This window comes from Tauraco erythrolophus, chromosome 8 (genome assembly GCF_009769465.1).
Source record: "Tauraco erythrolophus isolate bTauEry1 chromosome 8, bTauEry1.pri, whole genome shotgun sequence".
NCBI lineage: Eukaryota > Metazoa > Chordata > Aves > Musophagiformes > Musophagidae > Tauraco > Tauraco erythrolophus.
Genome location: NC_141472.1, coordinates 24,723,898 through 24,849,561, shown reverse-complemented (window position 1 = coordinate 24,849,561; position 125,664 = coordinate 24,723,898). Strand labels below are relative to the sequence as shown.

General features: G+C 38.5%; 1 protein-coding gene across 2 annotated transcripts; it reads right to left on the bottom strand.

The window, feature by feature from the left end:
- Positions 1 to 4,758: 4,758 nt before the first annotated feature.
- FIGN (fidgetin, microtubule severing factor) lies at positions 4,759 to 101,887 on the bottom strand. Of its 2 annotated transcripts, XM_086615830.1 has the most exons (3): positions 101,693 to 101,887; positions 45,277 to 45,331; positions 4,759 to 7,007 (listed from the first exon to the last, which is right to left on the bottom strand). In XM_086615830.1, the coding sequence occupies exons 1-3, from the start codon at positions 101,885 to 101,887 to the stop codon at positions 4,759 to 4,761; spliced, it is 2,499 nt and encodes an 832-aa protein (XP_086471956.1). The 2 variants fall into 2 exon arrangements, with proteins under 2 accessions (XP_086471956.1, XP_009979101.2); XM_009980799.2 differs by lacking the exons at positions 45,277 to 45,331; positions 101,693 to 101,887 and adding an exon at positions 7,450 to 7,552.
- Positions 101,888 to 125,664: the final 23,777 nt, after the last annotated feature.

Genomic DNA, 125,664 nt, shown 5'->3' with positions numbered 1-125,664 from the left:
TCATGTATTGGTTAGTCACCAGCACAGCTGGGCTTTTTTTGAATTCTGAAATACTAGTATCTCCATGTTTACTAATGTGCTTTGTATAAATCTGCAGATGATTAAATAACTTTTTTTTTTTTTTTAAGTAAAGAGACAAAGCTATTGTTTGGAAATGGTGTGTATGCACATATAAATATTATATACACACATGCACACATACAAGATGGAAAGGCGTTAGTGCTGTGAGGACAAGGTTAGCTTTCAGAGCTGATGATGAAAACCAACAGACATAGATAATTATACATCAGAGGGACGACTTTTCTAACAAGGGCAGAAATCAGGGGTAATTCCTTTAAGTCAACAAGGTTATGCCACCTTCAGATTGGTGTAAGCGAAAGGGTAGGAGGCCCTACAACTTTTGAAGGCCTTGTTTTGTGACAAAGTGTATCCTTCAGATCTGAGTAATGCGCTCTCCCTCGTGTCGGAGTGCCGCAGAGGAAAACACAGGGGGATTGTGAGAACAGCCCTTTACCTGAAGCCATACATATTCGTGGACAGTGAAAACCCTGGTCAGATCCCCAAATTTGCTTGCAATACACTAACATTTTGACGCAGGATTAATTTGGATCTTTTTGATTAGATGATCCCCTAAAGAAATATCCTATGAAAAAACACCTAAATATGACCTTGTACCATTTTACAGAGCACAGCCTCCAAATAGCTGGTAAAGACACCCAGATGGTGTTTGGCCTATGTGTTTTAGTCAGATGGTTGATTTTCCCCTTGGTAGGTTTATAATGCTCAAGAAAACATTTTGCCCATGTATCTGCATTTGAGTAGAATACAAACTGACTAATATAAATAATCCGTGTGAAAGTAAATAGCCTTAAAGTAAACTGCCTTCACATTCCATTGATCAGCTCAGTCAGCAAACTTTTCTCTATTGTCACTAATGTTCTAAATATTTTGGAGAGAAACATGCCAGAAGTATAGAGTATTTCCATTTCTGTCTCACATAAGGTCATTATGAACTCCTCCTTGAATTGATATTGATCCTTCAGCTTGCAGAAATATTCCTCCAATTTATTTTATTTTCATTGCCATAGGAATTGTTACTGAAGGTACAAGGAAGAAAATGAGCTGATGCAGAATGAGATCCACTCATAAAAATAGGATGTAAAGCATCTGCAGGGATAGGCTGATACAGCAGATGCTCTTTAACCATTTCAGGTTCCCTAAAATCCAGGGCTGCGCCAGCGGCCAGGAAGCTGCCAACTGCTTGGGCATTTCTGTGGCAGCAGCCCCCAGTTTTGCCCACTTATAAAAGACAGCGAATGGCTTTCTACCATGGAAATGTGAAAGACCAGCAAATATTTCATATATTACACATTTTGTCTCTCTTCTCAAAACCAATACTAATCTTTGGGACCTGCTCAAGTTCAGGATTGTGCTTCAGCCCTTCCTGGACACTCCTTGTCAAGAAGGCTGCTGAGAGGGATGAAGGACCAGCAGCATGCCAAAACCTGCTCCCTGGGACAAAACAGGGCTGAACGTGGGAGGAGGGAAGAAGGCAATCAGAAGGACAGGACGTGGCGGGGGGTTCAGCCCGCTCAGCCCCACCAAATCAAGGGAAATTCCATCAAAGGAGTGGCCAGAAACCACTTGGAGTAGGGCTGAGGTGCCTCCTGTTAACATTACCTGGCCAAACTCTCACCAAATTCAGCAGGCACCCTCCCAGAGCCATGCCCAGGACAGCTGCTAGTAAGGAAAGACCGGGATAACAATCTAGCTCTGTCTTCCTCTCCTCGCGGCTGCTGCAATAGGGGTGTGCTTTGCTGCTTCTGCCGCCCCAAAGCTGAATCGAGCCCTGGAGTGAACGAGCATGAGCGTGCCTGTGCGCGCGTCTGGAACCTGCATTTTCACGCCATCTCAATTTCTGCCTACTTCTCACTTTGGTTAACATTTGAAAAATCCACTTCCCAGAGTAATTTTTTAAAAAGAATGATTTAAAGCTGGAAGCCAAAGGGACAATCTACAACTTTCTTTGCTTTTGGTTTTGCTACTGGATAAAAAGAGAAAAATACCCCAGACTAGTGGGTAGCTTTCATTTTACCAGCTGCAAAAAAATTTTGTTAAGAGTATGGTTAGGAGAAACAGTTAACAAGAGCTGGTTTATCAAAACTTGCCTGAGCCTTTCAAATGAGCACAGCTCAATGGCAGCTATGAAAGGGCAATGTCTAAGACAGAAATTGGGTCAGCGGTCTGCAACAGCATACTTGCCGGCGTGATCAGCGTGAACCTACAGCTAATGGGGACATCGGGATCTCCCAAACATGAGGATGGTGGAATGACCGGGATGAAGCAGCAGCCTGTGGAGGTTTGGGGAAGCAGAAAGACTGGGTCATAACAAGGACCATAGACTGTAATTGCTGTTGAAAGGAAAAAGAAAAGAGGGGAAAAAAAAAAAAAGAAAAGAAAAGCAGGTGATGTACTTAAGTCTTACTTTCTATATCCTTAATGAAAGGCACTGTTTTTAAAATGGTACTTTTATGCTTAAAACATAAAGTTTTAGATAGACAAAATGTTTGCCAGGAATTCATCTTAAATTAGATTTTGGTTTATTTGCTCTGTTTTTAGCACGTTCTATCTAAATATATATATATATCTTAAAAGAAAAATAAAAGGAAAGTGATAATCAAGAGTCATAAATTTCCAGCAATATCACAAAATCCCTCATTAGCTTTCTGAACGCTAAATGTCTCCATTGATTTAACGAAATGAACAAGGTCTGTACAATTTTTGAGAAGACAAACATGATCTAGTAACAGATTGGTATCTCTCTTCTTGGGGCTTTTCAGTGCATTTATTTAATGGTTTTGAATGTACGTTACTTAACAGAAACGTTAAATGCCAGTGCTTTGCAACAGTTTTGTTACTGTCTCTTTAAAGTAAACAAACAAAAAATACATTCAAAAAAGCAAGGCTGTTCTGCTCGTGTGATGGCAGAGGCTTTGGGCAGCTGCAGCACGCGCTGCTCCTGCTCAGAGACATTACCCAACATCAGTCAGCTGTCACCGAAAGAGTTGCATGGAAAGTAGTAAAGGATAAAAAGAAAGGGGGGGTGGGGGGGTACTAAGCCAAATGCCACACATGCCAGCTAGACTTTCCAGAAGGAAGACACCAGAGGATGTGCATTTGGGGGAGGAAAAGGGGGTAAAGAGCACTAACATAGAGAAAAAACTTGACTTGAGGGGAAAAAACAGCAGCACTCTGAAACTTGTTTAGCAGGTTCACATTCCTAATGTAATCTGACTTTTCTGTTGGTGCTGTTTTTTGCCCTATTTCTTACTTTGCTTTCCAAGAGAAATGTAACAAAACTGAGGTAGAAATAATGGTGGGCACACTCCAGCCTGGAAGATTTCTAACGGACGCTAAATGAAGATTGCATTAAGGACGATGGAGCCATACGTACACAACAAAAACTCAACTTTACGGTTTGGGAAGGGAAACAAATGTACTTTGAGGGTTCAGTTTTGCTTTGTTATTTGTACTGTTTGTTTGGTCACAGTCCACTGCGTTGCTATAAACAGCTCTGCAACCCATAGCTCTGCTAGCGACCTACACTGATCCCACTCCCTACAGCTTCACCGAAATAACCTCAAAACCGCGACGAGAGCTGCCCAACGCAGGCCAGCGGTCACAGCTTAAGGTAATTTGCCTCTCAGAGTCCTACCAAATCTTACGTTCGACTGTTTTGGATGCTAACGTAAACCGATTAAGTGGCTCTTTTTTCATCTATGCACCTTCTAAAGACTGTATCACGTAATTATCAAGGAGCGATATGCTGAAAACTCTTACAGTTCACCAACAGGAAAAACCTGCTCTGGTTTGATCTGACAAATTGGCAAAAGAATCGTTTCTGAACACTGGGAAATCCTTCCGTTTCTATTTTTAAAAACTGTAAAGCTTCAGTCATATCACACTTTAGTTTTCTCCTGGATACATTCAAAGTAATTTTCCTTGCCATTTTCCAATCGTTGAGGTAAACATACATATTTAATATAAAGTAACATTGAAGCCTAGCCTATAACTCTCAGCAGTACATAGTGCTTTCAACACATTCCTTTGAGGTACTGTACAAATCACAATCACTTTCCTGAGTTTTTGCAGACAGAACATTAAAAGAAATGAACTGCAGAAATTAAGGTCCAGATTACCATTACCCTGTTTTACCTGTTCTTAGTTTAACACCGCAGAACAGACAGGATTGAGGAATACTGTTGCTCTTAGAATAGCAAAAATCTGGTTCTCTGTCGCAACACAACCGTTCATCTCTTTAGTCCAATAATGTTTGAAGTTAAAGCTCTTTATATTAGCACATGCCACCAATGTAATTGTGAGGCAAACAAAAAATAAAGCACCACTTCAGGCACTTGACAGCAACTAAATCTCAAGAACAGCAGAATGGAATCAACACACAGGGTTCATGTCCTTCTGAAATCAACCCACTTGCACCTTGCTCCTTGGTGAGTATTGTCTAGCTTGAACAGAACTGAGCATCAACACGCGCTTTCTGTCATGTGTGGCTTTTTCAGATCAGCAGCTCTTGTTTGATGCACTTTTCCTTCAAGTCTACCCTGGCTCTTTAGAGGCAAGGTAAATTGTAGTCTTCCCAGTACCCTTTGCGATTTTAACACTACTGAAAAGGGTTCTCTACCCTATGTAGCAGGTTCTGTGTGTGCCAACATTCATTACGTTTCTTTTTTTTAACCAGTGTCACTGACTGCAACCAAACATTTTGTTCCATTCAACATATGTATCAAGCTCTTTTTGAGATATGCTAGGCTGTATCTTGCAGAAAGCGTTTTCAAAGTCTTGATATGTAACTGGCCTCAACTGGCTGGGCATAATGGCTGAAAGGTCTGTGGCTGGCATGGCGTGGAGCGGGCCCACCACGGCTTCCTGACACAAGTGAGCCACGTCTAGTCCAGAAAAGCCTTCTGTGCGCTGGACAAGCAGTGCAACCTCCTTGTCATTGAGACAGTAATTGTGCTGTGAGAGCAGTTGTACTATTATCTGGTGCCTCGCTGTGCTGTCAGGAAGTGGGATTAAAAGTCGTTTCATGAAGTACCTTCGAAGAGATTCATCAATTTCTTCCGGTTTACTCGTGGCGCAAATTACTACTATTTGGTCCTCAGCAGAAGTCAGTACAGTGTCCAGCTGCATAAGGAACTCGGTTCTCATCCGACTTACTGGACTGTGTTCTTCACCCACTTGAGAGGAAAGGAGCATATCAATGTCACTAACAAAAATCACTGAGGGTTGGCGACACCGTGCCACAAGGAAGGAGGCATGGACAATTTTTTCTCCTTCCCCTAACCACTTTGTGACAAGGCCAGAGCCAGTGATTTTGAAAAATGTGGCCCCCAGCTGACTAGCTATACATCTGCCCATTAATGTTTTGCCTGTTCCCCGAGGTCCAAATAAAAGGATGCTCCGAGGCAGAGCAGTCAGTCCATTGAACGCATCTGACCTCAATACTGGCCATAAAACCTCCTCCTTAATGACCGCCTTTACTAGATCCAGGCCAGCGATGTCGCTCCAGTCCACGGGAGGTCCTTGGTTGATAATCTCATTGGTAACGAGGTCAATGAGGTGTGTGTCAGTATTCTTCAGTTGCTCGTCCACAGAGTGGTTGGATGAGGTAGCTGCACGAAGTCCCGGACCTTGCATTGGGTGAGGAAGTAGCTGCCGGTGCTCCTCACCGTGCTCGTTCATTACTGGGGAGGAGTACTTCCCAAACGAGTCACTCGATCTCGAACCCAGTGAGTTTTTAGCAGTACTATAGGATGGGGGTGTTAGAGCCCTACTGGACTGGCTGCTGAATTTCCTTTGCTGTTCAGAGGACATTAGCTGCTTTGTTGGCTTAAATGCTAAGGATGATGTTTCAGCACTTCTGTCAAAACCATTCCCCCTGTTTGCATTTGAAATGCTGTTGTCGGGCATTCGATACATGGGACTCTGTGTAGATCTCTGTTGGCCATAGCTGTAATTTCCATAACTGGAGTCCATTTCTCCTTGCCCTGCCATGTAGAAAGCTTTCCTTTTGAGAGAGCTGGCGGAACTGTTTGTCAGGGCAGATGGCGCAATGGGCGTCAGACCGTGGCCCTGGTAGGAGTAGCTGGGGACTGTGGTTGGGGGCAGAGGGGTCGGAGCAGGGATTCCTGAAGGCAGGTATGCTGAGGGCGGCGGGGCGCCCCCAGGGCTGTACCCAGGGCCAACAGCGGTTTGAGGAGGATAACTGGCGGAAGGGTAGCTGTAACTGGAGAGGTTGGAGGTCCCGTTGTAGCCGGGAACAAGGGCTGGTGGCGGCGGCGGCGGCGGGGGCTGTAAAAGTCCCGAGCTATGCAGGGGGGACGGATGAGGGGATGGAAGTGCAGGTGCTGGCTGGCCGCTGTAACTGGTATGCAAGTATGAGCCGTTGTATCCTGTGGCATATTCCTGAGATGGGAGCCCTGAATGAAGACTGGGAACGGTGTGACTTCCGCAGGTGCTGCTGGAGTAACTGGGTTCGGCCAGGTTACTGGCCACCCCAGGAGAGCTCCCGATGCTGGCCGAGACGTCTGCGGGAGGGAGGGCTGCACTTACCCCAGCTTTGCTGGCGGCAATAACGTCGGGGACGCAGTTCATGGGATACACGCTCTCCGAGTTCAGCGACGGCTGCCAGGGCTCGCTTTCGTTCTTCCGCCCGTTCACCAGCCCCGAGGGAGCTTCGGAGTAATTGCTGAGAATGGGCCGCTCAGCCGGGCCTTCCAAGATACCGGAGTATTTTTCTGCATACTTTTTCAGAAGATTGGAGGCAGTCAGCGCCGAGATGTCGTCGTTGGCCCAGGCGTACTGGTAAGTACGCTGCAGGTGCCCCCGGTAGGCTTCCACCTTGTGGGCAGGGGACCGGGTAGTCGAAGTGATATCAAAGTGCTGTTCTGGCCACTGGGCATGCTCCGGCGTCCACTGCATCTTCAAGCCTAGGGCGGCAGGAAAAAACAAAGTTAACAGCAAGCTCGGCCTTTTTCGGAGGCTTTTAAATGAGTTCTCAAACACGCCATCTGTGAACTTCTTCAGCTCTCTGGAACACTGCGCTTAACATCGCAAATCCGTAAGGAAAGGAAACGCGATGCCCTTATGAAGCAGCATAAACTGCTTGGGTTATTGTAGGCACGTACACTTGGAGCCACATGTTTTGTTGATTCAGTAGTGGGTTATTTGTTGGTTTTAAAAAATATAGGCAATACCAGATTCCTCAAAGTAATTAAATAAGACTCAGTACATTTTAAATACTCTGAGTGCAGATTTATTGTTAACATACAAGGCATCCAACTGCTCTGTCCTCTCTCATCACCGTTTCAGTTTTATATTTTAACCAATATAAAAATATGAGACACAGCTGACAGATCACATCTAGGATACCTCTCTTATTTGGTACTGAACACCTAGTTAGCACAGTATAATGCACCCTGCGCAGAACAATATGACACAGACATAGCAGGTCATTCCATAATCCAACTCTCATCTAAAGTGGTCCACGACAGTTTCAAATCTGCTTCGTGGAGTGCAGCAAAGCAATCTCCCAGGCAGCGCTCCGTCGCTTTCATCACACAAAGCCTACAACTCGGTATGAATTACAACTGGCTCCTTTCTGCCTCTCAGTTCTGTTGTTGAGGCTCTGGAAAAAAAAACAAGCATGACTTGTCTGTCGGTCTCCTTGCTTGCTCTCTCTTCCCCCCCTCCCGCCTCTGCCTCACAGCCTCCAGGGTACAAAGAAAGAGGGTTTAAAAAAAAAAAAAAAAAGATGAAAAAAAGGAAAAAGAAATGAAGCCAAGCCCCTAAAAGTTCAGTGGCTTCCACTGCTGGCTATAAAAAAACCTCCAACCCTATCAATAAAAAAAAGGAAAAAGGAAAAATGCAAATGTCGTTTTAAAGCAATTAATCTTGTACATAATGTGATGGGAGTTATCCCCCCTCCTCATAATCCACCGCGTGCAGTAAGAGCAATTTACCAGCGTCAAGATAACCCCCTCCAACTCGTACCTATGCATGGCAGACACATTGCTGATTTTCGTACAGCTGTATCAAATAGACCTCCTTAATCTCTCTCGTATTACCAAAAGTGATTTTTGCAAACAGTCTTGTGCCCTCTGGCACAGATCCCCTGATAAGGAGGAGGCCGAGTCGAAATGAAGCATCTGTGGCACCAGCTCCCCTCTGAATTACTGCAGCCTATTTTGACAGCTTCTACCCCCTCCTGTTTTTCTCCCCAACCCCTTTAGCTCTTCATTGCCTGACTCTGGCATCTGACATGGCCAGCTTAGCCTCGCTGAGCTAAACCCCACACAGCACACAGTTTGGTAACAGAATGGCATGTTTATTCCCTTCTGACTCCCTCTTCCTTGTTTGCAAAACCACTGCACCAGACACTGGAAGTTAATTAGCAGGATGATGCTGTGCTAATTGTGTTAATTTACAAGGTTTTAGTCAAAGAGAATCATGCCAGGGCTGGCACTGCTGTCATGCTTCCGACTTAATGATTAAGAAATACTGAAAACAAGGTGGGAAGGATTGCAGTAATTACACAATAAATGAATAAAGCAACAGATTCATTTGCAATTATATTTTATTGCAGTTGCACTCATTTGCATTTGGATTCTTCATTTTTATTTTTGGATTCATGTATTTGCAAATCACCAAATCATTTAAATTTAGCCTGAAAACTGCAAAGTACCTGTAATTGAGCCTTATATTTTATTAGTAAAGTACTGCAAATCTCAGTCCACATGAGCATGCCATTGATTACTTGTGGATATTTTATTTTTCCTGAGCGTTCTCTTTCCCTCTCATTTTTCAAACACTTTGACAACTTGAGAAAAATGTCTGTTAACAATTTTACAGTTATCCTATAAAAGTTAATTCAGAGAAGTGCTTTTGACAAATGCAGCTTTGAGACTGAGGTTTGGCAGATTTATTTCTTTCATTTAGCGTTAATATAATCTTTTTTGCTAATTATTTCTGATGTTTCAACAGCTGCCTCTCAGAGGGGCTAAATGTATCATGAAATTGGGTGAAATTATAGAAATCATGCTTATATGAAAAAAAATGCAATTTTAATGAGAAACTATCAGAAGCTTTTCAGAAACCATAATTTGATAAATTCAGCCTGAAATCTGAAGAGCAAATCACCAAGAGCCAATTGCATGTATCAGCATCTAAAATTCTTCTAGTGTCATGGGATTTACTTTAAGCTTTTTTAAAAAGAAAGAATATTAATGTTTCTGTAATGTAGAACTGCCTAACAGACATACAAGATCATTACCCCTATTGAAAAAAAAAGCATCAAACCAACCAACCAAAATCTGTCCATGTTCAGTGATAATGGGCTTACAAGGTTACCAAAACACTGAAAGCTTCTGTTACAGACATGCAGAAGAACTTGAGTAGATTGATGCTTCACTAGATACTAATCAACGGATGCCATGAGAAAGACTTGGCAAAGAATGAACTAAAGCAGCAGTGAAACTTATCAAAAAGAAAGTAAAATAGGCATGGATGGAGCCAAGAATCTGGCTGAGCTGGTACTTGTACTGTAGTTAATGAATATGCTTTTGGCACATTTTCTTTAATGGCTTGTAAAAGGAAGACTATTCAATTCAAAGAGATAAAAGAATACTCTGGGTCAGAGCACAACAACACATATCATACACTACTCACTTAGCAAGCTTTTCAAAATATCTTTCGCAAATACTTTAAAAATGTCATCACTTTTTTATTTAGAATGGATCATGTGCTTTTAAAATAAAATAAATTATATCGTTATTCACAGTGGGGACGTGTATTTAGATGGTGTAAAAATTCAATTATTTGAATTTTATTTGTCTAGATTAATTTATTTTCCTTATTATGAGGCTGCAAAAGAATGTGAGAAAAGCTGAATTATCAACTATAAGAGGAGAGGAGAATTCATATCATCCATGTTTTTTATTTGGAATAATTGCTAGATAGACCAGTGGTTTCACGTTGTCATGCTATCTTTGGATATGCTCGCTGCACAATAATTGAAAGTTTATTTATTGATGCATATTAAATACCAATGCATTTAACAAAGGCTGTAAAGGCAGGATTAGGCTTTGATTAGATCAGCTTAAGAGAACAGGACTGTTCTCATCCCATGAAACATAAGCATTTATTCCAGCACATTGCAATCATTAGTGTTATTTGGAAGCATAGGTTAATAGTTAACCGTAAGCATATTTTTTGCATTAGTATGCAGTGAAGAAATCTGTATTTACATGGAGTCCACTGGAATGGTGTGGACTGGGGGGCACAAAGAGCATTTCCTCAATTTGATATTAATCAAAAAAGCAGCAAACTTTCGGCAGGTTTGACTCTGTTTGTTAATAGTTCAATAATTGTTTGACAAGAGTCAAATGTCTGATTTGGGAGGAAAAATAAAGAAGCAGCTTTAGTTTCTTTAAATTATGCAAACACTTTTTTCCCCCCTTAATTGCTTGATGTTTGCAGTCACTTCCTCCCCGTATTTTAAATTGTATTTTATTAGTTGCTTTTTGCTTCAGTTGATATACCTTCCTGCATTTCTTTTGGTAGGAATCCAAATACTGATATAAACATCTAAAATCAGGTAAATAAGGGCATATTTAGAGGTTGCATTTTTTTTTTTTTAGCATAATTTAAACTCTGACATAAACCACGGTCCTGCAGATATTGTATTTGCTTAACAACTTACTGAAAATCCAGAAGTAATGCAAGCCTGAATGTATTTTTCAAAAAAATCTTTGCTAACTTAACAATTGTCTGAGCTATCGACATTTTTGAATTGTGTAAACTGTGCTGGTATGGGCTGTAAAAGGCAAAAGGAAAGGATTCTGTTCTTTAAGAACAGGTATGTACTTATCAGAGAATTGCTTTTAAGATAAATTTAATACATCATATAGGAGAGGCAGTGTAAGCTTTTTTAGCAGTATCTATTTTTTCTTGTTCTGATGGCACTGCTATACATCCTTCCTCCATAATTCTTTCAGTTGGATCTATCTGAATTACATTTAAAGTAATTATAGTCAACAATTTCATTATTCAATTACTTTGAACCAAGTGTTTGACCATTATTTTTTTCCCTTCTAATTTTGTGCACTTAGCCTGAAAATGTAAAATCTAATACATAATACTTCATCAGTTTCACATACAATAATTCCATATGGCAGAAATCCACTTCCATATTTTGATTTATGAATTAAAATAAACACAAGGAAATAAAAAAAAGAAAGAATGCCAGAGTTATGAAAAAATAACATATTGATCTGAATGCAAAAAGGAACAAGCGACGTTCTGCACGTCCTGGATGTCCAGTAGCGGCCTGATCCTGCTGGGAGATTGAGTCAGTTTGTGCATACAAAGAACCCTTCTCCACCGGTGCCCTCAGTATCTGATCAAATTGCTCAGTACCTTACAGGATTGTACCTGTTACAAAAGATAAAAATAAATAACTAGCCTTTCCTTTCAATTTAAATTGAAGGGTTTCTGTTGAAAACAGGCACAAAAAAGTCCAGAAATATTCGTTAGGATCACACTGGATGAAAACACAACAAAGGATTTACAGTGTCCTGCAGACAAGTCTAAGAGATGACAGTCACCTTCCAACTAACCAGCTTGGCTAGCAACGTTCTGCTTTTGACAAAGGGCACCGGGACTTTAGTAAACCTCTCATCTATTCACACCTCTAATAAAATAATCAAGCTGAAATTAAATCATATGCAACTGTGATTTTCTGAAGACACGGGCAGAGGCCTAAATGACACAGAGCTACTGTGCATAAGGAACTAGAAACAGGGCAGCACACCAACCTTCTCAACCAGCTACTGAAGTTTCAGTTTGGATTAGGGGCCTCCAACTGATCCTTCAGCACACCTGAGGCAAAAGGAAATAATCCTTCTTCTGTTCTGGTCTCTCCATTCCCACTCCCTGCAGTGCCTTAGGTCCTATCTAGCACAGGTCTGCAGGTTTGTTTGTAAACATCAGTAGCTCAAGCAGGTTCTTAACTTTAGGCATGTGGTTAAACATGATCTGAGCAACTGCTTAATGTGCTGTTGGAAAGGGGTAGACTATACCAGGGGCGAACAAGTAAATGAGATGCTTCTGATAACTGTCCATAACAGACTCGTAAAAGCACGCTGTTACAAGGTAGGAAACAACTCTAAAACCACAGCTCTGAGCAACATCAACCCTCTTCCCTCTAGACTTGCAAGTGCAGATGAACTTCATCACTTTGGATTGCTTACACATTTAGCCAAAGTCTCCAAAAGCTGCCTCTGCCCACCCAACTGTTACTTTCAGCCCTATCTCCAATTCTTCAAGACACTGAGTATTTACACAACAGATCACAATGATTTTAGCCAAGGGATTGCTTCTTGTGGACATGCAGACATCAGCTCTGCCAAAACAATTATCGACTTAAACAGGCACTTCACTGAGAATGTGCCAGGACTCCTCAAACCTCGTACTTCAGTGAGAGCTGAAGGTGTTAGTACCTCGAGGATCAGACCTTAACTCCAAATTTTAAAATCCTCTCAAGCATGGGACAGAGCTAAGTAAATGAGTCATGCCGTAACCACTGTTTCAGATATAGGACACACAACTCCCTGGGTTTGTACTAAATCTGATAATATTCTGTAAGACTGTATATTGTCATATGTCCCATAATAATAAAAATTAATTCAAGATAAAACATTTCTTTTACACTCCATTTTTTATTAATAAGCATAATTTCAGCTGTTTGAAGATAGTGCAACTGATCTCTCTTAATTGGAAACAGGAGGGATTTTGAAGAGTGGATTGAACTAATTATGTTTTGCAGGGGGGAGAAAAAAAAAAAGGAAAGAAAATGATTCCCACATTTATTTTCTAATTACTCAGTAAAGACCTCTGCTCCAGTCCATGAGGAACTCCTTTGACGTCAAAGGATTCAGTGGGAGGAAGAGCCTCCAACTGAGCTGCCCAGTCATACCGGCCCAACTTTGGAAGCTTTTTTCAGTAAGTGGCAGCACAAACTCATGAAAACAGGCCTGGAAAGTGCTCTCAGTGTTTTCTTGGTAGGGGTCTGTTCTTCTTTTTATTGTATATAGCCTATGCATACCACGCGCATCAGTGGGAGCAAGCTGTTGGCAGGGTGTTTACGGTATAATTCCTATCTAGCAGGGACAGCGAAACATTTCAATCTTTAAAACAAAACACTTAAATCACGAGTAATATTGAGGATCACATATATGTCAACAGCACTTAAAGATAAAAGCAGTAAAAAAAAGGCAACATATTTTAGGAGAGCTTGGCCTGCTTAAAAATGAAGTTCCAGACATGGAATCTCAAACTAATACATCCCAATTATCTAATTTAAATACTGTCAAATGATTATTCCTTTAAAATCACGCTTTCACACCTCACAACAGCAAACTGCAACACGTTTCCAGCAAATGAGTTCTCTCCCTCCAAGCCCCCTCCCTGGCATTTACATAAAGCAGCGCCTTTGATAGTCACAAAGACGTTTCTGGCTAAACGGCCTTTAGCGCATCTGTCAGCTTCAAAGGCCTTATGAAACAGGAATAAGGAGAAATAATAGTCAAGCAAGCAAAGGAAAACTAGGTCCGGAGACGACACGGTCATGTTTTGCCAGCAGAAGCAGGCTGGATCCGCAGGGCAGCCGAGCAGCAGCCCACGGAGGTGGAGGAGAGGGACGGGGCCATGGCTCAGGCACACTGCGCGGGAGCTCCTGGGCGCTGCACACCACGCGTCTCGCTTGCTCTGCGGCAGCAGTCCTTAACACAAAGATATCCTCAGCCCAGGGCTCCATCCTGGCAGCGCAGTCACACCGGTGCGCCATCATTGCGCGCTGTAAGTAACACCATGTGCGCGTGTCAGCATCCCTCTGCACAGAGAACTGGTCATGTTTGTGATTCGTTGATCTTGAAAATATTTTGTGATATCAGTCTGCCCTCACTCTACTCATTTGCTCGTAATGCTTTTCTAAATCAACTAGAAAACACACTAAAGAAGACAATAATTGCAATGAGTTTTCTTTTAGCTTATTATGATGGTTCCTCTTCCCAGGCCTTACTTTTTTAAGCTGCTTCTGTCAAGTACCTCTGAGCAGTACCATGCCTTTAAAGGACCTAGTGTATTTTGTTGATGTCAAATGAATAAAACCGTAATAGAGAGAATGCTCAGAAGAACAGTAACTGTAAACAAAAGTAAGCATAACTTATAAAACAGAGTCACTTTTTGTAGTCCACTGAACACATGCTTATAGCTATAATATATTTTTAAAAGATTTACTATACCACATAATCTGCAATTTATGCCTATATAAACATGGGAATCAATGTAACTACTGCAGGATAGCTCTAGTGATGTTGAGAATTAAAGTATTCATATGGTAAATGAATATAGAATTTGGCCACTTGGCACAAGTATTTATGCATATTTGCAAATGCAAAATAGTTTAGACCTGGGGCATGATTCTGCTTCCACTGAAGTGCTAACTTCAAGTCTCCAATAAACCTAACTGAAGCTTTTAGAAGTGCAGCAAAATACGCACTCTCTTTTCAAGCAACAAAATATCAGAAGTAGCCTTTTCCTTGGTTTCTCTTCCAGTAGTGGAGTTTGAGGCACATTTACCTTGAAAGACCATAACACAAATCCTTAAAAGCAGAGCAGATAAAATACACTCGCTGCTTTATCGTGTTTCCCATGTAATCAACTGCAGCAGGTGAAACACAGAACACTGAACTTGTTTTTAACAAAGTAAGTGAGAGGCAAAAGGGGTGAATTTTCAGCAGTAGGGAGCCTCACACGGAACATTGACATTCTGACCTAAACTCTTCCAGGAAAAAAAAAAAAAAGAAAAAAAATCTGAAAATTATAATTTTCAAATATTGGATTCTATTATTTTTCCATTTCTGTTGCCAATCATGATTCAGCAAATTTTTTCCTTTTACAGGAATCTTTTTCATTCACATTTGGAATCATTGCTTGGTTCCTCACCGTAAATAAAGCATTTTTAGAATCATTTTTTCATGTGTCTTAAATCCATTAAGACAATTTCCTTCTTAAGCTCACTTCCTTTTGCCAAACGAAGATCATCAGGACATACCACTTGTGTCCATAGGGACAGCAAAGCTAATGAATATGTATGTTTTATGTCACAACAGAGCACTCCCCTTGTTCTGCAGTATCGACCTTCTCTTATGTGAGTAAATAACAGGTGAGTACTTGTGCATGAGGATAAATGGGGTTAAAACTGCCATAAAGGGACATTCTTTATTTGAACAAAGTGGGTGCACGATAAATAGAGATTTAAGTGATGCTGAATTACTTTTTCTATCATGCTGTTCCAAAATGTTAGAAAATAATCTTGCTCTAAAACATAAGACCAAGTTATATAGCAAGAGTTACTTAAAAGACACTTTCCTCCAATTAACAGCAACAGCACTCTGTATAAATTCCATTACATTGTATTTTTCAATATATTTTTCAGCCATCGTGCTTTAAAAATATATATACATGTACATATGTATTTTATAGATTTATACATAGCAAGAGAATGTTAATTCCAGAGATTTATCTAACCAGCCCTATTCGCCTTACAAATATGAAGGCAAAGATCAATTTCAGCAAGTTTCAAATAACTGTAGTCAGGTTTGACCCAATACATTAACAAGAGTGAAAAAGCAAATTTATATGGGCCAATAACACAATACTCTAGCCTGTAACCAGGAATACTGCTTTCCTTTTAAAGTGCTTATTCCAAAACCTACCAACATAGCAAAGGTATGAACAGTTGCTTTACTGAGATTAGGGTACCTCTGCTAATTAGCTAAATGAGAACAAACACTGATTAGGTGTATATATAGAAGTAATCTGATACTCAGGAAAAAAAATCCTTCTTAAGGTAACTCCACAGCATACAAAGCTTTCGCAAAATTTGTTTATGTTATTTATGCATTTTGCTTTTTGGCAATCTGCACATTAATTTTTAATGAAATAGTAAAGAGATGTGGCGTCTCACACTTGGATAAAAATATTCTATAGTCAGGACTGGGTGACATAGTGCATTAATTCAGTGTCCTTCACTCCTGGGACCTGCGTATAATTTAGTCCAGCCTGAAGAAAATAACTTTGATCTGAAGGCTGTGGAAAAAGCTACATATGAAATGAGTTTTGGTGGGTTTAGTGTTGTTTCTTATATATGAGACGACATATGAAGATAAACTGCTTTCGAATGCTCCTGACGTGGCCCAGGATTAAGAGCAGGGAGCTCTTAGCAGAGCTCATCCACTCTCTCTCTTTTCGCCGTTGTACCAGGCACACACCACACACATTTCTCTCAGCTATCCAAAGAGAATATCCCACGTAAAAGGATTTTATTATCAACCCATATACTTATTTGCTCTCTCTGTTAAAAAAACCCAACCAAACGACCGCGTCTATATATCGACATGAGAGATGACGTTGTAAGAAGGGATGATGTTATCACAGGGAACCTGAGATTTCCTCCCCAAGGTAGGGAGCAGCTCAGCTAAGCCATCAGAACTGCACTAATCACGCTCTTAGGGAAAACAGAGCTCCGGCACGGCTCCTTCCCGGGCTTGGCTGCGTGAGCAGCTGACCCTTCCTTTCCTTCCTGCTCCCCCCAAAGCAGAGAAACAAGATTAAAAGCAGAAGCATAACCAAAGAACTGACATCCTAGAAACATTAAGCTGAGCTAAATCTTTTCCCCACTTAAACCTTTCAATTATTGTATTCCACAAATTCCAAAGATTCTTTCCTGCTCACTCAATAAAATGTATCTGAATTAGCTACTGAAAAATGGAATATAACCAATTTTTTGCATGCTCTTGGTTTGGGACTGACTGTATTGTTTCCTGAGCGTCTAAAAGGAACTATATAGATTGTTCAGTTAGCTCGACAAATTATCTGGAGGATGGGGGGAGGAGGAAGAGGGAATTTTCTGTAGACAAATACAGAAGTCTCTCTCTGTATATATGCATATACATTTGTATATTTTACACACACACATAGAGGTATCAGAGAGAGAATGTCTTAACTGAGAAATTTAACCCTGTGTATGCTGATATTTTTGCCATATTCCTGAAGAGAGCTGGAGGGAAAAGAAACTAACTCCTCATATGTTGATTCTCCCTTCTCAAAAAGAGCAAAGCTCATCCTGCAACAGGAAAAGTTGAGCCATGTCCTGAAACACACAGTATGTCATTGAGAGGGTGCACAGGCTTTTCAAGGGGCAGAAGAGAATAACACGCTGGCTTTAAAAACAGAAAGAAATTACAGAGTCCAGCTGATAAAATGTCACATTCCTTTGCAGCTATCACCCAAATTCAGCCTTTTCTGTAAACAGCCTTCAAGAGACAACAAAAGTCTGAACCATGCAATGATCATATCCATAGCTAGCTGAGCACTGCTGATAGCTTAAATAACTATAAAATATGTTATTTTTCCTCTAATTTTGTCCATAGTGTTATTGCATATGTAGTCACCTAATGATGAAATAGTTTTAAAATTTGCTTCAGGGTACAGAAGTCAAGCTCCACTGATTAGCATCTCAAAGCGCACTACAGGCACACATTTGTATAGCTCAATAATAGCACTTATGTTTGTATGATGTTTTAAAAAAACAAAACAAAAAAGCACTATTTTACTTGATGTATGATGATGCACACTGATGAAATTCCTTTCTCTCAGAAAATTTACAACATATCACAGCTAACTCCAAGAATTTCAAAGAGAAGGTAGAAAGGTAACGTCACAAAAAGAGCCAGAAAGGGTTTTCGCTGTCAATGTGAGACGCCTAGACCCTGAGGTTCATAGGCTTGATTCTCCTGTCACTTCTCTGGTTTGAAGTCAGAGGAACCACTGAAGTATACAATTTATTGCGAAGGAGATAAACGTGCCCCACTTTTTACTTTATGATTTTCTTTCTAGGCAACAATTATTCAACAGTTAATTATACAAATGCTATTTTGTTCACCGGCGTTTGGGGTTTGTGCCACATGCATAGTAAAAAAATCACTGCAGATAATATTTCATTAAAATCTAGACAGAGACTTCTGATATTTGTTGCACTAGCTCTGTTTCGGATTTATTTCCTACGCCTCATAAGGTGGCTTTCAAGCTTTATTGAATGTGAACCTTCCTAAAATTTGCTGAAAACTGACTGGACAGAAGTCTGATTTCAGCCCCACTCTGAGACCTCAGTCCAACGTTACCACCTTCAGCAGCACTGCATCTTCCGTGTGTGTCCTTTTTGTCATTTCTCCAGTCAGATTTTATGACAAGGTTTTAGTTACAAAACTCTCCATCAAATTTTTTTGTTAAATAATATTATAAAAGTGAATCCACATGAATTTAGTACTAAAAATGCTCTACACTGCCCACAGGAACATCATTAGGATTTTACTAAATATTCAGCAACTATCAGCTTAAATTATTTTTTCCGTTAACACTTCTCCTTCCATCTAGAAAGTGTAAGTAACGCACAGGAAGGACTTAAAAGAAAGCTCAACATTAATACAGTTAAACATACTTAGCTTAGCATCAAAAATTAAGTTCACAAACAAATATTCATTGATGTGTATTTGATACCAGTAGTACAGATTTTGTAAGCTTTGCTTTTACTTTGGAAAAATTTTTAGAAGTTAAAAAAAAAAAAAAGAAACAGGTTAAATTATGAGATACTGTGAAAACTGTGAGAGTTTTGTGATTGTAAGTAAAAGATTTACAGAACTTACAGACCTGTAAAAGATTTACAGATAACAACTGAAAGGTGCATTACACTAATCAGAGGAATGTATAACCTCTGCAAAGCAGGTAGGAGTGAATTGTTTTAATTTTTTCTCTCCAATGGCTTTATATTCTTATGCAAGGGAAGCAGAAGAAACCTAAATATGACCCTATTTAGATATATTAACTGAAAAGCCTTTGTAGAAGATTTAAGCAAACAAGATTGTGCTTCCAATGCTGCCCATCTAGTTTTCCAATGTGTTAAATTGGACGGCTACTTGGACAGCTCTCTATTCATTACTGAACTGTGGAAAGGAAACACAGAGGTGGCATTTTCCTTTTAAACCATCTAATGCCTTGTAGCCAGATTCCAAAGCATCAAGGAGAGATTTCTTTTTTTTTCTTTTCTTTTTTTTTTTTTTGCTAGACAAGCTGTCGTAATTGAAATGAAGTCTAATCAGACTCATTACTGTTTTCAGCAATTTGCACCACCAAAGATGCTTATTAGGTAACAGTGTTTAATAAACCGCTCTTTAGAAAACTACCAGTAATGAGCTCTTAACAGCCAATCTTTAGCGTGAATGTAATGTGAAAAGTGTTCCTAGCGCTGAATAGATTTTCACGTTTAGTAGTGTCATAATTAAGCCCAAGGAATTGGTAGCTGCGATGATAGATTTACTGCAATATAGACTTTTTTTCCCTCTGAAAATATATTTGCAAATACTTGGAGTTCAATAATATTTCCAGAGCAAATTTTAAAACTGCTTAAAAGACTGTGCTAGACTGGATTAACTCTGTAAATGGTACTTAATCAGAGAGTATTTGGGGAATGCACAGAGTACCGTAAGTCAGGTATCATCTACCAGGCATGCATAAAGTTAATTCCACCTAGCTTTGTTTGACTGCTCTTCCATCACTTAACAATTTCCAGTCATTAATATACAAATAGTAAATGTTGTTGTCACCAGCTGAATGATAATGAACAAAGATGGCCAATAAAACGGAGTGCTTGAAGAAACACTTATCAGTTCTCCTTTCACAATAACAGCTGAAAATGCTTAAGAAAAAAGAAAGCAAATTGCTTGGTTTCAAAATAAAATTATGGATATATAACATACATATATATTTATGCATACATACGCATACACACACAACTAATGCTTCCAACGTTTTTCCTACTCGTTTCACATGCCATCAACTCCTAGTACCTACTTAGAATCAAAAAACTCAAGTTCCTAATGTAAAGAACACCACAGCTCTGAAAACATAACATTGTGACATATATTACGCATAAAACACAGCCATCAGCAAGAGATAAGTTTTCATCAATAGAAAGTTCAGTTTAACTAGACGTACACCTCGCTGCACTAGTCATATCAATACTAGTACCTAACAAATGCTGAAAGAGGCAAAAAAGAAAACAAATTGCCTGTATAAGCTTTAGCTAATTAAATATCCAGAGCGAATCTTGAGGAATAGCCACTATTCTCTCACCAGATTGATTTAGGTCTGACATAATATTTAAAGTTATCAATAAGAAATGACCAAGACTACTTTTTTGTCTCCCACTAAGAGAAATACATAGGGATGCAAATGTTGTTTTGCTTACTAGAGATTCTGCCAGAGAAGGTTTGTGTCAGTGGCCAAGACTTTGGAAAGAAGCGCATAAAGATGAACAATCAATAATGAAACCACCAACAAAATGATGAAGACTAATTCTCTTGAACTGAGATTTTTATATCAGAATTCCATGTTAAGATGTTAAGAATAGTTCCTTTACTGAATGAGTCCTCTCTTTACATCTTTCATATACTCTAGCCCTCAAACTTCAGTAATCCTAAACACAGCCTCTAAGCCTTCATATCTGTTTGCAGCTTTCTGAATCAATAGGACTATGAGAACTGAGATTACCAAATTAATGCCAGTTTCATTTGATTTTGTGGTATGCACTTCTTTGCACTACAAAGTGGAAAAAGCAGAAAAAAAACCCAACCCACCCCACACCCAGAACTCATTCCCAGATGGGTTTTTGTGGCTTTCACATCAAAATATCTTCCAATTTCTTAAGTCTGAACTGAATTTGTACTCAGATCCAACATTTTTAGTGATGCTGCCTACCCTATCATGCAATTCCAAACTGTGCCTTTAAGTCACACACTTAGCTTCTGCTCTCTGCAAAATAGCATAACATAAAATAAAATAACAGAGACTCCACAGCTGCTTTGGCTTGCCTCTTGTACTTCTGAATAATGCATTAAACTTCACATCATTTGCGAGTGACAACTCGATGCTCGAAGATACACAATATGCATTTTGTACTGTTGATTTTACTAAGCCCAGATGCTCTGAAGCATCAATTGCTCATCAATAAGTCCTTCAATACCATACATCATGATATTTTTAGTAGTTTAAAACTGAGGTTGACAGAAACGTACCATCTACAGGAGGTATCTTAGGCATCATTATAAGACTATGGTTACCATCCTTTCTTACTTCTAAAGTAAAATTAAAGCAGGAGGGAACCTTCAGTGTGTTCCTTCTGCATCCAAGCACTACTACTACTACTACAAAAAAAATCACTTTTCAGCCTCAGATCCATCTGTATTTTATCAAGCCTACAAAACACCAGTCTGCTCACCTAAGATGCTGACCCCAAACAATGCCTGACTTTCAATAGAAATTGGGACTCTTCCTTCTGATATCTCTAGGCCTGCTTAGTTTGATCCCAAAAGCCTTCTTTATCAGACTCTTAGAGGAGTTTCCATTGAAGAACTAGGACCTACAAAATTTTACACTATTTTAAGGCTGCTGCCCTGAGATAGAATGTCACATATAGGGCAGTACAGACTAGCATAAGAAATTGCAAAAGTGTAGAAAGTCAAAGAAGGAAGCGCAGCTACAGAGACAAGTTAAACTCAAGTCAGAATTTGCCCCAAAACACTGTGAATCAGTAAGAAGGAGCAATAGGATCCTAAAAAAAAGGATAGCGAGAAGAACCTTAAGACCCATCTTGAAGTTAAGGTGCTGCCATCGGCCAGCACCTCCGTAGTGTCAGAGGGTGAGGATTCTCCACAGGGGCATGGCCAAGCAGGAGGAGACAGCTCTAGTGGTAATGTTTGCATTTTTCAAAACCCAAGGTGAGCCCTGGAGTGGCTCATCTTGGGACAACTCCACCAAAAGACAGCATAAATAGAAGCTGGAGTATACATAAAATCTATTGCACCTTCTACAGCAGCATAGACGTTATTTTCTTCTCCATCAGTGAAAGTCCAATATTATAGCCCAATTTCTCCCAGTCAGGATCCAGCATCAATCAGTTTGCCCTTCAGCAAAAGGTACCATAAACAATCTGTAGGGTGCCTTTGAGTACAGAACACTTCAGAGTTCTCTGTTCTCTTGTTTACATCAATTTAATTTAGATTCTTTTTTTTTTTTTGTGGAGAAGAGAGCAGCTTTATATGGCTTTTACCATATAGATTTGTTTCAATTTGGTGTTCTGCAGTTTGTTTGTTGGCTTTTTTAAAAAAACGAAAACCCCCCAAAGACCAAAAATAAATGTAATTTTTCTAAACACAAGCAACCACTTGTCTGAACAATTGCACACAAACCACCTCTGCGGACTGCCGAGGTTACTGTTCTATTATGACACATTTACAAAAGCTACATAATAGATGAGTTGCAGCAGATGAGAACATTTGTCCAACAGAACTAGAATCCTTTGTATTATGGCAGACAATATTCCCCGCACTTCAGACTGGTTTAAACACACAGACTTGCCTACTAGGTCTTTCTTTAAAGGTAGAGCAGTCTAGTACACAACTTCCCCGACTGAAATTGCTTATGGAAATACCTCCTTATAAAATGAAGGAAGCAAAAGGAAGAACACCAGGTCCTATATAATACACTTGTGGGGTTGCCTGGGGGATAGGGGTTAATAAAGAAAATGCATGTGTGAGTGAGGAAACATCCACGGGCTTTGGAGGGATCGGGGTGAGCGTAGGAGAATGTAGCAGTCCTTGACTTCTATTTTCCATAGAGTCTATTTTCTACTTTTCCACTATAGAGCTTTCTATTTATTTTAGCATAACTCTGTATCTTTGTCATTAAACAATCAAGTTCTAATAAAAACCATAATGCAAACAGCCAGTTGTGTAATGAAAAACAACACTGGGTTGAAAGGGGGTTCCTGCCTGATCTCAGCAGCAGATTAGCTTATGCCCTGCAGCACGAGATGAGAAATATGTTCTTCACTATTACAGTTTTGATTCTGTATTTGTATTTTATATGGATTTTTAAAGAGACACAATATAAAGCTTTGGTTCAGAGAATCTCTCTCTCTCTCTGTATGTATGCATAACTGTACACATATATTTATTTCCCCTCCCAGCGCAGGGAAGGTGTTTGTCTCTACTGATGGCACAACATCTAGTCTGGAACCTAGCAGACAGAAAAAGCATACAACCAGAAAACACGTTTTGGACTATCCCGATACGGACTATGTTGACTGCAATCCCAAATACATGTCCTTTGAGAAATTCTAAGAGACCCTTTTTTCAGCAACCATCCCGCTGCACTGCAGCGTAGCGCAAGATGATATCTGCCCAGAGAACGACACAGTTTTATTCATAAAAAGGTAAAAACCATTCAGTTAATTGCTTTTTATACTCAATAAATGTTAACAGTTTATTCACTGGCAGCAAGCCAGGAGATCTCTTTCAACAGACACAGACCTTTCAGACACATCTTTTCTTCTGTATCTGACATATGATCTCCTTCTCCCCTTCCCCCTCCCCCAGTTCTTTACATGTATTTCTGCACCGTCCTCTATCCCAAAGTTAAAGCTGCGCCAAATCAAGAGCAGCAGCGCTAAAGGGTGGTCAGAAAATAGGACAGCAAAGGTTTTTGAAGTTAACAAAACTGCATCCTGTTCTTACCACCTATCAAGCAAATTTCTGGTTTCTTCATGTACTGAAGGCCAGCTTGGGTGATTGTCACTCACTTTAGGAATTTAAGTCTGCAGAAGCAGCACAGCGCTTCGGCACTCTCACCCCTAATGGCTTGTGAAACTCGTGTGGACAGATCCCGTCTCGGTCTACGCCAGCCCACTCGCTGAGTGGCAGGTGAATACCTAACCCACTGCATCACCATACGGGGTTAGCTGTTCTGAAGATGTATCTGAGAATAAAGAGTAGAGTAGACAGCTGGAACAAGGAAATCACATTTATGAGGGCTTTAGAAACTTTAGTCCATGAAAGACAGAAAAATGAGGCAGAACCACTATACTCAAACCTTCGCTGAGTACTTTCTAAGGCTAAGGAAGGTTTTAAATTTGTCCATGGCCTTACTTCAAGTTTTTGTTAGTTGTTGGGAATTTCTTTTTTTAAAACTTCACATTTTCATTAGGCACATAATTATTTATGCATGTTATGATACAAAGATGGTGCAGCACCTTTTCAAGAATACATCCAAAACATTTTAAATAAATATCATATGTTTGATTTAATGAAAAATGCCTTGGGCTGTTATCCATGTCTTGTTCATTCTATGTATTAAACAGGGAGTTTGCCATGACTGAACTAAAAGGTACTTGATAACAAACGGTTAGAGGGCATGTGCTGATATTTAAGACGTAGGGTTGCACCGAGGTAGCTTTGATGGGCCATTTTATATTGAGGATAACCAGAAATGACATTTCTTAAAAAAGGTCTGGATTGCTAAAGAGGAGGAATGCCCTAAATGCATCAATGAAAACTGCTGCTGAGCATGACTGCTTTTTTTTAATATTTTGGCTATTTTTGAAGGAAAGACAGTCATGCAACAAATGTTTTTTCAATAAATCTCTGGTGAGTACTAGGCACTTCCATGATCAGTTACACAGCATACTCTTAAAATGATTAAACTGTCTCTCACAGCACTTTAAATGATAGACTGCCCAGAAAAAGCACTAGTGCCCCACAAATTAGGAACTGTTGCAGTAGTTGATAAGTTAGAATGAGCTCCGGGTCGTTTTAGGACACACCTCACCCTCATTACTGGGCTGCCCCTCTTGGAAAAATTCTTCCCCTTGTGTAAGGTCATTCAACAAGATTAAAATATCTCACTGTAACGTTACCTCTTTATAACACCTCACATACTTGGGTATGGAAGTGCTGGTTATGGGATGAACAATGAGCTCACTTTTATGTGCACTGCATAAAGATGACACCTGTGTGATATAGTTGAAAAAGAAAATTTAATCTGTATTTCTGGGACACCTCAATCTAAAGCCACAAGCTGCTAAGGCAGAGAATTTAAATTGTTTGAAGAGTTCCCCTGCTCCTTTCTTCAAGTTGTTATTATTGTCTATAATTTAGGTCTGTGTGTTACTAACATGCATGTGGGTATCTCGCTAGTCATATGAAAAAAGCTGCATAATTAGATAGCGGTATAATTTGTAGCCTCCAACTCTTTCTCCCACTTGCCTTTCCTGATGCTCCTTGAAGAGACTGCGATTTATGTTGGCGGCAGATTGTGCCACCGTTACTCACACAAATACTCTTTGCCTGCGATTTCTTTGAAATTAGTGACAAAAATTATATCTCTTAGTAGTCACCAAGGATAAGGAAGTACCACACCAACCCCTCTGCCACCCACACGTGGGGCGAGTATGACTGTGTTGCTGGGATGGGAATTTGGGCAGGTGACCAAATGGTTAACTATGCCTGTCCTTTTCATCCTCCAAACTGACAGAGACTTCTTTAAATTCTCAGAACTCCTTTTACAGAATCTCTGACAATTTCTAAACGTGCCCCAATGTGTTCACCAAGTTCATCTCTATTAACAGGAAATGAAACTGAAATAAAGAGGTGCTCTTCGTGTTGACTGCGGGTGTTTCAGATTTCGTGGCAGCCCGCGTTTTCCCAGTGCCTTTCACATGGAAGAGATAATGTGTGCGAAGAAAAACAAAATTGCAGGTTTAGTAATGTCAAAATCTGAATTATGTCAAAATAGAGATGTCAACAATAGCAGAATAAGTGACAAGTGTTAAATTACCCAAAGAAGGAAATTCTGTAATTATTTACCTCTCTGGCACATGATCCTTAACAGCCTCCAGACCTAAAAGGAACAGTAGGAACCACACGCATTTTTGAAATTCAGCGTTTTTTTTTAGTTTTGAGAAACTTATTTTTGGCCCAATTTGCTGTTTGGTTTTGTTGTTGTTGTTGTTGTTGGTTTTTTTTTTTTTTAATGCAACTAAGTGCCACTAACAGTATTTCAAATAAAACGTCAGCAGCAAGCTCCATAGCTGAATATGCTGGGAGCTGAGTACACAGTTATCTGCAAATGGACAACTTTAATTCGATTCCTGGCACCACTGGCCACGCTGAGAATTCTTCTATCTCTTCACACCAGGGGTTTGCTCTTTTAAGCATTGCTCCCTGAAGGGAAGGAAAAACTAGAGAAAGAGGATTTCCAATGACCCTGCACAGATGAATGAATGTGTCAATGGTGAATATTGGTTCAGCTTTGAAAAAGGGAATCCTGCAGTGGTTTCTCTGCTTCATCCCCACTAGTGAGTTCCACTGTGGACTTCAATGTGTAGGAGGCCTTTAGGGGACAGATAATAAATGGGGAAAAAAAAGGAGAGGGAGGGAAAAAAAAAAAAAAAATCAATAAAATGGTTGAAGAATAATAGAAAGGCATTTCTCTAACTATAACCTTTAAATTATTTCTTAGATAATTTCCGCAGAGATGTGCATCTCTTTGGCCTAGCTGGCTACAGAAGTTGGTTATAAAGCTTAAATAAATAAGGGGTCCTCACCAGATAGCCAGCATTAAAGGCCAGGGTGCCCTTTCACCACATATTTAATTTTGATGGGTTTCCATTTGTTCACTTATTTGTTTCTGGTGTAAAGATGATGTAAAAACAGCTGTGAAATTGTGAAATTGCTAACGTGCTCTCTGTTTCAGTAAGAGCTTATTCTTTCATTTATGACTGATGTCACAGCAAAAATGGCGACATGCATGAACCAAACGTGGAAAGGAAAGATGCCTCTTCTCATCTGCCCAACTCTTCTGTAACTCAGGTAAGCACAAGAACATTCTCTAAGTAGTAGTAGAATACACTTTACTTCTACAAGCCTTTTACTTAATTTTCATTCAACTACCTATCAATCAATCTCACTGTGACACAGTATAATTTCCTAATCATGCCAATATTCATGCTTTTATCTCTTTAAATCCAAAGAACATATATTTCAACAAGACAGAAGTCTAATTATTCAAATATGATGTAGAATAACACTTCTCTAAGACCATATCTTTTATGAGTTTTAGTTCCTTAAAATTGCCATATACTTTAATCTCTACAGCAAAATTTATATAAAAGAATAACACAAGCTTACAGTAAAGAAGGCTGAATTGCGAAATATCTCAATAAGAGCTGCTTTTTTCTCCCTTACGTCTACAATAGTTTTACGTGTTTGTAAGAGCAAACCCAATATATTAGAAGTGAAACATACTATTTCTCAACACATTGAGGAACACAGAGGAGCAAGTGCATCTTTTTTCTTTTACATATGATAACTTTAACACGTAGGAAAACAAACAAAAAAAAACCCAACAAAACCCCCCTAGCAGCTCTGCACAGGTTTCTATACCTTGGAAAATAAGGTTGGCAGTCAACTACTTTCTATAGCTGAATACATGCTCTTTAAATATAATAATTTTATGCAAATTAAAGGTTCTTATTATATAATTGCTAACAAAGTATTTACACCTACCTCCACTTTAATGTTGCTGAGAATTAAAAAAAAATTAATGGATATCTGAAGGCACATATACTGGACAATTTCAGTCATTAATATAATATGCAGATACTGAATATTTTTGGATACTCGGGGGTATTAGCTATACATTTCATAGATATCATCAGATATGATCCTGTTTCAGCTAAGAAAGAATTTGGGTAATCGGATTTATATAGTCTATAGCATTTCCTAAGGACGCTGCCTGGGATTTGCCTCTTTTTAAATAGTTGAAATGTTAATGTTCTTTTAAGACTATTTTTTAAATACCGAGCAACATCTTCATGAAAAGCTGCGCTGATTTCCAATTATGTAAAAATTAATTTGTTTAATCAAGCTACAAGAAGGACAAGAAGTTGAACTGGAAAAATTCCATCACATTAAGTAAAGGATTATTACAAGAAATATTTTCAATGTCAGGCAGACTTGCAGCCAGAAACGAACTATACTTCTTACAGAGAGCTCTATGTGCTTGTCTCTCCTGCCTGACTAGTTATTCAGAGCCCTCTGAAACAACACCAAAATGAACTCTAAATACAGTGTCAACTTGCTATTTAATTTCATTGGCTTTAACCACAGTCAAAGAAATTTCCAGGAATAAGGCTTAAATAAATAGAGTTACCTTTTATAAATGAGCATTTTCTTTTACATAGTATGTGCACTGGAAAAGGAAAAGAGATTCTTGACAAGTTGCTCTACCTCTGGTCTCAGGACTGTCTAATGAATAAGGATATTAGTTCATCTGGCCCACTCTCAGCAATGTGATAATAAACGTTTCCCTTTTAAAACACGTTTGCAAACTTGTTAAAAAAAGGAAGGCTTAATGTTTTTATGTTGTCATAATGCATGAAATCCTTTCCTTTTTGTATTCATGATAATTATCAAGTAAATTCTATCGAAAAAAAAGGGAACAAAATTTTGGCATAATTTGGGATGATAGCATTATAGATGAGAATTGCTCCCATAACCTCCTTCTGAATGGTGATATATGCAAAATAATCCAAAAGGAGTTGCTTTCCAGTCCCGTTACAGACTACTTGACATCCACTGCTCAAGTGTTTCAAACCTTCAGTTGCTGACTGTAATAGTGCACAGATGGAACAATATTTATTCTGTCAGTGGAAACTAATTAGGATGACACTAACTCTGAACATTAAATCAGAAGAAAAAAATGAAAAAAATAATCACACTTTACACAGTGTGGCACATGATCTGTGAGTTTACAAATAAAAGCTATAAATTTTAATATATTTGTTACATGGGAGGTGTGACCATCTTTGCTGTTGCTGCCTGCCAGACACAGTAGCCAGAGATGGGCTTGCAGAGCCATATCTGGATTTGCGTACAAACATCCCCATCTCTACTGTTAATTCACTTCACGTCAGAAACTGCATCTCAACAACTTTCACTCTGTAAGAAGAGCAAGTCAGACTTGCAAATTATTTCACATTATTCGTCAGTCAGCCACACTGCCCCTGTCACCCAGAGGTCAGCCTCCTCAGCCTGTGGTCCTTCAGGTCCTAACTGTGCCAACACCATAAGCCGGGAAGAATCGAACTCAAGTCAGGGAGGTGGCCAGCCCCATTGTTCTACTTCTCTCCCTTAACTCCAGCTGCAGGCATTATGAGGTTGGCTGCCCTTTAGAATGAAAGATCCCATTTGATAAATCATCAGGTCTGATATATGTACGTGCAACTTCCATTCAAGAACTAGCTCGCAGCTGCGGAAGACTCGAGATCAGACATGTGATATCAACACACAAACTAGTGATTTTCAAAACCTCACTGGGGATCTAAGTCTGCATCTTTTGGTGCCTGAATACCTTTAAAAGTCTTCTTGACTTTTGATGTTCATGAAGTTCAATAAAATGGTTCACAAATGTTTAATGCTTTGAAGAACTACATAGGGTCCAGACGAGGGCCACAAAGATGATCCGAGGGCTGGAACACCTCTCCTATGAACACAAGCTGAGAGTTGGGGTTGTTCAGCCTGGAGAAGAGAAGGCTCCAGGGTGATCTTATTGCAGCCTTCCATTACTTAAAGGGGGCCTACAGGAAAGCTGGAGAGGGACTCTATGCAAGGGCATGTAGTGACAGGACAGGGGGCAATGGCTTTAAACTGAAAGAGGGCAGATTTAGATCAGATCTAAGGAAGAAATTCTTCACTGTGAGGGTGGTGAAACACTGGAAGAGATTGCCCAGGGAAGCTGTGGATGCCTTATCCCTGGAAGTGTTCAAGGCCAGGTTGGATGAGGCTTTGAGCAACCTGGTCTAGTGGAAGGTGTCCCTGCCCATGGCAGGGGTTGGAACTAGATGATCTTTAAAGTCTCTTCCATCAAAACCATTCTATGATTCTATGATTCTATAAATCAGTAGCATCAGTGGGACCATATTTATTTACTCCATTAGCAGATCAAGCCCATATATCCAGGTGAGGCTTTTTTCCTTCCAACTCAAATCATTCTATGAGTCTGTGGTACAGCTCAAATTCACAAGATTAAAAACCCAGTGTAGAGCATGGCAGTTTGCTATTGGACTCACCTATCAGTCCAATTGTCTTTCAGCAGTACTCCCTTTAAATGAACGTCAGGAGAGAATCAGGTTTGATGCGCATACGTATTCACATAGATCCACCATCCTAACATCTCACTCTATAATAAATAACCTTTGTAGGGAAAAAAGAAAGAAGTATATGCTTTAAGTAATGTTGACTTTTGTAATTTGGAATGGCAAATTAATTGAGACCCAAAAAACAGAGGAAAAAAAGACTATCAACTGTCTACAGTTAAGCAAGTGTTTTTAGAAGCAATGCATCATAAAAAAGTCATCCCGCTAATTATTGTTCTGCTAATATAAGATCAACTGGAAAGAAACAGAACTGCCTGAGAAGGTGAGATCGCAAAGGCTTCTTGTCTGTGCAGTGGCATGATCCCCTAGAGCTGTTTAAAAAAAAATACATTTGGAAGGGATACTTTCTGTATTGGTAGTGTTGTTCACTTAGCATCTCTCAGCAACCAGGAACATGCTGGTGCAGAATTTCACTTTGACTCCATCCATATTACACAAAAAGTAAAGATAATGAATATTCTTTTCATAAACCAGAAAGAATAGTTAAACACTTCTTCAACAGTTCCAGCTATAGTCACTAGTCTAATAAGGAATATTATCTTCTGGCTTTTCTCAGATCAATGAGACTAATTCTGAAATTTAATTATTTTAATCTGAAAACATATTTTAAAGCACCTTCTAAACTGAGATACTAAACATGCTCCATAAGCTTTCTTTATTTATTGATATTCATGCCAAACCTCAAAGACTACTAAACTGCAATCTTACATTTTAAAATAAAATGTTTTTTTCCAAACCAAATTCAACATAAGGAGTAAACCTGCAAAAAATGATTAAGTGCATCTTGCTTCTAACTGATGATAATATCTTCTGTGGATGCCAGATAGCATCTCTACTGAAACCATACCTTGACTTGACAATAAAGCTGCAAGTTACTCAAGTGTATTTTAGCCAACTGCCAGATTTAAAAACAGTCACAACATACTATTAGTGGCATTCAGCCAATCTCTTAAGGAACACAATGACCCGAACTTTATTCTGAAAACTCAGTTTGAAAGCAAATCTATTCCCTAAAGTAATTTTCAGCACTGCTTAAAAAGCTTGGAAAAATCAGATTAGAGTAAACCAGGTTATGTAGATGTTATGAGAATGTAACTTCTAAAAATAACTTTATGGATCAATTCAAGTAAACTTCAAATACAGAGATCTCACCTTTCACACAGCCCTGCACCTCTATGTTCTATAATTCTGGTCCCAAACTATCAGATTGATACAGTCTGTATAGTTAGTATAGTGTTTAGAAAGCCTGGGATATAAAACAACTCCTGTGCATTGAAGATTTATGCCTTGAGAGGCTTATGTGAACACATTAAATACAGTATCTGATAGAACTGCTGCACTGCATGCTATATTTTGAAACGACTATGGATGCCTAAGGAAAAAAAAAAATATTCTCTCAAACAAACAGGCACACGTATGTACTACTATAATCTGTAACACAGCACAAATTTCCTTCCATTTTTTTTTCTGCAGTATTCCCATCACCATTGTAAACTTCCATGAGAAATAACACAGAATCTTACAGATGAATGAAAATAAAAATGGAGATAATGCTAAATACAGCCAATGAATGAGACACAATCATTGAAAGCTTGCCATAATCACAAAAAATGCACCCAGGTAAATGCTTAATAGAAACTCCTATGAACTAACAGGAGTGACACATAATCAATGAGACTGCTATTAAAGCATTATTAAGATGTAACCTTGTTTATTCTAAGTAATATAAAATGTACCCACTCACACATAAAAGCCATTCATGCACTACCCAGCCTATCACAAAAATGATCAAATATAGTCTAAAGGAGAATGTTCACAGATACTTCAGAAAAAGCAGCATATGCTAACGCTTCGACATATTTGGTCCAGAAAATAACTTAGATGTTATTAACGTATGACAGCATATATTGAACTTATTCTTTCCAAACAGCATTGACTAAATGTCTCTCTAAAATTGATTCCAAGGGGTAGCAGTTTACTACTTTGTGTATTCAAAGTAAGTTACTGCTTAGCTAAAATATCACATGCAAGGAAGAAATGGAGTTAGTCTCAACATGTGGCTAAATAAGATAACTTGTTTCATGCATAGCAACTCTACAGACTTATTTGTCTGCTGATGCATGACATCTAGCTTATAACTGTAGCATTAGGAGCCATTTATACAGGAAAAGTACTGTTCTAAATTTCACTTTCACCTCACTAGTGAGGAAAACTACATCAACTCAAAGCATCACTTACCTATTCACACTACAACTGAGTCTATGAAAGGATTTTGCCAACACGGAAATTAACGATCAGATTTCTGTTCCTTCTTATCACACAGCTGTACTACCAGGGAAAGAACACCACAGATAAACTCAGTTTCAGCAAAGTAACTTATGATTTAAATGAAACATTCAACATTTTTGGTGCCATCTATAAAGTCAAAATTATGCCTAATGCCATCAAGTCTGAATGCAGCAATACAAATATTTCAGAGCAAGTATTTTCCCAGGGCAAGTACAAATTAAGGAAATCATGAGCAATTGCAATTCCTGTTGTGGTCAACAATTCTCCTCAAGATCCTCACCAGTTTCCCATTGAAAGGCATTGACTGTTACTCAGCTTGAAATCAGGGAGAGTTCTCACTTTGAGCAAGGTCATTCTCATAGGCAGGGTACAGTGAAGCAAAGATAACAGTCGTGTCGTAACCACACGTAATATAATAGAGGATGGTGAAAGAATTATAATTGTATCTATCCGATCTCTATCTGCAGTGTTGCTAAGTATATCAAAAGATGTAAAACTAGTAAATAATGCAGCAGAAAGTTCCTGAATATAAAACGAGTCTCCCCAAACACAGGAACTCAAAAGAAAAAGAAAGTTGCAATGGCATTGCATAGACTGTTATTTTAAAATTTTTCTTCCCATTTCTACAATTCACAACCTTTTGGCTTAGGCTATTTTCTCTTTGAAAAAGATACCTCCAGTGGAGTCAAAGAATTTCACCATTACTCTAGTTATTTGGTGTTTTTCTGCTATTTTCTTATTAAAAATACCTGTGTTTGCACTGCAAGTATCTGAACTCTGTTAATTAGTTATGTGTAAAAAACATCCTTATAAAAATTATTCTCTGAGTATTTCTTTCTTCACCTATTCTGTGAGATAATGTAGCACTGTGGCAGAGAAAAATGAATAAACCTCTTTTGTGGCTAAAAATATACCTATATTCTTTTATTAGCTTTCCCTTTCTTCCTTCCACCTAAACCACAAGGCATTTTGACTTATAATTGCATTTTTTATTTTGACATGTTTGTTTTATGGTATTTGTTTCTTAAATCTCTTTCAGAACTCTGCAGAGCTGATATACACATCAACATTTGCTCAAAGTAACAAAAGTGCAATCCAGTGGAATTAAATGCAGTTGTGTTTTGATGCTAAAATAATCCTATAAATACAGTTTCACTGAGGAACAGTGGTGAGAAAAATCTCAGGAGGCTCAAGCAATATCCGTTCAGTTCAAAGACGTATCCTAAAATTTTGAGTTTTCTGCTGAAAAGTATAGCCCTTTTCCCCTCCTCTCCGTGTAAAAGTTGTTCATTTAGAACAGGCTAGTTTTACACCTCAAGAGGACAGAGAAGAGGGCATCCTGAAGATGGTGAGAGGACATCAGCACTTTTTCTCATAGTAAAGACTGCATGGTACAAAGAGGGTGACTTTGGCATGGACCATTTGTGGAAAATAATTGTGAGCATGTAGAAAGAACAAAAACTAGGACAGTGTGTTTTAATAAAGAGTGCAGGAGCAACATTCCTAGTTCTAAAGAACTCCAGTTCTCACACAGAGCCTGGGACAGTGATTCGCTTCAGAAAAAGCAAAATACTTTCCTTCCTTCTCCCTATTCTGTGCAGTAACTCAGAGCAATCAATTCCAAAGTAGGCTGAAGCCTGGGAAATTTAACAGCTTGGGTGTAAATCTTCATTCCCAAACCCTTCCCACCTGCCATGATTACTATCAGTCATTCTTACTAATTAAGAAGAAAACAAACATTTTTCACTTCTTGCTGTGGGGAGAAAAATACTTCCTGTGAGACATACAGATTGGAACTTACTTGGCAAATATTATTTCTCTCTAGAAATAACTTATACTAACAAATAAAGTGCGCCAGGTCCCAGTCTCCAGCCTTGAGGACAAGTGGCACAGTTTGGAGGTTAGTGGTCTTAAGCCCACACTTAAGCCGTGGCTCCATTTAGTTTATATGATGTAGCTTTGGAGAGTCCATAGAAACAGCAAAGCTTTGAAGATGTCGCTGACATTAAGTTATTTAGCAATGACAGTGAAATATCCATGCCAACTTCCTATTTATTAGACACTTATTTTTTCGTGTGTAAGATACATGGTAGGTTATTTTAAAACACAAAGACACATTCCAAGTTTTCCAGAAATCTTCACTGGATCTTTTCATAGTTAAAAAAAAAAAGAAAAAAATTAAAATGTCCAAAAGAGAAAGAAAGATCAATAAAAAACCCCCTTCTTTCAGAAAGGCAACTCTTGAGTTTTATTTTTGCAATACTATTTGCATCTACTCATTATTTCCCTAAACTTCTATCGAGATCTCTCTTCTTCCCTCCTTAATGAGTGCACATCTACACATATATTAGCTGTAAACTAAAAAAGAAAGGAAAACTGTCGGGAGAAGCACATATTTTCCACATATGGATTTGATTCAAGGGAAGAAGGAAACCAAGAAAACAGGGATACAATAATGGCTTAAAGTAACAGAGGAAGAAATATGATAGACACCTAGAAGAAAATACTAATTTTGATGCAAATAATCATCAGTTAGATGGCATGGTTCATGAAAAGATTAATTAGGGAACTGGATCCAATTAGTAAGAAATACTGTAAAGTTTTGTTGCTGACTGCTTGTGTTCTTAAACAAAATGGAAAAGTTTGAAGTGCTGCAGGACTTAGAATGAGCTATTGCAGGAAAGCAAAATACATTGAAACAGCAGTTGGGGCTGGAACACAGATACCAAAATGCATGTGTTCCTTAGGAAAAAAAATAGATGGAAAAGGGTGTCTGATGACGTTATAGACTGTGAAGACATAAAAAGGGATATGTTGGATAAAACAGTCTGGTCATGTCAAAATAATAGACACAGGAAAAAAAAATGAAGTGTGCTGGAGGAGTCTTAGAAATTACACATTAAAACTCCCAGATTATATCTGGACTTGGAGGGAATGGGAAGGTGGCAGAAGAGGTGAATTGATCCAGGCAATAGTTCTATTAGTTCAAGGTTTAAATACATACACATATTGCAGAAAAATGGAATGCAGTTCACAATGGGTTATCAAAGGTAATTAATGCCGAGCTAATTTCTTTGATAATATGGCTGATTTTAAGCAAAGGAAGTTACTGAATCATTCAACTGCACATCTGCATATATTTGATAGGTTACCTTATGCATTAACAGCTGGTAAGATAGGAATTAGTAAAAGGACTGTAAATTAGTTAAGGAAATACTAAAAGGGGTATAATGACAAACAATATTGAAAGGGTATCTACTGATCTGGAGGAAGCTTGGTAATGAAGATCCTCAGAGATCAATTTGCAAAATTCCCTTAAATTCTTTACTGAATATGAATATGACATAAGAAGTAGGAACACATGGTGGAAACTTGCAGTTTAGACAAAATTAGAAGGCATCATGAGTAGAAACAAAAATCAAAATATCACACAGGTAAATGTCATATTCCATGTAAACACAGGTAATGAACAGAAAGTAGTAGTACGAAGTATGAGTTAATAGTGACAAAAATTGCTACAAGTTGAAACTTAGTTGCAAAGAAAAAGGAAAGGAAAAATATGGAATATATAAGATGATTGGAAGAAGAACTTTCATCAACTGATTTGATGTAAATACGGAAACAAGCTATGCAGTTGTAAAACATAAACAGGCAATTTTTTTTTTCCAGACAGTATTAATGTCATTACAGTGAAACCTCACCGGAACTGTAATTCTCATTTGCTTCAGGGAAGATAAATTTAAACTGGAAGAAGAATAGGGAATGGCTATATGGATGACACTGGGAACGAAGAATGTACACGCACAGAGAATAAAAGATGTTGGCTTGATCTACCCTGCCAAGACTGAATAGGAATATGATTCCTCTGTAAAAATATAATCAGCAAAGCATATACACTGGAGATGAACTATTTAAGTCAAAAAGACAACATTGGCACAAGAACAAATAAGTATAAAACAGCCATAAATAAATTTATGCTGCAAAATTAGAAGATTTGTAACTCCCAGGGTAGCAACATTATTGAACAGCCAACCAGAGTCCTGAAGGACAAAAATAATTAGCTCATGTTAAGACACAGCTTTATCATTTTATATTATAATATAAAGTGACAGTAGGGGACTGGACTTCGAGATACCCTAGGGCCTTTTGTATTTCATATACCCATCTCAGAAGGGTTACAGAGCTCTTCTTAGCCTGTGGAAAAAAGGTGGGACTAGGCCAGTGATGAGAACATTAAGGGAACGACAGGAATATTAGCTTGGCGCAGAGCCACACTAAGGAATGAACTATTGCTTCCAAACTGGGGCCAGCTCCTCTATATGCGCCTCAGAGAACGGGCAAAGTCCATTTCTGCTTGTGCATGTCTATATGTGGGTATGTTTCAAGACGATTTTGATTAGGGAGAGGAGTAAATAGAAATAATAACAACACATTTCTGCTCAGTTCTTCAGCATATCTGGTTTCCTTGTACTCAGTTACCTAAAGGTTAAACTCAGAAGAGCACTGCAGAGCCCAGCATTCCTTCCACTTGCATGGCAAAATCATTCCTCTTTGATATGCACTGCCTGCTTCATTCCTATTTAAATACTAATGCACTTTTTTCTTTTTTTTTCATATTTTTTTCTTTATGTTTTTTTAACTAGTAATAATTCACTCATGTCATCTGGTATTGGCACCTACACTGCAATAAAATTCTGTGGGGCTACATGCAGAGACCTCCAAAATATCCATTTTGTAATAAGTGGTTTTCTGTTTGGGCTTTTTTTTTTTTTCGGTTGGTTGATTGGTTGGTTTGTGGTTTGTTTGTTTCTTTTTTTTAAACAGATATCTTCAAATACTGCTTAGAGCTTGTGAAAAGTGGTTTTCCTTTTATGAACTTTAAGCATGTGGCAGTGATCAAATGGGTACAGCTGTCCTTTAAGGACATTGGCAATTATTGTCATCATACCTCCTGTTAGGCAGTTCAAATTGCTTAAAACTTTGATAATGATTACTTGACTGCATTTAAATGAAGGTCGTTTACCCTTCCATTCCCTACTTATATAGCGTCTTTCCTGCAACACGCCTCAAGGCCCTTTCCGAAGAACACTAATCAGTACACAAAATTATATTGAAGCAAATAACCTTGTCACAAATTCCATTACACAGTAAAAGCTAAATAAAAAATAATAGCTTTCCTGTCTATATTTAAAAATATATATCCACTTAGTGTCAAGCTTTTCAACTAGAAGAGAATGCCACAGAAGAGCACAAATGGTGCTGCACAGCAAGGAAACGCGAAGTAAACTATTTCTACAACACACTTAACCAATACTCATCCTACCTCACCAATACAATGGGCAATTGCAAAAATCAATATTTTTTAAATGCTAGCTCATGTTAAACTCAAAATTTTTCAATGGGAGTTTCAAAGGAGCAGTTGAAGCCATGTCCTAGAGGGCCAACCAGTCAGTGGAACAGAAATCGCCCTGTCTTCCAACAATAACTGTTTTAAGGTTTGATTGAGGCAAGACTGGCACCAATCTGACATTTACTTAAAGGAGAACTGTAACCGTTTCACTCAGCCTGCCCGTGAAAAACAGAAGAAGGATTTCTTCACATAAATAAAGGTAATTTCTTATCGCCGTACACATACAACCTCCTACACTGCCTCAAACAAGTAAATGTACTTCCCTTGCTTGCAAGTCTAGACAGGAGAAAAGATGAGTGATAATGTAACTCCCGTTCCATAGTGGGCTTCTTGGCTACTTATGGCTAACCCTGACACTGACTGTAAATACAGCAGTCTCCACAAAATCCAGCAGGCTCTTTGAGTTACTACAAATTGACAGAGGTAAAAATATCAAGCAAAAACAGCCTGGAAATTACCTTTCCTTCTAACCAAACAAGTGATTTGATCCACTTCAGTGGCAAACTCAGCCCTTCCCTTGTGACAAGTCTGGGACCATAACAGAAACTGTAGAAAAACTATGCATGCAAGAAGCTAAAATGACAAAAATCGTAGTTCACCGATAGATGTAGCATTGTATTTATAGCATTCTCTGTGCTGCAGAATATCACACACCCCACAAAAATCCAGTGATCGCTCTTGCAGATAAGTTCTTTGGTAGTTTCTCATCTGAAAAAGCAGAAACAAAATGAAACCAACTGCAACCCTTAATGAAGAGAGAAAACATCTAAAAGGACAAAAGCCACCCCATATCCTATATAGTTTAACTCTTTTTTTGGCTGACAGAAATATAACAGAGAAGGGGTAGATAAAAAAGATTAAATACAAAGGAGAGCAATAAAGGGGTCCAGAAATTAGAGACTCACTTAAAGCTCTTACCCAAGTATTTGCATTATTGCTGATTTTAGCTTGTGAAAAATGAAGACATTGAGGAAATAAACTACAAATTAAAGAAGAGAAACAAAACATTTGGAAAACTCATTTTAAAATTGGAGAGAAAACAACTTGAAATACAAATAACTAAAGCTCTCACTGCATAGTAATCCACAAGATGCCTGTGCTTAAAGTGATGAAACAGACTTTGTTCAAAGAGTCCTGGTTGACAACATTTATACAGATTTGGCATTCTATACCATGATCTTTTCACATACAAAAACAAACACAATTTTTTTTTGGAAGCTACAGACCTCTTCTTCAATTCTAACTGAAATGATTTATTGGCTAATTGACACTTCTTGAATTAATTCTTCTTGAAGTATAACCTAGGAAATTCCATCTCCTCAGTTATGTCAAATTTGACAGCCTCAGGTGAAATTTCTCCTTTCTTAATTATTTTATTATCTCATTAATTCTTCCAATCCATTAGTTCCACTCCCATGTCCGCCTCTGAAGAATTTCTCTTCTTCCTTGATGTCTATACCTTTCAAGAACCTCAAATAAACAATGTCCTCCCTTGGCAATCTCTTCACTATACTAAATATGTTTCACTACTGTCATTTCCCTTCAGAAACTAACTAGCGCTTATTCATCAGTTTTTCTCTGCCTTTTCTTGAGTGACGATTCCTGAAGGGACCAACCAAATTGACCCTCTCAGACCTAGAGGTAGAAGTGTCTGATTTGCACTACTGTGTGCTATGATATTTACGTACAAGTGCTTCCCCACCCCCCGCAAAAAAAGTACTTCTGAAAATTGTGCGTTGCAAATCATATCTTACCCGTTGCCTGCTGTTCCTCTATATGAGGTGACAATAAAAGGTGAAATGAACCATGCTGCAAATCTATTGATCAATAAATCAGTGTTTCAGTGGCCACGTTGAAGAGAAGGGCATAGTACAGATACCACTCTCAAAACTGCTGGTCTCTGGGACAGACTGCCCAGGGAGACTGGAGAATCTCCTTTCCTGGAGACTGTCAAACCTCAACAGGACAAGGTCCTGACTGACCTGATCTAATTTTGAATTAGCCCTCCTCTGATCGAAAGGTTGGACTAGATGACCTCCAGAGGCCCCTTCCAACCCAACTTGCTGTCTGTGAATCGCTTAAGGATTTTTGATCATTCCAGTAATACAGCGTAGTACCTCAAATCAGCTGTGTGCTGAATTCCCCATTAGATCTTGTGCTGTGCTGTTTTTTCCCTTACAGTCTGATACCAGATGCAAGAAGTACAAAGACTGGACCTCTTCTCCCAGCAGTATTGCAAGGAGATTTAGGAGATTATTCAGCTTCTCTTGGACTGTACTAATTTTTACAAATTGTGAGAAGAGAGAAGATGGATCACACTGGAATGGGGAGTCAATGTCAAGGGAATGTATAAGACAATCATCAGTTCAGCGGCCGTATCATCTGCAATGGGATAAAACATGGAACTATCTATTGTTTTGGATAATCCCAGAAGGATAGTGGTCAGCAAAGCCAAGTATAGTGTCACCATCTTTGCCAAATGATCCCAGCTCTTTCTGGAATACAAGTTTCAGTTGTTTTTGAGAAGGGATTAGGTACGTATACATTTTTCCTTCCCAACATTGAGGGCAAAAATGGAGCCTGCCTTATCTCAGACAGTTGATATGTAACCTAGAAATACTGCTGCCAATCTAGTGGAGATTAGAAGTAGCTGAATTTTCATTGCTTTGCCTAAATTTTCTCAAGAATACCCTTATTTCTGCAGACTGTATTGGAGGATCATATACTTCATCTTCTTCAAGACCTTCCTGTCCTTTTGCTACTCAGTTACGGGATATCATCAAACTACCGTTAACACTGTTTCCTCGACACAGGGATCAACTCAGTGTTTTTGGGGACAGTCCCTGCTCGCAACAGTATAGAGATTATTTTAGACACAACTGGAAATGGCAGAGTCCTTTGGGGTTGGCTTTTACTAGCTTAGTATCTAATACGGAATAAATATGCTAAAAGCTTCAAGTCAAGTGTAGTATGTTCTAATAAAATGGAAAAGAATAAGAAATAAAACTATTAATGGCAGCACAATAAAAACGAAAAACCCACTCAAAAATAAGTAGCAAATCAATTAAGCATAAAACCAGAGAGAACAAAGAGGTGCTCAAGGCTACCGAGTGCCTAATTCTAGAGAGTTCATTCTTCAAGATATTGAGCATCACAGCACTGAGTTGGCAAAATAAGTACATAAATCATGGCAAAACCTTGTGTGTTTTCCAGTAGGAATGCGCCTACCCTAAAGACAAATTGGAATTTCTTGAATTGGTGTTTAGCAACCAAGACAGTAACTTGCCAAACTGGCTCTTTCAAAATGTTTTTCCTTAAAGAAGATTCACATTGGTAAAGTCTTCCACAATTACATTTCCTCTGGAATTAACTAAAGGATAACATTTTTCATAATCATGTTTTAAAAAGCTGATTTTCAAACATTGTAGAGATACAATGAATTTTTAGAACTTTAGGCTAGGCTGTTAGAACACAAGTTGAAAATATACCAAAAAATGAGCAGATTATAGGCTCTGAAAAGGAGGCCAATAATTGGATTTCTTTTACTATTGTTTAAATTTTTTTAATATGTCTAGACAAGGAATTCAGTTTTAAAACCAAAATTATTTAGAAAGGAAACATTGTCATATGCCATTTAACTCTCAAATCTTACCCAGAAAAAAAAGTAAATGTAAAGTTTTATGGTTGAGAATGCAGTGATTATTTTGATGATCTGACAATCACAGGTTTTGATTATCTGATAATCACAGAAGCAGGTAGGTTTGGTTTTTAGTTTTTTACAAACGTAATATATATTATTGCCTCTGATACAAAAGCTCAGAGAGCCTGACTAAAGATTGCTCATAATTCCCCTAGCGTCGTCTTCATTGTTGTATGTCAACCGTCATACCTCTCAGCTGCTATCACATGATAGATACTCTGTCTTAAAGGTGGTCATCACAACGCAGCCACTTCTGGAGTGGAGTGACATGTGCTATTAACACATGGCAGATTATGATCCCTGTGCAGAAGAAAGCTGTCTGTCTGAAAGTATTACTGAAGAAATACCGGCGATCTTCACTAAAAGACAAACATGGCATCTTCATGACAAAAAAACCAAACCATGCAACTCAAAACTATGAATGTTTAAGACTATAACTACTTATGATCTCACTTACTTGAAAGCTTGTATATCCAGTATCAAGGTAATCCTACTACACTGTCTGGAGAATTGGTTTAAGATATCTCAGTGGGACTTAGAGCATCCAGACTAAACTGGCTGAACTGTTAACCTGAAAGAAACCATTCAGTATTGCCCTAGAATTAATTAGTTCCACTTTAACATGGAAAAGGGTTTCAGTGGGTAAAGTGCCAGAATGAGAGTCATCAAAACAGACCTCCGGTAATCACCAGAGAGTAGGAGTATTAATCTATCTGATTAATCTGTTGAGCTGTAATAGTTCCTCAAGGGCAATGTGATGAGTTGGTAAGTGAACCTGGTGTCATTCTTCTATCCCCTGCTCCAGAAGGATACAGGACTGCAGAAGAAAGCTTGTTGGCAACAGCAGTGCTTCCTATTTGCCGTGATAGGAACTGGTTGAAAGCAGCTGAATGCTTCTCCAGACTCACTAGATACTACCTTTACTGAAAATTTTGCAATGCTTTCATCAGAACCCTAGTGTCTTTGGCAACATTAAGTAAGGATTGAAGCACTTGAGAGGAATAGTTAGCAATGATACAATACTAGAGTTATCATGGAAGCCAATCCTGGTATATGAATATAATATATTCTGGTAATAAGGTCCATCAGAGGAAGCCTCCCTGCCAGGAGGTTTTTGACAACCAGAGGAGAAAAGCTACAGAGTAAATGTGATCAGAACTGACTGTACAGCTACTATCAGCATCTTGCCACATTAAAGCAGGTGTGCTACATTAGTACACCTTAAAATTTTTGGCTTCTGCTGGATGTCTGAATGTTGTGAGCCACTAGGTCTGGGGAAGGAACGAGATTTCACTATATGTCAGAGAAGATTCCCCCCTCCTTCCTTTTCAAAGATGATAAACATGTTTATCTTATCTTCTGGTCCCTAAGAGAAAACTTATTAAAGCTATCTAAAACTGAGGTGCTGGAAAAAACAAGATGGCATAGACAGTGCTATCTGCTAACCTCCAATAAGGTGACTGAGCTAGAAATGTTTATGTATCAGTAAAAACTTACAAGCATTTGGACTGACACCGAGAGCAAACTAAGAAAAATGCCAGTTATTGCCAAGGACAATCTGCAATTAAGAATTTCACAGACAAAGTATGAGACAAAGGGAATAGATAGTAAATCATTATCAAACAAACTGAAATAGAGAAACTGGAACAAAAATTTAACATATTGAATTATTTCAAGAAAAGACAAAATGATCCCAGTGACTTAGAGTTCAGAAAAGCTGCTGATGCTGAATCATCAGGAGCCATAATTTCATCTGTCCAGACTCCTGATGTAGGAAACGCTTGCACAATTTCTGTCATCTTTTAAAAAGACAGTATTTCCTACTGAACTAAACAGAAACCTAGGCTACCTTAATCAGCTAGTCTCCAGTTGGAAGCTGCATATGTGTAGAATATGTCTAAAAGAGAACCAGGTCACCAAAAGAGGCATCTATTGAGCATCTTTTCTTTTACTCATTGACTTTCTATTTTTCCTCTGTACATTACACACTTTTCCCCTCCTCTGTTAGCCACCTCGGCTCTGGAATCACACTGGGAGTCAATCATTTTGCAGTCTGTGACCCAGAGTATTGATTGAATGCTGTGAAAGACGCCATTCAGTTATAATCAGTAACTAAACCATAAAATCATATTATTACTTACTTTCATTCATTCACTCCAGTAACATGACTAAACACCTTTAACTTCTTTCATCAACTCTCTACAGTAGCCATGTCATGCCAGCAAGACAAAAAATAAAGGAAAAAAAAAAAAATAAAGTCCAAACAGGCCTTTTGAAGCATGATCAGATCATGCCTTACAATGTGTTCCTCCCTGCAAAACAACAGTAGGCAGCCCTTTAATACCCTTCTTTGAAAGACAAATTTCTTTACCTAAAATTTTCAAATGGACACATGCCATTCTCTTAACCTTTCATAACAGACTTGTTTCCTACTCTTTCTGGTGTCTGTATACAGACACCAGACTCCCATGAAATATCCCATTAGTCCCACAGCTGAATTCTGGTTTCACCTGATGTCACCTTTCATTACCGCAGGCAATTTAAAGCTCAGGCATTCTGCTGTAGCGGAGGAGACATAAAAGACCAAAAATTACTTTAGAAAAATTATTTCTCAGAAAAGTCTAGAAAGAATTTATAAGTCTCCTCTCTCCATTAGTTTTTTCTCCATCAGCAATTATTCCAAAATCTAAAGTGTTTTCCCATTTATTTAGCCTTGCATTAGTAATAAAAAATATTATTTTCTTAACTTTGCAAGCCTATAAGGCATAAAGAATCTTTCAGACAAACACAAGGTGAATTCTGATGGAGTCAGTCCCCAAGCTTGGAAATGATAAAAATACAGGTAAAGACATCAGTTCTATCTTCTCTTGCACAGCTACCCAGTGTCTTGTCAACCCAATACAGATGGGAAGAAGTAAAACCAGTAACAAGTATTTCCAACAAAGAGGAGAGGGAAAGAAATCATCAGAGAGAGAACATTTAATAAAATACTTTAAACAGGAATTACTTTAATTACAGAAGACCAATAAAGATGGAAAAACAATCCAAATAGCATGTTGATGCACCTCAAAGCTTTTCTCTTGCAGAGCCTTGTAAAAGAATGTGTTGAGAATTACTTTTCTTTATACTGTTCAATCATTCTACGTTTGTATCTCTATGATGAAAGGATGTACCTGATGGCATAAGTCCCAAATCCAAGAGTCTTTACTAGACAATCTGTAGACCTGAATTATGAATTACTCTACCAATGAACCAACAAGTTTCAAAAGGCTTGCCTTTTTGTGACGGCTCAACACAAGACACTGAAGAGGCCAGAAAGTACTGCCTGAAACTGTTATCCCAACTGCAAAGGATAATGGAAAGAAAATCTTCCTTTGGCATAAAGAGCAAAAATAATATTATAAAAATACGTCTTGAAATACAAGCCAGGCATTTCATATTAAATGGTTCCTGTCTATTGTTAACTTCAAATGAAGACGATCTAGGATGCCTTCCTCTTCCTCCCTTTTAAAATTCTATTAAACACATCAAATTCAAATCATGAGAATCTCATATGTATTAGAATGGAAACAGTATTTTCTAAGTGGAGAGAAATAGCTCTGAAGGAGGAAAAAACATAAGTTCCCTTACCCCAAGATGAATCTTTTAGTCTCTCTTCCTCAATTCCATCCTTCTTAAGATGAAGCTTGGAAGAAGAATCCATAGTTAGATGGATACAACAAATTACTCCCACTCATTAAAACGTATCTTTCAGCAAAACAGAATTCAAGGTAAGAGTGAAAATGATTTGAGGTTGAGCTGAAAGTTTTATAGCAGCCAGTCAAGAAGTCAAATCCAAACAATCTCTTCTTTCTCGCTTTTATCAGAACATAATCTGAGGAATGTTGTAGATCAGAGACTCAAACAAAGGAATTTTGAACCCTTGATATGCCTAAACAACTTGTCTTATCTAACTGAGAAGCAGTGGGGTAAATCTTTTGCAGTAACTCATACTCTTTGCCTAAGTATTTGTAAAGTGTTCATATTCAAATATGGATAACACATTGAAATAACAAGTTCTTTGGGGTCCTTTGAGTTGGATGAAAGTCTAGAATGACAGTATTTAGTTAATACCTACAGAGAAATGCTGTGGAAGGGCTGTGGGAACAGAGGTTTACAGCAGGAAAGATCTGGGACTTGGACACTGAATTATACCAAGTCCCACATGTGAGTCATTTCATTCTTTCCTCTGGACGACTGATTAATCCCATTCCACTACAGCAGCAGCAAGTTGTAAGATGCTTTTTAAGTGCACCAAGCTGTTCCTAGTGCTATTGCCAAACAAAGTAAGAATAGTTTCTTTGATATGAAGAAAAGTTACATTCCTTCCTCCTTCAATTGCCAGCAGTGTTGAAAAACTACTTAGGTGAATGGCTAGATATCACTAAAATCTTGTTACACAACATATCAGAAACCTCATCAGATCAAGTGACAGAAATATGGAGATCAGTGGGGGCAGAAAATAAGGGAAAAGAAAAAAAAAAGTAGAAAAGAGAAATACATAAATAAAGCACTTTCATGAACCCTTTCTTGCTTGTCAGCAGAGCCTTAAGCATGTCCAGAGTATTTTAAGTGTCCCATTAGGTAGAGATGATAATTAAGAGAAAGCGTATATGAAGAAATATACATAAAAGATATTTTGTGTCCACTGTTATGAGAGCTGGAAGTGCTATGACACAGGCACTGGACAAACGACTTAGTCGCAGAATTTGTCCACTCAGTCTGTGATGGCAACAGATCTGCCTTTCAACAAGCATTTCATTTTTTTGCTTACTGCCCAAAGTGTTTTCCAATCTAAGCCATGTTTTATAAAAAGTCTGTAAAGTTTCAGAGTGCTACAGAAAGCATTACAGAAATGCAACTCGTACTACGGGTTAATGCAGTTTCTATAAGTAGCAGTTGTAATAAATAATTGAAATAATATCTACTGCTGATTCACAGTGAAAGGAATAAGCTCTACTGCACTCGGCTGACAGAACTAAAGATACTGCTGAAGACAGGAACGTTACACTTCACCATTGCGACACACAATGCCTTCAACTGAAGACTAAATCCTAGCTGGCTAGAAAATAATAGAATTACAGCTCAGTGGTGTCCGAGAATCTATGATAATGTATTGTCATCCAACAAACAACAATTAAACAAATGTTTTTCAAAAACATCAGCTTCTCTGAAGATCCATACTATACCAGGTTGTTGTCCTTCCCTATTTATGTGCTACAGGTATTGTAACAGCTCTTGTACTTTGTAGCATACTGGAAGCTCACACCTGTGGACATTCTCCCCAAAGGTCTCAATAGTACGAAGAGTAGCTCTTCCATAGGAGTCCCAAATACTACTGCTCATTTGCCAAGGCCCTGTTGACAATTCTCTGCTCCAGGAATCCTTTCAAACTGTTTTGCGCTTTCTAGACAACATTTGTTAATTATGGGGGACAAAAAGATGTTTTATTTTACTTGCATTATTGTTGCCGAAACAGCTATCTAGCCAGTTATCGCTCTGAACTTCCTGAAAACAGGTCCAAAAAGCCAAGGGACACTATCTCCTCTGCTCTGTGCGAACATACACACATAAAAAACTATTCTGTCTGCAGTAAATAATTAAGAGGTGGATTACATGTTTTTAACAGACTATTTTCTAATACTATAATCATTAAAACAGTGGGGAGTGAGGGAACCGACTCTCCAAATTCAACAGGATAACAATCTTTCCCTTGGACCCTGAGCTTACCCCTTCAAGTTACAAAAACAAAACCCCCAGAGAACTGGCAAACAAAATTTATCACATTATTGTTGGCATCAAAACAGAGGAACTTTTAACATATTTCAGCTGAAATCATATGATCTAGTAGCCTGGAGGAAGGGATATTAATAGCAGTCAGGGCAAAGAGGGGAAGAGAGGAACTTTCCTCAGCCCTGAGCTAGGCAGCAGGTTCTCCGCAGCTCTTCTCCACCATCCACCCGAGCACACGGGGCCAGCGGGGTGGGAAGCCCAGCGGCAGTGGGCTCGCAGGGATAGCGTTGGGCATTAGGGCTCAGCGGTTTCTGACAGCCTACCCCAGCTACTGCTACGGACTCACACCAAAGCCCTCCTGACACCAGCTGACCCTCCTCTTGATCGTGGCACATTTGAAGAGCTTTTAGGCTACTTCTGTGACAGACTGTGTGCTATTGTACTCAGGATTGGAAAAGACGATGGAGACAGCACTGAAGAAAGGAAATTGGCTATGAGCAAGTCCCTATCTCCTATTTGGTATCGATAACATATTCTTTTAATGCGGGGTGGGAGAGAAGAAAAAAAAAAAAAAAACAACAAAGGAAGATGGAGAAATGGCTTTCATCAACAGAAATGCATACATCAGCCAACAAGCTGAATAATCACAAAACGGGGAAAAACCCTGATCCAAGCATTAATAATTCAATTAGTATTCATTGAAATAACATTGATTTTAATTAATCTATTTCACATCACTGTTCATATCCTATATGCTTTCTATTAGAGCTTAAAAATCATTAGTCTATGAGCCTGCGAAGTACTCATATCTTTAAAAATAACAAAAAGGAGACACAAACTTGCCAAATAAATATTTTAAAGCCTCAAATAGTCAATACAGGAAAATGAAATGTAATTGCTTGTCACCGTGCATTATTAATATGGAATACACTAGTACGTTGCCAGCTGTATTATAAACATAATTTGATTCATCGGAACTTCAGTATATTAAAATATTGTTAAAAACTGCATCAGCCACCAAAGTATATACTTACCAGCTTGTATTTGCACAATACAATATCTGGCACCGTTCAGTGACTGACTGAAGCAGAACACTTTTCATTTATTCTACTGCTTTGCTCTGAGCTCATCCAAAATACACAGGAACAAAAAAACGTACATGTTTCTGTCTGAAGTAGGCCCAGCAGATCGATAGAGAATATCTATGTCCATCACAGAGCTTTGCTGGAGATGATGTGGAACAGGATGCATTTCTAAAGGAAACTCCAAGAGCCACTGTAATTCCTAAAGCTCTGTGCACCACGGCCTAAAGCCAGCACGCAAGAACTGCGCTTCTCTACTTTAGGACATGTTTTCTCTTTTTCATGTCAGGTAATGTTGACACTCTGGCCTTGGCCCTTCAGCAGGGTACTTTACCAGTGGGTCCCTACCAAGATGCATAAAAGATAAAGAAAAGAGGTGTAAAGGCAAATGCAATCTGATAGAGAGCAGCAACAGAGCTGTCTGGTATACCAAAATGATTTTATAAAGAGAAAAAAAAATATAGTCCTCTCTGCATTCTCCTGTCATTACCCTTTATGTCATAGTGATATAGTGATTCCACAATTATTGTTACTATTTATTTTATTTTATTTATTTTACAATATACTGAGGAAATTTCTGACTTTGGATGCAGTCTGATGTTCTTCTACAAATCAGAGATATGATAGTACAAGCACTTGGGTTTTAAACAAGGTTTTTTGCTTCCTATAGGTTTCTAATTAAGCTCAGTCAATCTTTATTAGTTTCCACCAGTTCAGATTTCAATGTAAGGCAATCAAAATACTTTAAATCTTTTCACTGTCAGTCATCTGTCTTTGCTCAAGAGAGCCTTTCACATCACAGCTTTTACCTTATTCTCCAACAATGCTCATACTTGTTCTCTTAATTGATACTTGTTTACACTAACGATTTCTGCTATGTGTGAAATACTTTCATGTGTAAAATAAACTGTAAGTAGCATTCCTTCATCTCCACCCCAAACTCATTATCTAAATGCTACAGGTTACTCCGCGTTTCTATATACACAAAACACAGAAGTGCTGATTTTCTTACTTTGTAACAGTTGTGGTCACCTCAGGTGTGCCAGCAGTTCAGCAAGGGGCACAGCCTGCCACTGCACATTATCACAGGATAATAGGACAGAAGAATTTAGATTCCAGATACATTTCCAAAAAATACCATAATTGGCTTATCAACAGTACTCAACCAAACTCAATAAAAAGCTCAGGCACACGCTTATTTTCTATATGCATATTTATCTAAATATATACTTGTATAGATAGATAGCTCTAGCTTTTTTTCCACATCACATGCAATGTCGAAACGTTATCTTTTCCAATGGCAGTATACATCGCCTCGCACCAGCCTGCAGTATGCAGATACAATAAGCACTAACGTAAACCACAGAAATCTTTGCATGCCGTGTCTGTAAACAACCTCAGTGCACTTCAGTTTCCACAGAAGTATGTGTTTGTTAAAGCTTTTTTACCTGAAAAAAGAAAAACACTAATAGCACCATGGGAGTTTCAAGAAAGGCAGGCAAATTATGATCACATTTACAATCTAATTTGCTCTCTGAGGCTTGTTCAAACAGTGCAAACATTGTGCTCCTCTTCTTCATTTGTTCTGACAAGCAGGATGACAACTAATCACCATCAAGAGCTTTCCCACTCTCCAGGCCCCCGTTTTCTGTTTATCCAATTTGATGCCTTCCAGCCAAGGAAACTGTTAGCCTTCCCTGCCACCCCAACTGAGAAGGCCAGCTCTCCAAGGCCGGATTTCAACCAGAAGTCTTGTAGGGTGTGAATCCACAGTGTTAAGCTGGAATAAAATGAGCTCTTTCTGCTGTGCAGTGTGCGATAGCGCCCACAGTGGGTTCTGTGTAGGGTGACAAAAACACTCTAGGGAAGCAAAGGAGGTTGGAGACTGACACAGAAAAAGGAGCCCAAGGAATGGACAGGCATCCTTTACCCTCTTCCTTCGTTTTCCCCAAAAGACAGATCTCAGACCTACCAAAGCATTGCCATGCAAGTCCTAAAATCTGCAAAAATAAGACACACAAAATAAAAAGAAAAAAAAAAAAAAAGCTTGAAGAATATTTGGAAAGTTACTTCAAGGATGTCTGTACTTTGATGGATCTTCTCTCCAAAACTATTGCACTGATTGGCCTTGATAAGACTCAGCCACACAATCAAATTATCTTGGCTTAACTAGTTAAGCCAGTGTCATTGTCCACATGTCCCCTCTTCACCCAGAGCCTAAGCAAGACAACACAACTTGCAATGAAAAAGGACTAAGCCACATCACCTCACATGCCCATGGGGCTAAAATAGTACACAGTAGATACCATTCCTTAACAGAGACATAAGCCATAAAGATTTCAGATGGGCCACTTGTTATAAACCTAAAAGGGAAAATTATGTTGAAACTTTGATATTTAACAACGTTAAAAGTTTGTACACAAATGCAAATAAGGACTTGCTACAATTCGACCTTGCTGAACAGAGGTCATATCAAAACTGGGCAAAGTGTTAAGCAACATACAGGGCATAAAGTATCACCAAACTTTTCATTGTTTTAGCTGTCAGATCCTGTATTATTTCTGACAACGTGAAGGAAATAATGTCAACAGGCAGCTGGCTAACTCCAAATTAATCAATTTTAAGAGGTCTTGATCTTCACATTGACTAAACCCATACCAAAAATTCCTTCTTTTTCTTTACAAGCATTTGAAAAACATAGCTAGGCTTTAATTGACAGAAGGTACACACTCTCTTACCATTACTTCTCTCCCTTTGTCTGCAGACAGCAGCCCACAACCCCAACCAATCTCCCCAGTGTCACTAAACAGCACTACTGCATCAGATTTAGCTATAAAAAATACTGACATTAGGAAGCCATCTGGCTCAAAGTCTATGCTACTTTTTGAAAAGTTATTAAATATTTTCCTGGATCTTCCTATCCTGCTGCTTATGCACGTAATTAAACAGTCTGCACTAGAACACATTTTGAGTCAGGTGATTGTTCATGAGATATTGTGAAAACTTGTCCTAAGAGAAAGTGCATGAGGAAGGTGCATTTCTTCCTTCTGCCCCCCGGCCCTGCCAATCTTCTCCATGTATTTTCACCCCCTTTCTAACATCAGAAGAGTTTTTTTCTTTCTAAAAGTTCTCTTTTTTTTTTTTTAAACGTCTACCCAGGAAAAGATGTAGAAATAAAGTATGACAAATGTAGGTATCTTTAGAGCCTCATACTTGGCAAAGGAATAAAACAGGCCATGTATAACCTATACCACTTCTTAGGAAAGTACTATTTGAGACAGAGAGGTATTTTGCAAACTAAAGACTACAAAAGTTTCAGTGAAAGGAGACACAGTAAAATTCTTTGGAAAGAGGTTGGTATATTCTTGGGAGGGACAAAGAGGGGAAAAAAAGCCATTTTCCTTGCTCCTGCTGCTTCCAAGAGTACTTGCAGCGTCCTTTTCTTGAAAAAGATTTAGGGGACAGGAACACCAAGGCTGTTGTCTCTGCTGCATGTTACATGAGAGCCTTCAGTTTGTTCTCTATTACAATGATAAATATCTTCTCGGCAGTGAGAGGTTCTCCCACATCACTCTGTCATCCATGCATCACACCAGGCCATGGACCAAAGAGGTGGATTTTACTGATTTAATGATAGATCTGGTAGCCTAATGGATTTTAGATTAGACCAGTTCACTCTCATGTCAGTATATAATCTTCATAAGTGTCTGAGTCTGAAGATGCTCAGTGGTAGAGCTGAACAACTTTCTCCAAATGCTTCATATGTTATTTCTATAGGCTATGATACTTAAATGGTCCATATCAAATTCACAGACGTATTTTCCTTTAGCCATTACTGCTGTTTTCTAGTGGTTGGCTCCTTTATGATTTTAATTTGTAAAGATCAATTAAGCCACTATCCCCAATGTCACAGGACACTGCAAAGCTGCAGAAGATGAGCTAATGGATTTTTTCATCTCATCTGCCTCACAGCATTAACTTGGAGGATCTTAAATTCCAAGATTTTAGATCAGACACAGATGTTTGCAGAAAGAAGTAGAAGCCCAAAAGCAACTTTCATTAACACTTAGTATCCTGTGCAACTTCAGTGACGTCAACAGAATCAAGGGGGAGGTAAATCAATGTGTGGTTTTGGCAGCTTTCCCTTTTCTGCCAATTAGAACAATCAGACTCTAAATTTCACATTGAGCTAAAATAAATTAGCAGCGTTATCTTGGTCAAATGTTAAAGTAAATAGCACTTGAAGCGTTAATCATAATTGCAGTTTTGCAAGTTATTAATATCGCATTCCCGTTGGTTCATTTTCCCATGCTTACCACGGTGAACGTGTTTTGATGAGCGGCATTAAGACTGCTTTGTCTGTGCCAAAAGAGAGAGCTGGGCCTCAGCAGCTAAAGCAGCAGGCTGCCCAAACAGCTGGACTCACCTTCCTCAGAGAAGCCTTCTGTGGCTCGTGGGAGGCACTTTGGTACAGAGGAACCGAGTAAGTGGGGGAACATGGTAAGAAAATGACTGGTTTCAGACATCCTTCTCCAAGCTGTGGGGAGAAGAGGGCAGGGTGCAGAGATGGCTGAAAGGTAGACCCAGGCTCCCAAGGAAGGAAACACATCCAAATCCTTTGCTGATTCTTAAATGGCTTGTAGGGAACATGTTTTGAAAAGTGTTATAGCAGCAAGGAGGCTCTTTATAAGGAAACAAGGGCTTTCTGGATAAGAAGGCAGGCTGTGCTTTAGGAACAGTACTGTAATTAATTCCTAACTGCAGTCGCTATGTTATTAATGAGCACATTGCAAGATTTTTCAAGTTATTTAATGCTTGCTGAAGATGACAGGATAGGCAAAGTTAAATTTGAAATGTAAGCAATATATTTTGAAATGTAATAATTTCAGCTTAAAATAATTCAAGAGAGATGCTCTATCAATACTGTAGATGTGTAGAGGATACTACGAAACATGTTCTGGTCTTTCCACTCCTTCTAGCTCTGCATGCAGCTCTCTGAGGCCGGTTCAGACCTAGTGTAGGTGTTTCCAGCAAACACCCTTCCATGCTGCGTGGGATTTGCATGCAAACTCCCTTGTGAGAAGCGGGAAGTCAGAGACACCATGGCAGTACATGGTAAAGGAAGGGCCACTGAGCAGCCACAAACCACTGAGAGCATTGTTTAACAGGAGTTCAAGAGTCCACTGAAGTTAATGTGAATTTTGCTACCAACACTGACAGGACTCAGATTTTCTCTAAAATATTGTCAAATAAGCAAAATCAATCGACTTCAAAAAGCCTCATCAGTATGTTTCAGATGCAATAATTCTAGGTGGTCCTTGAAATAATTTTAGATTACAATTTCAGGTGGAAGTCTTTTCAACTTGATTTTCCCTCTAAAGGCAGGCTTCCTTATAAAACAAGAGCAGTATGCTCTTCTATTTGAACTTTGCATGAAAATCCATATTTCCAAGACATCATAATAAGTTTTTTACAGCACGGTAGGTTACCAGGAATTAAACAGCCCACATCCTTGCATTGACTTACATACCACAAATAAGGACATGTAAAAACAGACCGAAGTAGAAAGGAGTCGTGCAGTAAGAGGACTAGGAAATGCAAATATTTTACCTCATCTTACTATCACCAGGTAGTTTTCAGAGGAACCATCAACTACACAAATACAAAGCAAAGTACAAATACTAATCGTTCTTATCTTTCGCCTGTACTCTACATGCCCAAGTTAACTATTTAAACAAACACTAAGAAGCGAGCTAAAGCAAAATGACACCTGGTTTTTTGATCTTTCAAAATGCCACAAGAACACCCTATACAATGGGCCAGTCACCGGAAGCCACAACAAATAAGAAGGATTTACTTCCTGTTCAGCTACTTGCACAGCCTGTCTCTAAAGCAAAAATAACATCCCCAAGTCTTGCTGAAGAGAGAAAAGCACATTTCTGTCTTTAAAACAAGCATTACTATAAGTCCACTACCCAGCCACACAGATTGCCAGTATAGCCAGTGCAACCACAGCATGTCAAACCAGAGCACCCTGGCTACAAGGCCACCAGCCCTGCTCGTATGTACGGTATGTACCACCAGCCCTGCTCGTATGTACGCTACTGCCTGCACATCCTGGTCCAGGGCATTGTGCACCAGCCTGGCCGGTCCAAAGCACACTTATCACAGTATCATCATTCTTCCATTTTAAGTTAAAAAGCCAACTAAACTTATATTGCACAAGAAAATCCCTCCATAGTAGATTTTTTCTGAGTTCAATAAGAAAGGTATTGTATCAAGTGGCAGTAGCTAGGCAGTCTTTATTGGGCTCATAAAGGATTATGATTTTGCCCTATTCTCTGTATAAGTGAATTTCTTAAAATATCATTTTTAAAATGGTACTTCTTCTTCTCATGATAGTGTTTCCTTAATATATTAACTTTCCCACATCCCATACTTTGATGGTTCGGCAATTTTCTAGTTCATTTTAAATCAGTTTTTGACAAAACAATATCAACAGTTCAGTAAGTGTCCCAGCTGAATTTTACAATTTACGTTTCTTTTTGAAATACCCTCTTACTGAATAGCTTTAGCAACTAATAAAATTCTTCAATTTTAAAGCCAAAAAAAACACATTAAGCACTAAATTCACAGGGAAGGTGGAGGACTAGTGATACTGAATGTTGGTAGTAGATTTTGTTTTTAAGACTAGAAAAGTTGTTTTTTTTAAATCAATAATACATTGTAATTTACAGGTTTCATGTATACCCTACTGCATGGATTTTTAGTTACACTTTTGATTCTTTGACATACGCATACATGAATGCATGTATATATGTGCATACACGTACGTAAATTGTGTGTATATATGTATGTATACAGATACATATACACAGACATATACATATATGTATGTAAGCCGTTGCTGTTAATTTTGTCTGTTCTGGTTAAACAATAATGAACAAAAAATATAGCAGAAAGTCACCACTATGAAATAAAATTTATTCTTATGTGCTAGATAAGATGCAATAACTAAGTAGACCCTGGTGAAGACTATAAATGTTTCCACGTATTGCGTGTGTTAACAGTGAAGTGCATCACTAATAGCATAGCTCCCAATCCGTGATTTATAATAACTTTGCTTCACTTACACCATTATAACTAACTTTTGTAAATTATGGACACCTATTGCATTCTCGCTTTGTAAAAAATACACAGCCTTACTAAGAGAGCTCATCTAAAACTAGGGACATGAGCAGAGCTGCAGATCCAACTGTTTCCGAAATTTACCACACTCAACTCCTAGTATCTGCCCATCATATAGGAAACAACCTTTCCCATCTGAGATGAGAGCAATTTTGGTCTGCCTCACTACAAAACAAAACACCTCAGGTTAAAATTTCCTTTACTTCAGCTGTGGTACTTTCATTAACTTCCAATTGAGAGAAATAACTAATGGTTGAGTGCAGAATCTTCCTAGATGGCTCCAACTAGATCCACAAGAGGCAACCGGACTTTTGCAAGAAAAAAAAGCTGCATTTTTAAATCAAGCTTTGTAAACTTTTCAACTCATGTGCTTTAATTCTAGTAAGGACAAAGAATGTTTAAACTCTCTATAGTTCTAGCATTTAATATTAAATACATCTCTACAGTCCATATGAGATTATTTTTTTTTTATTTAAACATGGGCTAAGTATTTTTTTTTCTTGAATATTTGTATTAAGGAGCAAGGTCAGCTCCAGAATTCCTAGAAAAGGACACCACAAAAAGCCACCTAAAAATGACACCAAGAGAAGGGCATGTTGGACATAAAGTTTGAAAGGGGAGGGCAGTTATGTTTAAGTTTCCCTCAGTCTCCTCCATTGGTAGTATTCTGATGAATGGGAATAACAGATACAGAGCCTTTGTAATTTCACTACCATTTATAAAATATTTTGTTTGTAGGAATTATGCAAATATATTAATATATATATTCATAATTGATACATATCACAGAGTCTTAAGTTTAATTCATTTAATAAACAGGAATGTTTGCACCTTTACTCTAATCCCCATTGTCCCAAAGACAACTATATTAATAATTCCATTTTGGTAACTGTCCTGGTAAATATCCAGCTACCATTTCTATTTCTTCTAAAAAGGAGAAAATGTCTGACTATAAAATAACAAAAATGTTTCAAATTTCTGTCATCACTTGAAGCAATTGGTACAAAAGAGAGAAAATCCAAGAACTAAAACTAATCCTGTGAGGAGCCTGCCTTAGTGAGGCTCCTTTTAGAACTGGCTGCCTTTGCACTTGGATATATAAATGTTAATTATAAAGGTCATCACAGAGTTGTGTGATACTTTAGGTTTTCTTTCTGCCTTTCTACTAACCTGAGAAATAAAAGTGTCCTTCCTAAAAGTATTATTCTAAAACTCTAGAATATCTTAGAACTATACTAGAGAGGTGCCTAGACTTACTCTCTTCAACAATCTCCTCTCTCAATTTTCAGAGGTTACAGGAATCAACTGCTACAACTACTGCATTGTGAAATTAAGCTGCTGTCCTTCCATAACTAATATGTCTCTCCACTGTGACGTATAATTTCTAAAGCATTAGGAAACCCATATACTTGTCTTCTTATTCAGTAAGGTATTTGCAAAAAAAAATCAAGTAATTCTCAGACCATAACTGGGAGCCTTAAAAAAAAAAAAAAAAAGAAAGAAAAAGAGCTCAGTCTGTTTGCAGTGAAGTAAACTCAGAGGAGTTGACTCATATGGGCAACCGTGATACATAATCCTTTTTCCTGCTATTTATTAGTGATGGATATCCCATTCCAAACCACTTTCCTTGCTGGGCCAAGAGAACTCTGTGTACCATCCAAAGTCTCCCAATTCACTTCACGCTGGCAAGCAAAATGGGTATCAGAAAAATTGTCATTAGGGCAGAGGGGAGATCTTTTGAGAAAAATCTGCTAAAAACCACCTCTGAAGTAATTTGTATTAAATCTAGCATGTGCACTTTAGGATTTGTAACTGAAATGAAAACATATATAAACAAAGGATTCTCTAGTATTACAACTGCTCATTTAATTCATATCTGAAATCTTGTAGATTATTTCTCTATAAACTGAGGGATTTTGATTAACAAAGTATCAGCAACATAACCTCAGTGCTCCGGACCCGCTTTAGTGCTTTGATTCCAGATTGGCTGATGAAATATCTTGTACCGCCACACAGGCAGTGGTGTTGGGACCATACTAAGTGACAGCAGGATTGTACAGAACAATATTCAACATGCTTGGACCCAGATGCATGCATCCTTCATGCCCACATTTTGTCAGATAATTCTGTCTTGAGGTCTACAGAATCAGTGGCAGGTGGGTGATCTAAATAAAGCAAAGACCTTCAGGTGAAGCTAAGCCCGTAAAATAACTTTTGCTGCTACTGTGGTGAGCTACCACTCGGGAAAGACAGAAACTAATGGAAACTTTCCCTTGCATGCCAAGATTGACACTGGACTACTGAGACAATGACAATAGGCTTACAAGAGGTGATAAGACTACAGACAGATGGTGATATCATGGCACTCACCTTTTTGCTGTCCTTCCTTGTGTCTTTAATATGTCCCTTCAAACCGGTTATCTGCAGGGGTGCTGAGGAGCTCTCATTTTGGAGAAAGATACAGAATAAAGTGGAGATCTCACGTGCATGTCAGGTGATGAAGTCTCACTGCACACTTTGTCATAGAGGAGTGAGGGGCAGATAAGTAAAACACCCCCCAAAAATAAATGGAGCAAATATGGTGCCAACCAACTTTTACTTCCCAAAACAATGCTTAAGAGAGTGAAATTCTATATCTGCAGCACAAAGGTGCCAGCAAAAGAGAAAGGTAGTCAAACGTTTTAGATAACAACTGTCTCTGACGCACAGGATGCACATATCAGTTTTCAATAAACTCAGTTGAAGGTGGCTAGGAAGTTATTCCAGAATTTGAAGAATGTTGTTCTCTTCACTCATGTGATAAAAGAAAACAAGTGACAATTGTTGAAACTGAGACCAGAGAGAAGTGGATTTAAAACTGATCTTGGATTGAAAGAGGCAACCATGCAGTTTAGTGGACATTACTGAAGGCAAGAATTGTCTGATGGAAAGGATGGATATATACTTACAGAAGACAATAGTCTTTAAACATTAGAAAGAATTAAAAATATTACAAGAAATGTCACATGAAGCATTGGCCAGAACAGTATACAGATTTCACGCTGGAATTTAACAAAAACACCTCTTGGAGTTGTACCTGCTTTGACAACTATCATGTGGAAATACGCAGGCTAACTTACAGGGAAAAAAAGGCAATTCCATCATTTTGCCAACAATCAGCAAGAACTCACAGAGCAAATGTGGTAGGGACAAATAAATGACAGTAGTGTCATTAGCAAAGAAAAATTATTTACAGAAGCAGTGAACACTTTTGTAAAAGAATTTTTTTTTTTTTTTTGGCACTTTCTTCAACCAGACAGCATCGATGACATAAAAGATACAAAGATTTTAACCTGGGTAATACCATTTTGAACTGGAGTGGGGTAAAAACCAAGAAAGCGTGGCCAGAAAGTTCTGAGTAAGAACCAGAATTTTTGAACGCTGAAGCTAAGCAAACATGTACATTCTAGGCAGTGGAAGCAACAAATCTAGGCAAGAAGTTAACTGAAAAATCTGATTTCATGGTGAGGCTATAATTGACTGGCTCTACCAGAAAAACAAAAGGTATAATGATGCTTTGGAATGAGCTTTGGAATGAGGAACATATGTAAAGATCTTTATGTCTAAACCAGTTGCTGATTTACACCAGAGCAAAGTGTTTCTACTGAAAATCTTTGACAAGTCAATCAACATTTCATCTCGTTGATAGGATTGGTATCAGAAATCCTTTATATTTTCTAAAGGTGTGTATCAGTGAGAATATTACTCACATAATGATCCTTCAATTGTATCATTAAAATATAAAAATATCCTGAGCACTAATAAATAAAAGTACCCATTGAATAAGTATTTAAGACATTTTGCTATTAAAAGGGACCGGACACTGACTAAAACGATTCTTGGCTATCTCTGTCCTTTGCTAAAAAAGCTCAGTGAACTAAGGAATTCCTCAGTTTCCTTCCCAGGTAGATATAGGTTTTTTTCTTTTTCAGCAGTCAGTAGAAGATCTGCAAGCTGAGGTCAAAGCTCAAAAAACTTCAGCGGTTGTAGACACTCTCTAGAACACTGGACAAACATTAACTGCTAAAGCTTTTGTCCAGAATGAAACAAACTTACTGGAGTACTCACTCCGAATATCACCAAGGAGTGACTTTTCAGTACAATGTGGGACTATGCTTAAATATACAGGAATTTCTAAGGTATTTCAGAATATACATTTAAGTTTATATGAAAATTACTCAGGGGCTGAAAAAATATCTGAGATAAGGGCTGGAAATACTCTGAACTGGCCTAAAACGAAAGGCCAGAAATGGAATCTTCAGAGTTGTCCTATATGCCAAAACCCACAATTAATAAAGCAACAAAGGCAGTGCAAAATATTGACACTGCAGCTCTAAGTAGGATAGATTTGTTTACGTTGCTTGGAAAAAAAAATACACTTCTTTTAGATTAATATTCTCATTTTGCTGAGACAGCAGCTTCTAATAAAATGACATCTAAGCTGGTGATGCTGTACATGCAGTGTTTGTACTAGATATAACACAGCTGGCAGTAATATCTGATAAAGGACAACTTATTAAGCAAAAGTATAAGTTGTTCTAAGTAATGGAGTGATTTAAAAGTTTTATCCTCAAGTCTAATAGATTTAATGGACAGTAATAATGCAGATACAGAAAAAGGTGCCTAGTTAGATTCCAATCCATGTTATAACACAGCAGTATCACTACTTTCTTTAATCAATGTAGGCAAGTGGTAGTAATTTTTGAAGTGCTAGCAGGGAACATACGTAGAAAGAAATTAATAGATAATGTATATGTGATATTGATAACATTTGAGGTTCCTTTCCATCCATTGCCACTGCATATAGTGTTAGCTGTGTGCTCACAGTGGGAAACATAAGTTGCAAGCCTTAAAGGATGCAAATGATCATCCTGGGATTGCTGAGTACTATAACATGGGAGAAATATGGCACCCTATTTCCATTTTGGAAAGGAAGTAGATGAGAGGCATCAAATTTACCTTTTTGCCTAAAAGAACCTTGGGCAAGTAACAATAACACGATATTTAGACAACTGAATATCAAAACACAATCCAGACAGAGAAAATGGGCTTTCTGGCTTTGATTAATACTGGATTCAACTTCTCGAGTCTAAGTAATGGTGTAAAATATCTCAAAGCCTAAATGGATTAAGTAATACAATTCATTATTAGGCTGGTTGTGTATAATTTGAAATCGTGTTGAATACTAACTTGCTTTTTTAGCAGTACTGTTACAGAACCTTGAAAAAAAAAATTGCATTGTGGAATAAATGTCCAAAGGAACTAGAAGCATATTTTTTAAAAGCATCCCAACAAACCAAGTAATCAGGGACAAACTGATTTCCCAGACTGCTGTGCACTCTTCAGCCATGGTCAAGGATGTGGGATTGGAATCTGTCTTCTGTCTTCGGGGGAAGAACCCTCTTAAAAATTATAATTTACACTAATTCAGAAATGAAATGCAGGGTTTATTACTCAAGAGCCTGGCAGCTGAACAGCAATATGTGAGATCTACCCTGTGAACAGTATGTACTGTAGGCAGAATTGTTAGAATGAAGGAAGACTAAAGATGGAGCCAAGACTCCTGGTGAGATCTATCAGATGCTTATTAGTGGAAGAGATTTCAAAAGCTACATGACAGAAGGGATAAAACAACAGAAGATAATCTAGGATAGTGTACAGTCAAGGAGGAGGCACAGAAATATCGGTGCTATATGTGAATATAAGCTAAACATTTGTAAATGCAGTTCTGCAGAACAACTGATGTAAAAAGAAGACAAAAGTACTGACCTACTTCACACTCTTCATGTTCTGACTACCTTATACAAGCTTTAAGGCTAACAGTTCATCTTCATCCTCATTCATTCAAAATCATCATCCAACTTTCTACTGAAGGCCTCCCTTTCTCCTCATCTGCCAAGAAACCTGCAAGGAGGTTATTAATGTAATGCAATGTGCAAAAGCAGTTGAATGAAACAGTGTCACGACACTCCAAGTATGGTAGAAACTTCTTCCAAGAATCTCTGTATCAAGTCACCTTTGATGTTTATAGTAGGCTTCCAGCTCCCTCCCCCCAGTTAGCAAACTTCTGTGCATATCTACGGAAGAGGAAAGAAAGAAAAGAAAAGTGTCTTTGCCTCAGGATAAATGAAAAGAGATTTCAATTATGTCTATTCTTGACAATGTCGAGTATGATAGGAACTTGCTGAAGACCAAGTTCCTGGCAAGGTACAAGGGGATAGAGACCTTTGAGCATAACTATAATTTTGTTAGGATGTTAATTAAAATCCATATTGATCCACAGAGGAAAGTATACAATAGCAAATTGGTATATAGTATGTCTAGTGTTGGAAAGTCATTCATAAGAGTACTCAGGCTCCACAGGAAACACAGTGGTATCACTGACACAATAAAGGGCCCTAAAACTAAATAAGGTACGTGGCCATCACAGTACTATGCTCACTTGAAAGACAAGGCGGGGAACTATGATTGATTCTATTCTAACTCAACGGCATAAAGCAGAGAGTAGATAAAAAATGGGACATGAACTACATGTTTATAAAGACTTTAAAGGAGAAATGACTTAAGCAAAATCCTTTAAGGGAATATTCAATAGAAGCAATATGCCAACAACTTTGACTAAAATCTCCTGTACAAAATTGTCAGAATCAGACATATTTGCCCTTTGCTCTTTTGTGGGTTTTTTTTTGGAATCATATATCACTGCAAATATTGATGTATTTCAATAATGCACTATGAACTACTTTAATCTCTGCTGGAGATTACACAGTAAGTATTTTTTTTAAAAACAAAAAACACAACACAATACAACCCCTCCCAATATTTAAATGAGAAGATGGCAAAATATCTGTGTCACAGGGATAGACTTTTGCATGAATGTAAAGCTTTTTCTCAGGTTTTTAACTAGCTAATCTTCAAACAACTACTAGTTAACTGCACATATAATGCACATAGTTTGCATAATTTGCCTTTCTTTGAATAGCTGGAAAAGACAGGAGGTTTGAGACCAGTTTTGTTTGGGGATGCTCTTAAATAACCATGACTATATACGGTAAAGAATCAAACAGTATGGTAGAAACTGCAAGGTCCAAATTGTTAATCCAACAAATGGATGACCACGAAATGCAGCATGTATTTACAGTGTTGATTAGGGCAAGAGAATTGAGAACATCCTAAAACACATGGAGCCCAACAATGCAATATACCCAACCAATATTTATTGCTGCCTCTGTAGAAGCAATTTCCATTTTGATGCGTTCTCTCACACATGATGTTCTGAAACAGTTAAGTAACACGAAAAATACAGGTTCAAGATTATATCTGTCACAGATGAAAATACAGCATTTATGCAGCATTACATAATAAAACCACTGGTTTATGGACCCAAGGTCCTCTTGGGACTGCCACAAATCTACATATTGTCATACGGTGATAGATTTTTACATTTGCATATGTGAATTAAAAAGAACATACATTAATAACCAAAACAAACAAAACAGAGTTACTGAGTCCAAAAGGCTGAGGAATTTTAACAGTGTCATTTGGTTGCAGTAAAGGTTGCTATTCGTTCACAAAATCTGTCTGGAAAGCCACCTATCAGCCAACATTTTGTAAAGAAATCGAGGTTAAAACCACCTAATTCCAGGGGGGATGCCAACACTGAGGGTAGATCTGCATTTGTTCTGTACTTAAAAGACAGCAGAACTGCAGGGAGGGAAGAGACTGCTGGCAGTTCCTTGCACACTTATTTTAGAAACTAGGAATGATTTAACTCTATCAAACTGTTTATCTGACTGGTAAGTCTGGCAAGTGATTTCTAAAATTCTACTACGCTAATATAGGTGAACTTATTAACACTGATTTTTGCCAAAGAAAAATACCGTTTTGTGAAGATAATCAATGCTAAGCATGGAGCTCCATAAATTTATGGAACTCAACAAATTTAGGGAAGAGATTATATGACATGGTATCTGCAATAACAGATCAGACTGATGATCTTAGAGGTCTCTTCTCTTGTTTTCTGAAACTACTACATATAAATTAGACACCAGGTTTCACTAGTTGCTTAATTCAGTTTTGCACATGAATATTCAGAGCTGAAACATGAACACATCCTCTTACTACATCATCCAGACTATTATTATTTCAGCTCATGGATAAGTCCCACGCATCACCATAGCCATCCCTCTCTCTCTTATGCTTTAATCTAATGGCACAAGTGGTCCAATGAAGGATTAAACATTGAAATTTCTAATGTTCAGAAGTTTAAATAGAGCTCTCCTATCCTTAAGTGTCAGAGAATGCAAAAAATGCATCATCCCTCCACGTTTTAGCGGTAAGCATTATGTATCTTCTACCATATATAAAAATGAGCATACAGGGATATTGCTACACAAAGCTGTATCTAACCCAAAATTCTGATATTTCGAAATAAATTTGTAAACATATAACAAAAAAAAATGTATACATAACTATTAACATCTGTATATATTGCCACATGATTTTCGAATAATACATTTGATAAATGCAGCACATAAAAAACGTAGGCAAAGGCCCCATAATTTACAAATAGTATGCTGTTTTCTAGAACATTTTATAAGATCTTGCTTTAACCTACCTGGCATCCCTATAGAGCTGGAAAGTATAGACTAATTTTTAAGGCACAGAAAGTAGGTAAACAAAAAAATTACAAAGCAGCACAAAATCTCAGACCTCTCAAGTTTTTAATAGTAAACTCTAACCCACTGAAAAGCTACCAGCCTTATTTTGGGGTACTATCTTCAGCTCTTGACCACTTTTTCATGGAAATCTCCCCATCCCCCCACCTCAAGAGAAAAACAATATATTCAATCTGAGGAAGCCACCTGTGCTTTTTAATAGCCTTGCCTGACAAAGAATAGGTCTTGTAATAGATGAGATACATGAGTGGAAAACCATTCAACGTTTGAGAAAGGTGACTAAATTCACTAGCCTAGTGTCAATTTTTAATTCCTAGGTTTGTTTTTCGATTTTTTTTTTTAAAGGCCATTCACGAAGTAATAGAGACGCCTGTCTCATATTAATGTTATGTCCTCTGACATCCACTCAGTGAAAGATGAAAAGATGGCATTAAGTTTTAGCAGTGAAGTGAAATGTTGCATGGTGCAAGGTGACCCAGTCTTATTTAACAGATTACCAAAATATAATCAAATAAAACCTATGATCTTTACACTGGCAAAAACAGCAGAGCAAGAGGACAAATATAATTTTAAAAACTTAAAAGACTAATTGAAATGAATCGTGAATGTTTGTAACATGTAAGTGAATCCTCTGCAGCTATCCAGTCCTTGTAAGAGCATCCATACTGAGAGCAAATTTTAGTACAGGCAGGTTCAGCTTTCCCTACAATTTTATCTCGCCATTATATCTAACCTAAAACAAATGTCCCAAACTCAATTAAGCTGTTTGATTACAATAAAAATAGTCCTTGCTCTTCATCTTAATCTCAGTATCTACTGGCTGATAACTCATAGTTCACATGGAATGCATTGTCTAACTGCATTAATCTACAGCTGAGGGGGAAAAAAAGAAAACTTATACCAGTCTGATGATGTGTGTGCAATTCAACTGTACCAAGATAAACTGTCTTGGTTTAAGATTACCAAAAGGAGACTTTAGGAAGCAGAGATTTTGTGAAACAGATCTAGACTTAATTGATACTGCTCTTCTCGCTCAGCTTGGTTTTGATTGTTACTACGATTTTCACACACCTTTCTCCAAGGTGTTTTCTGATAGCTACTGACAAACTTGAGAGATTTTCATGATGGACTTTTGCTGTAATCCACTATGGCAATTCCTCCATTTCTAAACCCTCACATTTAGTCCTTCAAATCCATTCACTGAGAGCTGCCTTACTTGCCACTCTGATTGCAATGCCTCCCAGACCCTCGTCAGCTCACCTCATCTATCCACTGTCACACAAACTTGCGCTCGATTTGTTGAAATGGAGGAAACTTCTACTGAGGTTGAATGATGTAATCTGGGGCTGAAACTAAGTGATGCTTGCAGGTTTGGATAGAGCGTTAGGTGAAACTCTGTCAAACAAATCCTGAAAAAAAAACACAACAAAACTATGAATTCATGCCTCTATTTTGCACGGAATGACTCCTTTCAAAAATAACTTCTGAGTGTTTTAAATTAATCACTGTGGGCCTGGAACAGTGCAAGCAAGATTAAACTGAAATGTATTTTTATTTTTATTTTTTAAATATCCTTTGGCAAAGAAGATAAGGCAATAGCTAAATGTCCCACAGTTACTCCCTTACTTGCATGTTTATTTACACAGTTATTCCCTAATAGTGAAACTCTCCTTTAGCACATAGGTCTACATTAATACCCGGACAGACATGGAATCTAGAAGAGTTAAGTTCCTTCTTCATCTCTGTTTGGAAAATTAGGAGAAAGACAAGAAAACAAAACCTATTGAAAGCAATCAAATTTTTAAAAAAAGAAAAATCTTTCTTTTGAAAAAATTACAATTGCCAAATAAATTTAGCAACAAGTAATGAATATTTGTTACTTTGTTTTAAAACGCTAGTTCCGTACCAACTGTAGTGATGCTTGCCCTTGCTGCTGCAACCCAGTCTTCAGATTTCATGAAATTATGGCACAGTACAGAACACAAGTATTATAGCAACGCTGGGAAAGAAGTTCAGGACTGTAAAATGTTTGCAGTACCACTGTTTTAATTCTAGACTTTTACTCAGTAGAAACAGTCAAATCAAGGCAGTACAAGACTGAAAAACTTAGCTTTGCCCTGTATTTACAGATGTACAAAAGAAGAAGAAAGGATGAAATGTCAGAAGCACTTTTACTTCTACTACACCACATTATGTAGATGATACGGGGCAACATACTTTGTGTAGACAATTTAGCCTGTGTGGTTCACGGGCTGATTCTGATTTGGGTACATCAGAAGAGCCTGTAACCAGTATGTCACTCCAGTGCCCCAAAAGGTGTCAGCTAGCAATGGACCTACCAGTTCACAGTTCTTCAATGTAGAACTAGTAAAGTGCTGGCAGCATTTAAATGGATGTTCTTCATGCCAGACACAAGGCACAGGGAGAGAGAGTTAGTGAGGGAGGAGGTGACAGAAGCTGCAGAGCTAAAATGCACACAAATATCCACAGCTTCAAAAATGTACTTATTATTACTTATAATGTATTAATACACGAGGAGGTCTCATTGGATGCAGTTTCTTACTCACTCTGCCCAGATTCATGCCACTAAACACGAGGCTTAAGAGCCTGAAAAAAATATCCAACCATCTGAAAGTAAAAAAAAACCTCTGTATAATAAAACGGCAATAAAAATTCCTTACTAATTATTCTACTACCTTCTCAAAATAGGAATTGTGTCTCTTATGTCCTAATTTTATAATTTCCTTTGCCTCACGTTAAAACACCAGTGTAATTATCCTTTATAAAGGTTGACTGAGGTCTCTGTGAAAATCTGCTCAGGGTGATTATTTAGTTGGCTTTTTTGTTTGTGGAATTTAGGCAAGAATGTTTCAAGCTGTTTGTCAAAATAACTGCTTGATCTGCTTTAGTATTTTTGTAACTGGTAAAAAAATAACATTTTCTAATAAACAGAGGGAGAGTAAGGTTAAATACTCTAATTATCAACTTGTAAGAAGAGTTGAACATGAAAGTTGTGCAAAAGGGTTCCTGATTTTGATGTATTTGGAGCCAATTCTCAGGATTTAACGATTGTAGTGTACCTGGAAACGTAAGGCAAGCAACACGGTATTAGGGAATATTCCTTGACATTTCCATAATGCATTTAAGTGCTACTGAGAATGTTTTGTTTCTCATTAGTCACACATGACACAAATACTTTCATTTTCAGAAGAGAGATTTCAAATTACTTGATGTATTTACCTAAAGGAAGGTTCGCAGTGTTGAAAATTTGTCTGCTTTTTCCTAACTACATGACTTGGTCTAATCAGTTTAAAAAAAAAAAAAAAAAAAAGAAGTTTTTCCCTAAAAAGACTTCCCAAAGTACTCTATATCAGAGATGTTAAAAAGGAATTATTAACATGGCTAGACTTCATCTAGGGGAGCATCTCAATTAAAAAAAGTTGAAACTTATTTATGTACTTAATTTAAAGCCATACCTAAACATGTTTTTTCTGAATGACACTTTTAGTGTAAGAGCAACACAAAGATTGCTAGTGAAAAGCTATCTTGCAAACGATGCAAAAGCAGCTTGAATGATGCAAAAGCAATTTAAACTCATGGTAGTTTTCCATAGTTGTATTTTTTCCAGTTCTCTCTCCAGCTACTATTGACTAAGCAGATGTACAACTCATAATTATAAGACTGCATTTGCTGCCCCTCTGCCTGCAGAAGTTGACCACACCCATCACCACCATTACGCAGTAAAAGGTGTAGAGAAATCTGATGACAGAGTCAGAATGATACAGAGGTGAACCTCCAGAAGATGCAGACAACTACAGTGTCCCACAGACACTGTCCTGCAGCTCCAGAAATGTAACCCCAGGATGTGGCTCCTTGTCCAGCGGTCCATGAGCAGTCCCACAGGGCCTTTCAGACCTAGGACAACCATTCCTACATAGGCAAAACCTTTGCCTACATTCCTCAGCCCTTCCTATCTGTCATTAAACATTGCTAGGATACAGCAGCTTGCTCTCCTTCCACCACACCAGTTGTACTTTGTGAGCATGTCAAAAAAAAATTCAACCCAATAATTTTTGCAGATAATAAAGTCTACCATCTTCTTATCTCTGTCTCAAATACCATATTTTTTTTGTGGCAGAAGTTTTTTGGAGCTACCACAAGTAAGACTCTTCCCACTGAGAGATTCCATAAAGATTGTGTCTTGGAAGGTTCTACTTTTATAATGATTTCCTTTTAAAACTTTCTAATTCAGTACTCGCAGCAGCATATGTATTCCTATGAAAAACTCTACATAAATTTACTGGAAATTACAGTTTTAAGACATATCCAATCTATGAAATTCGTCAGGGGAAAAATATTACTTTTCTAGAAGTTGATAGAGTGATTAAAAAAATTACAGAAGGATTATCACTGCCTATTAAGTGTGATAGTTTGAGCAATTTCTAAGGAATCCTTTCTTATTTTATTCCTACTAGATTCATTAGCATATTTCTAGCTAATAACTAACAATTGTCAGCTGTATAAAAAAAGCCCTCCCTAAATCTGCTTCAGTGGCTAGACATTATGGCAATCAGTTAAAACTTTCCTACTTGTCATTCAACAGCTTTACACAGTGCAGAGTTACATCCCTTTGGAAGCGAAACACTCTGCTGAGCACTGGGGTCCAGTCCCGCAGTGCCTATGGTGGTGTGGGCACACACTCCTTCTGCCGCAGTGCCTGCGGCTCCTGCACAGCTCCACGTTTGTGGGATCTCCTGCTCTTCAATACCATCCAACCATTGACCTCTGCCAAGAGACAGATAGTTAGGCAGGTCTTCAATCTAAGCTCGCATGTTTCTCCTTATGGTCATCATGCTTGTAACCATATTTTTTTTATTTCAGATATATGTTCCTACATGACTTAAGTCCTTCAGATAGCAGGTTCCTGGTTGGTGCACCCACTGTTTAGGTACCTGAAATGGCTCATGTGCCTCAACTGCCCGATGCTTTAGTGAGCAGCCTACCAGGGCCCCTTTGTGGAAGCTGCAATGCTACGCATGAACTCGGATAACTTATTTAGACCCAGTTTATCTCCCTACTGGATGGCAAATGACTTCTTTTCTGTTTATTTTGCATTCTTTTAATGGAAGACAAACAATTTTTCCGCATTTACAACTGGTTTCCAGTATTGTGTGGTCACTGTCTAGATAGTAAACCATGACTTTAACATCCTCCATTTTGCCATCACATTATGCAAAGGCTTTCTTGCTGCACAGTGACAATAATTGTTCTCTCCTACTGAGAAGGACATAGGCTTGGTTTAGTTGTATGCTATTTTTTCCTCTAATTTTTATCTCTGTGAATACTGCCATAACACATAAGTTACTTTTAATGTTCTTCTAGGTGTTGTTAAATGCTACACCAACTTTACATAGAAAGCCTGTAACTTTTAATGCATTGGATTATCTGCTTTAGTGGTTGTTCATCTGGTATGATTTCTTAATGGATTCTTTTTAAAGAACTAGGTTGTGATTAATTGCAGCCCATGATTATGTACATAAAAAGGATTGGTTTGAACCTTTACCCTAGACATATACCAAGGTGAAAGAAAAGATACAGGTTATGGCTTAATAGTTTTACTTAGATAAATGGTGACATTTCTTAATACAACCAAACAATTCTTTGTTTTCTTCATCAAAATCTTTCTTTTTTTTTTTTCTTTTTCTTTTTTTTTTTTTTTAAACTGTGTCAAGCAGATAGCAGCATTGAGATGTACTCACTTCACTCAATGGAAACATGTCTGCATTCAGCACCTTCCTTTGTGTGGAATATAGGTCTATACATTGAAAAATTCGACAGGCTGTAATTGTTAAAGAGCATTCAAGTATTCAATTATTCAGATTGGGTATCAATCTTTATCATAATTTTCTTTTTTTTTTCTTCCAGTTACTAACCTTCACCTCTTCAGAAGAGGCTAAAACGTCATGTAGTTAGTCTATCCACAGGTATAGTTTTCCTGAACATAAAAAACTAAAACCAAATCCCACTCCGCTGCTGTTTATTTATTTGTTTGTCTGGAGGTGGGGAGACTCTATAGAGGATTTCACGCATATGCTCCTTTCAAAAGTGTTCTCTATGAGTTAGTGAGTAATTTTAAGATAGTGGCTAGTTTTTAAATCTCTGAGAATAAAGAATCAGAATATTTAAATATAGAGAACTTGAGCTCTAATTTTTCAGAGGTCTGTCATGTATTCACGGGAGGGCTGTTTTGAACTTGTCAAACTAAGTCTTGGAACAAGGGACTTGGAAACCAACGGATTCTTTTTACCATCACACTGATTTTTGCAGTCCAGGCATTTTAGCCACGATGGAGTTCTGTGGACAGGTTTCCAACAGATTCTACCAGAGGATATGAAAACGCTTTGGAAGCCTAGATCCAGTTTAAAAAAGAAAGCTGGTGTTACTGTCATCAATCTACTAATGACTGAATTGAAAACAATTTCAAATACACTAATAAATCTTTCCTTTTCGCCCCCACTATCTTTTCAAAATTTAATTGTTTTATGAGTCAACCTTGGAGCTTCAGTAATTCCATCTGACTACCACAAGAGTCACTGGCTTCTAGATCACAGTGCTTCTCAAGCAACTTTCTCAGCCTCTGTTTTGCCATCTGCAAAATAGGGCAACTCTTTTGGAAATGTGTTTAAGAATGCCTAAATTTGAATGACTGATATTTTGATATTGCCTTGTGTCTATCAGTTACATTACGAAAAGAACACAGTTTTATAAGAAGTTCTAACTACAGCACAGCCTGAGGCATAATTTCTATAGTTTAATCAGTGAATCACTTACTTAGCATCGCAAGGTTCCCTTTTCCTTGCTCGGTATGCTAGAATTGCTCATCTCTCAGGAATCATTCAGCTAAACTTATTTCATCATAGCAGGAATATTAAAAAATAGCTAGGCTTGCTGTGTCTATTTATCAGAATCTGAAATACTCTGACAATTGAAGTTTCAATTTATTGCTGTGCTGTTCTTGTTTTAAAAGTAAAACTGAAAGGCATATGGTTGATAAACAACCTGTAACTGCTTTGAACACTATCTCAGAGCCTGTGAACATACATCAGTGTGTTCATTCCCATCTAGCAGGAGATACTCTTCCTTAACAGAAGCAGATCATGAGCAAATGCCAAAAAAACCCAGGGTGGAAGTCAGATTTCCCGTTCATTATTTAAAATGTGCACTCCGCAACTGTCAAATTAAAGGAGAGCTTTACGAGCATCCGGAGAGAAAGGTACGGGGGCTCAGCGGCAACTGTGCCAGCCCCACACGGCACCATTTGCAATATGGTCCTGCGCTACCCATGCAGCGCTCCATTTGTAGAGCTGGACGCAAACCAACTCCTACGGCTCACGCCGGAGAATGGGATGAATTGAATCCCAGCTCCTCCCGAAACCTGCCCGCAGCCTGCAGAGCCAGCAGCCAGCACCCAAGAGAGTAGCCGAGCAGGACACAGTGAGGGAGCCCAAGGGCTGCTCTGCCAAGAAGCGGCTTCAAGGAAATTTTGGCTTGCCTAGAGGAGTGGGGGTTTCACTTCCAGCCAGGCTGAAAGCAAAGGACATTGGCCTCTTTCATGGCTGGGTGAGCTGTCGCAGCCATGGTTTTCCAACAAGGTTGTGATAAAAGCCGAGAGAACTATTTCTCCCAACTTCATCTCTGTTGCCTTTACTGCATCCTCTTCACACATGCTCTCACAGAGAAGTGAAGCATCCAGTACAGAGAGACACAAATCTCAGCTAAGGACCTTGCATGCTATAACTATACAGAGCATAGGTGAAAACAAAATTTGCATTCAAAAATAATAACAAAAAAGCAAAGCGAAACACCTGATCCACACTGACACCAAAACTGAAGTGAATTCACAGCAAATAGCTCACCCAACTGTCAGCAATCTTCACTGGAAATATGAGAGCTGACACTCTTGCTATTATATAGTAAGTAACCATTGTAGTAAATAATAAAAAACAGTATTTGTAAGTTTATTTGAAAGTGGTGCTGAAGTATGAAGAACAAGCCAGAACCAAGTATTCTAGACCCAAAACCTAGCTCTGACATGGAAATCTTCTGCTCACTTAGAAAACTTGCTCAAAACACGTCCTTAACTCTCTCAAAAACACCCTCCCACTCAAATACATAGGTCTGCCCACATGTTTAGAGCTAAGCACGTGCACGCTTATCAGCCGGATCGAGGCTTTAATCCTTCCTCTTGAGGGCTCAGTAATAAAGTGGGGATAACCACGCTTACCTACTTTGTAGGGTGTTGTCAAAATTAATGCTCACGGAGCCGTCAGAAGGTGAAAATCATTATGGCTCCCATCCTGCAATTGCTAATGCATGGGCTGCCTGCTGCACACACACCGAGCCTGGCGAAAGCTAATTGAGTCCTCTGAAGGTGCAGCAGTTTGCCCGGGACCTATCAATAAACTGTTAAGTGTTTAAAAAAACCAAAACAAAACCCCACTATATTAAATGTGAACACAGCACAATTTTCAAATGGTCCTGCAGACCAGAGCCTCTGGGGCTAAGCATGGCACAGGAAAAGCATTCATAACAGAACACAATACAATACAGGGAGATAGATATAGATATAGATATATGCACACACACACAGGGATATAAAAACACCGCTATTAAGCCAACTGTTCAGTATAACTCTATGTGCTCACACTCACAGGCAAACACAAACCTAAGTGCATACAGCACCTGAGCTACAATAAATCCATGATTATATGTGTGTAAGCAGATGAAAATATAGACACACAACTTCCCTAAATGTAACTCTCATCTGAGAAAGAAGGCTGGAAAAAAAATTATACTTGATGGTTCACTCTGAAGAATGTAAATGAAATTAAGAAGAGATCTGAGCCAAACCGGTTTGCTCATCAATATATCCCACAAAACCAATTTAACTGACGACAAATTCAAATAATTCACCTGACGTCACGCTGGAGAAGCCAACCATGAACACCTCACAAATTATTATTTTGATCCAATTGTTAGAACAGAATTACAGCAAAAACTGCACTTTCCACAGCTATTAAAGCAGTGACCCTGGCAGAGCATGCTTTTGTGCTGAACTTTTTATATCACCAAGCCTATTAATCAGGTGGCAGTTCAAACTGATGCGCTTTATATAGTTGACCCTGGCCAGTGCTTTAATTACTTGGTATTAAATGGTAATTAAGACTTTTCACATTCAGGTTTAATCCAAAAAAATTAAGTGTAAAATCCAGTAATTTGATAAAGAGTTGTGTTCTTTACTGTGCTTCAGCCTGGACACTGAGGATGCAGCAATTTACTATTGACAAGCACTAAAGGAGCAGGTCATTTCACAAGTATAGTGTGGACAAAGGTGAACCGGGCAACTGATGAAATCTGTGGCCAAGGCGAAATAGCAATCTCTGAGCCAAATGGTAATAAAGTTACTGAAATGAAGCAGTGTAGCTCCTGAAGTGAACTGTCATAAGGAGGATACAGGCTTCAGGATGGCTTGGCCGAAGTAATTAAAACATTATTGCCCGAGAGCCAATCAAGGTGGATAGCCCTACCTCTGATTTTGTATGCTACACCTGAAAAGCAAAAATACATGCGTGAAACAGCAAGAAACACCAACAATTGTAGCTAACGTTCTATGAAACAGCGTCCACCTCTCAGAAAGTATTTACTAAATTTGCAATAAGCAGGGCAAAATAAGAGTCGTGCTTTAATGTCCTTTCCCATATTATCGAATTATATCTCTGTATTTTCTACGACATGCAAGAACGAAGTAAAAATGCAGTCAAATGTCACTGTCCAAAATTCCCTGATAAATCAAAGACAATTACTTGCCTCAATAGCTATTAAGGCAGATAGTTTAATCATTGGGGAGGCAATCTAGTGTATAGGACACTGCAATAGGAGTCCAGAGATGTAGGCTTAACTCACGGCTCTGCTACTGACCTGCTATATGACCTTGGGCAAGTCTCTTCACATTTCAGAGCCTCTTTGTGTCCCTATTAACCTTTGTCCATCTCAGCTATTTAGAATGTAACCTCTCTGACGCAGAACAGTCTCTCGCTACATGTTTTTACAATACCAGCACAACAAGGTCACCATCTTGGTTGAGACCTCTAAGTGCTACAGTAATCCAAATAAATAAGAACAATATATTCAATTATTCAGAATCTCACTTACATTTATTCAATTTTCCCATAACATCTGGATAGCTGAGACATCACCACAGATTAGAACGTACATCCTACATCCTTTTAATTTTAATGTCTTACCTGCTGTTCGTGTAATTGAAATTTGTATTGACTTTCAGAAAGCGAAGAACACCTAACCCACCGCCTAAAACACAAACAATGGAATGAGCCATTGGTTCCCAAGTTATTCAGAACACATAGGAAATAAATCATTTGTCTGAAAGGAGAAACAAGAAGGTCCACCCAGTATAAAGTCTAACCCAGCAAAGCAGTTAAGCATGTCCTTAAGTTTAGGCACGAGTAGTCCCATTGAAGCTCTTGAAGTAACCTTAAATAAGGAATCAAAGCTCTTCAGAGTTTGGAGAATACTCTGTAAAAGATTTGAAAAAATTATAACAAAAACAGGAGTGTAAGTATGCAGATATATTTTTGAGAAATGATTCAAGATGAATAGGCTCCCAAAGGAGGGGGTAAAAATACTGCTTCCTTTAAAAACAGGTGCTTAAGTGTTGTATGTTTCCTGATACTAACCATGCTCCCCAACAAGCACACACCACACCTATACGTGCCATTCAAAAGATGTTTCAGGTACTTGCATTTTCCTTACCTATTTCAATTGTATTTTGAAAACATTTAGATGCAGGAAAAACTAACACAGATATCTCTTGTCTGTGACATGTTGTCTTGAAAAATGTCATTCAGTGAAGGCATATTTTTCATAAATTCTCTCTATATTTTCAAGAAATACACAAACTGAGCTAAATGAGGAAAAATACAGGCTCCAAGCAGAACCTAGAAATAAAACTAATAAACTGTAGGAATTGTCCGCTAAGAATTTTATCTAATTTATTTACCTAGAAGCTTGAATCCAATAAGCATCAAAAGGTCATAAAGATTTGGTTACTTATACAAGTTTGTACAGCAGAACGCACATTGAAAGGAATCATTCTTCTTTTCTTGATTCACATAAAGATACTTGAGTATGCTCACCTTCAGTTCGTGCTTTTTAATTCTGACTCTTTGGAAACAAAAACAAACAACAAATAAGAAAACATTAAACACTCCCAAAAGCACCTGTAGCAGAAGAGAATTGTAATTTAAAATGTACTGACCCACAAAGGAAGCGTTGAACAATTGTTTGACAGTGCAACTTTTGCAAATCAGCTAAAATTCTACCTGAAGAAAGGGCTTGAGCCTATGCAGGTAGTGATACATCGATAACATGCCATGAATGACAGTAGAATAATAACCATCACTAAAAATGAAAAAAAAAAAGAAAGAAAAACAGAAAGAAAAAGAAAAACCCACATGTGGCTTAATAGTCACCCTCTGAAGAAAACTGAAAGCTCTAGGAAAAATAGAAATCTGCTGTCTTCCCTAGTCTCATGAATTTTTACTGTCCAAACTCAAGCTTGGGGTACAACATCATTTTTATTTTCACACAAGAAATCTTGTTCGTAAGTATGGCAAGAAGGTAAGATGAGACAATGGTAAAATTGTTGAGGAGGTTGGAATGTGCCCAACATATTACCACTGCAAAGGGATTATTATCTGAAAAAAAAATTACATAAACTCTTTTTCTTGAATACATAAAATTTGTGGCAATCATAAATGCTAGTGAAAAATAAGAAAAAACACACCAAGAACTCGTGTAATAAAAGGAGTGTCCTTAGAAATCTTTTCTTCTCCTGGGAATTTAAATGTAGTGAAAATCTGGAAGATGCAGTTTCTTTAGCAAGGAGCTCAGTTACCATAACTGATACACATTGCCAGCCTTAGAATTTTAATTGTGTTTAATACAGTTTCATGTTGCGTCGAAGTACAAAATCAATACCATTTGTCCAGCAAACAGGAAAAATGGAATCTATAAACTGCTCTTATTGAGTAATTAACACCTATTATTGTCATGAGTGGTGAAACAATGAATTGATAAGACAAATTTTTGCGAGAAAACACTGCAGTGATTAATACCTCCCTACGTATTAAATAAAAATGACTGCCTTTTGTGCGGTACTGCTGGCAGAAGAACAGGAATGAGAGAAGTAGTTGCCAGTGCCACAATAACAGGCTAACCTTGAACTGAACTCCTTTCCTCAAGAAATTAAATGCTGTAGCAGGACTTTAAATCCCTCCACTTAGAGCTCATTTGTGTTCCACGTAACCTGCAGTTCCTGAAGAGAACTCATTATCTTCAAAAGGAGAATCCTTTTATAATTTCTTTACAAATGTGTATATTGTTTCTACAAAAAGTATTTCATATCAGAAAAGGGATAAGAGTATTAACAGTGTAAGCAAGGTAAAAAGGCTCGTATCATTAAGACACCATTTCTGCTTCCTGGAATTCAAACACCAGCTACAGTGGTATGGAAAAACGAATGAGAATGAGGTTACAGAAAATGTACCTTTACAGCAAATTTTAATCTGTTAGATTGATGCTAAACTGCCTTGGTCTTTCTGCTGCTATATGCTGTATTTCTATGTATAGACCCCCTCCCCCAATGCCCCTCCTGTAGCTTTGGCTTCCTATTTTTCTTTTCACTTAGAATGATGCACTAGGAACAACTATAGAGTACAAAAGATGAATCTAGGGATGTGACACTTGTAAAGGGTAACCCTATTTCACAAGTGAGATGGGACAAAAAAGAAAGAAAAAAGGCCACAGAAGCAATAACTGCTCACTGAATTACCATTAAATTGTAAGATTTACAATCCAATGTACAGTAAGTGCATATCTAATGGAGTTTGTCCTCTAAAAGAATATAAAGTAGATCTTTGCAGCATAAGATGTATGCAGGTTATTTTTTATTTATTTTTTTGCATTTTTTTTTAAATTGGGGCACACAGAAAACAGATGTGCACATAAATTCCAGAATTTTTATACATATTAAAACTAAGCCAAAGCCAACATTAAAATATGATAAATGTAGTGTGATTAGTAGGATCTGGCTTTGTGTTTTCAAAACATGCTCACATTCTACAAAGAGAGATAAAAGATGACTTTAACACAGCCAGTCAATACTACTTTCACAGATATCATTGGCAAAAGCAGATCACATATTATAAATTCAGTTTATTGCTCTGATCTACTGGAATTCAATGAAATGACTGAAATGACTTTTTGTGGGGGGGCGACAAAGCAGCTGCTGACCATTTCCAACATCTTCTAAACAAAATATCTGGACAGAAGTTTCAGATCACTTTGTTCATTACAGCCTTAAATCACCCACAATATTGATTTGCATATAATGAATGTAATATGAATAAGGCTCATGCACAGCATTATTATTTGTAAATATTTTTGCCACTAATTTCACTGCTCTTATTCATATGAGCATAACTGTTGAGCGATTTAAGTTTAGAAATTAACAAGGCATGTGAAACAATTATTTAAATAGAAGCAAACTTTTACATGAAATACCAGACATATTCTTATTATACTGTATTACCAGGGTATAAATAATCACATTTTACAGGATGACTCTGGAAAAATCAAGCCTGTAATAGAACCCCAAACTATCAAATAAACAAAGGAACTTTTGGGTGGGTAAGCCATTCAAATAGCAGGAAGGCAGATCGTGTTCTGCGTTCTTAATTTGAATTAAGTTTATTTTCCTTAGCTAAACTTCAAGCTTCCATGTTTCCACAAATGGCATTAAAACTTTTACTCTCCTACCTAAAAGGAAGTTTGCCTACCACACAAATTTTCCCGTTATCTGGCTTTTATTCAGAGGATTAAAAAGCAACGCACGAGATCAGCAACGATAGCCTTGTTCTCTCCAACCTTAGTGAATCAAGTTCACTGGAGGTGAAGCAGTGGAATTATCAGTACAAGTGGCTGTGTCATCAAAGCTTTCTGAGAGGTAGTGTATGGAAATGCCTAAACAAACAGAAGCGTAAAAGCTGTCTGTATAGGAAAGGCCTCTCCCAAGGCTTTTCATTAAAACAATTCCAATTCCAGCTTCATGATGCAGCATTATATTATGTGAGAAATATAAAATCTTGACATTTTTCTAAATGTGAATGGGTTAAAGAACCTCTCCACGCTACAGTGAGCCTGAGAATTTCCAGCAGCTGATGAAGACCAGTTGACCACCTGATACTTTTTCAGCAGGGTGATAAAATTAAAGGATTGCTTTGATTTGCTTGAAGGATTGCTTTCTATGGCTAATTGTTTAAAGTGCGCAGTCTTACAAAAGGGAAAAATATCAAGAAGGTTAATGTAGAGCGAGGTGATTGCAAGCTGATTACATCGTGCAAAGCAGGAGATGTTACTTGTGTTACATACCATCACAAGGACTAGGCTATTCCACCCTGCTGCTGCAGCAAACAAGCTGATTTGCTAACAAAGTGGTCAGCTCGGGCACTTGCACAGCATCTCGGTAGGTCCACAGGCGACTGCTTCCCATGCCGAGAATCTCAAGCTCCATTTTCCAATCTGATTACACGGCTCCTTATTCCGGCAGCCTTAAACCTTCATGGCAGTTTACCAACATTTTCATCACTTTTTCTTTTACAAAGCCAAAGAACTGATAAGCTCTCAGGTACCCAGGATTTCATAGTCGATGGCTGGCAGGCAGCCAGCTTCCCTCACAGCACAACTGCTCCGTGCCACAATGCAAAAAGCCCACTGAATTTAACAGATAGCACAAAACTATTAGAATTTTGCGGTACGTACAAGCAAGCAGCATGTTTCTGTCTTTGCAGATGTAGACAGCTCTGTTTAGTCACATTTATAACACACCTAGACCCGCAAAGACGTGTTTAAAAGAAAAAGAAAAAACAGAACAAATGAAGACAGAGTACTGTCACTGAGTCAATCGCACTACAAAGTGTGCACCCAAGTTACTTCACTGCAGTGCTGCCAAATTACAAGAAATTAGAGACCATGCTAATACTTCTGATAAAAACTTAAATTAAGAAAAGGAAAACAAATATTCAGATTAGATGAATTTGTTTTAATATTAAAATAACATTTCAGTTTATGTCAAACACTTTCAAAAAAGAGATACTATTGTCTATTTTTGGCATGTGAAGTGCTTACATAAAGCATTTAAACAGCCACAAGATATACCTGGCTTTACTCATTCTCTGGCTCAGAAATACCACCTGAATGATGAAAGAAGAAAAATATGATGCGTATTGGGAAAAGTGAAACATCTTTCTAAAATGTCTATTCTGATGTCTATCATGTACTGTGTAAAAATCTGAGGTACCCAGGAACAATTATAAATATATATGTAAATTTCTATATAGCTAAAGAAAATAACAGAATGCGGAACGAGTGTTCTGGAAAGAGATTATCCTACAAATTTTAAGGATTCCAACAAAAAGAAATCCAATAAACAGCAAGGGAAAAGGAAACTTCCTTATTTTTGCTTAAAGAAAAGACATTAATATTAAACCAACAAGTTTTCACTTATCGCTGCCAAAGCTCAGTCTCCCATTCAAAGAAATTGGTTATCCATGTATTATTTGCATAACGCGCAAAACAGTCTGTATGGAAGTAACGTAACGTGAAGTCAATAGTGGAGAAAACAATTCCCCCACGCCTCCCCAAGAACAACGTTAGCTATTTTTTTTTTTAAATCGAGCGGACCAAACTGAAATTCAAAGGAATACAACCCGTAAAGTATTCTTAGAAGAAGAAATGCGATTTTGCATATCATCACTTTTTTCATAAGGGAAAGGGGGGTGGAAATGCAGAGGGTAAGACGGCGAGTTATGGAGGGGGGGCGGGGGGAAAAGGAAAAAAAAAAAAAAAGTACAACTAAGCTGGCGCGATGGCTCAGTACTCCACATCACCAGTGCATTGACCCCCTGTATCTCTGAGTCATTAGCTGGAATCCCAGCTCTGCCTTTAGGAGTCGGGATTTGAACTCGCCCACGGACGCGGTGCGGTTGGGGATGCGGCGCGCGCCGGGCTGCAGGGTCACCCTCCGCGGGCGGGGGCGGCCCCGGGAGGGCCGGGCGGGATGAGGGCGGCGGGCGGGATGAGGGGCCGCCGGGCGGCCCCGGGAGGGATGAGGGGCCGCCGGGCGTGCTGCTGGCTCGGGGGGACGCCGACGGGCACCGCTGCTTCTCGCCGCGTCGCTCCCGGACGGAGCGGGTTTAGGCCGGCGGTGCTGACCGGTACCTGCGAAATTCGGGGTGGGGGGCGACCCACGCGCCCTGGCTGGCCTCTGTGCGCGCGCACGTGCGCGCTTGTATGTACACGGCTCTGCGCGCGGCTACACAAATGTTTACGTGTATTTGTGGGGACGCAGGGGAACAGGCTAAAGCGGCTCCTCTGCCGCCGTACGCAGCGCTCAGCACCGCCAAAATGTTCCTACACGGATTCTTCTCCTCAGCCCAGCTACAATTCTGCATGTATGTATCATACACAGAGGCTGCACATGTATATCCTACACACACGTCACCCGCAGACGTGCCGTGCTGCGTGCAAGTAGCTTTAGCTTTAAAATTACGTTCGCTAATTTACATGTAAATTTCCTCTCTGATAAAATAAAACCCACGTTTTAACCAGCTTCTAATACCAACATGTTATTCCCATGAATGATTCCTGGCAAACTATTTATTCCAACTGTAGGTTGGAGAGGGTTTGTCGCTTGCGGATGGAGGTTGTGGGGTTGCCTTTTTTTTCCTCCCTCCTTTCCCCCCTGCCCGCCCCCCCCCCCCCCCCCCCCCCCCCCCGTGATTTATTGGATGGTGAGCAAACCCACTTAAACTATAGTTGTCCGTATGAATCACTAATTTCATGTTTCTAATTAAAATGTAAACAGTGTAATGAAGACATCAAGTTTTTAGGCAAATGTCTCTTCCAGTGCCACTTGGGGTATGGTAATTACTGAAGCAGATCTATGGATGCTCCCGAATCCTCTACAAGTCCAGATTAAAAGCATTACTGCTAAACCTTGCTTTTTACACCAGGGAATTGTGTTCTCTAACCTATTCCCAGTTTGCTTACAGATGCATATCTGTACAAGCCTTTAAAACTAGTCATTAAAAAATAAAAAAAATCAAAATAGAAGTTTATCACATAAACGGAACAGTTTGTGGGGGGAAAAATGTGATTTCATTTAAAATAAAATTTGCTTTCACTTCTATGATTACACATAACCAGCATAGTAAAACCTGTGCTGAAAACTTACCATCTTAGTGCTTCCTCCAGAAAAAGAAAATAGATTAGGCATTACTAAGAGAATTTTTTAAAAAGTATAAATGATATTTCAAGTCTGTATTAAAATTCCTATTGTGCCAAAATGCTTGTTTCACAATCAATTAATTTAAAAATATATTATTCAGGAAAACACTAATAAAAAGGAAATCTATTCACTGAGAAAAAATGTAAATGGCCATTGCAAATACAAAGTGCTTGATGTGCAACTGAAAATCTTTTGTCATATTTATTCCAGCCTTTATGTCTATAGCTGAAATTTGTCAGAATTTATCCTAAAGCAAATGACCTCTCCTACATTTACCGAAGGAATACAAGTCCTCTCCTGCTTACAATTGTTAATTGAGCCTGTCTGCTACAGCATCTCTTTCCTCTACAAATAAGCCAGGATACTTGTTTTACATATTTACTGCCAAGCACTTGAACAGTCCTCTATTTTATTATAATACTGGGGGTTCCCCCTCCCTCTTCTGGAAGATTTTTTTTTTTCTGTACTGTGAGTAGTTAAAGCTGCAATCCACAGTGATAGAAAGCATCTAAATGCCTAGTACAAGGAAAGAATTTTCTTCTTCCCTTCCTGGACTCAAAGTCCATATTCTGACTGGTACAGCCAATTTTCATATTATTTTTACATAAATGCTAGACAAGCATGTCTGCATTGCTAACCTGGATCATGAAGATGAGAGTGCACAGAACGTACGTGTGCATATGTGCATGTGCACGTGCATAAACATTTTAGTGGATGGTCCACCATTTCAGTTCTATTTTACTAGTAAAGTATTGTATACAAACATGTGAATACTTCTCAGAAGAAAAAACATACATAGGATTTCAGATTGCATCAAATCATGAAGGATCTTGCCTCTCAAAATCATAAATGCTTTAGCAGAATAAAACAAAACAAAACACAACACTATTTAGGCGTTTCCTGCAAATGTATTGTTCCAGTAAAAGCAGATTTAATTAGACAAATAGCAGTTTAAAGGCTACTGCTTTATAACATGGTACTCTTGAAAACGATGAGGGGTTGCAAGTGAAAACAGCATTCTCATTTAGCTCTGTGGTAAAAAAAAAAAAAAAAACAAATTACACACACACACTAAACATTTTCTTTTTTTTTTTTTTTTTTGTTATGGATTGAGACAATGGGGAAATCTTATGTCTTCGCAACAGTTCCAAGGCCATACTAATCAGGTGTAATTTTTAATGAACACTGACTGTTTGGTGCTCATTCAAGGTATTTCATTAGGAGGTTATTCATTTAAAATAAATGTTTCAACCATATCAAGCTGTAACCTTTCTTGAAATGTAAATGAATGGTTTAAATGAGAAGATTATAAAGAAGGGATGTTCCAATTCCAAGCATGGCATGCTATGTATTTTTAAATTTGTCTATGCCAGATGCTGTCAGTCAGAACAAAAAAACTGTCCAAGCAGACAATCTGTGCGTCTGAATGTTGATCATGTTGGAAAGTAAAGGGGGAGGGGGGAGAGAGTGTGTCAAGGATTCATGGTCCTTCATCTTTGCAGTAGAGCAAACACGTCTCTCAGTATAACGACAGACAGCTGCTTCCACTTTCTAATGTGCCCTAACTTAGATCACTGAAAGAATTGTCAGCACTCAGAGAAACACACAAAGATAACACAGCCAGCTGCCATGAAGGGGGAAACAGCACAGCTCAGAAGAAATGGGATTTGTTCCATTTGCATGATGCGGCTCCCTTGGGCCCCTTTCTTTCAATCCAAAGCACAAAAGACAACACTTAACATATTTGCTTAAAGATGACAACCTCATGTTGATTTCATTTGGATGTAACAGTGTCAGGATTACAGATATAAGAATATATTATATCTGTAACAGAGACTGACAAATGTATCCATCAGTGAAACTGTCTGATTCATCTGCTTATACAGCCATTTTACCATCCCAAGGGTGCCATCTAAGTAGTAACTTTAGAAGACTGAAGGTCTAATTTTATTACACCACATTTCAACCTACTAAACAATATTATTTCTAAAATAGATCATTTTATTGGAAGTCTCCCTGATGAAAAATCCAGTAGACACCGGAGAATTTATGAACTGTATGGGTCCTTTGAACTCAATATACTGCCCATTTTAAAGCGACTTTCTTTATACACGATCAAATCTTAAGCTCAAATAACTGAAATTGAGTTAAAAACACAGATGATAATGGTACCTATTTTCATGTTACACCATAGGCTGTCGCTCTTTGAATATCTGCTGTTTGGCAGTCCGTCACTATTTAGAGCACTTCTTGTTACAGTTCTGCATCAATAGAAGAGTTTCTTCAGTAGAAACTCTATGAATAAGTATTGTTCTTCAACACGCTTTGACCAGCTACGCAATCTAATTTTTGGTTGAGGTTTTCTCTGGGCACTCCAAAAGTCACATGAAGTGACTGAAAGCCGAACACGCTACTCATCGCATCGCGCTGCAGAAACAGAAAACCAAACTAAAGGGCGCACGTTCGCAAGACCGCCTGTCTGCACAGTTTTATGGACCAGCCTGCTTTTCAATCAGATGAAACAATTAAACCATGGTTTGCCAGACTCTATAGTTTTCAAATGCATGACATTGGACTGTCTGATGGCGAGTCTCCCCCGCTCCAACTCCAACCCCACCAAGTGACTCTGCATAACGCTCCCTCTGCGAACTGCTTCGTCTAGAGGAACTTGAAACGGCTTGTTGCTATCTGCTGCCACCAAGAACCGCACTGTAATTCACTAGATTGAAGTTGTTTTGTAAAATGGAGTTAACTGCTGTACTGGAATTTCAGCACAGCAGATGGTTACCAATCATTATTTTCAATTTGTTTAGTTTCAAGCAATGAGGCTGATTGGGAGGAGCAGCGAGGACGACAGGAACGAGGAAAGGAGCGAGGTTAGATACACTGGCTTGCAGTGCAAGTAGTGCTAGATGGCATAGCATTAAAAGGAGAAAAAAAAAAAGTCTCTGCTTCGAACTGCAGCAAAGCTAAACAAAAAGAAAAAAAAGTATAAAATCAGATTTTATACGCATATATAGGAAAAAAAGAAAAGAATACGACATTTAAAAGGGGGCACTTACTGATCAATCATTCTCTTCAAGAGTTACCTTACATTTTAAATATTGGAAATGGATTTTAAAGTTTCCAAAGGTAAATTGTCTCTATTCACATTTTATCATCATTCAAGTTTAAATCACTCTCTACTATAAGTGGTTCGGTTGTTGAACTGGAAATGGAAAAGGAACCATTTATGGACAAGTGCACATGAGCAGAATTAAGCTGTAAATATCTGGGCTGGGCCATTATTGTAGTCCAGAAACATCTGGGGCTGAAGCCCAGGCTGGGCCTCACTCCTTCTGTGTTCAGGTAATTGCTTAGATGATTATAACTTACTGTTTCTATTAAAAATGGTTTAAAGAGAAATTTGGAGCCTGAATTCTAAAATGAAGATGTCTTTGCTCTTGCTTTCATTTGTTCAGGAGGAAAAAAAAAAATCTTTTGCCATTTTTCTTCTCTCTCCTACATTTAAAAGGTACAATGTTCCACCACAAGGACAAAATTCACACTTTTCTAAATTCAGACCAAAGACAACACATGCCCTTCCAGCAACAAAAATCAGAGACCATCCATACAGCTTACATTTGAGTTACTCTGTGCTCTAATACTGCGCATCAAAATTACCTTTTAGTTATTTTATTATTTAATAACTGCTTTAAAAAAAAAAATCCTATAAACTATCAATACATTCACAGCATGCTCACTTGTTCCTGTTATTTTGATCCATTCGAGAGTCAGTTAGCTCTGCCTGCCACCAGGATGCCACAGATGACGTGAGCAGAGATGCTCCAGTAGGCACCCCACCAGCACCCAGGAGGGACCCGCAGGCACCCTGCGGGTCCCCTCACAGGGACGTTTCTGGCTCTAGGACTTGCTTCCCCCCACTCACTTCAACACAGCCTGATTTTTTTTGACTTTCAGGACAGTTTTAAAGCTACCCATTTGATGGGTGAAGAGAAAGGCCCAGGATATTGGAGTTTGGAGGACAACAATAAGGCAAATGCTTGTATGACACCGATCCTCTACTGGCAGTTAGGAAAAAAAGATTATTCTCTCCCAGGCAGAACAACAGGGACAGTCTCTGACTGTAAACAACTCTGTCATCAAAAAACTTGGTTATTTAAGACTGACCAGATACCCTAACTGTATTTCCAACACTTTTCCATGACAGCTAAAGCTTATTCTAAGAGTACCCCTAACCCTGAAGAGATTAGGTTTGTAAAGGGGTTAACCATGCCGCCCTCCAGGTGTTACACATCCTTTTTTATTGAGGTTTCTGTATGTTGGGCAGTTTACTGCACAGCTCCAACACACAACACCGAATGAAGGAACAAGTTTGCAACCTGGGTGTATGCCAAGGTTGAAGCGACACACTAGTGGCTGTCTCAGCCCCTTGGGAAAAAGTGGATTACATGAATCACAAAACAATGTCACCATTAGTTCTCCAGTAAGTTAACTATCTGTTGGCCACAGGTGATCAAGACATAAAAAGCATGACCTAGCACTTCCACAGATTGTGCTGTCTTGGAAAATTTTTTCCCCTGCATCTCCATAACGGTAATTATTCTTAGACCAACAAAAACTCTTTGACATTTTGAGGCAACGAAAACTTTGCATATGGGTTGCATCAACCTAGGAACATACTAAATAAATCTTCCAAACTGCTCATGGGTTATTGTCGAACTCCCCAACAAAATTTGGTCCAGTACTGCTCATAAAGCAGATAACGTAAACTTCATACACCAAACAGCTTTTAAATTATTTTAATTACTTTTAAAGAAAAGGTTGGAAAGCTAAATGGGAATTGAGCATAGATCTCCTGATTATAGGCCAGGTGACTCACAAAATAAACAAAACCAATCTCCTTAACTTTTGCTGGATTCTTTCTCATTTCCTTATGTTGTACAGAAACGTAGAAACTCAACAATGTAGTTAAGCTTCATGGCTCAACAATAAATGTGTAGCTAAAATGCTGTATTCATGCAATTAAAAAGCAAAGTTTTCCCAGAGTAACAGGCCTATCTGTTCAGCTACACGGAGGACTTAATGAAGTCATCAGCAGGAGACACTTATTCTCCTTCTAAAGTGTACATGCTCCGATCACATTTCAATTCAAACTAGCAAAACGATATTTGAAAATTTTCAAGCAGAAAGTATCCAAGTTAAACCAGTACACTTTTAGGAAAGGTCGTATACTTGGTTAACAACACTCTGTGACAAATTGTCATTAATATATACTTCTCCCTAAACATACACATATTCTTAGACCAAAACTAAACTATGGATTGCAGCATGTCTTAATTTATGGTACCAAATCCAAGAATACTTCCTCTTAGTTCTGCTTCAGTAGATTTAAGGAAAATTTGAAGCAGACTATCAGATTAATTTGAATTATTGGAAAACCTCTGATTTCTAATAGTGATATATCAGAGTAGAGAACTACGATCAAACATTTGAGCTGGAGAACAAATATGACGTCACATAAACATCAATGTTAGTAACAATAGTCCATAGGAGAACAAAAAACTGTAATTAAAAAACTGTAATATGGCATTTCACGAGAGAAAAAGGTCAAGCAATTGAACCTAGGTGACTGGAGTACGGTTAACTGGGTTTAATCCCATCTGAATTATTTATTATCTAGATTTTAGTACATAATAAATTTTAGTACCTAATTTTGCAAGTCTCAAATACTATACACTGGCTTCTATAGTCTTTATTACAGTAAAGAGCAGTGTATACCTGAAGTAAGATTTCTACCAGGTGAAGAGATAACTGAGAGCCACATGACCACATGATTATACCATAGCGGATTTGAGTCTTTACTTTCATAAAGATCACCACTGTGGGGTGGGGGGGGAAGCAAGCAGCATAACAAGTACAAAAGCCTTCCCCCAGATAAAAAAAAAAAAAAAAAGGAAAGCAAACTACTTATTGTAGCAAACCTCCAGAAATAACAAGGAATACACACAGAGATTTTATTAGACAACACAAATGGGATTCTCTCTGTAGATGCCAACGTTAAAACTTTCTGCAGATGGTTGTGTGGGTGAGGGTCTGGCAGAGGAGGTTATTGGCATGGCCTCTAGAGGCTGGATGTCTGGCCAAGGAAGTTTTCAGCAGCTACTAAAATACAGAGGAAGCTACCAGAACTAGATCTGTAAGCAGTGCTTACTCTTTTTATTTTTAAGCATATTTTATGTACTCCAAGACACTGTAAGTATTAATTCAGCAAACCAAACCTCTAAAGGATTCCTGTCAAGTATAAATACATGCATAAACACAAGATAATTGAAAAAGTCTTTGCTTAATGAGCTCATGGGTGCTTTGGCACAGTGCATAAAATGTAGATTTGAAATTTTAAGATGATATATCAATTCCCACATTTGGGCCTTGGAATCAAAATTGAAAATAAAAATCTATTCAGTACCAGTTCAGATTCAGGTTACTCTTACTCTAATGTGGAGCCACACCCTACAAATAACAATGATAAGCTTTCTTACAACCCACCTGTAGTCATGAAGTGTGGGTCTTTTTAAAGGCAAAAACATCTCAGGGTAAAACTACGGTCAAATTTTGCATTGGCAGTAGGTAAAAAGCTCTAATATACTTAGTCAATCATACACTAGCTGAATTACAGCCCACAGAGTACTTAATAGCTCAGCCCAACAAGTATATCACCAAGTGGCATTTGGTGCACAAATGCAAATGGCTAGATTTTTTTTTTTTTCTTAAACCGTACATGATTTTTGTCCTTATTATCTTACTACTGACAGCAAGTAAGTTTTATTACAGCTAACTAGGAAACAAACTTTTCAGGCAAGGCTTGCCTGAAATCCAGCCTTGAACTACCCATGACACTTTAGAAACAGTACACTAGTAAGTTATATTACAACATAAAAGAAATCCCTCCTGAAAGTAGTTATCCTATAAGAAACACGAATATAGAAGGTTTCACTTCTTTTCGTGCCTTTTTACCACATAATGAACATATTAATAGCTATCCAGTCACAGTCTTTTGCTTGAAATATTTACAAAATACCCCAATTTGATACTGGTTGGTATATAGAGTAAAAGGAAACACCACAAAGAAAATAGTTATTTTCGCCTCTAAAAGGACAGTTAAATGATAAATTAACATCATTAACGAAAACCTCATTATTGCAACTACACAATACTATTGTGCCTATTCATACTTAATTTTCTTGTAGAAATTACATTATACAGCACAGCATATAATCGGTTCTGATTGGGGGTAGGAGAGAACCAGTTGTTAACTATGACTAAAATGACCAGTTTTCCAGTGCAGTTGTCTTCTAATTAAATCTAAGTGTGGAGCACAGTCATTGAGGTATGCTATAATGATTTGCTTGGAAGTATTTTTCCCTTTTGTTTTTTTCCCTCTGCTTAGCAGAATACCTTACACCTTTCAAAACTAAAGCAAGGGAAAAAAAAACCAACCTTACAATAAAAAAAACCCACCTCACTTCTGGCAGATGCCATGCCAAAGCATGTATTACTCACCATGTTTCCGCCCACATTCGGGAATGCAGCTCATCTATTTCTTAGCTGCTCTTCCCACTAACAGGTACTAACTCAAAAGCTCAGAACTGTACCTCGATTGCTATTTCAAAAAGACAAGCTTCTTAATGACAAACTAGACTACCATTTTATTAGCAGCAAAATACATACAGTTGTAGTACTCAACGCTGCATCAAGCTACAGTGATTCCTGTATTTATTAGTAACTGCTGGGATTACTCCCAAACCCAGTCCTGCTCCAGGACAGCTTCCAGCTGAGCATCCAACAATGCCGGCAGTGTACCCGTGAGCAGATATCCAGAGAGCCTGGCACCCTAGAAGCATATTATGTGGGCACAAGTTTCTCCTCAGTTTATGGTTAGTATTTCCTATAAGATCAGACTTAGAGAAGAAATAACTTATTATATCAGAGTCTCTTATCTTTACAGTGAAAGACTGCAGGTCACCTGGTAGAGGACACAACAGATATTAAAGTGATTATAGCCTTGATCTTAGTCAGAAGATAGAATTACACGTGTGTTGGTCGAGATGTCAGTAAGTCCACGCAGAATGGCACTTTTCTGTGTTTCAGAAGCGTAGTATTTCTACATTTACTACGTTTCAAATACAAAAGAGCGTCACAGTGGCAGGGTAAGACTGAGAGGCTGGGAACAGGGAGGGGTGAGGGGGGCAGGGAACGTGGGTAGGCATAGAGAGGGGGGCACAGAACGGCTTTGAAAAGCTAGGAAGGAAAGCTTCTATTTCTCTGCAATGGGTTTATATCAGCCAGGCTTAAATAATGGTATTGCAAATTGAGGCCCAGGGGAATTTGGAGCGTACAAGCGAGCTTTTGTTCGCCAAACCCCAAAAGGTATGTGGGAGATTTGGGGGTTGTTTCCATTTAAAAGGCATATGTATTTCTAAACCATAAGTTAAACTATTTTGTTCTGTTTATTGTACGGCTTTGCTGATCCAGTACCTGTTAGGAAAAATATTTTCCTAGCCAATATAGTAACAACTTTTTAAAGTAACAATTATCTGTTACTGTACTTAGCACTTTCATTTACTTCCCTTCATAACTTTTTAACAAGGAAGAAAGGAACCAATCTCAGGTAGTAAGCCTCTTGGAGGGGAAAAAAAAAAAAAAAAAGACTGGGATAGGGTAGGACCAACAGAGAAAGAAGAGTACAGCTATAAGTCATTTGAAGGAATGCAAGCTTTCCACTGTAAACACAGAAGCTAATTAGTATGTTGTGACTTTAAAACATATTCTGTTATCAGAAAGCAGACTAGAAATCTGTAGTAAAAAAAATAATCTCCTTCTGAAGTTTTTAAAGCAGGTGCACAAAAATGTAGGCATATACAAACATACGCCTCTACTCCCCTCTCCCCACACACATGCACAGATACCAAATTGGGTTAGTCCTCTGTAAATAGGCTTAGTTCCTGTAAATATATCTCAGGATTTAGGTGTACTTTTTCACGCTGTAAGATTTCTATACAAAACCAGTTTAATCTAACTGCCTCTGATTATTATTAGAAACTCATTATTTGAGGACATCTATCTTTACAGTAACTATGCACCATTAAGGAGCACAATGCCCATAATTGTTTAAAAAAGACATGGCGGGGAGGGGGAAGGGGGAAGGGGATCTGGAGGAGGGACAAGGTAACTAAGGGAGATTTTGCAATTAGAATAGCATCATCTACTCTGTATTTTGCTCCTTAGAACATTTACACAGTAACAAACTGATTTTAAAGTTTTCTCCATCCAAAATCACAATGAGTCATTCCATATACCTTTATGTAACACGTATTTTTGTCCTGATGAATTTAAAATGTGTTCTTACAACCATTGGGAAAAAAAAAATCAAAAGCCCCATTTACTCTATCGTACAGCATTAATACCTCAAGAGGGAGATTTTGCCATTTAAGAAGTACAAATAAAGCTAATGCCTACCATTTTCTGGGGAAAGTCCTTATAACAATCACCACCAGGCTTCTAAGATTTGTTGCACACCTGCATATCCAAAGTCAATTCAAATTGCAGGGACTCAGCACCTCAGATAACTGAGCACCCAAAAGTGGAAACCTGAATTGCACTCGCTGAGATGCAATACTATTCGTGATGTTATCTCAGCCACTCAGAGCCTTCAAGCTCAAACTGCAGCTGTTGTAGCAGCTCTGAAACAGAAAGGAACAGCAACTTTAGCTAAAAACGACTTGCCTGTCATGAATGAAAGCAACGACTTTTACTATCTCTAAACAGCCGACATCTTGGGGGGGGCCGGGGGGCAGGGAAGACGTGTGTTTGCTAATTACTCGATCACAAAACATCTTTCCTTAATCAGTGGCAAAAATTATTACTTCAAATGAATACTAGTGTCAGTTTGTCTGTTATTCTGTACCATATGGATAATCTGCTCAGTGACAGAAGAAATATCATATTATAACTCTTTGAAGATTTCTGACTAATGAAGACTTTAAAAATTGCATTCATTAAGGCGCTGGTTATTCACAGTTTCTGTAAGCATGTGAGGAGATATATTTTACCTACATCAAATTAAAAAAAAAAATACTTAAAATTAAGGCTCCTGAAACTTACTTAGCTATGTGTCTCAACAAAAACATTCTCTGCCTATTAAGGTGTGCCTTTGATATTATTGTCACATTGACAAATGTTAAGGGTCAATATAAAGAGAAGTGCTTCATACTCCTCGTTACATAGGATTTACTGACTTTCAGCTTCAGCTCTCTACCAACACTAATATTAATCTGAATAATAGATTAAGTTTCTTGATAGGACAACTGTGGTATCAACTAAACCAATGTAACCACTACAGTTTTTAAATTGAAAGCAGAAAAATACACCAGTGTTGTAGCATAAAGAATGCCTACACGGGACAGGACTATGAAATTAAATGAATTGAAGTCAAAGAACAAAGTGAAAATCAATGATTAAAAAAGGTTCATTGCTGCATGAACAGTTTCCAAAATATATTTATTTCAGCTTTTATCAAAGGCAAAGAGTAAGAAATCAAGAATTATCAGAAATTCTATAAAGACATGACGAATTATAATCTTTAAAATAGACTATCTGCCTATTTATAGTATGTTCAATACAACATCAGCATAGATATATAGTTAATATAAAGCTGCAGATCCAACACTAGTAAACACAAAACCACTTAATGTTGTAAATTAAGTGTATGTTCAGCTGAAGAGATAGCAAATTTATAGTCTCTTTCCATATTAAAAATAACAGATCTTGCTAAACTCAGCAATTTTATGACTGAATGGAGATATCCTATTCACAAATTATCCCAGGTAACTTTAAGCCTATATTACTTTTATAAAAATCAATACACACTATTTTAATTTTGAATTTCTCTATTTTAATTGTGCAGATGAACTATCAATTAAGTTTAAAGATTTTCACCAAACTCCATATATATTTTAAATAAAAAAAAATGTAGAGTACAAGAAAGGATTCATAAAAACATATTGTCCAAACTGAGTTTGCATACAGCAACACTGCATTATTCTTTTAGAGCTGCAAGAGGAAACAGAATTGTATTCGTATACCAAGACTGTTTTTCTACAATACTGTATATAGCAATGTGGTCCACAAATGCCAACAACAAGGGACTGAAAATAGGATCGATTCTTTTCCTTCTCAGAAACAATCTTGTAAGCATCTGAGTTCCCAAAGACATGAAAGAATAGTTACTTTTCTGAGATCTTTTGATATCGCTCTTCATGGTGGAGCTATCCACGAGTGATGGGAAAGATCTCTTTTGAAAGTAAATGGTGCACCTTCAAGTGCGTTCAGATACATCTTTGCTGTTCCTTTCTATGTTTCTCAAGTTTTACTTGAAAAGGATGCTTGATTTTTTAAAATTTGGTTTAGGCATCACCATGGGATACCTTATATCAGTCAGTGCTTGCAAACCTTATTCTTCCAGCATAGAATCTAGCTGTTTCTTTCTCTGCGTCAACACAGGAGGCTGAAGTAATCAGACAGGTCTAAAGAAGCACGGGTTAACGTCCTCTGTCTTTCTCAGAATCTGTGATGAGTAAGTTCATACTTTCAACATGACCACACTGAGCCATAAGGTATATAAATAGCTACTTTTCATCTAAAAGCACAGCTATCAGAAGCTTGTATAGCAGGGCTATCAGTTCATAGTGTTTTCAATGTCAATATTGATACTATTGTCAGGGATTGATAATTTCTGCATGTAACTTTATCATTCCCATCCACCCTCTGCTGTCACTCAGTAATGTAAAATAATTGTTGGCTCTTCCACTCCCATGTCTCCAGAAGAAACACACACACAGTAACATCTATTGTACTGTCTAGGAATATCTTTGCAGCAGTACAGTTCTCATAGTTTTATTAAGTGATAACTCAAGCTCACTGTATAAATGCTTTTTTATTAATGACTTGCTTATATGCTAGAATGGAGGAGACAGAAAGGGAAAAACCTCTCGGAGGAAAATAGGGATGTTATTTCCAACATATTAAAAGGCAAACAGCAGTTGCTCTAAATCGGGAAAAAAAAAAAAACACCTTGAAAGATAGCGTGAAGATACATTCCTGACACAACCCCCGTAACCCACCAGGTCCAGCCCCTTCTTCCATCTCCTCTCAATATTCATTTTCAAATTCCATTCAAATTAGCAGGAGTTATGCAAACATGCATTGATGTGTCCCTTAAGTATTTTATCACACCGAATATGAGAAACAAAAAGTTTAATTATGATCCATGCTGGAGAATCATTCATTCAGACCCTGCTTAATTAGATGTGAGGCAGCTATCTTAGATCATGAAGTTTGACCACAGTATGCTCCTACTGCTTGAGTATTCACGCAAATAAGATACAGATTACTGAAACCAATTTATCGTTACCAATCTATAACCAGCTTGGTACATGCACACATTTAAAAATATCACACAAAATAAATTGCGGCATACGTCTTCATGCATTGAGCAATTCATATGCAGAAAACGAACCACATGCTTTAACAAAGAGTACATGACACTTTAAAAGTAGAATACGAAAGGGTTAAAAACAAATAACAAAAAAATCCCAGCAATACATGATTTCAAGGAACCTGGTGCAAAAATGGACTTGCATCACCAAAGTTTGCTATTGCATCAAAATAATCTCAGCATTTTTCTCCACATCATTTTCAGGACATTTGAAATTTAACTTTGAATTTAACAACATACTAGCAGTAGCTGCACTATACTTTAAAAGAACTGAGAAAACAGTTTCTCAGTAACAGTTAAATAGCATCACTGGTAATTGCTATTTCAGTGTTTCAGGCACATCAGACTACACACTTAATAGACTATAACAAAAAATTAAAAAAAAAAAAAAAAAAAAACAACAACGAAACAGCCAGCAACACGACAGTCATCTGTAGTTGCATTATTTTTAATTATAGCTGAGAGAGATGAAACTTTCTTCCATATGCAGAAAAACAGTTTAAAGAACAAAGTTTTATTCCATTATTTAAATATAATAAGGCATGGCTGTTCTTTCTATTGTACAAATACCACAGCCATTGTAGTGAGGCGCGTTGCTTATATGATTTAAGAGATAGTTCAGTATTATGATATGTTTGACAGGCACCGTTACTAGCACTATAGGAACAGACATACAATATTACTATTACCATACTGTGTGTGCCAATACCTCGTAGCAGTACAACTCAGCAAAAGGAAGCACAGACTCCGCATTTTCATCGCTGCAGACATCTCCGTATGCTCTTAATCAGTGGTGCTTTCTGCAGATTACACTTTCTAGTATCCTTTGCATTCTCAAACTGACCTGCCAAAGCCTGGTCTCCCCTCCAGTTTCTCAAGTCTTTAGTAACCGAGATTGACCAACTATTTCTCTTTCCATTTTACCCTCAATTGTCACGCAGCGAGACCAACATCAACAGGTATTTAGAAGCAATAGTAGTGAAGTCCACTTGTATTTAGTAGGTTGCTGCAAATATAAATTATCTTCTAAGAAACATAATACATATACACGCATTCTCTTTAATATGCTGATCAGGGGGTGGCAGGTACCATTATTAAAGGACTGAAAGCCTTAGATTTCCTTTGACCTCCATTACAGTCTAGGACTCTCTGCTCCTTGAAGGATAAGATTGTATTTGTCGAACCCATGGTAACACATTGCAAGTGGATTTTCTCTGTTCTTCTGTATTAGCTATCACCCTGTAAAGGAATACAGTTCCACTAAGGGAGATGGCGTATGCTGTTTTGAAATTCAGAGATATTTCTTGTTTCTTCTTTTTATTTTTTTTTTAAGAAAAAAAAAGAAAAATTGAATGATCTTAAGGAATTTTCTTTATGCTCGCATTTCTCACACACTCTATAAAAATATCATTGACATAGGGTGAAAAGGTCGCATGCCTCACAGAAACGGAGCCAAGTACTCCAGTAAGGTTTTTCACCTGGAAAATACCCCTATAACTAATTCTATGTATTGGAATTTTTTTATTATTCTTATTTTAACAACAAAAAACCCTTCAGGCCTTTTCCCAGCCTAGAGTTCCCTGAAGTGATCTTTCCCATAAGGAAGATAAGTTTTCACTTAGAGGATAGCATCTCTAGCAGCAAGAGTTTAATACTCTGCAACAATATCAGGGATACGCAATCCTGAATTTACAGCTCTTCAAATTACTTTTATAGCTATACTGTTCATTTTGGATCAGATGCTTATCTAAAATTCCATATATTTTGGTAGCCATAATATCTGATTTAAAACAGCTTCCAATAAGCCAAAGAACAGTACTAAAAAAAAAAAAGCCACAGTGGGCCAGATTCTGAAAGCTGTAAATTACTGTAGCTCTTTAAAGCTAAATTATTTTACATCAGCTAAGGATTGGCCCTAATATGCACAATTCCACTTCAAAGTAATTTTGTTACCACATGCATAGTGCTTTACTTCTCACATACTCTGTTAATAACACATGAGAATTTCTCATTAGTTTATCCCAAATTATTTTTATAGTTATTTTATACCTTTTCTTATCAATGACTCAGGAGGAGAAAAAAGAGCGGATCGATCAATTAATCAAGCTTTATTGACATACGATATTCCTCAATACTTCAGAAATGTTTGCAGAACAATTTCCTCCAATCATAAGATCTATGAATCAATGTAAAACTCCAGTAATTAAATTTATCAACTCAGTATCAACACATCAGGCACTTTATGAAAGTATTATGTGAAGTTTGTTCTCTTAAGGGATATATTGATTGAGGGCAAAGAGCCAAATATTTCTATTATTAGATCTGGGAATGCTAGATCAAAACTCAGTCTGTTATAAACAACATGCAAATGTTTCATATACACAGATCTCATGCTGATTCTGTACCATTAAACCCGCTCCTAACAAGCAGATAAGCCTATTAATTGATGATTAAGACTACAGGAAGATCAGTCATTATATTCAATGCTTCTGTATGCATTCATTGAAAAAAACATATTGACAGGAACGGTAGAGAATCATTTTCCTCTAGGAAACACATTTTTAAAAAGGAGACCATCTAAACAAAAGCAGATTTCAAACCTTGTTCATGCAGCATAACATAGCCTTAATTAATTAATTAAATTTTGAAACTAAAGCTTTGCAGTCTGAAAGAGATTATCACATCTCTCTCCATCATATATAGTAGTAATTAATTGAAAGGTGAACAATGAAGCCTAAAGATGACACATGTGATAAGAGTCATATTAAAAACCAAAACAAGGAAACAAAACCACTCTCCAAGTGTTTTACAGTTTAATTTTTAAAGGGCTAGTATAGAAACTATCCTGAAACATATTTTTAGTTGCTATCCCTGACTACATATGTGCAAGTAAGGCGAAAAAGTTTGGGAAGTGTCATTTTATCAATTATAAGAAAAAGAGTAGTAGGCTGTTTATATCTAGAAAGAAAAAAAAAAAAGATTTTTTTGGCTCTGCCCGAACAAAAAAAAAAAGTCTTAAAGAACAGCTAATGACAAGACTGTCATTTTTTCCCCATGAACTGTATGATGAAGATATCAATAACAATACAATCTCCACGTTGATAAAATACTGCTAGAATAAGAGAAGCAAATATCCCTGTGCTTTCACAGATGTTGCAATAAATAAAAACAATTTGATCAAGTACTGAGGTGTCTTATTATGAAGTGGGGGAAATAACAACAAAAACCCCAAACCCACCAGATTTGTGTAGGAGTCACATCCTGTTACAAACATCAAACAACAATGAGCCTTTATTACCATGCTATGATTCCTTCATTTCAAACACGATTAATTAGCAAGTATAACACTCACCAAAACTCCCACCACGCTGCTGTTTGCTGCTTATTTGCAAATGGGTCTCTATCAAGTATCCATAAGCAGTATTAGTCTCATTTATGACACTGAAGAAAAGAAGTCAAAGCATCCTGCTTTAAGGAAAATTTCACCCATACTTTAGCCAAAAAGAAAAGAAAACAAAAACCTAACAACAAACACCAAAACCTTCTTTCATCAAAGGGATTCCTTGATAATCCAAACAAAAACTTCATGCAAAATGAAAAACCTTTCAGAAAAGTTGCTAAACCATTCAAATTGTTGAAAATAGAGATTAAAGATCAAATTAGACTTTGTTTCATTCTTTTTTTTTTTCCCCCCACTTGAGACCGCAACTTCGTATTCAATTTGAAATACACTGCTTCTGTTGAGAATGAAAGTGTGGTTCATATGTCAAAAATGGAAACAAAAAGAGGATGAGAAGGGGCAGGCACACTTCACAGGACTCTTAACATGTTTTAAGCTGTGCAAACAGATATCTTCAAATGTACCTTACTTGCAATAAACATTACTTTGACAGTAAAAGAAACTTTGCTTCATGGTGAGGAGAGGTGGAAACAGACATTACAAATAGAGAAGAAGAAACAAGACTGAGATGAGAGGAAAAAAATAAAAGCAACCTGAAATTGCCTTATCAGGTTGAACTCTACAAATACCATCACAAAAACAACGGTAAAAGGTTCAATTTGGAAGCAACAGATGTATTCCTAAACAAGAAAATATCCCCAATGAAATAATGCACAGGCATACAGAGAGGATCCCTAAAAGTATGAAAAGAGATGCCTGTGTGGCAAAGTTAAAGTTTCAACGTGAAAACAAAAATTAGGCAGAAGATCCGATACCTCCTTGGTTTACCAGCTCTGTATCACAGATACTTGATGCTTTTGTCACACCCAGAGCAGAGTCATATTTAAGTGCAAATCAGTCCTACTGTCTCCAGCTTTTTCAATTTTATAAATTTGGGATCAAAAACATCAAAGCAGCTTCCACTTCGGACCTAACTTTTAGAGGATCAATGTGACAAGTCACTGCTTGATAGATGTTTCTCTTGATAAACGACTTGTTCAAAAGAGACATTGTAGCTTTCATTTCCTGACCACAACACACTTTTAATTTGCAACAGCAGAGCTGCTCGAGTGTGACTACTTCCCAGTTTGCAGCCTTTCAGGGTTGTGGCACTGTCAGGCCACGTACACAGGCAAAACAAAAACTCAGAAAGAGGTGCGTCCGCAACAAGAATTGTAGAGAAACTTTTCCTCAAACAGGAACCTGATTACGTTTGATTTCTCCTAACAGTGGGCTGTTAAACCCCCCTCCCAACCACCTCCAATCCCTAACATTTTACGGTAGGGGGGAAGAGAGGAGAAATGATATTTGGCAATATATACTTAAGTGCCATGGAATATACATAGCTGCCTAATAGTATTGTGTTTATTATACATATATATATTACTGCTACTATAATTATTATTATTATCTGGGAATCGCATTTAATAGTCCAAACCGTCCACACCATCCAATTTCAGCTCTCAGCATACTGTCCGATTCCCGATTTAAAATTTATAAATGTAATATCCTCCTCATCACAAGCAGCAGTCCAATCTGCTCTGAATATATATTACAGCTTTAACATCACAGAGGGAAATCTCCCATCTGGCAATCACATTCGCTCCAACAGCTCTAGGAAAAAAAAAAAAAAGAAGAAAAAAAAAAGAAAAAAAAAAGAAAAAAAAAAAAAACACGTTCCGCTCTCGCTCGCTCTCCTCCTTAAAACATTTCTCAGGGCAAATTATGTGCATCTAAAATAAACAGTAGCCTTATTGATCGCTTCAAAGTCAACAAGTTCTAAATGCAAAATGCAATCAGATCATTCCCATCATATAGCACCCAGGATATGTTTAGCAATGTAGTCACCTACAGCACCAAAATAGGAGTGTACATTGTGCAACTGCTCTCTCAATTTTCTTCTTGCATTCAGATATGTTATTACGAGAGATCATCAGCCACACACGCCAGACCTCCCCCTTATCCCAAACACACACACACACACACACACGCTCGCTCGCTCTCCTAGGGTCCCTCTCCATCCTTATTTGTTGCTACCACACGCAATTAAAAGTGAACGTACCCCCTTTTTGGTTGCACAAAACAGACTAATACTCGCTTCTGTTGTCGGTTCCTTAGCCTTAACTGCATACCTAGAGGTGCATCTACTGCACCACATGGAGATCAGTTGAAATTCCCCATGCTCCATTTTATCTGACTTTTTAGGAGGAGGGGGTGGCGTGGGGGGCTGGAGAGTGACCGTTAAAATGAAGCCAGTTTCAGCACCTGATTATTTCATTCTGTTACACATTGAGAACAGAGCAGTGGGAACCAGATACTTGTAAACTGAGCATAAAATACCACTTATTAAATCGTATTAAAGATTCAGCCACAACAGTAATTTTGTTTGTTTACATGCAAAACATTCCCCTACTCCACATCAGATAAAAACCTCTAGCAGACAATTACGCTGAAAGTAAGAGAGGGAAAAGCAGCTAGAGTTCAAATAAATACTCAAAAATTATTAGTTTGCAACAGGGAAAGATGCATTTTAGGCATATATGTATGAGTACATAGACGTATAGGTGTATATATTAATTGCTACGCATTTTCCCCTTCTCCAGTCACCGAGTTTTACTAATTTACATACCATTGGAGTTCAGTGTTGTATATAGTACACTGCTAGTAACATGCAACTTTAGGTTTTACAACTGAGATCAATACAATGGACAAAACTAATGCCATAATCGGAGCAGAAATGATAAACAAATGATAGCAAGAGAAAAAAAACGCTTATATCTACACAAGTGAAAACATACTATTAAACATTAGGCATTTATTACAAAATATTTGCATGCAGAGTCCTCATTGTGTTATCATGCTATTTAAATTTGTCTTTGCTATTTAGATGCAAAGGAAGTAGATCCCAAAACGGACATACCATAAACACTGGTGCTACTGATCATTTCTTGCTGGCAGCACAAAAAGCTGAATTGGATTTTTCACAAGCAGGAATTCCAAAGGTTGCTTTTCATTAAAGCCACTTTTCCTCTCAGCTATCAAATGTCACTGCCTTGAAACGTGGGCCCTTTCGTCAGGTATTCATTTAACCTACATGCATATAATTAAGTGGGAAAGCAACATCAACAAAAAGGGGATCTCAGATCACAAGAGAAGAAAGAAAGGGGGGAAAAAAAGCACATGACCAGGAATGCAAGTCCATGTCAATTTCACTCACTCCCATTGAAACTAACAAGAGCTCCAGGGAGGATAGTAATAGGATCAGTGGATTGTATATACCATTAAATTATACATCTTTCTCTCCCTTCCGAGCCAACAATACGCCCACCACGCTGTACCCCCTCCAAGATGATGTGCTTACATTTTACTGCAACAACTCCTCTGACATATTCGTGTCCCCCCCCCCCACCCCCAGCCAAGACACAGCAATTTAAACCTAACTTTTGTTTTGCGAGATTCTTATTTGCACTTATTTGCTCAGAAGTTAGTTGCCTCAAAGTCCAGCCCCGCGTTACCTGCAGTTTATTATTTTCAACGCAACTTGAAAATAAATCCAATTAGGAGGAGGAGGAGGTGGGGAGGGACCTTGCAATCGCGAACTCTTAATCTGCCTACTATTGTTGGCAATGATCAAGGAGGAAAAACCATGCACTGCGATTGTATATCTGTACTTTCCAGACTACGATTAGGAAAGCAGACCGGAGTGTTTAGTATCGGAAAACGACCGCGAATTAGGCAAAATATTTAGGGCACGAGCGGGCGATTAAAAAAAAAAAAATACGCGGCTGTCTCGGAGAGCTTTAAGATTAAATAAAATTTAAAACGATGGTAGGAAGACTAGGGAAAAAAAAAATAAGATCCTCTTACCTGGAGATTTGGTACGAGAACCCGATAGGTTAGAGTAGCATCGATCCTATGTGTTTGCTGATGAATGGGGGCTCGGGTTAAGTGAAGGTGCCTATGATTTGAAATCATTCCAAGTTTTTGAAGGGAAGACTGACTGCAGCCTCTGCCATGTTGGAATTTCAAACCCAAAACAGCTGCTTTGCAAGGAGCCAGCATGCCAGCAGCTGGACGCCTGCGCAGAGCGCCGCCGAGCCAAATTCAAATCACTTTCACGCGAAGAGCCAAAGATCAGTTTTCAAAGGGGGAGCGGCGCGGGGGGCGGGGGCGCTCCGCGGCCCTGCGCGCCGGGGCCGCCGCTTCCCGCGGGGGGCGGCGGGGCGCCCGCGCCGCGGCCCCGCTCCGGCTCCCCGAGGCGGCGGGACGGGGGCAGCGGGCTCCCTCCGCGGTGGCGGCGGGGCTCCCCCCGGGCGCGGCAGCGCTCCGCGGCGCGGAGTGCGTGTGTGTGGGGGGAGGGCTGGGGCCTAGCGGCGGCCCGCGACCGCCGGGCAGGCGGGCAGGGAGCCAGCGGCGGACGGAGTTCCAGCGGCCGCGGCCGCCCCCGTTCCGCCGCGGCCGCCCCGCGCCTCCCCGCCTGGGGCCGGGGCGGGGGGCCCGGCTCGGCCAGTGGCGGCCTGCGCCGCTGCCCTTGCCGGCCGGCTTCCGCGCCGCGTCCCCGGGCGGCCGGTGCCGGGGTTCACTGGCCGCCGCCGCCTCCCGCCCGAGGGAAAATGGCCGGGGTGGAAGTGCCCCGCGCGCCGGTGGGCTCGTCTCGTCCCGGCCCGGGCGGCGGCCAGCGCCGCGCAGCCGTGCCCCGTCCCCGCGCTGCTCCCGGGGAGCCCCGGCAGCTGCCCGCCGGAGCCTGGCTGCTAGCAGCCGCGGCGAGGCATTCCCGGTAGCTGGCAATGGCTGAGGGGGCCCGGCAGCCACACCTCCCTCCGCCCGCACTTCCCCAGCCCCGGCGCGGCGGGGGATGGCAGGGAGCCAGCTACCCCGGCCCGCCGCTGCCGGGGACTCCCCGCGCATAAGAGGGATTCCCCGGGGGGCTGTTAAACGGGCTTTACAGCCTCTTTATGCCGGCAGGGAAGGCGTAAAGTGGCCACACAGCACAAATTGGGCCCTCCCTCTCGCACACCGGTTACGCTGTCTCCCGCAAACGAGCCTCTCGCCGTCGCTCTCCGCCGTGCCCGGTGCGCACGGGCACCCCGCTCCCTCCACGCCATCCCTGCGCACGTCCGCGCGCCCACCTCCCTGTTACCGCGGCAGGGGAAAGGGGAGTGAGGGCTTCCCACGAGACAGATCTCTAGTCTTGGTTTTACACCTGACGGGACTATTGGAGCGTTTTTACCTTCTCTTCTAATGGGGAAGAAGCCACGTTGGCCGGATGCTGTTCCTTGGCTGTGGCTTAGGGTCCTCCTGGAGTGGTTTCACTTCCTCTCTTCCTGGTCCTGCTGAGGAATTAGGATGGCTTGGGAGGATTGTTTGTCTGTCCTGGATGTGGAAGAGATGGATTAAATTTTCTTAGCAAAAAAGGAAGATGCAGCGGGAGTATGGGCTCTGGAGGAGGCAGAGGAGACCAGTCCCAGGGGATTGGTATCTGGAGGAGTGGGAATGGGCTGGTTTCCTGGCTGTTTTCCTTTTCGATAAAGTAGTAGGCCTAAATAAAACTCATAAGTATTTGCCAGCAGAAACTGCTGTGAGCTGTCAGCCAGTCTCTATCCTACTGGGTAATGGAAGAGGAAAAGAGAGGACCAGAAGGCCTTCTGATTGATGTGGCCCATGAAGTGATTCGGTCAACCCAAAATGATTTTCACCAGCTGAAGATCCTTTGGGGAGGCCTGAGGCCTCAGGTGACAAAGCTGTGCCTAGAGATTGGAAATAAAAGGACAGAGAAAAACAGCTAGACAAACTTCTTATTAAGGATATGGGAAGAGAAACTAGCTTGCTGGGACACTGCGGCTGAAGCCAGCACTGCTACACAAGGAGAGCACTGCTAGTGAAATAACAAGGTGTCCTGAAGCAAGGAGCTTGTTGTAGAGCAGATACAGCTTACACTAGCGAACCTGCTTTTGCTTCCCATTATGTCCCAACTAAAACAAAATATACATGCAAAACCACAGTTTAACTAAATATTGGGATGTAGAGAGCTATTTTCAGAACTCGCAGCATAGGTGTAGCAACAGAAGTCTATAGAAATTGCTTTTAGACAGCTGCTCAGAGCAGCCAGCAGACGAGAAATCCCACCACAACATCTGCTGCGGCCCAGTCTCCGTGTGCTCTTCTGACACCGTTTCCTGGTCCTCAGCATTGGGTGGCTACGAGCGATGGGCCCGTAGCCTGGATCAGCCCATTACCTGTACAAATAGCCACCCATTGTCCCTTCTACAAGATTTCGTGGGCATTAAGTGGCAGCTTTGGCATTAATGCAAGCAGACAACTGTTCCAAACGCAGGTAACTTATCAGTAGTCTCTGGTGTTCCCTAATTTGACCAAACTATACATATTGCACTTAGTAGTCTCCAACACTGAAATCTGCAACACAACATATTGCCTCTGCCAGTGTTGCCAGCGCCAAGCACTGAAAAGAAAAAGTCATGGTCCCAAGGTCATGGAGTTGGTCTAAAAATCATATTGTTAGACATAGAAATGATCTTCTTGTCTTCACTGTTTTATACGTCTGGATTCCTTTTCCTTTTTTTTCTTTTCCCAAAACCATAACACTACGAACTTTTTGTCTCAAGTGAAAGATAACTTTCTTGCACAATTAGAGCTCCATGACTTGTAGCTGTAGGAAAACAGCAGAAACTATCATAAGGCATTATTAGATGAGCACCAGTGCTTTTGAAATTTTCTGTCCAGTGAATAATATATTTATCAATCTTAGTATTGCATTAACCTCAGTAGTTTCATTTTATATACCTATATTTTTCTTCCCTTCAGGCTTCTCATGCCACATTAAAATAGCCTGAGTTGGAACAGTAGCCATGCAGTATATGTTTGTATGGATCAACATTCATCTCTGTGCAGAGGGTCACCATAAGGCTTACATACCATATTAAGTCCTTATTTTGAGGTCTGAAGTAGGCTGAAGCGAAGGCCTTGTTCAGCTCATCTGCACATGGATGAATTCCACTCTTTGTTTAAAACACTACCAAACAGTCCTGATCCTTTTGAATGGGAAATTCTCAGACTTTCGAACTGGGAATGTTACTTTGAGCCTATTTCTGCATTTAGGTGAAACCTTCACAATGAAATTCAAAACCACATGAAACTTGCGGGGTTTCGGGTTTTGTTACAAACTCCAAACTCAGACCAGGCTCTTTGAAAGGTTCACAGACCTTTTCAGCAAATCTAGATTAATAACATTTAAACCATTTGAATTGTGAAAACAAAACAAAACAAAAGAAACAAAAATCCCAGAAAACAAAGAACAAGAGCATCTAACTATGCTGCTGCATCAGTTCTCCCAGGGATGCTGATGTGATGCCTGCAGACTCTGTAGTTACTACTTAGTATATCTAGCAAAGGTTTTTAAGAGCTATAATAAAAACAACGGTGTTCTGTGAAACAGTCTTTAGTGCCTTTGCGTTAATTACACGGATTTTGTCTGTAAATGAAAGCAAGTTTTCAAAGGGGCACACAATGCCAGAATTCTTTTAATGCTGACAGTTTGGCAGCATCTGTGCTCCCCTCGTGTGCCGGCAGTGCAGACCTCCAGGGCAGGGCCTCCTGCCTGCCTTCCTCCCTCTGTGCTGGGGAATCCCTTCAGTCTCCGGCTCCCAGACCTCACGTGGGGCAACCGCAGCTATAATTGCCTGTGAGGATGTGCTGCAATAAATGCTCTATTTTGGAGTTGTAGTCATTGGCGAATACACAGACTATTTTCTTCCTTTGTGAGGAGCACAACCTGTTTAAAAGCTCAGGCAACTCCAATCAGATGCTTATACCACCTGGATCCCCACTGAGAAGATGAGGTGGCTCCAGATCCCACGTGCTGGGACATTTCCAGAATGTGTGTGGCAGGATAGACCTTCACAGGCCTCCCTCATCAGGTGGGAAATGCTACCTCTTCTCTCTCTGACTAGAGTGGTCAGTCACAGAAACCTTAGCCTCTTTAGCCGAGTTCACTTTCTGCCTTTTTGGACCAACTTTTTGTGTGTCAGCACGAGTGCAATGGCTGCCTCAGCTTGCTGGAGCTGAGACTCCAGGAGGCAATGATACCTGTGTGGTCCTTAAAGCATTGATAAATATGGATCAGAAGTAATTGTTTCTTTCCTGCATACCAGCAACTAAGATTTAGTCAAATTAATGCCTTTCTTTCCCCCCCCCCCCTTCCTTGATGGTCTTCCTTTTCTGCATTCTGGTCAAGCTGCATCTTATTCCATGTTGTCTGGTGATTTGCAAGAAGAAGGCTGAGAACATCTGACAGACACTTATTCTCTGCACCACTGACAATTGAAAAGAGAAATCTGAGAGCAAGTCCTGCTCAGATCTGCAAGCTCCAGGAAAGAATACATCCACTGCAGACAGAATCTTTGAAGAAGCTGGTAAATGAAATATGCAAAAAATTTTACAGAAGATCAGATTTCTCCAGACTGAGGAAGACCTTCATAGGCTACTGAAAGAGAAATATCCCTTCCCAAGCTCTGAGTCTCACTACAAACTAGTAGTTAACAAAATATTTCAAAAATTTATTAAGATGAGCAAAACAGATTTTCCCTCAGCGTATTCTGAGAATCAGCTGACCATATTTGCTGAAAGTTTTGAAAAAAAAAAGCCCAAGGCAGATATTTGGCATGAAAATTGCTGTCCAGTGGTTTATGTTTGACAAAGTTGCAAGAAACGGGAAAAATCTTATAACGAAACCTTGACTCTGTATCCCAGTGTAAGAGCCTACAATTAATGATTGCTAATAAAAAAAATGTATTTTACTTAATGTTTAATACTTAATGACTTAATTTAGTCAGTGCCTAGAAAGAAAAAATCACTTTACTTTGAAGGGGGAGTGGATTGGTGAAAATTAAACAATAGTATGCTTACAAAATTGCTATTTTTTCCCAACTGCTTTTTTCCAAACACTTTATATGCCTTTCTCAGAAATATGTTGTATATCATCTTTAAAGGAACATTATAAAATGTCTAATTTACTTAAAAATTAATGGAATTAACTTTGGAATCAAAGGAAAGAAAAACATTTAGCAAAACACTGGAATTGTTCAAAATTGCACATACACACGGAAAAAAGTTTACTTAATAGATTATATGTTATAGGAACTGCATGTCTGATAAAATATCCACAGGGCTTTATTTGATGTTGCTTTAGGAGCAGACTTTTACCTGCTTTTTCTCTTTTGAAGAGTAAAAGTCCCTTTACTCTTAGACAAATGTCATGCTCTAATACTCCTACACCATGTTATTGATCTTAACAGAATAAAATTCCTTTTATAGTAAAATTAAGAAAATATTTATGACTCCTATTGTTTTAAACATTGTCTTTATTGTTGATGTGGGTGTATTTAAGTCATGAAACAACATTATCAATCTATCTGTGCATTCATCTCTAAAGCAGTTATCTCTAAAGCTTTTCATTCTCTAAATCTTTTCAAACAAGTGAAACGTTTTCAACTATTCTTGTTAGGGATTCATCTTTAGGAATGCCATGTTTATGAGCCTTCATCAAATATCCAGAATAAAAGACCAGTCCAACATGCAAAGACACAAACATATCAGACAAGTATACCTTACATTTTTGAAGGAGGAGAAGAAAAAGCTATTCAGACTTCAAACATCTCTATTCAGATAATCTGAGCAATGCAACTGTTCTACATATTGCATTCTTCCATTACACAAAATGTGTTGTCTCACTTAGGAGACAAAGAAATTAATAAAGTAAATTAATACAGTTGGGTTTGGTGCTATTAATGAGAGCATCTTTCCCCACTGCCTGTAGTGTAATAACTAAATCTTGCTAACTTGTACTTTCTTCTTCTAACTTCCGTAGAAAGCTCAAATTTGCCAAATACAGAGCATTGGCTTCAATCAACAAGGTACTTAAGTATGTGCTTAATTTTGTGCACATGAGTAATCACATTACAGTAAATGGAATTTGAATGCTCAAAGTTAAGCACACACTTAAGTGCTTTGCTGGATCAGGGCCAGCGCACGACAACTTGCAGGTCATCCTTACTGCACCGTAAGATCATAAACCTTAAATATCCTGTAGAAGCCTTCTCCCTGCTTCAAGTCAACAGTACCAAAGACAAGGACAAAAATATGGTAGTAAGTAGCTGCTGCATTCTTTTCTTCTGTTACAAGTCACTAAATGGGCAGCAGTACTTATGATATAGCAAATTACCAATACAATAAATTCTCTTAATAAGTATCCATAAAATTACAATTTATTTTAAAGATCATCGTTTGTAATTCTATTCTCATAAGACCATTAGACACATGGGTCTTTTTAATTTTAAAAGACCTGCTAATAGTTCTCACAAAAGAATTTATTCAAGACCTTGACCTTAAATTGATACTATTGCACAACTTAATCAGAATTAAACATGAGTCAAAGTACCACACAATATTATCATGGGGGTCAACATAGCCCTTCAGCAGCCTCGCAGAGGATGCCGTTAATACTACAGCCTTGAGTGCCTAGGATTCTGATTCTGAGGATTTCATACTCTGAATTAAGTTTTTTTATTAAATGTTTTCTGCCAGTTGTTACACTGAAGAGGCAGGGAGGAGGATTGTTGATGACGTTTCTTCTTTCCATGCAACTGAAAGGACGGAAAAATAGTCTAAGAATCTTTTCAATTCAGTTGCAGCTTTTCAATCTAAAATGAAACTTTATACCCACTGTGCTACACACTCCATTATTTAATTTTCTGGCTAAATGGACCTGGTTCAGCACTTCTCCAGGACCCATTTCTCTCTTCAGTAATATGAAATTAATATTTTTTTAGGATCAGAAACTACATTTTAGATCTAAACTTGCCTGACTGTTGACAGTATTCAGATATAGAGAGCTTCTGTGTTTTTCCAACACATAAGTTTCTTCACAAAAATTAGCAGGGTGAAACAGCAAGTAAGGACAGACTGCCAAGTCTGATTTTCTACCTATCTACAAAGTAGTTTTCACACTTTCCATGACTGTGAATGTCCTTCTTTCTCTATCTTTTTTAAAAAAAAATATTTAATTAGTAAGAACTGAAAAATCCTTTGCTATACTGAGAGTGTTTATGTTGGGGAAGGAGGATGTCGAGAAAGCAAAAGCACATTCCAAGCCAATTCTGATCTCATTTACAGGGATGAAAATCTGGAATTAATCCGTTGAGTTTAACAGACATGTTCTGGGCTTACATAGATGAGATCTTATATTTATAAGTGAAATCAGTGTTTTCCCCTTTGACATTCACATGGCTCAAACCAGAAACATTTCCTGAATAAAAAAAAAAGGCCCAATCATGCATTTGGGAAGACTGACATAATTCCATTGAAGTCAACAGAGCTGTAGTAATTTACATTAGCTGATAATCCAGACAAAAGTATATAAAAGTTTTCAGAGCAGGCTTCTTTCATTTAAAACTGCATTATGTTAGGTGCACTGTTGATGCGCAGAATTAATGTGCAAGTTGTTAATCTCGCTAGACCTGGATTTAAAATTAGACAATGCAATAATTAGTTTGGCACTATCATTTTGCTACCTAGAGGGTAATAATGTAGGTCATAAAATACCAGTGATCAGCACAACTTCTCATACAAAACAAAGAATCCTTGTTGGGAGGGAGGAAAGCAGGGAGCAGAGAAATTCAGAAATTGGTTGTTATTGAGACCAAACTGGGCTGTGAGGTACTGTACCACCTCACAAGATGCAGCGTTGCGTATGTCTACTTATGTTTCTCAGCTCCCAAGCGTGCAGATGATTCTGTAGGGCATCAGCGACTAAAAGACATCTACAAGTTCTCTTTCTGTACTATTTTTATGTTGAATGTTCATTGTTCTTCATGTCTCTATTATTAAAAAACAGGCAAATTATTTATATTATTCTTTCTTTTTTTTATTTTGCTTGGAATAGAAGCGTTATGCAGAGCCGTTTACAAACATACAGAAGTGCAATACTATAGTATATGTATCTTGATTTGTTTTCTTGACAAATGACTACTGGCAACATCAATAATTCAAAGGGACAAACAGTGAAAATATAGAGGAATTGCATTTGTATACTTCTTCCCTGTCAGTCGTTCTTGCTGGGCTTTTATATAAATATAAAGAAATTAGGAAATCAAGTCTGAAAGCTAGTCTTGATGAACATTTGCTTATGTTTTGTACTATTTAAATGGCGAGGATGCTTAAATATACACATTTTGGGGATCTCTCATACATTCACCTCTCTATTAAGAAAACAGTATTGTATTAGCTGTTATACAATCAGGCTGTGCTTGTGTAAGATACACAGCAGAGTTCAGTGAAGGTAAGATGAGAACGTATATACAGGTATGCATATGTCTAAAGTATCTCTATGCCTCTTGTATGTATACTGTCAGAAAGTGCACATTCGATGTTATAGATGCATATATTCATAAATCATTTAAAGTTGTGCTTTTCATGTGATGTGAGGCACGGATACAAACTTGCTAATGATAATTATAGAACTGATGCTGATTTAGTCATTTCAAGAAAGCCATGGAGGCATAATTAGTGTCTGAATGGCCTCAATATTGCATTATTAGGAGGCTAGGGTGAAACTTGAAATGAGAACATCAAGGCTGATAAAAGAAAAGAAAACATGAAATACATACATAATTCATTCTGAGATATTATAAAGGTTTATAACCAGAAACAATAATTTGCAGAAAGCATCTCATGTACTGGAGCCAACTGCAATAATTTGGTCAACCTGTTTAAGATCAAATAGTATTCTTAGCTATTCTCAGTGGTATCTTTCTAATAAAGTAGCAGCAAACAGACACTGTTTGCTTCTGGTCACTTTTAAAGAATGTTCAGTTTATCAGTGGGGACTTTAATCTCAAGCTTCATAGAGTACAAAAAGAACATTGATCCTACTGTTTTGTCCTCTAGGCCACAAGACATGCACATTTTTACATTCATTTGTCATAAAACAAAAAATACATTTTGCCCTTTGAAAATACCAAATGCCAGCTTTTAAACAAAATAATTTTCCATCACATTTTTCCCTTTCTTTTAATCTTTCTATCATTCCCCCGCCTCCTTCCTTTTATCCCAGACTAATTTCCTCTCTCTGTTAATGCCTTTCTTCCATTTTAAGTACTAGTAAGAACTTTACAGAATTCCTTGTTTTGAACCCTTACCCAACTAGCCACTGTTTAATGATTTGACATGGTAGTTTGAACGAATCAGAATTCTTCGCAATCCTCTTTCTAATTTTCCTTCTAGATAGGTTACAGAATACACAAATAATACCTCTTTACCCAAGTTAGACAAAGGAACGTGTGATGTCATCTGGGTTAGACCAGGTCTACAGACCCAGGGATGCGGACAAACCCACAAATCCTTTGTGTGTAATTTACTTCAAATTTATCTTCTCCTTCATTTAAATAGATTTAATATGCAAGAAAATCTCAGAGTTTCATAAACTTTTATATGCAGAAAGAAATTAATTTGATATTTTTCTGCACTTCTTATTTGAAAATATTTTTTTTCACTTGCTTTGCAATGAACTAAAGTTGTCACTGTCAGAAATGTGTTAAATAGCCTCCTTTCATAACCAGTAGATCAAGGGTCTATATCCAGTTCCCCACAAAGAATGCAGAGATCTTGCCTTCTCCAACTTTGGAGAGCTAGTTATTGCATGTGGTGAGTGGCTCATGCTCCCAAGCCCTTCTCAGCCTTTAGTTCAGGCCAGCGCAACTCTTTCCTCTTTCGCTTTTTTTTTTCCCCGAAAATCTGTGTTGGTGTTTTTATTGCAATTTTTCTGTGATGGAGCCATGAACAAACAACAGTGTTGTCTTGACCAAAACTGCATGAAGGTCTTGAATTCTGCCTTTGCTTGCCAGTACGTGAAAAAATCCTGCCAGTTAAAAACCTGGAAGATATGCATATCCTATATCTTCTCTCAAAACATAAAATGTCTTCATGAAGAAAAAAGTCAAGGATACAATGTTACTAAATGGTCTGTGGCTTGAATTTTAGTGAGGGAGACACATATACGAGTACAAATTTTTAACACCCTTTCTTGTTCCATGGCTACCAAGGTTTAAATACAGAAATTTCCTTAATTTTCACTTAAATTAAGTAAACAGAAAATTTTAAGTCCTATATCCTCTTGCAAAAACTAGCTTTGGAGAAGACTTCTTGACAGGGTAACATTGACAAACTTGAAACCACTGAGGTAGATCCCAAACAAGTAGACAAGAATGTTCATTCTCTCAACTCGTCTTTTTATGAATAGCATTTCATCACAGCGTCCTGTGCCTCACTGAGTTCTTTTTGAAAGTCTGAAATTTATATAGGATAAAAAAATGTTACAACTGTGAACGATAAGGATGATTGAGAAAGATCAGATTGTGGCAGACAGGACTTGATACCAAAAAAAGTGGAACCTATTACTTCTCTTACTTTAACAGCTATTACCCATTCAGCACAAGAGAGAATCCAGCTTCTGCTTCTCTTTTTTCCTCCTACTTTTTACTAGTAACCTTCAACTTCACAGGAGTCACAATTAACCACAGGAGCAAGTGGAAAGGCTAAGTGTGTGACTATATCTAAAAATCAGCTAGCTACATAACTAGCTGGTTATCTACTAGTTAAGGCACTCATTTTCATTTTCATAACTTTTGACATATTTATATTTGTAATATTATAAACATTTGATAGAATCTTACTAATATGGAGTAATTTTTGCAATCTGAAAGAGTGAACACTGCAGCGCAACATGCTTTAAAAGATACCTGCTGGATTGTATTCTAAAATAAATTCCGAGAGAAAAGCTACAGCCTAAAACTGAAGGTGAGAGTGAGCTCTCTTTCATAATCTTGGGCTTGATAGTATTTTTGGACTGTGGGAATATTCTATTATTTCATCATCCATCATTCTTCCGTCAAGCTGAACTATCCTCTGCAACCTCCAACTCAAGAATGACTGTCCCTGATGCAACCCAGTCAAACATGCTCCCCCCAGGTAAGACTGAAACTAATGGGAACATCTGGAGAAATGAAGACTTACCCTGTATAGCAGAGGATCATGTTAGGGAACATTTAAACAAATTGGACATACATAAGTCCATAGGACCTGATGAAATGCCTGCATGAGTGCTGAAGGAGCTGGCTGATGTCATTGTGAGACCACTCTCAATTATCTTAGAAGGGTCATTGTGATGAAGGGAGGTTCCTGAGGATTAGAAGAAAGCAAATGCCACATGTCTTCAAGAAGGAGGATTTGGGAAACTACAGGGCAGTCAGCCTCACCTTAGTCCCTGGGAAAATGAAAATGATGGAGCAAATAATACCAGACGCCATTTCCAGACACACTAAAACCAAGGTAGTTTGGAGTAAACAGAATGTCTTTGCAAAGGAGATACTATGCCTGACAAATCTGATAGCGTTGTATGATGAAATGACTAGCTCAGTGGATGCCAGAAGAGCAATTCATATTGTTTATCTTGACTTTAGGATGATAGAATAGAGTGCATTCTCAGTAAGTTTGCAGAGGATAAAAAACTGGGAGGAATTGCTGATACACCAGGTGGTTGTGCTGCCATTCAAAGGGACCTCAACAGGTTGGAGAAATGGACCAAGAGGAACTCCATGAAGTTCAACAAAGGGAATGTGAAGTCCTGCATCTGGGGAGGTATAATTCCATGCACCGTGCTAAGAGCCAACCACCTGGGAAGCAGCTATGCAGAGAAAGGCTTGCATAGTCCTGGTGGACAAGTTGAACATGAGCCAGCAATGTGCCCTCACGGCAAAGAACACCAACAACATCCCAGGCTGCAGTAGGAAGAGTATTGTCAGCATGTTGAGAGAGGTGATCCTTCACCTCTACTCAGCTCTCGTGAAGAACCTCTGGAGTGCTGGGTCAATTCCTGGTCCTCCCAGTACAAGAAAGATACGGACTTACTGAAGCTAGCCCAGCAAAGGGCCAAGAAAGTGATTAAGGCACTGGAGCATCTTTTATACAAGGACAGGCTGAGAGAGCTGGGGGTGTTCAGCCTGGAGAAAGGAAGCCTGGGAAGGTCTTATCAATCTGTATAAATGCCTCAGGGAGAGGAAAAAAGAAAATGGAGCCAGTGGTATTTGGTGGAAAGACAAGAGACAATGGGCATGAACTGAAATACATGAAATTGAATTTAAACATGGAAACTCATTTTTTTACTGTGAGAATGGCCAAACACTGCAGCAGGTTGTACAGAGAGGATGTGGAGCCTCCATCCTCGGAGATACACAAAACTCAGCTTGATATGGCCCTTAGCAACTGACTCTAGCTGACCATCCTTTGAGAGAAGGGGTTGGACTAGAGGTGCGTTCCAACCTCAGCCAGTCTGTAGTTTGGCCAGAAATTACTGAATTTCCCTTATTAACATTTAAGATTCATTACAGTCAAAATTCAATAGATGCAAGATCAGCTGAGAATGAGTAATGAATATCCAGGTTTTTTAACTCCTTGATGTGCAATGTAACTTTCCCTGTATTCAAGAGCAGCTAGCAATGCAGTTGTAATGCTACTACCACTAATTATTATTTCTGTATTATTATTATTATTACTGTCATCTTAACTGCTGCTGAGATTCTATAGCTCATCTCTTCAGTCTCACCAACTGCCTAGAACCAAAGTTGTAGGTTTTGGGATAAGAATAATGTTCCATCGTATGTATCCTGTACTTGATGTCAAAAGAGGTTACGTCGAGTACTCAAATACATGCATATAGGCATAACATGATGGGTGTTTTCCCAAGAGGATCTCACAAGGAAAGATCTTTCACAGTATTGTGTTTTGAAGGCTCAGCTTACAAACCTGTTTGTGCTTGGCAACCATCTCCTATTCAAATTGTGTTATTACCTTGTGAGTGGCACAATGCCACTCTAGCAGATGGGCATCAGCGCAGGCATGCCAGAGAACTAGTACGTGCACTGAGTTTGAGTATTAGGGCCCAGATACCTAACCAGTCATGAATGCCTATAGATTTGCATCCTGGTTGAAGGGAGTATGTAATTTGAACTTCAGCTCAGTTTGGCATTACTTTTGACGTTCTCAAAATACTTCTGATATTACTGAAGAATACAACTTACTTTGTTTGTTTTCTTGGCAAATAAGGGCTGTGATTAGCAAGGGCGCATGGGTGAAGGAGAATGTATTACACCCTTCCACTCTCCCAGTATTCGCCTGGGGAGGCATACAGGGATGTACACAAGTGCGACTGCATCCAGGGTGAATTTTGTTATTTAATATTATAGCTCAACTGAGTGTGGAAGGCAGATTCATGACCTTTCATGCTGCGGAAGTGTGCATATACTGCAATTTCTTCTGAATAAGATTGCTAATGTTTCAAAGTGCTATAAGGGTCTTTACTTCTCCCTTGCAATTTTATTGACATTTTTCTCCTAGTTTTCATTTGTGCTATAGTCTAAATTTTACACTAAATCATTTAAGTTTGCTCTGGAGAGGCTGCAATGCTGCTCCCAGGCACACTGCCATGATTGAATCCACAAGTGAACACTTTGTGTATTCTTAAAAACCTTATATCCTAGTACAGAATAGTAACAGAGCTCTCAGCCAGTGCACTGCAGTTAAATGCATTTGCCCGGGGGTATGAAATCAAAATAGTTATTTGTATTAGGATCCAACTATGGATAAAATCACATAATAGATACAACTCCTTGCTTTGGAACATAACACATACATTTTTTCCAATAATTTGTGTGTAGGCAGGGGAAGGGAATATCTACATGCAGAAGATTTGTTTGCTTAAATAATATGCTCAGATTTCATAAACAACTAATCTGCTATATCTTGACAAAACTGAATTGATACTAGTTTGCATCATGTAAATATCCACTTCTTTGGACCTTCCAAAGACTCTAGACTTTTTAGTTTTTGGAAAAGTTTTGAAGTACATTCTTAGTGTTGAATTCTGCTTGTGTTGAATTTCATGGAATGGGGACCTCAGCTTTGATGAGTGTGTAATCTAATGCACGGCTAGCCAGTACACCTGGAAATTTGGCATTATTATGAGTTAGGTATAAAAAACTTCACACAATTGCATGAATATTGTAGTAGAAAAGTTAGTTTAAATGAGCTTGACATAACAAATCAATTTTCTGTCTACTTTGATGTATTAGTTGTCTTTTTATCACAAGTGTTCCCTCAGGAAATCATAATAACAAAAGAGATGTAGAGGTGCCCATTCAGTTGTACGGTGTTGACTTTGAGTTTTGTGGTATCAGACATGTATTTGTGAGACATAACTAAATTTTAGCAACTCATGAGTTGCTCATTACGAGCAAGTAACTTGTTTCTGTGACATGGTAAACAGATGTTATCAGAAAGTGTAAGATTAATTAATTATGCACTGCACATACTTCAAAATGCCCTAGTGATTCACATTATTGGTCTTAGATGCTATTCACTATCCTATCTTTCATACTTTCAGTCTAAGAACAATGCACACAACATTAACTAAAAAAAAAGCATCATTTTACTGTGAAGTCACTGTTAATGAACCAGCGCTCCAGAACAGATATACAGGTTACATGGCAAAGATTATAACCACATAACATCAGGTACAAGGTCCTATGGTCATAGATGTTCTTTATGTGAGTTTTATATCTACCCATCTGCAAGAAAGTGCATGGAGTGTAATTTTATCGAGTGCAAGATATCACTGCAGTAAACTACAGACCATCCACAGAAACTAGAACCAATAGTAGCTACCCTCTGTAGCTCAACTGCAGAAAATTCCTCAAGAAACTTACAGCATAACTGCCTGTGCTGCTGGGACCAGCTGAAGACTATGAACCTTCTGACGATTACAGTAGTGTAATACAGGATGAAGCTCTGGCTACTAAGCCAAGACATCAGGCATAGAAGCAGATGAACTCCTAGGAAGAGGGCATTTCTCTTCATTAAAATTTAAAATGGTTCCTCATTTGCTTTTGTACTTCTACAGAATGAAACTAAGACCTTGTTGGGAAAATCATGATTAGGGGAGAAAATTATTTTCTAACTCTAGGTAATTGTAGAGCTATAATAGCTCAATAAAAATGTAACTGAAAGAGACACAGTTCTGCATTTTGTACAAAAAAGTTTTATCGGAAATTCTCAATCAGCTCTGTGACTTGTTAATTCCTTCTAATATCAATAATGAGAAACAGAACTAAGCAGAAACCTGGTGGCATGAGTGGGTTAGTTGTAATAAAACACTCTTTAAAGCTCCCCGATAAGCACTGCGGTATCTCTTAACAATGGGGCCAGCAAATCCCTTCCAAGTATTACAGATATCTCCATCAACCATTTTTTCTCATCAACAAAGTCCTAAAAGGATCATAGGACAATTCAGATGTGAAGGGACATCAGGAGGTCTCTAGTCCAACCTCCTGCCTAAAGCACGGTCAGCTATGAGATCAGACCACGTTGCTCAATATAGTTCTCAGTCTGGTCTTCAAAACTCCCAACAACGGAGACTGCACAGCCTCTCTAGCAACCTGTTTGAGTGCCTGGCTGTCCTCATAGTGAAATTTTTTCCTTGTGACCAGTTTAAACCTCTTGATTCAATTTATGACTGTAAAAGATTAAAAGGTACCTACGATATATCACAAAATCAAATCAAAATACTTTTTTTTTTTTTTTGTAGACCTGACTTTCTGTAAAAGACTTTTTGTTTAGGGGTTGCTTTTAAATATGTGTGGTATAACATACCCATAAAATACAAGGTAATCCATACTTTGAATGAATGCCTCAAAACACAACTATTTTCTCTTAATCTCAAGGAATGTGATTTTTTTTTATGGTTTCCACCTAGTCCCTATTTGTTCCCATCAGAAAACCAAAGCAGTCAGCGCAGCATGGTTGACAGACTGTGCTCAACAGATGCCCAGAACTGGAATAGCATGGGGTACTGAGGTCAGGAGTGAGATTCATTGGCAGAGATGTGTGTGGGAAACTTGCACAGCATCTGCCTGCATTATGCCTTTTTTTGAGTCGACGCTATTCGTCCCTTGCTTTTTGAGCATCATATTTGCTCAGAAATAAGGCTTTGAACAACAGATACTTATTAATTCACTGCTTGCCAGTCCTTGGTAATTACTGCTGGTAACTCAGGAGGCCAATTACTAGTTTATAAAACTAAGATGTTATTGGAGAAAGGCTAGAAATTAGACCAATTCATCATGTTAGGCTAAATTTGATGGTGTTTACTCAGTTGTCAGGCAAACTACTGGCATAAGGGATTGAGAAGTTGTTCAACTTCTTAGCTGCCATTTTGCAGCAAATTTTTATTTATATTTGTCTTTGGTTTAAAACATCTGGTTATATTCAGTAGCTACATTTTTACATACACGCACACAAAAAAACCCTGAAACAACTTCAAGTAAACCCAGGAAGCATCAAATGACGATTAAAAAACCATGACTGACTTTGTCCTGATAAATACGTGGTGGACAGATACAGTTTCAATATCACCATTTCCTTGGCGCTAATACCTCACCATATGAACTTGAAGTGACTTTGTGAGAAGTACAAGCTGTGATGGTCAACAAGACACAATTCAGAGGCACGGGAAAGCTGCCTTAGGAAGACTAGAACAGGCTAAGGGAATTCTGCCTTAATTTTACCACGATAAGAAAAGGATGAAGCACCAGAAGATATTCCTACTGGCTGATGAAAAGATGAAAGCAAAAGGGATGTTATTGCAGATTTATATAAAGTGCATAGCCATAAAGATAGCTAAGAGAGCAAATCACAAGGAAAGACTTTAGAGGGAAAGCTGAGGAAGGCATTCAGAATGGAAAGGATGATAATGAGGAATTATTAAGCCATAGTTGGAACTTGTTAATTCCCTGGGAACTACTGACCTGTCAGCCTCACCTCTGTGCCTGAGAAGATCATGGAACAGATCCTCCTAGAAATTATTGTAAGGCACATGGAGGACAGGGAGATGATTTGAGACAGCCAGCATGGCTTCATCAAGGGCAAGTCCTGCCTGACCAAACAAGTGGCCTTCTATGACTGAGTGACTACATCAGTGGACAAGGGAAGAACTACAGATGTCATCTGTCTGAACTTCTGTAAGGCCTTTGACAGAGTCTCCCACAACATCCTTCTCTCTAAATTGGAGAGATACGGATTTGGTGGGTGGATTGTTCAGTGGATGAGGAATTGATTGGATGGTCACATCCAGAGGGTAGTGGTCAATGGCTCAATGCCCAGATGAAGATCAGTAACAAGTGGCATCCATCAAGGGTCTGTATTGGGACCAGTACTGTTTAATATCTTCATCAATGACATGGAGGTATCAAGTGCAAATTCGCAGACACCAAGCTGAGTGGTGTGGTTGACATGCCTGAGGGACAGAATACCATCCAGGGGGACCTGGACAAGCTCGACAAGCGTGCCCATGTGAACCTCATGAGGTTCAACAAGGCCAAGAGCACAGTCTCGCACTTGGGTTGGGGCAATCCCCAGCATCAATACAGGCTGGGGGATGAAGGGGTTGAGAGCAGCCCTCCAGAGAAGGATTTGAGGGTACTGGTGGATGAAAAGTTGGACACAAGCTGGCAATGTGCACCACCGTATCCTGGGCTGCATCAAAAGAAGCATGGCCAGCAGGTTGAGGGAAGTGATTCCACCCTTCTACTCCGCTCTGCTGAGACCTCACCTGCAGTACTGCATTCAGCTCTAGAGTCCTCACCACAGGAAAGATATGAATCTGTTGGAGTGGGCCCAGAGGAGGGCCACAAAAACTATCAGTGTGATGGAACACCTCTTCTATGAGAACAAGCTGAGAGAGTTGGTGTTCAGCCTGGAGAAGAGAAGGCTCTAGGGAGATCTTATTGCAGCCTTCCAGTACTTAAAGGGGACCTATAAGAAAGATAGGGACAAACTTTTTAGCAGGGCCTGTTGCGATAGGAAAGGGGTAATGGTTTTAAACTAAAAGAAGGTAGGTTTAGGCTAGATATAAGGAAGAAATTTTTTACAATGAGAGTGGTGAAACACTGCAACAGGTTGCCCAGAGAGTTAGTAGATGCCTCGTCCCTGGGAACACTCGGTCAGGCTGGACGGGGCTCTGAGCAACCTGATCTAGTTGAAGATGTCCCTGCTTACTGCATGGAGGTTGGACTTAGATGGCCTTTAAAGGTCCTTTCCAACCCAAACTATTCTATTATTCTATAAAACACTGGCTAATGCTGAGTGTAGAGAAAGGATGGACTTGCGGATCATCTCACTGCAGAGTGAGGTGCCGTGTGCTGGAGGCCCATTTGTGGATGGGACAGGCCATCAATTGCTGAAGAATGCCCAGAATCCATCCAAGGATGAGTTGTGTGTCAAAGGTAGACCATGACCCTACGTTAATGTTTGAAAAATTCCAGCGGCAGGACAGTTTGTGAAAACCAACAACTTCATGTATCCTACTAGCTTTCACTCGTTTGAAAGTTGAATTGGTTTGTGATTGTTGTGAGGAAATTTCCAATTAAATTGCTCAGATGTCATCTCAAAGCTGTGCATTCTTGCAGAAACAAATAGTACCTCATAGGGTCAATGCAGTTCTGCCTGACTTTCAGCCAGCCTTTCATGACAACCTTCCATAGGATTGTTTTTTAGTTTACAATCAGTGAGCTACCATCACACACATCCTTAGTAAAAGCTCATTGGGTATATTGCTGATGATAAATATAGCATCTCTCTATCAGTGAAGATAAACAATGAGCTGAGGAGCAAAATAACTTTATCTGCTTATTTCCTTGATTTTTTTCCCAGAAAATTCACTAAAAAAATGGCAAGGCACTCCAACGACTGCTTTGCATTTCTGTCAGTCTGAGAAGCCATCTTATAAGCCAGGGTATGCAGCAGCCCAGGCTATGGATCAAAAGGAAATTACAATGCAAATTATTTTTGGTTAACCATTATCCTTTGAGGCATCCGATTCGGATATTTTGTTGAGTTATCTGTAGTTACCAGCAACAGAGAATACCTCTTGAGTGGCTCCATTCCTTCTCTTCTGTGAAAACTCAAAATATAATGATGAGTCATTGCTCCCCTGCACAGGGAAGATACCACAGGGACCAATGTTACTCCTCTTGCTCAGTGTGTGAGAAAAAATCTAGAGGTTTAGAAAGGAGACATGGTTTGCAACATATTCACCTGAGAAATCACTTCTTTTCCTGTGTCAAACTGCCAGCTTTGGATCAGAGGCTGTGCTGGAGCTTGTTGAGTATGAAAGAGTGGCTTAGCCAGCAGGGTTTTGTTTGTAAGAGGAATTTGGCTTGGGAATTAAGTCTGCCAGGTCCATCAAATCCCTATTGCCTTTGGGAATAGAAATGGGCTCTGAAACGAAGAGGCTTCATTGTTTGCTCTGGAGGGGTTTTTCGCCTCTTTTCAGGAATTTATTTTCTACTCTCCAAAGAATGTCACATATATTTCGGGAAATTATGTCAGGGAACGGAGATCTTCAGGTGAGCATAAATCTGTATTGTATGACTTTAAAAAAAATCAACTTGTATCTTTTTATTGCAAAAATCAAAGGGCTAAATCAAATAGGTGTACAATATGTGATATTAGCCCATATTTTAATAAAGTTAATTGTACAGATGTTGGTGACTACATAGAATGATGATCATTCAGTTGGTTTCTGGGATCACTGGTACACGTAATGACTTGGCTCATGGCATTGCCAATGAATGTAACTTTTTTTAAGGTAAGTTTGGAGTCTTCAGATAAATGGAGAGAGGATGTCTATGAATGGTTCCAGATTGACAGCGCCAGGAATAACAGCAACTTACTCATTGCATAGACAGAAAAGATGGATATGTAGGTTATTAAAATTACACAGTTTCCTACATTCTTTTCTGCTTCAGAGCCCCTTCCAGAAAAGTGGTACTCTCTCTGCTCCTAGGGCAACACTTGAGTCTTTCACAAGACTCAATATCTGCAGTCAGAAAGTTATACCTCATGTCCAATCAACTCTGTGTAATGAATTACTCAAAATCCTGCAGTCAGTCCCTGGAAAAGAGCTCTTTGAGGAGACACTGCCTTCTGTTGTTCACTTCAAACTTGCAAGAGGAGTTGGGGAGAAGGATGGTCATGTTGGACATCAGGCTACAGAGCTGCTCCGTGGTACTGCTTCCTGAGGTTCACTTCAGTGGAAGTTTTGCTTTTACAATAACTAGGCCCTGGAGCAGGTCCTAGTAAAGCAGGATCTAGGGAGTTTTTTCTCCCCATCTGAGTTATTGCTTATTTTTCTGAGTGCTGCTTAGTTTTTAACAAGATTTTGTGAGGGGAGTAAGGTTATTTGTTCCATGTTGAAAATGAACTCCAAACTGCTCCACTACCAGAATATTATTTCTTTGCTTGTGCTTGTTTTCATGTTCCAGTTTCCCTTTTCATTGCAGTCGAACCAGTAACATTAAACTCTTACTCCATGGACTAATTCTTAAAATAGGACTATCCTAAAATACAAAAAAATAAGTTTTTTTTTTTCCCTTGAGTGAGAGCAGGAGAGGGATGTTCTGGTGATACCCCTTTCTCTCTGTGCTGAAGGGTAAAGCTTTACATTTTACATACAATCTAATGAGAAGTTCCACAACTTTCCTTAATGTTAGCAAGAAACAGAAATATTATATTTTGATGTAACCATTCCTCTGAAACAACGAAAACTAAGAGTTATAATATGCTTCTACGTGAGAAGATAAAAGAACTCTATGGAGGCAGTGGAACAGGTTGCCCAGAGAAGTTGTAGATGCCTCATCCCTGGAAGTGTTCAACATCAGGCTGGATGAGGCTTTGGGCAACCTGGTGCAGTGGAAGGTTTCCCTGCCAATGGCAGGGGGGTTGGAACTAGATGATCTTTGAGGTCCCTTCCAACTCTAACTATTCTATGATTCTATGAATTACAATAGCAACGCTATAGAAGTAAGAAATTAGCAAGACAGTTTAATTCTTCTTGTGAAGTCTGTAGTTCTCTAGAGTGATGTGCAAAATAACAACAAACAAACAAGCATGCAAACAAACTCACCAGCAGCAACAGGAAGTCATCCTTAGGGTCACAGACTGAGCCAAAATCATGACCATTTTATGTCTTCGAAGAGAATGCCTAATCTGTAACACTGAGTCACCAGTATGTAATACCAGGGAATTTTATTGCATTAAGCTCTAGGTGGATATGAAATTCCTATACTCTCCTATTACGGACCATGTGTCTGTTGGGTCTACGGCATTTGAGTTTTATTGTCCAATTTGCATTCACTGTCATCCCAGACTTTTGTAATGGAAGGTTGGTGTGACAGTATTTGGGCCACTTTTCCCTTATTTTTGGTTGTATTAATTCAAAACTCGGTGACTTGCAGCCTTCATTTAGAGCATTTCAATCTGTTACCTGTTACTTATCTGAGAATAGCAGCTAGTAAAGCTTGAACGAAAGAGGAAAGGTAACTAATCAACATAAACATATATAAGTCTTTAGAGGCATCTGTTTACTAAAAAAGTATAACTTTTGTGGATCTATCAAAGTAAGAGATGGTATAAATTCCTCTTTGTTCCAGTATTTTCTTCCCTGTGCAAAATAAGGTAATTTTTGCATCACCAACAGTTGTCATAGAACTTATTATTTTCTAAAATATATCATGCTAATCTCACTAGTTACAAGTACATCAGTAGGTACTGCTTTAGCTAGCCAGACACAAGGTCATGTAAGTTATTTCAATTAGGAGAAGAAACTGGTGAGGGAAGCACATATCTCTGATGTTAAGATGTTTATATACAAGGAAGCAGAAAATCTTGCCCCTCGTTAGAAGTGAAGTACCACACAGTTAAAATGAAGTGAGAGGATGCAGAGAAGCAGTGTTATGCACACTAGGACAAAGCAAATGTGCACCCTGACTTATCTCACAGAAATTTTGTTCATGTACCCGTGTCTTCAGCGGCACCTTAAAACTGATGGTATTTTTCACAAGTTAAAATCAGTTACTTGAATTATATGCTGTATTAATGAGATTGAAAAGCTCATTTAGATTGCGGTGCCATGATTATAAGAGTGCAGTAAACAAAACCTTTCTCCTTCTTGCTAGGTAACAACAGACTAATAATTTGAAAATTGAGATTTGGGAGGACTTCTTTCCTCCCTTAAAAATATCAAAATGGAAAGACAAAACTGACTTTTTAATTTGAAGTCTTTATATTATATTTTCCTGCCACTCCTCAGGAGTTTTGTGATTCCTTTCAAAAAAGCCTCATAGAAAGGAAGAAAAGGGTCTTCTCATGAGCTGTTTTTAATCTTGTTTCTCTTTCAGAGCTTTCTATGAGCTTAAAATACAATTAAAAATTACATTTTATAAATGAACAAGGTTTTGTCTTTTGAGTGTCCCACTTCCGAGAACGCTTGCATGGGAAGCAGACCTTCTCTGCTATGCATGATGCCATCAGCCATGCTGGTGTGCTGACCTGCTACTCGTTCCAGTTTGATTCCAGCACAGAAGACAAACTGAGAATCATAGACCTCAGTACAGAGCCGTGGGTTTCCTAACTGACAGTATATAGTTGAGGTAAGGAAGAAATAAGAAAAAGAGAAAAAGCTGCCTCTTGTCAGCTTCTGTTGAAAAAGAAAAAGATCTGATTTCCATAGCAGCATTTTAAAGTAAAATTTGCACCACTATGCACACTCAGGTCCCTCTTTACAGAAGCTGAACTGTAGTATCGATCAGAAGCCTTGCACTAGTGAAAAAATTACACTTCATTTATCTGTATTGTGACTTCAGACAAAGTTTGACAATGGAAACCTCAATGATTGATCTGCAGTGTGGAATTTCTAATGGTTTATTTAGTTTGACTGACTCCAGTATGTTGCTGCTATGAATATAGTTGCTATGGAAGGAATGCTTTAATGCTGTCTTCTAAAGGGGTCATGATTTTGCAATATCTCAAATAACACTGATGGCTTCATGTCTGCAAATAGTACACCATTTAACATTTGCTATGCACAGTGAGGATCGCAGTTCATAATTTATTATTCAGAAATTACGTGATAAAATGTGAGGATATGCTTAAATACTCATGAAAATAAACAATATATAATACATTTATTTTTGCAATGTCAATAGGTAATAAGAAAGTAACCAAAGGCACGTTTAAAGCTTTAACAAATGAAATGGAATTTTAGCACTAGAAAGTGATATTTTTAATTAGGCCAACTCTATTGTTCTCCAAAACAATGAAAGTATTTTCACTTTCTATCCATTAGAACATCATTAAACTGCACTGAGTTGTTTTCCTCTCTCACATTCAAACAAAAAAAGCCTGCAGAGCAGGAGCTTTCCATCTCACTTGTCATCAAGTTTCTTAATGCAGTATTTGGCTCTAGCCAAGATCAAACATAAGCAATGATTTAAAAACTGAGCTGGTTCTGGGCTAAAAGTTTATGAAAACATGATCCAGTAGAGACAACTAATGATAAGACTGAAAGGATTCTCTCCCCATTATGATCTTCTCTACAAACTATTTATATGCTTCAATCCATTAATTAGCATCTTACTAGTTCTTAAATTACAGTCTCCCAGAGAGGACTGGTATGGGATGGATGCTCCCCAATGGTTCAGGGATACCTTAATCCTAAGCAACAATGAGAGAGGACAGAGGCGGTGTAAGACACCACCAGAAAGAGGATTGATGGCTACATTATGCTTCATTTATGCTGGGTGGACATAGCTGTTTAGAATATAGTCTCCAAGCTAATGCTAAGAGGTCTGTTTGCACCCTTGCAAACAGCATTTCAGTTT

Excerpts from the sequence above, each read along its gene's own strand:
- FIGN (XM_086615830.1), bottom strand. The coding sequence starts at position 101,887 with ATGCTGGCTCCTTGCAAAGCAGCTGTTTTGGGTTTGAAATTCCAACAT. Across the intron at positions 45,332-101,692 it reads TTCTCGTACCAAATCTCCAG|CTTCATCTTAAGAAGGATGG; the intron begins GTAAGAGGATCT and ends TCTTCTTCCAAG. Across the intron at positions 7,008-45,276 it reads ACTAAAAGATTCATCTTGGG|GCTTGAAGATGCAGTGGACG; the intron begins GTAAGGGAACTT and ends CTGCCGCCCTAG.